General features: G+C 41.6%; 1 protein-coding gene and 1 long non-coding RNA gene across 4 annotated transcripts; one reads left to right on the top strand and one right to left on the bottom strand.

The window, feature by feature from the left end:
* The first annotated feature begins 25907 nt into the window (after window positions 1-25907).
* On the top strand, window positions 25908-110501 carry ST8SIA4 (ST8 alpha-N-acetyl-neuraminide alpha-2,8-sialyltransferase 4). 2 transcript variants are annotated; one of them, XM_037903305.2, is made up of 6 exons: window positions 25910-26406; window positions 32859-32990; window positions 43112-43369; window positions 71060-71353; window positions 76300-76362; window positions 105590-110501. In XM_037903305.2, the coding sequence occupies exons 1-6, from the start codon at window positions 26294-26296 to the stop codon at window positions 105870-105872; spliced, it is 1143 nt and encodes a 380-aa protein (XP_037759233.1). In that variant the 5' UTR covers window positions 25910-26293; the 3' UTR covers window positions 105873-110501. The 2 variants fall into 2 exon arrangements, with proteins under 2 accessions (XP_007070116.2, XP_037759233.1); XM_007070054.4 differs by lacking the exon at window positions 76300-76362 and having other exon boundaries at window positions 25908-26406.
* LOC119566749 lies at window positions 96363-101693 on the bottom strand. Of its 2 annotated transcripts, none has more exons than XR_005226026.2 (3): window positions 101016-101693; window positions 98335-99226; window positions 96363-97454 (listed from the first exon to the last, which is right to left on the bottom strand). It is a non-coding gene; the product is annotated as an uncharacterized LOC119566749 (long non-coding RNA). The 2 variants fall into 2 exon arrangements; XR_005226025.2 differs by having other exon boundaries at window positions 98613-99226; window positions 101016-101687.
* Window positions 110502-138494: the final 27993 nt, after the last annotated feature.

Raw genomic sequence — 138494 nt, 5'->3', positions numbered from 1 at the left:
GACTAACACATTTATTTGAGCATAAGCTTTCGTGAGCTACAGCTCACTTCATCGAATGCATCGAATGCATCATAAATAAATGTGTTAGTCTCTAAGGTGCCACAAGTACTCCGTTTCTTGTTCCAGTTACAAAATCTTTTAACTTTTTTGGATGAAGCATGAGCTGAACTAGCACCCGCTCATTCTCTGTAGCTGTATTAGCTATGTAGTGCTAATAGAAGTGAGGTATGTATTTTAGTAAGTCTGAGTACATCCAGGAAGCAGATCAGTTGAATTGTCACTTTTACATAGGGCTTGGTTCTCCAGGGTTGAATGTAGCTTCCCAATTCAATGGGTGTACTTTAATTCACTACTGACCAGCCAGCTACAGCAGCACACTCTGCCCTAGTCCTAAGCCAGTGTGAAGGGGAGGCACTGGGCAAGGAGATATTGGAGAGCAGGCCCGTCTGACACTCACCTTGCAGCAATGGCTCCTGTCCCATGGGGCTGAGCCCAGCTCCCTGGTCTGGCTGTTGAAAGCTGGTGCACAAGGTTGCAATGCCACCCAGGTTTGGCTTGGCTGTCCCTCTGTCAAAGGGGTGACCAGGCTGAATCTGAGTCAATGGAGAATCACGGCTGCGATATGAGTGCAAGGTGGGCTTGTTCTCCAGCCTAAGGCCTCCCTGCTCTATCAGACAAGGACCAGAGTACGTTCACCTGTTTTTTGCACTCTTGGTTTCATGATTTCTGTGGGTGCAATTGAACCTGTGAACACACACCAAAGCTGCCTCATTTGTCACTTATGTTGCTGTTATTTCATTCACTTCTTTAGTGGAGTTGTTCCTGATTTAAATCAGTGTCCTATAAGGTCTAATCTGAAGTCCACCTGAGTCTTTCCATACACTTTAATGGACTTCAGATCAGGCTTGTGGTCACTTTACTTTAAATTTTTGAACTTTTAGCTCTCTGCTGCCAAGATCAAATATCAAGATCAGACCTAATTTTCCATTCACTTACACCAGTTTACATTGGTGTAATTCTATTGGCATCAGCAGAGTTAGAATTATTCACATGTAAATGAGAGGAGAAACAGGCCTCAAATATCTTATTTCATCTTAAACATATCTGCCGTGTGAGCACTTATTATAGTAATGCCCCAGAAATAAATGAGACTCTGGCAATTTTAAAACAATTGGCCTGTTTTACTCATGTTCCAGACCAACTGGTAGTATACTAACTTTACTGCAAGTAGAAACTTATTTTTATATTTTCTTTTATAGAGCACTCCTGAAAAGGTAAAAATGTCAGATGTGAATCAGAAATAAAGTTGGCAAAGATTTAAAATTACACTTTTTTTGTTCCATTTGCGGTACACATGTTTCTTGTCTTGCAGTAAATCTGGAGACATCTGACAATTTTTAGCTTATAGAAGAAGCAGAGATTTAGAGGACATATGGCACTAAGGACAACTTCTGTTTTGAAAATCGAAATAGAACTTCATTTGGAAGTTGCATAAAAGCCTGTTTAAGCATAAATCTTTGAAACAGCCAGTGATCAACTTTTTGTTTTGTATTGCATCAAAAATTGTGTCCTGGATGGACTAGATAGCAAACCTCCCAGTGGATCAGTCTGAGTCTGTGACTGAAAAAATAGAAGGGGATTTCTTTTTTAGTTATGAGATTATTGAAGCTGAAGAATAGAGGTGGGAGCCCTCCCTCCACATTTATTTTACTATTTTAAATATTTTTTCAGTATCTGAAAAAATAACTAACTGTGCACAACGTTATTCAGACTATAAGGCACCATCACATCAGTACACATTTATTGGCCTGTAAACTATGAATATGGTATATCAGCCCATGAAATGATAGGGGGGTGGGAGAGCAAATGCTGCTACTCAATGAGATGGCAGGGGTGTGTGTGTGTGTATATATATATATATACATTTTATTCCAACTGGTGAATCTATGAAATTCACAGGCCCAGAAACATGAATCCATAACTTCCCCTCCCCCAACCATTCTCATCTGTGTGCTCCAAGAACTGGGCTGCAATTGACCTCAACTCTATAGTGTTCAGGGTTCATAAAGATCTCCTACAGGGCCTCTTCACCACTGCAATTTTGCATTGTGGCCCTCGTGAAGCTCTGGTGGCAGGGTAGCATTCACACATGTAATACACACAGGGACTTAACCTGAATACCACAGCTCAGTTTTTGTGTTCCCTTGGTGGCAGAAATTCCACCATAAGTAGGGGTACAGTAGTACAGGTGTCTCAAGTCAGGCCCAGAACTACCCAAAATCACTGAAAGTCTATATGGGAAAGGCCATATCAGCAAAGATATGAGCTGATTTGAATGAAATCCTATGAGACCTGGAGCATCTTGGATGAGGTGATGGAGCAAGCATCCAGGAAGGATGCTCTAGGCTGCATTCTGGTGCCTTGCCCTCCCCACCAGCTGAATCCCCTGACACACAACTTCCCAAACAGGCATGGTAGGGTCTGGTTTACACACTTGCACTTAGTGTGAATCTTGCCCTACAAGTGAATCTACTGTAAAGCACACTCTTTTAAAACTACGTTATCTTCTGATACTGACCTGCCAAAGGTTCAGCGTTATCTGCTCAGAGGTCTCTATATTTGCTGTGAGGATTGTTGCTGTCTCTGATACCTAAAGCAGCAGGATGTGTGGTTCCCTGCCTACTCCAGTGTAATCCTCTTTTCAGTACAAGCATGCAACTCTGAGTACAGGTTTTGGCAGGTAAAGTTTTATTTTTTAAAGCCATTCCCTTTTACTCTATATTTGCATAATATAAGGCTACACATGTACCATTACTAATTTTAGATTCTAACTGGAATTTTTGCATTTTTAAAATCATCTCTGTCTGCTCTTAAATATATCCAAAACATGTAAATGAAGCTGGAGAAAACCGAAATGTACACTTATCACTGAACTCTAGCCACAGTAGCTGTTATCTCGTGAAACTCCTCAGGTCCCATGTGACCATAAAATTCCCTGCTTGCAGCTAACCTGCTGTGGTGGTCCTGCAAGGAAACCTGAGACTGGGTGAGGCTATCCAGGGAAACTGCAGTCCCAAGCTCTAGATTGGCATGCCCTTGGGGCCTTGGGAATGGCAGGGATCCTGAGAAATATGAAGCGTCCACATGGCACAGGCTCCACACAGGGGTTTGGGAGATCAAAATGGGCTACTGCCTTGATTTCGATCCACACGTTTTAGGAGCAGCCTCTCTGCACATGTGGCCCATGCACTGTCTGTGAACTGGAGAGAATATGGAAGTTCCCATGTTTGTCTCAAACAGAACAGAAATGGCCTTGGAAGCGAGAACCTGTTTTATATCTCTCAGTAGGCTTGGAAAGTAGGAGAGTGGCATTGCATTTTTTTTTCTTATTGCTTTATTTTAAATGAATCTGGACTTGCCACTAGCTTTTAAGATAACAACTGATAGGTGTCTTAATGGGAATTCTAAAAGCCCTATGAACAAGGCATAACTAACTGAGAAAATGGAGATGGTGATAACATTCCAACTGCACCTGCTATTACAGTTCCATTTACTGCTCAGTTGGACAAAAAGATGATCTTGACCAATTGTAAAATAATATTAAAGAAAAATCTTTGCTTAGCAAGAGAGCAGGCTTCATTTTTTTTCTACATGTGCCAGAGCAAACACAGGCATGGTAATGGTAATGTATTGTAAATTCCCAACAGGAGTTCTTTACAAATTGTGCTTTGTCCTTGAGCTATCATGCAGCAAACTGATTTATAACCAATTGAGGACAAAAGTATTTTGATGGGCTGTAATTCAGCAAAACCCCTCTTAGGCTAAAATATGTTGTTATTAGCACTCTGAAGGATTGGTTGATAAAATAGACCAAGGTACTGGAACAAAACATATCCAGAAGGATGGTTTGGGGCTCAATCCTACAGGGTGTTGAGCAGTCTGGATTGGATCCAATTAAGCAGATGGTAACTTAAGCATATGCATACTCCTATGACTACACCACATTTAAGATAAATGATTTTTCAGTATCCTGCAGGGTCAAACTTTAATGTCTTATTTTAGGTTGGACAGTCATTAAGCTTGTACATGCTCACTTTGGGTAGATTTTGCTATGTCCACTATCTATTTTGAAACATTTTTTATTTCCATTGGCACAAACCAGTCCATGGTTAGACATTGCTTTGTACATTTATAAAGAGACCCAACAAAGAACTTTTTTTTTTTTGCAGATACAAAGAAATGTAGGACTGGAAGGGACATCAATAGGTCATCTAGTCCAGTCTGCTTTACTAAGACAGGACTAAGCATTATCTAGACCATCCCTGACAGGTGTTTTTCTAACCTGTTCTTAAACTTCCAGTGATGGAGATTCCACAACTTCCCTAGGTAACTTGCTCTGGTGTTTATCTGTCCTTACAGTTAGGAAGCTTTTCCTAATGTCTAAATCTCCCTTGCTGCAATGTAAACCCATTACTACTTGTCCTGTCCTAAGTGGATAAGGAGAACAATTTTTATCACCTTCTTTTTATAACAATCTTTTATGTGCTTGAAAACTGTTCTCTTCTCCAGACTTAAAAAAACAACAACAACAATTTTTTCAATCTTCCTTCATAGGTCATGTTTTCCAGACTTAATTATTCTTGTTGCTCTCCTCTGGACTTTCTCCAGTTTATTCACATCTTTCCCAAAGTGTGGTATCCAGAACTGGACACACTACTCCAGTTGACGCCTTATCAGCACTGAATAGAATAGAAGAATTACTTCTCATGTCTTGCTTACAGTATTCCCGCCAATACATCTCAGAATGTTTGCTTATTTGCAACTGTATTACATAGTTGACTCTCATTTAGCTTGTTATCCACTCGATTCCCAGATCATTTTCTACAGTACTCCTTCCTAGATTGGCATTTCCCATTTTGTATTTGTGTAGTTGATTATTCCTTCCTAAGTGTAGTACTTTGCATTTGTCCTTATTGAATTTCATCCTGTTCATTTCACATCACTTCTCGTTTGTCAAGATCACTTTGAATTTTAATCCTGTCCTCCAAAGTGCTTTCAACCCCTCCCAGCTTGGTATTGTCTGTCAACTTTATAAGTGTACTCTCTATGCTGCTATTCAAATAATTTATGAAGATATTGAATAGAACTGGACACAGGACCGATCCCTCTCAATTTGTCCTTTCAGTTTGATTGTGAATCACTGATAACTACTCCCTGGGAACAGTTTTCCAACCAGTTATGCACCCACCTTATAGTAGCTTCATCTCGGCTATATTTCTCTGGTCTGTTTGAGAAGGTCATATGAGACAGTATCAAAAGCCTTACTAAAGCTGAGATTGATGCATCACATTTACTGTTTTCCCCATCCACAAGACTTCTTTCTCTGTTGAAGAACAAATCCTTCTTTGCAAACCCATGTTGATTATTACTTATCTTATTTTCTTCTAGGTACTTACAAATTGTTTTGCTCCATTATCCTCCTGGGTACTGAAGTTAAGCTGAGTGGCCTATAATTTCCTGGGTTGTCCTTATTTCCTCCTTATAGATAAGTACTACATGTGCCCTTTTCCAGTCCTTAGGTATTTCTCCCAGCCTCCATGAGTTCTCAAAGATAATCTATAATGGCTGAAATCTCTTCAGTCAGCCCCTTAAATATTCTAGGATGTATTTCATCAGACCCTGCCAACTGAGATATCTGATTTGTCTAAGTGATTCCTCACTTGTTCTTTCCCTATGTTAGCCTCAGATCCTACCGCACTTAAACTGATGTTCACTGTTAAAAGTTAGCCATCACTGGAAACTTTGTTGTTGTTGTGAAAACTGAAATAAGCCATTTAACGCTTTGGCCATTGCTGTGTTTTCTGTTGTCTTCTCACCGCTCCCCACCCCTTGAGTAATGGGCCTACCCTCTCTTTGGTGTTTCTCTTGCTCCTCGTATGTCTGTAAAATGTTTTTTATGACCCTTTATGTCCCTGATGAGTTTAATCTCATATTTTGTCCCTACATGCTTTGGGTTTCTTATATTCAGCCTTTGTCATTTGACCTAGTTTCTCCTCTGTATGACTTTTTTTATTTATTATTTATTTGTGGTAGATCTCCTGATTAAGCCAGGGTGGTCTTTTACCATACTTTCTAGCTTTCCTACACATCAGGATAGTTTACTCTTGTACTCTTAAATTGCCAACTCTCCTGAATTCTCTTCCCTTAGATTTGCTTCCCATTGGGATCTTACTATCCATTCTGAGTTTACTGAAGTCCTTTGTCTTTATTCTGCTGTTTTCTTTAGAATCACAAACTCATCATTTCACGATCACTCATCGAAGGTGTCTTCTACCTTCAGATTCTCAACAAGTTCTTCTTTCTCAGAATCAAATCTCGACCCTAGTCGCTGTCTTCACCTTCTGTAATAAGTGGTCTCGATGTGTTCCAAGAATTTGTTGGATAAGCTTTTATCTGAGTAGCTGAAGTCTCACATCACCACCAAGTCCTGTGTTTTGGATAATATTTTAGGGGGTTTTGTTTGTTTTGTTTTTTAAAGCCTCATCCACCTCTTCATGGTTAGGTGGTCTATGGACACTTACCATGCAGCACCCCTTTTTTTTTTTTTTTGCCACTTTTATCCTTACCCAGAGACTTTCAATAGGTCAGACTCCCACTTCTATCTCAAACTCAGTGCAAGTGTATACATCTTTGATATAAAGGGAACACCTCCTTCCTGAACAGGTTGTACCCTTCTAAAACAATATTCCAATAACGTGAATTATCCCAGCAAGGGTCTCTGATGCCAGTTATGTTGTAAACTTAACTATTTGCTAGTATTTCTAGTTCTTCCTGCTTATGTAACAAGTATAGAGAAATCGTATGCAGACATTTAAGATGTTTGTTGATTTCCCCTCTTCGGTCCCTTTTGTCTCTCTTTCATCCCTACTCTGATTGCCCATGTTCCCGTAAGATTCCAACTCCATACTTTGGACTTACTTGTGGGCTTTTGTCTCCTGACCCATCAAACATAGTTTAAAGCTTCTTCATCAAAACCTTGTCCTCCAGATACATGTTCTTTGCTTTTTGTCTGTCTGTACTGAGTTAAATACTTTGCGTGTATGGTGTTTTCTTGCCTATTGACACAACACCCTTTGTCCTAGACATGTTTGCATCCTGTTGTGATTATCTTCACACTTATTGCAAACAAATCTGGCTTCTGTCAGTGGTTTACCCTTGTATTTTGTTTACCTTGGTATGTACTCTTAGGTAGATGCACTTCATTTTTCTCTGCTAGCTAACACTTGCATTTGGGAAGCAGTTTTCACTAGTTCTGCAAATACTCACTGTGCTTTGAAGTGAAGTTCATTCCTCACAATAACCTTGCTTTGACCTGCTATACCACATATAATCTTTAACTAGTTTCCACTGGTCAATTTCATATTACTGTGCTTAGCTTTATTACACATGTCTATAACAAATGGTCTTCCTTGGCACCTTGTAAAGCTGTCTTTCCCAAATAACACTTTTTCATGGATCCAAGTATTCTTAAAACTTTTGAAAGACTTTGTGCTTCTAATGGAATGTAGTATAGCTCTCCTGTACTTATGGGGCTCTCACAGTTTTGTGGAGGACTTTCTCATCAGTATCGCTTGCTTAAAGACAAACCTGAAAGCACTGCAACCACCTCCTAATCCTCCCTCGCAGGGGACCTTCCAAAATGCAGGGATTCGGGTGGCTTAATTTACTCCACTTTTGCCACAGATTCAGGCAAGAACAGTTTTAATTTCATGGTTCCTGTCACATAACAAGGGGCAGGGTTAAATCCCCTGATACCTAGCAAAGGCTGCTAACCATTAATCCCAGTGGCTATTCTTACAAACCCCACTAGCTGTGAAGTTTGGAAACTTGACTCACAAAGGCCATTAAGGGATTTCTTGGGCATTTGTGGGGGCGGAGATTGTTTCTGGTGGAGGCCAGGGGAATTTTGCTCCCTTCTCTCCCTGGTTGAGTAAAGCAGTGGCACCCCCAAGACCCTTTTTTTGATCTGGTGCAATGAGAGCTCCCCCTCTTGTTTCAATCTACTTTAACCACTGGCTGAGAGTACCAAATGCACAGGCACAGTCGTTACTTGTGCCTGTTAGCACTGCAAGAGTGAAATGTGGTGGATATAGTGGTGCTTTAGCCTTGCTCCGGCAAGTGTAATTACATTAGTGGTGTGAATGCCTTTGCTGTTCAGTGAAGCTTTGTGTGTAGACAGTGACACTTTAAAAGAGATGTTAGTGCATGCAACACAACCACGCTGTAGAGTAGACAGACACGTGGCCAGATTCAGAGGCTAAAAGTTCTTATGGGGAAAATGCCACCTACCTGGGAAGCAATCTGATAGCTGTGTTCACATAACTGTCTGCTATATCAGAGCTCTGGTCTCCAAGACCTGGTCCTGGCATAACTTTCAGGTGCTGCCAGGCAGCTCTAAATTTCACCAATGGGAGATCATCCCAGAGCATCTGCTAAACTCTCAACACTACCTCCCCCTTGCCTGACACACTTCTTATGCTGGAGACATAGTAGAGAGGCTGAGATTTGGCACATCTACATCCTGCACTAGAGAAATTTTCTCCTGGAATTTGTGACCACATTACAACACTCTTATGCTACCTGAGCAAAGTTGCAGGTGAGTCTAGTCCTGTATGTGGGCACAGGACTAGATTAATCAGATCACATTGAGCTTTTCATTAGCCTGGCCCAGAGATACAAACTTTCCCAATCCACAATCTGCAACCCAGAATGCTGCCTTGGTAAGAAGCAATTTTCCTCTAGAAGTGCTTTTAGCTTCAGATTTGACCCTTTCTATGTAACTAAAACATAGTTACAGCCTGTAACACTATATGAGTATATACAAAAATAATTTTCCTTCACACAATGGAGTTTACTCCAAGCAAGGCTCAAACTGTGATTTCAAGATCAAACATTCCTGTAACTTTAACATTAAAGTTCACATTATCCTACAGACTTGGTAAATCAAATTTGCCTTTCAGAGCACTTCACTGAACTAGCAGTGATTTTATTGTGCTACTCCCTTGTATCAAACATATTTGTATTTGATTGTGTGACCATTTGCTTTTTAAAGAACACTAAAGTTCAAAGGTTCTCAGCAAAAGAAGATCTGTGGCCTTTATTTAATGAAAAGCATATTTGAAGAGTCAAAAGAAAAATGTTGTGAAGTTGATACAGTACTTACATTTCCTCAGATGAGAGAGCCTTAGCACTGAAAAGCTTCTAAAGGACTCCTGTAACTGTGACCAGTTTAAAACTTTGCATGCTTTCCCGAAGCCATCAGAATGGGGGTGGGGGTGGTGGAATGCAAGTAATAGAATTAGATCATTAATGCAATTTTTTAAATGGAATTTGTTACTTATTTTTGGAAACTTATTATTCAGAAATAACTTTCACTGCAACATATTTTGTAAAACTAGTTTTCTCTCCCATGATATTTAGCAACACGGTCTAAGTGGATATATCATGGGACTGAGAGTCAGGAGAGCTGGGGTAAAATCCTGGCTCCACTGAAGTCAATGGAAGTTTTGCCGTTGACTTCAGTGGATGCAGGACTCCACAGCTAGATTTTCTTCCCAGGTCTACCTCTGACCAGTTGTGACATTGGGCAAATGACTTCACCTCTCTGTACTGCTGCTTCCCCTCCTACCCTTTGTCTTTTCTAATTAGAGTATAGACTCTGGGGCAGGCTTTTTTTTCTTGATTTGTTTGTACAGTGCTTAGCCCAATGTGGCTCTGACCTCAGCTAGGGCCTCTAGGTGCTATTTTCATACAAAACCTAATAAAATGTAGCTTCTTTTTTTGAGAAAAGCAGAGGAAGGCAGGTGTGCCTTCCTACAGACACTTGAAACAGTGGTAAATTAATTGACAGTTTAAAAAAAAAAATAGAACATCTTCCAGGGCACTGAAAGCCCCCTGCTGTTTTCCTGAATTCAAACACAAAGCTTACTTTCCTTAATCCACAACATGAAACTGGGCTTCCTGCAGGGAAGCATTAGTTAAAGGAGAGGTCTCACTGAAGGACCATTTGATAATTAAAAAGAAAAGGAGGACTTGTGGCACTTTAGAGACTAACAAATTTATTTGAGCATAAGCTTTCGTGAGCTACAGCTCACTTCATCGGATGCATGAAGTGAGCTGTAGCTCACGAAAGCTTATGCTCAAATACATTTGTTAGTCTCTAAGGTGCCACAAGTCCTCCTTTTCTTTTTGCGTATACAGACTAACACGGCTGCTACTCTGAAACTTGATAATTAAAATACAGTTGAATCCTACTAATCCACACACCTGATTCACCAAAAAGACTGTCAGTCTTGGTGGAAAAATAATGCAGTAAAGCTCTCAGATTACTGCATTCTTATTATGGCATGCTTACAAAACTTACTACTCTGCATTTACTAGTAGTCTATGAAGTCTTAACTCCTGCACAATGCTTAAAATAAATGGGAGATTTTGAGATGTATCTTCCTTGATTTTATTTAGTCACTTGCAAAGGTGCAAAATGCAGACATTTAAGCTCATTTACAGTGCCGAGTGGTCTCTTACAACATGTTATCTGTTCCATCTTTATCTGTATTTGTCTGTGACAGGGTATAGTTTCCAGACTGGAAGAAGAGATCTGTACAAGCTGAAAAGCTTCTCTTTCACCAACAGAAGTCAGTCCAATGAAACATGTCACTCATCTGGTCTCTGACACTAAGCTCCACATAATATCCATAAAGGCAGTACATTTTCTCCTTCAGACCCTTATAACTTATGTCTGCCATGATGTCTAAGAACTGTTGTTTTGGAGTCAAGATGAATGAGCTAATCTCTTTTATTGGACCAGCTTCAGTTGGTGAAAGCTTTTGAGATACACTGAGCTCTTCATGTCTGAGGAAAGGTACTCACCATATCACAGCTAATACAAGATGGAAGAGATTGTTTAACATAAGAAACTCATGTTCTAAGAGACCATTCAAGGTGTGGTGGCTTTTTAACACCTTTGCATTCATGGGACAAAAAAGGGGAGGGGTATTAGTGGGTTATAGGTTGTTGTAATAAGCCATAAATCCATTGTCTTTATTAAAACCATGATTTGTAGAGTGTAGCAAAATTATGAATTTAAATTCCCAGGCTCATCTTCTGAAGGTGTTGTGCAGGTTTCCTTTGAAGAGTGAGAGGTTAAATATGGAATGATCATTTTCTGAAAAGTGTTTGCACGGTGTGGTGGTTGGTGGGGGGGGGGGGGGGGGGGGGTTTGGGGGGGAGTGGGGGAATGTTTGGTGGGAATCTATCTGAAAGCATAGTGATTGTCTGGTTTCACCGACGTGGTTGTTGGGCACTTATTGCACTGGCTTAGTTACACTACATGTTGCAATAGGCACATGTAGGACCCATGGATCTTGAAAGGTATGTTGTTGGGGTGTTGATCATCCTAGAAGTAGAGATATGCCTGCATGTTTTTCATCTGTTACGGCAGGGTCTGATGTTGCCTTGAGAAGGTGGGCCTTGGTCTGTGGGGAGCTTATAATAATGAGATTATTATCGGGTTGTTTGAAGGCCAGAAGAAGGGGTTCAGGAAAGGCTTCTTTCAGGATACGGGTGGTCCCTACTGAATACAGGTTGTAACTGTTTAATGATAACCCCATCTGGGTGTGGGGTGATAGGTGACAAGAGGGTTTGACAGTTGATGTGATGAGACCACTGTTCATTGCAATAATCATAGCTTTGCTGTTGTCTTCCACCCATTAGCCCAGGGGTGGGCAAACTTTTTTGGGCTGAGGGCCACATCTAGGTGGGGAAATTGTATGCAGGGCCGGGGCAGGGGGTTGGGGTGCGGGAGGGAGTGCGGGGTGTGGTAGGGGGTGCGGTGTGCAGGAACAGGCTCAGGGCAAGGGATTGGGGCAGTAGAGGGGTACGGGGTGTATGAAGAGGCTCAGGAAAGGAGGTTGGGGTGCAGAAGGGGTGCAGAGTGCAGGAGGGGGCTCAGGGCAGGTGTGCAGGAGGGGTGCAGAGTGCAGGAGGGGGCTCAGGGCAGGGGATTGGGCGCAGGAGGGGTGCGAGGTGCAGGCAGGGTGCTTAGCACAGGGACTTGGGGAGCAGGGAGCAGGAGGAGTTCGGGGTGCAGGCTCCAGCCCAGTGCCGCTTACCTAAAGCAGCTCCAGGGTGGCAGCAGCGCACACCGGGGCCAGGGCAGGCTCCCTGCCAGCCCCGGCGCCATGCCGCTCCGGGAAGCGGCTGGCAGTACGTTCCTGCGCAGCCGCTGGGTGAGGGGGACACAGGGCTCCACGCGCTGCCCTTGCCGCGCCTCCAGGTACCTCCCCCGAAGCTCCCATTGGCCGCAGTTCCCCATTCCCATGCCTTTGGATTTACAACTAGAAAGAAATGTGTCACAGGTACAGTTGTCAACTAGGTAATATTTAAAAACCAGACACTCCAGCAGGAGTGCTGGAACCTCCCTTGCTCTCCTCTTGCCTCCCTCCTCTTCCCCCCAGGCTCTGCCCCTTCCACTCCTTCTCTTCTCCCCCCATTCTCCCATAGCTAGCTGCTTTTCCCCTCCCACCCCCCTGCCTGGGTCAGGAGGGACTCTCCATTGGGCAGCTGCAGCTCCCAGCCCTGGCTTCACAGAAGGTAGGAGGCAGCCCCAGAAGAGTAGAAGTGGCACAGGTGTTGACCCAGCACTTCACCTGCTGGCAGTAACCTCACTTTGGGTGTCCAGTCAGTAGAACTGACCAGATACCATCAGGTCCCCTTTTTGGCCAGACTCTCTGGTTGAAAACTGGGCACCTGGTCACCCTAGTCACAGGGCTGATGGAATGGCCCCATATGCAGTCTGCGGATGTGGGGCCCTAGAGTATGTGCATCCTGCGAGGGCAAACTCCTCAGAGGTAGATGGGTTGTCCAGGGATGGTGTAACCCTGCCTCTGCTCATGTGATCTTGCATGAACTGTGTGTGCAAAGTCACACAGGTGTGGGCAGAGCAGTGCACTGCATTATGGTGCCCATATCTGGGTTTGTCCAGTATCAGATGGGGATTTTGTCTCACTATCAGATGGGGGACAATCATTACAAAAGCAGGATTGTCCAGTTTAAAACTGACTGAGTGGCCTGCCTATTGGTAGACCACATGCTGCTTCAGTAGTCTTAGACAAGTTTGCAAAACAAAATATAGGCATTCCCCCTCATACACAAAGACCTAACTGACCCCCGTCTGGTATGATCACCCCACTATGCACAGGGCCAGCCTGAAGATTTGGAGAAGGGTTAGTAAGATTATTTGGGATGCATCCCAAATTTTACTAATTCGCTTATAAAATGCATGCATGGAGGAAGGAGGAAAATGTTTACTTCCTACTTCCCCAGCTGCAGATAGGGAGGTCAGCTGCTTGTGCTGGGGTCTGTGTTTAGCATTTCAAGGAAAATAATCATGGATAATCTGGGCATGTGGAAGCTACTACATCTGCAGGCACTTGAGTTTTTTGGGTGGCACCCAGCCAAAGTCTGGCATGCACAGGTGGTTCTCTACAAACAGCAACTGTTTAAGTTTCATAGTCCTCTTCCTGTGTGGTAGGCAAGTATTAACTCAATTTTATAGCTGAGGGAACACAAAGGTCAAATATCTTGACCCAAGCTTCAGAGGGAGTTAGTTTCAGAGAGTGTGGGAGTCCTTGTTTCCATTCTCATAATCTAGTCCCTGGTGCTGCTCTGTATCTGGAGTGTGCTCACCACACTTGCCCTAAAGGGGTTAATGTAGGCCAGGTGGGCCAGTTAACCTATTGGGCTGTAAACTGGGGGATATTTAGGCTGAGAAAATTCCTAATTAGGGGAAGTTCACCTGTGCAGGAACAGGCAGGGTTTCTATAAAACCAGGAAGCTGTTGGCAGAGAGAGGGTTACAGTCACTCTCCCTGAGAGAAGTGAGTGAAAAATTTAGACCCAAGCAAAAGGGTTCAGCTAGAAGGGTGGAGAATGCAAGCCTGGGATAGGCAAGGTAGGAAGGTAGACCAGAGGAGTGGCAGGAAGGGTTGTGATTGCCTGGACCTTTGCTGCTGGAGATACCCCAGGGTGGGCCTGAATTCACCTACTGGCCATTGTGTGGCCCAATCTCGGCAGTGTACTTGAAGGCTGTCTGGGACCATGTGAGAGAGTGGTCCAGCCAGGGCAGTGGACTTAAGGACTGCCTAGGAAGACATTGATATTACCCTGGAAGGAGAGGACTCTTGTGTGTTAGCCATAGGAAAAAGCCACAAAGATGAGGCACTGCAACTCCTGAAGAGCAAGAGGGGGCCGCAGACTGAATGTGAGATGATAGGCCAAGGAATTGCAGGAAGAGAGCATCCGGTTCAAAGAGCTAATCCCAGAGTGACCAGAAGCAGGTGCTCCTGAGTAGCGAATAGCTGACCCCAATAATCTCCTTGTGTCCAAAAGTGTCTTAGCTGCCCCACAGAGGTACTTGCTGACTCTGCTGCAAGGCCTCTGGCTGGGAGTGATCTTACGGCTGTCATAATGCTGTTAGACAACTAGGTGATGCTGCTCCCCATAGCTGCAAACTAACCTTGGTCCCCACCAAATCTGAGATCTGATGCCATGGTTTCCATGGAACTCAAAGGTTAGTCCTGAGCACTCCTAGCATAGACCTGGCCTAAATAACTCCTTACTATTCCTTAATCCAACTTTACACTAGGATGAGTGATCATGAAGAAACACCTCCACCCACCCACCCCTGAGGGGTGAGATGAACTATATCAGCAAACATGTAATTTTGCTAGTATAGCTGGGTCTAAGCTACATACTTTTGCTGGCACAGCTATGTTGGTCAGCAGTGCGATTGCTGACCAACATAGCTATGCTGCCAAGAGTTTGTAATGTAGTTCTGGCCATATAAGGACACATCTGGATCAGGGAAACTTGCTCTAGTCCAGAGGCTCCCAAACTCTTTATTTGTATGTGTGGTGTGGCTCCCTTCAGAGATCTCATGTCCCTTGCATGCCTGCCCCCTTTTAAGGCCACGTCTATACTACCTGCCGGATCAGTGGGTAGTGATCGATCGCTCTGCTGTTGACTCCGGAACTCCACCAGGGCAAGAGGCGGAAGCGGAGTCAACAGGGGAACGGCAGCCATCAATCCCGCGCTGCGAGGATGCGAAGTAAGTGATTCTAAGTCTATCTAAGATACGTCGACTTCAGCTACACTATTCTCGTAGCTGAAGTTGCGTATCTTAGATCGATTTCGCCCCCCCGCCCCCCCCCAGTGTAGACCAGGCCTTAGAAATAGTATTTCTGTGGAAGCCCAACCCAGCCAGCTGCTCCTGACCTGCAAGTGTCCTCTTACTGGGATGTGTTCCAGACAGGCAGCCCCACCAGGACACAGATTGCACCCACTCTCCACGATCCCTGGGAACCCAGAATCCCTGACAGGCCACAGGCTTCTCTGACCCTGACACAATCCCTAGCATACATGCACAAGAGCCTGGGAGCACAGGGAGGAACTACCACTGTGGGGCCCATTTGCATCAACCTCTGGAGAGGTTAGTGAGCTGGAATGGGGTGCCCCCCCCCACCTCCTGTACAGGGTCTTCCTAGCTCCTTGTTCTTCCAACCTGGCAGCAGTGGCTAGAACAGGTGAGTTGGTGGCAAGTGAAAGGAATTCTTATTTTATCAACAATAGCTTGACGAAACAAGAGAATTCTTAACCAGTAAGGTCCCTCTGCCCTCCTAGAAACTCATTGCTCTGCCCCCTGGGGATTGCACTGGACAGTTTGAATACCAATGCGTTAGTGTAACTATACTGAGTTACACTGGTGCAGACCCCTAAAATAAATGCATTGTGGCACCAGAGCAAGCTCTGCCTTACACTTTTACAGTTCAGCTACAGCTTGGTATAGGTGCTGGAACTGGGGGTGCTACTGCTTGTGCTTGAAGTGATTTCCATTATATACAGGGTTTACAGTTTGGTTCAATGGCTCTCAGCACCCTCACCATACAAATTTCCAGCACCCCTGCAGCATGGGGATGTCTGCACTGGTTTAGCTACACCAGTGCAAAAGAAATACACAAGCAAAACCTACTGGAATTTGACATCAACATTATGCTTTACCACAGCACTTCTGGGGGAGGGGAGGAAATTTCCACCACACAAGAAAGTGCTGAGAAAGATTTGGCAATACATGTAAGTTTATTGCAATTCTATGTTGATCCTGTGGCTGTTCTCTCAGACTGTCGCACATAAGTCATTGTACTTTAAGCACAAAAAAAGAGGGGAAATACATGCTTTTTATGAACCCGAAAACCAAAAATCAACATGACCTGCCCATACTTCATGTTCTATATGGTGGAATAAATGATGAAAAGTTTACTACAACTACTTTAATCCTGCTGCATATAGCAAAGCCATTCCTCTACACTGCTAATGTGCAGTATTTTGCTATTTGAAATGCTAGTAATTTTAAAAATACAAAACAGGATTATGCTTCTGCTACAAGAAGAAAAAGATTACATATCAAATAGCTCCTCTAGCATAAACAATGGGGGGGGGGAACACAGGGAGGCAATGTTCCCTCTCATTTTTGACAGGCTATGTGTGCAAAAAATTTCTTCTGTGCAAATTTTTTTGTGCACGTGGTGTTTCGCCGGGTGCACGGGGTTTAGGATCTGTGTGCGCGCCCACAGCTTAGAGGGAACAGTGCAGGGAGGTGTTAAGATTGGTGTTTTGTTCAAAGTATTGTCTCCTGAACATCAACACTAAACAACTTAAATAATGATAGTGTTAACTTTATCTTTACCTGAAATTATCAAGGAAAATGATGATGCATATTGAATCATGTCTCTCGGGGTGGAGAATCTAACCATGAGAAGTACTTAAACTGCTCAAAGGATTAATCATTCATCTAAGATTTTTATTACATAACAAAAATAGAATGGTTTGTAGTAGCAAATGTGGTGTGTAAAACAAAATCCATTATAAAGGGTTGAGCATATATGAATATCTCCCTCCTCAAGAACAGACATCCACCTTGCAGTACATGTAGTTACAAATACAGAGATATATTTTAACATGGAGATTCTTGTTTAAAAAGTGACTTTGTGATAAAGCCCAGAGAACTAAATTTTTTTAGGTTTCAGAGTAACAGCCGTGTTAGTCTGTATTCGCAAAAAGAAAAGGAGGACTTGTGGCACCTTACAGACTAACCGATTTATTTGAGCATAAGCTTTCGTGAGCTACAGCTCACTTCATCGGATGCATAGTGTGGAAAGTGTAGAAGATCTTTTTATACACACAAAGCATGAAAAAATACCTCCCCCCACCCCACTCTCCTGCTGGTAATAGCTTATCTAAAGTGATTATTACCAGCAGGGGAGTGGGGTGGGGGGACGTATTTTTTCATGCTTTGTGTGTATAAAAAGATCTTCTACACTTTCCACACTATGCATCCGATGAAGTGAGCTGTAGCTCACGAAAGCTTATGCTCAAATAAATTGGTTAGTCGCTAAGGTGCCACAAGTACTCCTTTTCTTTTTGTAAATTTTTTTACTTTGACTTCTGTGGATTTATATTAGTTTAAATGAGAGAAGAATTTGACCACACAAGATTGTTTGGGGCTTTTTTGGCACAGATGCGTAGAATGAAATGTATTTAATGGAAAAAGACTTAATATGGTTTAACAAATGCAAATATTTCCAGTCACTAAATGTATTCAGTACAAAGTTCAGCCTCTCTCATGAAGTCTGATGTTGGAACGAATTAGCGCACAAAAACATGAACTGCTTAAATGCACAATTATTTGTAGTATTCACAATTTTTGCTTCTCCATTACCCCTCTGTGAAAAATCTTACTTATAGCTGCCATGAAATAAGATTTTTTTTTTCTGAGCATGTTTCTGGATTAGTATAACTAGACTATTTAATTCATGTTATAAACTATATTTGATATGAATTCTTTTTATGTAAATGTCAGTTTTTATTAAAAAAACAAACCATATAATTTCAAGGCATAATTTAGATAGCTTGTTACAGCTGTGAAGTGCTGTTGATGGCCCATTAAAGAAAGGTAATTGGTGAAGTACTAGATAAGAATTTCAATATTCTTTATACAGTAAACTCCTTTTGTGTTGTAATAAACTGTCATTAGAAATGTACCACCTGGCTCAATTAACTATATGCCTCTGCTTATTACTTGACTGCATATGAGAGCTAGCATACAACCTACACAAGAAGGGGAAACAGGGGCAGAGCATCCAGGTAGAGGGGTCTCCCCGCATACTCCTAGTGGGCCTTGAAGTAGGAGCTTAGAGGTAGGTGCTGAAGAGACTGACGCACAAGTGCTTTGGATAATGGACTGGGCCAAGTTGAGGAGGGGCCAATAGTTCACATTTGAACTATTCCAGTGGCCAAAAAATCCCTGCATAGTGCATACAGACAGGTTGCAGTCTCCTAACCTGGAATAGCAGCCACAAAAAGAGGTCAAGAGGACTGATAGTGCATTCCTTATGCAATGAGAACACCCGGTGATGTAACTGGAAGAAAAGGGATGTTGATAGTAATGAACGTGAATTGTAGAATATTTGATATGGAAAGCAAAAGGGCATGAGAAATCTGTGGCCAGCAGAGTTCAGAACAATAGGGAGTTTAATATTAAAGAAACCTAACAATGGTATTGGTCCATTATTAGGCGGTGGTAATGCAGAAAAGGCTGAAGTGTTCAAAAAAATTTTCTGTTCTGTATTTGGGGGTGGGAGGGGGGACACTTTTCATTTTGCTATTATCTCTGGAGGTTATTAAACAGAAGCTTCTAATATCATATTTTTAGATCAGCAGGTCCAGATAACTTGCATCCAAGTGTTTTTAAAAGAGCTGGCTCAGGAGCTTGCTGGCCCATTAATGTTGTTGACTGTTTTTTCCAATAAGTCTTGGAGCACTGGGAAAGTTCCAGAAGACTGGAAGAAAAGGAATTTGCCAATCTTTAAAAAGGGGTAAATAGGATGACCTGGGTAACTTAGACCTCTCAACCTGACATCAAACCTGGGCGAGATAGTGGAGTGGCTGAGATGGGACTTTTTAATAAAGAATTAATGCAAATCTACATGGGTTTATGGAAAATAGATCTTCCGTAACTTGATTTCTTTTCTTAAAGAGATAAGTTTGGCTGAAAGGAATAGTGCTGACATAAAATACTTTTGTATAGTGTTTTGACATGGTACCACATAACGTTTTGAGTAAAGAAAAATACATCATCATTAAATGGATTACTAACTGCTAAGACTCAAAATAGAATTGTAAAGGGGGAATCACTGAGTGTTTCTTCTATAGGGTGATGCAAGTTCTTGGCCCTATGCTAGTTAACATTTCTTATCAAGGACCTGGAACAAAATAAAATAACTGGTAGTTTGCAGATGACCCACACACTTATGGAGTAGGGTTGCCAACCCTCCGAGTCTCCCGGAGTCAGGCCCTATCTCTCAGAGGCTACTGAAGCCAAATGAGGAGATTTTAGGCGCTAAAAGTCTGGCAACACTAAGGCAGGATCCCTGCCTACCCTGGCACCCACTGCTCCCAGAAGTGGCTGGCACATCCCTGCAGCCCTTGGGGTGGGGGAGATAGGGATTATCCAAATGCTACCCCCACCCTAAGTGCCAACTTTGCAGCTCCCGTTGGCCACAGGGACATGCCAGCCGCTTCCAGGAATGGAGTGGGGCCAGGGTAGGCAGGGAGCCTGCCTTAGGCTATTTCTACATTATGCAGCTTTTAGTGACACGGCTGTGTCGCTACAGTCGTGCTGCTAAAAGTTGCCCCATGTAGCTGCTGTTTGTCTGCTCTCCTGTGGACAAAAAACGTCCACTCCCAATTAGCAGTATTAGCGTTGTCGGCAGGCGAGTTATCCTGATGACAAAGAGCTGTTCACGCTGGCGCTTGTCAATGACAAAACTTTTTTCTTTTGGGGCGGGATTAACAAAGACAGACAAGACAAAAACTGAAAGACAAAATTTTGTTGTTCAGTTGCCAGTGTAGACATAGCCTTAACCCTGCTGCACGATCACCTGGGAGCTGCCCAAGGTAAGCACCTCCCTCCCAGAGCCCACAGCCCAACCCCCACCCCAGCCCTGAGCCCCTTCCTGCACCTTGCCCCCTTTCTCTTCCCCCCTCCCCCACGCTGTTCCTCAGATGTTCTTGTCAACTGCTGGAAATGGCCCACCTTGATTATCACTACAAAAGGTCCCCCCCGCCCCGCTCTCCTGCTGGTAATAGCTCACCTTACCTGATCACTCTCCTTACAGTGTGTATGGTAACACCCATTGTTTCATGTTCTCTGTGTATATAAATCTCCCCACTGTATTTTCCACTGAATGCATCCGATGAAGTGAGCTGTAGCTCACGAAAGCTTATGCTCAAATTTGTTAGTCTGTAAGGTGCCACAAGTCCTCCTTTTCTTTTTGCGGATACAGACTAACATGGCTGCTACTCTGATTCCTGCTCCTAAACTCCCTCCCAGAGCTTGCATCTCACACCCCTTCCTGCACCCCAACCCCCTGCTCCAGTCCCATGGAAGTGAGTGAGGGTGGGGGAGAACAAGCAACAGAAGGAGGGGGGATGGAGTGAGTGGGGCAGGGCCTCGGAGATGGGACAGGGCAAGGGTGTTTCGGTTTGTGTGATTAGATAGTTGGCAACCCTATTGTGGAGAAGTAAATAAGGAAGAGGACAGGTCACTAACTCAGTGATCTGGATTGCCTGTGCACAATTTACAAGCAAACTATGTATTTTAATACAGCTAAATGCATAACAAAGAATGTAGGCCCTACTTACAGAATGGGAGACTCTATCCAGGGAAACAATGATGCTGAAAATGACTGGTGCATAATCACCTGAACATGAGCTGCCACTGTGGTGCTGAGGCTAAAAGAGCTAATACAGTCCTGGGATGCATCAACCAGGGACTCCTCAATAGGGGTAAAGGTTATTTAACCCCATATTTGGCACTGGTATGACCACTGCTGTGACACTTTGTCCAGTTCCGGTGCCCCAATTCAAGAAGTAAGAATATAAAGGAGGATAAATTGGCAAAGGTTCAGAGAAGAGCCAAAAGAATGATTAAAAGATTAGAAATCTGCCTTATAGTGATAGAGTAAGCTCTTTGAGTCTATTAAACTTAACAAAGAAGGAGAGGGTGACTTGATTACCGTCAGTATGTATCTACATAGGGAACAAATATTTTAATGGGCTCTTCAGTCTAGCAGAGAAGGTATAACACACTCTAGTAGCTGGAAGTTGAAGCTAGACAAATGCAGGCTGGACATAAGGTGCAAATTTTTACTGGTGAGTAATTTCACATTGGAACATGTGAGGAGGCTGAGAGATAGCATTTGAACCAGCAGTCAGGTCACTATTAGCACCAATTACATTGCCCCAAATAGGGTGACCAGACATCCCGATTTTATCAGGACAGTCCCGATTTTAGAAGATTTGTCCCACGTCCTGACCTTACATCAGTCGGGACGCCCTTTGTCCAGATATCGGGACTGTCCAGACCACAGCTGCTGCTCACCGATTCCTGGGGCAGCTCCTGGCGCTCACCCGCTGGCAGGAGCACCCATGTGCAGGGGCAGGGCTTGCAGGTGCCGAGAGTGGGCAGAGAGCCCTCTGCCCCCACCACCCGACCCGACCTGTGACCCTAGGAACCAGAGGGACCTGCCGACTGGATGCTTCCTGGGATGGCAGCAGCCCCAGGTAAGCACCGCTGCGACTCCCCACCTCGCCCCCTGGCAGGTCCCTCTGGCTCTTAGGGTTGGGGGGCTCAGCTTGCTGCCGGCGCCTGCAAGCCCCGCTCCGCAGCTCTGGCAGCTCACATAGAGCTTTTCCCAGCCAATGGGAGCTACGGAGCTCGCACTTGTGGCGGGCGCAGCACATGAAGAGTCTGGAGACTCCCCTCGCCGCTCTCACCCTAGGAGCCAGAGATTTCCCAGCAGGGCTGGCGAGTGTGACCAGGGAAGGGTGTGATGGTGAGTGTCTGGGAGGTGTACAGAGGGCGCTGGGCAGTGGGGGAGGTTTGTATGTTTTGGGGTGCTAGGCAGTGGGGGCCTGTTGGAGAGTGCTGGGCAGTGGGGGAGATTTGTGTGTGTCAGGGCCCTGGGCCGTGGGGATCTCCAGGGGGCATAGTGTAGTTGTGGTGGTGGGGCTGTGGGGAAGGGCACTGGAAGGGAGGGAGGGGAAATCTGTGTGTATTGGGAAACTAGCGAGTGGGGGGGTTCTGTGTGGGGCGCTGGGCAGCTGCGGTGGTGATGCGCTTGGCAGGGGTGTGTGTGTGCAGTTTTATATTATGTCAGTGTAGATTTTTGTATTTCATATATAATTTTTTTTAAAAGAGAGAAAATGTCTGCTCTTAATGGTAACATTTAAATGGTCCCAAGTATCCTTGGAAGACCTCATCTCGTCAAGGTGAAGTGGTTTCTTACCTCTGTTACTTATGTTCAGATGGAGACCATTATCTGTTGAGTCTGGGTTATCAGAGCAGTAGTACACCAGTTTTCTTTGCTGTTTGATTCAGTTCTCATTAATGTCACTGGTACAACTCCTGTTGACTTCAATGGGTGCTGGTTCTGGACTGGGCCCCTTCTCTAAATAAATATTAGAATTTGTAGATTATTGTAGAATGTAGTAAATGTTAGAGACCCTGCAACAAGAGGGCTTCAGTCGCCCATGCAAATGTGTGGGAGAAGGTTCTGCTGCAGTGAGGAGCTGGGGGGACACCTCAGATTCTCATGAGGGAGCTTAGGTATGAAAATTGTAGAGCTCAGTCTTGGAAAAGAACAAATTAACACATTTTAAAAGGTGTGATCTAGGGAATTATAAACCAGCAAGCCTTACATCTGTACTTGGTCAATTGGTTGAAATAAAATAAAATAAAATCTGCAAGATAATCATGTGATAGGGTCTAATATGGTTTCTGCAAAGGAAAATTGTCACTAATCTCTGATGTCTTTGAATGTGTCAGAGTAATGGTTAAAGAGGAACTGCTTGATGTAATTTTAGACTTTTTTTTCCCCAAAAAGGCTTTTGACAAGATTCTTCACAAAAGAAACTAACAAATTGTGGGATGAGAGACAAAGGTTTATCATGTATCAAGTGTAGGAATAAACAGTCAAGTTAACAATGGGGTGCCTCAGTATTCTTCACTAGATCTGGAAAAGGAGGTGACTAGGGATGTAATAATTTGCAGATGCTTAAGATAAATAATTGTGTGCCAGTTGAGAAACAACTGAGAGAAACTTTGAAGGAACCTAAACAATGTAGATGAATGGGAAACATGACAAATGAACATTGTTGATTAAATGCAAAGTAATGTACAGTAAAGGAGGAAAAATAAATTACTCTATATACATGATAGGCTTGTAAAAGGAACCTCACCCATCATCAAGTCCAGTCTCCTGAACATAAATCTATTAAGCTCCATCTTAAACCTAATTAGGTTGTTTGACCCCATAATTCCTAGGGGGAGGCTGTTTGCAGAACCTCACTCTGACAGTTAGAAATCTTCTGTTAAGTTCTAGCCTAAATGTATTCACAGCCAGTTTATACCCATTTGTTCTTGTGCCACCATTAAGCTAAAAGACAAACAGCTGTTCTGCCTGCCTGGGGTTGACTCCTCCCTCCCCACCCTCATGTATTTACCCGGTCAAGCTCCATGGATTTCCCATGCAGTTGATGTGTCAATTCTATTGAGAGAGAGCATAGCAGGGCCATAGGAGAGTAAATACAGCCCCAAGTGAGCCAGGTTTTGACTCACTTTTGATGGTCAAGTTTTACAATTTTCTACTGCCCATGTCTTTCTGTTTGGTCTCCCTCTACCCCCAGCTTTACTGGGTATTAAAGGGCCACTATCCATTTAATACCAATTGTTCCTGCAGCAGTCTGATAGTAACAGCCTGTTGAGTGCCAACCCAGCTAATAAGTATATACAATAAAATTGAGCAGAGTGGGTTAGGATTTAACTATAGCCTCCTAAAATCTTAGCAGCTGCTGTCCAGTAAGCCTCTAGTCCAGCAGAGGCTTATGCACATACTTAACTTTATGCATGCCAGTAGTCCTCCTGACTTTGATGGGACTACACACATGCATAAATCTTTGCACGATTAGGGCATAAACATGGTCAGTTAATGTTGTTTCCTCTTAAACCAACTCTAGCCTGCCAAGGTGTTGGATCATATTAAAGAAGTTCTGTATTAAAATCACAAATGAGTTTGATTCCCCATAGTTTAAATTCCAGGGTATTACTAATTAAGAGGTCTTTTGGTTTTTGGTACTGTTTCTCTCCCTCTCTGTGTGAAACTTGCAAGCTGCTAATTGTGTTAGTACATTCTAAGACAGAGTCTGTTCTCAAAGCAATTCTTTGTAACAACTACTCACACAGAGAGAGACTCAAAGCAATACTCTTTAACAACAGAAACAGCACCCAGAGATTCTCCACCCTTTTGTTGTATTCATCTTGTTTTGTTAACAATTGTGATTAAAAGAGAGATAGAGGATGTATGTGGATGGATGCTTGGTGTGGATAATAACTGAATGATCAGGGAGGTGCCAGCCTAAGAATCCAGTGTCCATCGGCTGACGAAGGTGTCAAGTGGAAATAACCAGAGGACCCCCGGAGGGCAGACTGGAATCCACCCAACAGCCTCAAGAATGGGAGAACCAAAGAACAAGATAACATCTGGCAGCACGGAGCCATCAGGAATGTGCCATCTGCTGATTGATTCAGCAACAGCATGATGAAGCAATTCCCATAGACTGGCATAGGAAGAAATTCCTATAAAAATGGACTCTAGAAAGTGAGAACTTTGGGGGTCTGATTCTGCAAACCAACTTCCAGGAGCATCAGATGAGCATCTGACAAGGCCCTGCTCCCTCCTCATGTCCAGGCCACCTGGCCAGTGGCTTGGCATGAGCAACTCTAAGGCTGGTAACTATGATAACAACCTTGCAGAACCTGTGTGTATGAATGAATGTGTGAATAAATATGAAATTGAATGGAATGTTATAGCTATAACTAACTGCTTACTATGATTCTCTCTGTATTCACAATAAATGTGGCATTTTGCCTTTTCCCCTTTAATAAGATCCTTTTTTATTTTATTGGTATAACAAAGGTACAAACGTGCCCCTCCTTTAAAAAAAAAAAACTCTCCTACTCTTCCCCCCTCCTTAAAAGGGAATGTATTTTCTTACTATCCCATTGCTGCAGGGTGCTTGAAGTGATTTTACTGAAAATTCCCTCTCCTTCCCCTTAAAAACAAGAAAATCAGGTCATACCATCAAGGGCCTGGTTTGAAAAAAAAGGTATCACAAAATAAATTGTTTTACACCCTTGTGCCAGCTGTAATAAACACCTTTTACCCGCATCAAAAAAAGAAAAGGAGTACTAGTGGCACCTTGGAGACTAACCAATTTATTTGTCTCTAAGGTGCCACTAGTACTCTTTTCTTTTTGTGAATACAGACTAACATGGCTGCTACTCTGATACTTGCATCAAAGAAATTGCTAACCAACTGCAGAGTGGATGACTGAATTCATGCCAGGGGTCAGTGCCAAGCGCTAGTATGAGACGGGATTTGCGAGCAGCGCACTGACTCTAGCGGTGCATGCAGAATAAAGCAGCTGTCCCCTTGGGGTTGACAGCTCATGCCTCCAGCTGTAGTCAAAGAGGAGGGAAGGGAATCCTTAAGGACTTTTCTGCGGGGCGCTCCCTTCAGCGCGGTGAGATGCCACTCCGCCCTCCCAGCTCTAGCGCGTGCAGCAGCATCAAAGACACTCAAGGCGCCGGGAAAGGCTTTTAAAGTTGGGGAGGCAGCAGTCCCCGCCCCCCATGCCACTTATTGGCCGGGCTGCGCTCATCATTTCCCCGCCAGGGAAAGGGCGGGGCTAGCGACGCAGCAGAGCCTGGCGCAGGCTGCTGCTGCCGCTGCCGCCGCCGCCTGCTCTGTACACTGGGAAGAAACGTGAGAGTCGCTGCCGAGCCAGAGAGAGCGGCGGCGCGTCGGGGCGCACACGGGCTCCGGGCGGCGCCAGGGGGAGGCGAAGGACTTACTCGCCGAGCCGAGGAGCAGCAGCCGCCCTCGCCGCCGCCTGTGGTTTCTGCCCATAACAGCCGCATCTCTGCCCGCTCCTTCTTTTTTTTTATTTATTTTTTTTTTTTTTTGGCAAATTGGCGTAGAGTCTTTGTCTTTTGTGTTTGTTTGTTTGTTGCACGCCCCTGCCAAACAAAGAGAAGGGGGGTGGCTGAGGGAGAAGACATGCGTTCCGTCAGGAAGAGGTGGACTATCTGCACGATAAGTATCCTCCTGATCTTTTATAAGACAAAAGAAATAGCACGAACTGAGGAGCACCAGGAAGCGCAACTCACGGGGTAAATGCAAAGCCTTGACTTGTAAGGATTTGACAAAGGCAAAGCAGCGTGTGAAATTTAAATGACTCAGGCTCTTTCTTTCTCTGTCCACCCCTCCACTCCCCATTTCCTTGGGTTTATAGTCTAGCATCTATTTCAACTTTGCGTTTCTCAGCTTGGGGATTGTTTTCATGGTCAAATGACAAAGGCAACCATAACGGCAGAATTGTCTCGCAATAAAGAGTTTGTCTTTGATTTGAGATTTAAGGAGAAAAAGTAAAGTGTGATCTGAGGCTTGCTGAATACCCCCACGCCTCACAAATGGTTGCCTTTTTTGCTTGCGGAAAGAGGCAGAAGGAAGCCGGTTACTTTTAAACAGGAAAGGGTTGATCAGTGTCGTGTAGTTTTGAAACGGGTGGCACATTAGATTCGTTGTTTATTTGTGATCTAGGCAAGAACACATTTTTTAAGAAGGTTAGATGGAAAAGGCTTTTTACTGAGGTCTTGGGGACACCTTTCTGGTGGTTGAAATGGCCATAATAATAAAATCAAGCTATTTTTCGTTTCGTGGTTTGAGTAATAACAAGGAGTTGTCTCTTTCTGCTTTTGTTGCTTTTGAAGTTTGTACAGCAGATTGCCATAACTTTGGTGATGGTGGTCATTGCGTGTACGCTGTTTCTCGGGGATCTGAGAATAGATTAGAAAATCCCCTTCACTCTTCAGACGCTTCCTCTTGCAAACCTCTTCTTGCGCAGACCACCGCCTGTTTCTTTCTTCTCCCGTTCCGTGATTAAGACAAAAAAACTAAAAGCTGCTTGCTGTCTTCCTCTTGGGCTCTTGGGTTTATTTTTTTCTCTTTGGTCACTCCAGTTTAAAAAAAAAAACAACAACTTGAAACTAACGTGAAGAAGCTGGTTTCTTAGCCAAGTCTTTGTTTCCGCCCACCAGAGATGACTGTAGAATTTTTATTCTTCCATGATTTTCTTTTTAAAGAAATGCGATAACGCAGCGGAATTTTATTATTTTTTATTTACGTCACCAGAAGCGTAAAACTCGATTTTTTTGGGAAGCGTTCACAGTGGGGGGGGGTGTTTATTCATTAATGTTTGCACAAGCCCAGAGCTCATTGGGGTTGGAGGCGCAATATAAATGCAATATAAAAGCAGCGTCACTTATTGTGAGGGTTCATTGGGAGTGGGGGGAAGAGGAAGAATCGGAGATCCCCAGTGAATCATTTACAGGAAGGAGAACTCCTTAAAGGGCTCATGGCAAACCTCTGCCCCGTACACGTGCCCCCTACGAAGGTGCCATATGTGAACGCGGCGGGGCTGTGGAGGTATTACCTAGAGGGAGCGTGGACCTCTCCGTATGTGCCTTTCTATTCATGCATACAATATGGTTCCGTTACCCATGTGCGGCTGGCGTGGCTGGGAAGGAGGGTGTGTGCAGGGAGAGCCAGCCGGTGGCTGGTGTGCGCCCTTCTGCTTGCTGCCAGCCTGCCAATGCCTCGGAGCGGTTTGGTCCAGCCGCTGGCGGGCACAGCTGTGCTAGTGTGAAGGAGACGAGTGCATCGTTCCCCCAAGCTCCTTTCTATGCTAGAGGGAGGCGAGTGCATCGACCCTTCTCCACCCTCATCTCTCGCATCCCGTTTCCAAGTTCCTTGACCGGTAGCTATGCTGGAAGGAAGACGGTGCATCGCTTCCCCCTTCATCCCGACCACGACCAGGGTCCCTGACAAGCAGCTGTGCTGCTGGAAGGAGGGGCGGACCCCGCACCGCTGGAGCGCCTCGCCTGCTCCCCCTATGCCTGGTTGCTGTGACCATGACAAGCAGCTGTGCTCAGCTGGTAGAAAGGTTGCTGCCGGCGGGTTGGAGCAGCTGCAGCAGCAGCTCCGGGCAGGCTTTGTGGTTGCCTCGTACGTAGTGTGTCTGGCAATTTGCATTGCGAGCGTTTCGCTGCAAGTCGACAGGAAAAGCGCTGCCCATCTCTTTCAACCGCTGAGCCGAGCCGGAGCCTTTGTTAGCGAAGACAGGTTGCGAAAGGAGTACGCACAGTTCAGATAGCAGGGCTCCTCCTCCTTCATTAACGCCACTAATTACAGAGCTAGGGGGCCAGGCAGATTGTTCCTTCCTTGCCCTGCTTTTTTTTTTTTTTTTTTTCCTCTCCCCCTAGCACAGAGTTAAGCGTGGGAGCCCCTTTGTATTTTATATGGTTAATAATGTATTGTTTGTATCCCCTTTATAAAGGGACACATAACTGGGTGTAACTTTTTCTGTCTTGCTGCAATTTGGTATATTAAAATCTCAGGTTTAGTATAGTTTCTTTACAAATGTAGGTATTATAGATACACACTTCACTCCTTTTCCCATTTACACAGGATTGGGGCACCCACAATTCCTCCACACTCCATTTGGGCCACTTGCAGTTCCTTTCTCTTCAAAAAGAACAGGAATACTTGTGGCACCTTAGAGATTAACAAATTTATATATTAAATAAATTTGTTAGCCTCTAAGGTGCCACAAATACTCCTGTTCTTTTTGAGGATACAGACTAACACGGCTGCTACTCTGAAACCTTTCTCTTCAAACTTCTCTTGATGTGTGTATGTATATATAAAGTTAAATGTTTTAGTTGTGTGCCCAAAAAGACATTTAAAACTAGTTAGGCTTCTTCATCACTAGCTTATTAAAGATAAATATGTCTCCTAATAAACATGTATCCTAATAAATGTGTTTTTGGGGGCACATATAACACATACAAATATTTAAAATAATTTAGAAAGTAGTCCCTAACTGTTGTTATAAGACATAAAACCGGCGTCTCCGAGTCCATGATTTTTAGTGTCTAGCAAAGTTATGAATTTAAGATTCTAGGTTCGTCTCTTTGAAGATGGTGTGTAGGTTTCCTTTGAGGGTCAAGAACTGAGAGGTCAGATATGGAGTGATCATTTTATGAAAAGCATTTGCCCATGGATGATATGGTGTCTTTTTGTCTTTTATCATTTTTCTGTGAGTTCATTTGAGAGTGAAGGGATTGTCTGTTTTCACCCACATAGTTGTTGTGGCATATGATGCTCTGCATGAGGTATACCAACATCTTATGATAGGCATGTGTAGGACCTATGGAACTGGAAAGGTGTGTTGTTGCGGTGTTGATCATCATAGCAATGAAGATCTGTGTTCCGGCTTTGCATCTGTTCTGCTAGGGTCTGGTGCTGCTTTGAATTGGTGTGTCCTGGTTTGTGGGAAGCTTGCTTCTGATGATTTTGGTGAAGTTGGGGGTTTGTTTGAAGGCCAGAAAAGAGGGATTGGGAAAGATTTCTTTCCGGAGTCATACTGGGCCATATACAATATGATTATCCATTAATATCAATGAACCAAACAATCAGTATTTTACCCAAGATTGATTGTTTGATTAATTGATAGATATTGTATATGACCAGAGAGTTTAATATATCTCCAAGGTCAGGAGAGTCAGCATCAAGGTTGATGCTTTCAGTCCTAAATAGCCCTTTATCTTTAGGTGGATTTCACACTAACATCAGTTGTAGTTCCACACAAATCTGGAGGGTAGAATGTAGCCCAAATTTGTTGTTACACTTGCCAGACTATTTACGCAAAGAAAAATTTCTGGGTGTTTGACACATGCTTAGCTTTACGTAAATGTAGCTTTTTCTTCGGTGTATTTACTGATATATCGGGGTAAAGAAGGGATAAGGAGAGCACTTTTATAAGTAAGCAAAATTCTACTTCATTTGGAGTAGTAGAGCATTAATGCAGAACATTTGGGACTTTAAGCTCCTGAAAACATGGTTTTTAAAGTTGTTTTATTGCATCATATTTGTAGTTTGTTGTAGCTGTAGAGTACGTCTTGAAGACTAAATCAACCACATTTCAAATAGTAAAGTACTTTTTAGGTACAAGTAACTTAATTGCTAATTCTGTCATGTATGCCACTGTGTGAAAGTACTTAATGGATTACTCTTGGTTCAGTATAAACCAGAATCCTCTCCAATGTATTGTTATACAGTATACTTTCTTTGATTTATTTTGTTAATTTTCCTTTAGACGCATGTACTGTATCGTGTTGCAAGGCAAATATATGCAGTAAATATGTTCACTGCAGTTGTAAAGAAATTTTACTGCTTGTGGAGTTGCATGAGAATGGTTAAATGAATTCTGATTGAGATCTTTCCCAAAGAACATATGCAGATAACTTTCATTGACGCTAATAGGATTAATGCACGTGGACTTTTGCAACATCCTCCTACCCACTTCAAGTTAAAATAGAATAACTTGCATAAAGGTGCCAGACCTGTAAAATTACTTAGTTGGATTTCAGTAGGTGGCATCTTACCTCTGAATTAGTACTACATCAGTGCCTCAGCATGATAGCAATGGGGCACTGGGTTGCTAGTAGTGTTCTCTTTTTGATGAGTTGTGAAACCATGTTTGGCCACTTATGGGCTATTTAATGACCATGCCTGTTTGAAGTGCTACCCACATTTTAATTTAGGTAATTACATCCAACCTAACTAAAATCCCACTGCCGTTTAAATTCGATTGGATTCATCACCATAGACTAATCTGTTTTGTACTGTTTGTGTACTGCCAAATAATAATTTTTTGTAGTGCCTAGGAGCCCCTATCCTCAACCAGGAGCCATTTGTTCTAAGCACTGTATAAACACAGAACAAAGACAGAGCCCCAAAGAGCTTACGGTCTGTCAGCTGGCATGTTCCATTTACCTGCTTTGAGATCTATTGATGAAAAGCTCTATACTGGAGCCAAGTATTAATTTTATTATTTATGTATTTCAGAGGTGGATGTGTTTCATTAGTAGGCAGAGAGATTCCTGTAGGTAGTTGGTAAAGTAATTTGAAATGCTATTGGATGAAAGGCACTCCAACTCTAAAATATTATCCAGTAAGGATTAAAGCGGTGATTCTCAACCATTTGGGGATCAAGATCCATTTGTAAATCTTGATGTACTGTCATGACCCAGCAAATAGCTGGTTTACTAAATATTTCTTACTCACAATATATAATACACACATTAATGTAATAAGTACTACATATGTATGCCATGTGTACCATAGCGGCTGCTTCTGTCCTGTGGGGCCGGCTATGTTTTGCTTCCTGCTCTGGGTATTGTGACCTCTGGAGTTTCAGTGCCACTCATGTTTGGCTCAGCCTTCCTGATTGGAGTGGTGTGGGACATTTGAGAGTGGGATTGTGAACAGGCACATGGGGTTGTAGTGCCAATCAGATTTGGCTGAGTTGGTCCCTTGTCGTCATGATGGAAGAGTGGCTGGGCCAACCGTGAGTGGCACTGCGATCCCATGCACTAGGACCAAATTTTCCCCCACCAGGCCTTGACACAACCTTTTGATAAATTCTCGTGACCCAATTTTTGAATATGGCTCACAGATTGAGAAACTCTGGATTAAAGAACCTCACATTTGAATTTAGGGAGCCAAACTTTGTCTCGTGTATCTCTGTGCTGGAGTCAATGGGATTACCTACAAGAGAAGAATTTGGTTTGATGTTACTCTTGATATTTTTATTTGTAACTTTTTTAGGTGTCCGATTAAATTTGTGTCATTCTTTGGCCCTCAAGCGTCCCACAGACCAGGACACCCCAATTCAATTCAATAATTGCAATTATTATTGTCTGATTTTAATTACAATACCTCCATACATGTTCATGATCATCAGCCACCACTTCCTTTAGTGCACAAGGTTTTTCCACCTGAAAAATGTCCAGGTCTAACTCTGCTTAGTATGTAACTATGATAAGATCATTCTTTGATGCTGTATGGCTGTGTGAAGCGCATGTGTGTGAAAAAGTTCCTAAAAATAAAGCTTAAATTACTCTGGGCATATTCTCCCCTTTGTTTCAAGCATGAACTTGTATGGAAATTCCATGAGCAGACCAAGGAAGAATATGCCCCAGTAGGTTGCAACTCCACATATGGGGGACTTGTAGTATCATTGGGAGACAAAAAGAATCGATGGTTCCCAGCACATGCATGATAACTGAGAAACTGTGTTGGGGAGAGGGGTGGAAAGCTAATACTTAGTGCATCAATTAATACTTGATGGGAGTATGTGATGTGCCAGGAGTACAGGTTCTGGCCCACATCTGGTCAGTTTGGGACCATATTCACAATAAAAAGCTCATAGTACATTGTTTCCCCTGTATTTAAGGTATATGATTTAAAATAACTTAAATACACTGCAATTAAAGAGCTTATATTTTTCAGATTAAGTATTTCCTTGTATCTAAAATACCATTTTGTTAGGTGGAATTTCATTTTTTGAACATGTAAAATGAGTGAGGATGGGGAGAAATTCTTGCTGCTTTTCCTAATGGATATAAATAAAACTCCACTCGTATTTGTGATGTGTAGAAAAATCATCCTGGCAGCCCCAACCTTACCTTAATGGTGTCTTTTCCATATTGCATTTCAGAGATGGTGAGTTGAGTTTGAGTAGATCAGTGCTCAATAGCTCTGATAAAATAATTCAAAAGAGTGGCTCTTCAATCTTTCAACATTCTGTAGAAGGCTGGAAAATCAATTCTTCTTTGGTACTGGAGATAAGGTGAGTGCCTTGAATAACACACAGTTAATTTCATATTACTATAGCCTATAATTCTCTCTGTCTAGCAAACGTATCTAGAACTCTTGATTTACAGTTTAAAGGTGGCTGTTGCTTAACAAAATACTGTGCTAGTTCTATTTAATGTTGCACGGTGAATGACCTGAAACCCTGAAAAGAAGTAATACTTCCATCCTCAATGTATAAGAATGAATAAGATGTGAGCTTGAAATAACTGTGATTGATCTTTGTGAGGTAGTAAAATTGTAGTAGTATTGACATGTTATGCAGTTTCCTTTTTTCCGTTAAGTTACTTGAGGCCATAGTGTGCCTGACACTAAGGTGGTCATACCGCGCAGTAAGAGGAAGCCACAACCTCTCACTCTAGGTGGTTAGAGCAGGGCTTCCTGGACCTTGGGCCCAAGCCTGGGGGCTAAACGAAGGGAGACCGGAGGGCTGTGGGTATGGTACTTCCTCTCCCTGTCAAGAAAGCAGGGATCAGAAAGGATAGGGAATGTGTGAAGCCTTGGCTAGCAGAATTGAGCCAGTAGGCGTGGTGGAATATGCTATACCCAGAGAAGGACTGTGGAAAGTTGCGCGTGCCTCCATGCTAGGGCAGCAGGGCAGTCTATGTACAGGCTCATATTTGGGGCATTGAGCAAAAATTCAATCTAGCCCTTAAAGTGGGCATCTGTGCCCTTTCTATGTAACCATTTTCTTTTTTAAGGGGCAAATGCTGAAGTCCTTAATCAGGTAAAACTCCTATTTATGCAAGAGTAGTTTGCCTAAATAAAGGTTAAGTGAGGCCTGCTGTATTGGGCCCATCGTTTTTATGTCTTGAATACTAAAGCAAAGAGAATATATTAATAGCTCAATGATAATTAGCATGTGCAAAGTTGTGGTAAAAGGAATCTGTGGGATACTTACGACTCTTGAATGTATATCTGAACATCCATATGCTCTCACCATCCCTTGCAGAACAGCCTGAAATGTTTGCCATTATCTTGCTCATCACCATCATCTTCCTCATCACCAGTGGCCATCATCTTGGCATCTCCCAAGGGCTACTCCATCTCTCCCTTCCCAAGCACACAGGCTGGGATACAACTTTTATGTTACGCTGACACCACTGTCTCTAATACATATTCAGTTAGGGTTTCTCTCCTCTTCCTTATTTGTATTTCCTCACTCTACTAATGTTGGCGTGCCCTTCTCCTGTAGGTTAGTATATGAATGATCTCAGCTTACTATCATATACCTCAATTCATTGCCCATGACACTATTGTCCTAAAATATCAAAAGCTGGTGTTGGCTCATGTGCCTGTGGTTGGCTGGTGTTATGGACAAACTTCCCCCTTAAACGTACTCTATTCTGGGTTCCCCAAAACTTAGGAGTGACCCATTAGGCCATTTATCAGCACCCAAGTTCATAGGCCTCAAGCCTTATGCTAATTGCTGAAGCCAGTGTCTTACAGGATAGAGGCCTGTAGGTTCCTTGCATTACTACTGAAAAAAAAAAAAATGCTAAAGCTAGCTCTACAGGCTACAGTGATTAGTAAATGAACTCTAAAGTGAGACCTTCTACCTTTAACAAATACTTGATCCCATTCTTCTTTAAGTTACACCAGTGTAAATTTGGAGTAAGTCCAGTGATTTTACTTACTGCAGTTTTATGTTGGTGTGACTGAGAGCAGAAGTAGTTCCACATGTGCTTTCTTAATTTAGTCCAAATTTTGCTATTTTTGCTAGTGCTGAGTTGTACCCTTAATGCATGAGTGGCCCCAGTGAAATCCGGGGTGGGGGTGGGGGGTGTAATGGGCAGAGTAAAGTTCTGCTTACAAATAAGGGTGGCAAAATCAGACTCTTAAGCTACTTTTTGCTTCTATTAGTACTCTGGAGCCTATATGGCTCACGCATAGTTAATAACTAAATTTTGCTCTAATTTACACCTAGTGTAAATTTAATGTAATTCCTATATCAATGGGATTATTTTGGGTTTAAATGGATGTAATGGATAGAACAACTTGAAGTGGGGATGGTGAGTGAGCTCAAAAGAACACGTCTTGACTTTCAAATCCTAGGTTGTTGGGCTGGCAATTAGCAAAATCATTGTTTTACTTGCAAACTGAGCATATTTGCTGTGCAAGTAATTGAGAAAACATAATTATGAAACCCAGTAATACCCCTTTTTAGTCACTTTCCAAAATGTAACCATTTAAAACAAATCTATCTGGTTATGCAGGGCAAACCATAAGTGTGACCTTCATGATTGTAGTAAGTATTTGGTTTACAGGTTACAGAAGGAAGCGCAGAATGTCATACGGTTGACAAACTTAATTTTCCCCAGTTTCAAGAAAGCAAAATATAACATTAAGACAAGGAGAACAAATGTTGAGGAGAGTGTCAGATAAATGCTGCAAAGCCTGTTTCTAGAGCTCTGTCACACACGCTATCTTTAAACTACCAAAAATCTTCTGAAAAGTGTAAAGAAAACTATTGTAGAGACAATGCAGATATAGCAGAAACAAAAATAATGTTACTAAGAGAACTTTTTAAAATACTTTGGGCGTGTCTTCACTATGGAGCTAAATCGGCATTGCTGCAATCGAAGCAGCAGCATTGATTTAGTGGGTCTGGTGAAAATGTGCTAAATCGATGGGAGAGTGTTCTCCCTTTGATTTCTGTTCTTCACCTCCCCAAGAAGAGTAAGGTAAGATGGTGGGAGAGTGTCTCCCATTGACACCGCATGGTGTAGATGCTGCGGTAAGTGGATCTAACTACATTGACTTCAGTTATGTTATTCACGTAACTGAAGTAGTGTAGCTTAGATCAATTTACTGCAGTAGCGTAGACCTGGCCTTCTTTTGAATAAGTGTTAAAAATTACATAATGGTTTATTAAAATGACGATGTAGGCTATGGTGTCATCACAGCAACACATGTGAAGAAGAGCACATGCTTTCTCTCAGTATAAGTAGGAAATATTCCACTACACCAGTGTGAAGACTTGTAACAGCTGTGAAGACTAAGTGGCTCCTTGCTTTTTGAGCCATAGTGGTCATGAGCATCAAGTCATGCAAGTAGCTTTTAGCTGAATAGAACTTAGGCCTGCATCCTGCCCTAGCCCTCAATGCAAGGGGGATCAGGGATGCTGGCAGATGCATCTGCTTTCCAGGAATCCTTACTGCCAGGGTACATGCTAGTCAACAATGGTGGATGAAGGTTGGGAACAACTTCTACAGAGCTGACCATGCCTTTTGGAAACACAGTCAATTGCTATATCTGGTCCCCTTTCTGATACTCTGTAAACGCTGAGAAGAAATCTTATTCTTCTGCTTCCACAACAGGCTTTCTGTGCAACCTTGCCAGCCCATGAACAACAATAAATAGGATCTATCCCTTAATATTTTTTATACTGTTGGAGTCATAGGGACTAACTTCAGAATGTCTCTAGCAAACTCCTAGAGTGTTTTCACTGCTAAAGTAATTGTTTAGCTTTCCAAAGTAAGTTAAATGCACTATGTGGATCATGAAGATGATTCATGCTCCTATTATTGCAACTGTTAGTGTGAATAAAGTGTTTGTACTTGTGGTGTGAGGTATGCCAGAGCAAATAACACAGAGAGAAACACACAATAAAAAAAAGCTATCACCTACTGAATAATATATAAAAAGTTGTCAGTTCTTTGCAATGGAGAAATAATTTGTGAAATCCTTAATGTATAGTGTACAGGCATTTTATAAAACACAATAGATGGCAGCCACTGCTGTGTATTACATTAGCTTGACACCCACAATAAAAAGTTCAAAATGTGAAAAACTTCTGACTGGGATTTGCTTTCTACACGGATAGCATGTTTCATTGTGTGCCTGGATCTAACCTCTAGGCTGCTGAAAGTCTGTGGTTCATTTTGTACTATCTCTTGAGCACTCTCCATTACCATTTTTGACTTGCGCAAGTAACCGACAGTTTTCCACCATCCACATAAGTCCTAACTTTTTTATTTATTTATGTATATTTAATCAGATTCTTGAGATGGTCAGGTCCACACAGGTGGGAGGGTGAGTAGCTGCTAAGCTGTTCCATGATCAAGACTCTGTGGGCAGGTTTATATCTGAGCTCCTGTCATCCATCAACTGGCCCTTGTGGGCCTTAGCACCTGTCTCTAACCTGGGAATCAGCAGAGGCTGATATGGTAGCCCCTGAGAACATGCCTGTTTAGAGAGGAGGGGGGGCATAATTAGTTAGTAATTGGAGATTGCAGCAAATCTGCTGCCTTCCCAGTTGTGACTGCTCTGGTGAGAGAGTGATTTTCAGATTGATGGTACCCTTTGCCTGCTGCCAAGTTAATTTCAGAACAGATAGCAGCTCCTGTGCCTGTGGGAAGGAGACTAGTTGGCTCCCTTAGTATCTGCTGGCTCAGTCATATGGAGGAGACTCCACCTGCTCATGGAAATTGACACCCTCCTCATATTTTTTCCTCAGTCCTTGCTATACTGGATGACAATAAGGTTGTGTGGGTGGTAGTGGGGGTAGTGTCGAAGTAGAGATTGTGCTGTCAGGATGGGGGATGTAGTAGAGTTGATGAGGAGCTTATTGTCCAGGGATGACTCAAGCACATCTGAGAGATACAACCTCCTAGGTCTTCAGAGTCCCACTCAGTGTGTGTGACCTTCTTTCACCTCCCTTAAACTCCAATACTGTGCAAACGGTTGGGGGTTGAATCCTCAGAGGGAAAGCAAGGAGAAAATTACCCAAGTGTCTAGTGTGCTGTGTCAGGGAGCAATGAATGGAGATTCCTGTTAAGTAAGAAGAGTGGAAGCCTGCAAAGTGCCCAGCCAGGGCTTTAGTATAGGAAAAGTCAGTAGCTATTTTTTGTATGTGATCCTGCATCGATACTCACAACTAAAATGATCTCCTCACTTTTTTGTCTTCATTCGTTTGTGAAGTCCATCAATTAGAGTGTAAGCTCCTCAGAGTAGGGACCTATTTTTTAATGTGCCTTCTGTGGTATGCCTCACACACTGATGGGCACAGTTTAAAAAAAAAATTGATTGGATTGGATATACTTGTGCTTGCTTCATAGGTTTTGCTGCAAGCCAACAAATGACATGCCAAACATACTGAATGATTCTGTAGCATCTTTCTAAAGGAGCAGTTAGTAATGTGTGAGGCTTGCTAGTTACTTTTATATATTTAGATGTTTTGTTTATTCTAGACAAAAATACATACAGGGACCAAAACAGAACTAAAAAGCCCAAAGTTGGGCTCAAGTGAGAAGACATGTAAGGTTTGCTATTTTTGTATTCTAATTAGAGAAATTAGTTTTACCTACTGTCAAAATGATCCATTTGATATTTAAAAATCAGAGACTACTTTACAGAGATGCTTTAAGGGCAATTAAAAACACGTGCAGATATTCTTAATAGTGACCATTTGCCTTTAAGTAATCAGCAACAATTCCTTGGAGAAGTTAAACATGAATCTCCCTTTTTTTTATAGCATGCAAAAAGCTCGTTGCAATTACTAATATATATTCTCAAAAATGTACACTATGTAAAACAACTGTTAGAATTGCTTATCTATTGTCAGTTATGTCTGTTAGTGATCACTATGCATAGTGAGAGCATGAAAAGAAATACAGAAAAATAAAAATTGGTTAATCAAATTAAAGTATGCATTTTTTCACTGATTCAAAATTATTAAAAATCAAAATACTCTCATTTATCCAAATGACCCAGGGGACAGAGGTGACGCTAGCCCATTGGGGGCCCAAAGCAGAAATGCCTCCCGCCCAATACAAACTAAAAAAGCAAATAGAGGGCTCCCTTGAGCTGCTCAGGACCCTAAGCAATTGCTTATTTCTGCTTATGCTTGGAGCCAGCTCTGCTGGGCAATATCCAGAACTTTCAGATAACTGGGCATTTGGATAAATGGAAGTGTTATTAACTAACCTAGGACTACATTGTGGGGGGGGGGGGCGCACGGCACTGTGTGGATTTGGATAAATAGTATTTTCAGATAACTGGAATTATAGTATGCTACCTTCTGTTTGGATGCACAGCTGAAGGCAAGCCCAGTTGTTCCCTGTGAAACAATATTATTTTTGGTTCTCCCTCTTAATATAAACATTTTAAAAAATCTGTATGAACATAAAGCCACAATCTGCTTTCAGAGACACATGTGCAATTCCTATAGACTTCATTAGGAGTCAGTGGGAGAGGTGTGGGACTTGGAGGGGGGGGGCAAAATTTGGTCCCCAAATGCTTATCTAAATCTATATTCAGCCAGATAAAGAAGGTGAGTTGTTAATACCTTTTCAGGGAAAGCACCATTTAATTGATAACACATCGTTTTAACTAAATCTTCCATAACTAATTTTGAAATTAAGAACTTCCTCTGCATTCCAGATGGTGTATGCTTAATGAATGGTATCTGGTAAAGCTTTGGTAAGAATTAGGCTAATGTCTTTGCCAGGGGAGGACCTCTCAATGTAGTTCTAACACCTTTAATGCTACAGTGTTTCTGGGATTGGTCTGGCTTCTTAGATATTTATGGTGCTCTTTGGCAAGTTTGCCTCATGAGTTGTTTCTGCTCGAGACAAATGGAACATAAACCCTGACCCTTTCTGGAAACTAGAACTTCCAGTGCTAGCTACCTTGGATGTGAATCTTCCTGGGAGATGTGGTCTCTGTGGATCTTGCTGGGAGATTTGAAGTTGAGAGGTTGGTCCATTTTCTTGAACAATCATCAGTGAGCTACAAATTAATCCAGAGCCTTTAAATTCAAAAAGTCTACCCACCCAACTCTTCTTCAGTGTACACAATTCTCAGGCAGAGATTGGAGAAGCTACCATTGTTTATGGCACTGTGGCACAGTACAAATATTGCATTTTGAGTTTTATAATGATAAACTACATATTAAGAGAAAAATGCCAGTTTATTCTATGGACTCCTTTTAATATCTCCCAGAAAGCTATAAATAAGTGTCATTACTAATAATTATATATTGCCTACAAAGTAATCCACAGTTATGCCCACAGTTCTGATATAAACTGAAATCAGAAGTTCATATTAAGAGCGAAGTCTCCAACAAATGATCATGTCAGCAACAGAGCTATCTTGTAAACTTGTCCTGTAAACAAAGCTGTAAATTGTGAATTACCTCTTATTCAAATTATTCCATACATATGTATGAAAGACTTCCATTAAAATTAATGGAAGCTGGATCATGACCTTCATGCATTTAAAAATAATTAACTAGTGAATTTAGGCTGTGAATTACCCATATTCAAATTAATAAGTACAAGTCACAGTTCAAGTCAGGGCTCTTTCTATCTAATCTCTTTCATGTTAATTGAGAGAAAGTTATTCCCCACTTGGATGCCTTTACTGTGTGTCTTTTTAAATTTTAAAATAATACATGGGAAATCCTATTTATGTGCAAACATAGCTGCACGTTGGCTAACACACACATAATAGACAGGTCCTTCTTTGATATTGAAAGTGTGTATTAGGTATTGAAAGTGAATCCTCCTGATCCCCCTTCCCTTGTGATTCTTATTTCACTCAGGTCCTAGAGAGTCCTTTTGACATTTTCACCTATTCATTGAGGCTCTCCATTGTGGCGGCCACCTTCTAGCTGTAGTCACCATCTCCTTTAAAAAGCCCCAACTCTGAGGGCTGCATTCCTATGTAATGAACATTTTTACCAATCTGCTCAAATGTTCTTCTTCATTCTTTTTCTAGTCATTTACATCTCTATTGCAGGTACCCACAAAATTAGGCATATCAAACCCACAGGGCTTTTAAGTCTATTAAACTTACGGGCTGAAGAAATTCTTTATCTTGCTTTACAAAAAACAAAAAAACCCTGCCTTGCCATTTACACCATTTACCAAAAGCTTAAAGCATTTAAGGTTTTAATATCTCCCATTCTGCTTCATTATTCTCAGTCCCTCATGCATGCTACATCATCAGATGTCGTTGCTCTGATGCCACTTCATACATACACAAGAGCCCTAAAATAGAATTTGAAGGTTTTCTCTTTATTTTAGTTAGGTTTAAGATGTGTGAGGTAACATGAGAAAAAAAAATCTTACTATGTTTCACTTTCCCTTAGGCTTTTAAGGTAAATTTCAGTGTAGCAAATGTTTTGTAACCAGTTTCATTATTAGACATTCTCTTGTATCTTGAGGCAGTGACACAGGATAGCTGACTGGCCTACATGATGATGTTGTGTTTTTGTCCCTTCACATCTGGAGAATATTTCCCCCCTTTCATTTCCCAGTAGGTACTTCTAAATAGCTTGTACAGCAGTTAAAACAGCAGGGTGGTTTTCCTGGTAAGTATTGATCCTGTTCTAAGGATTAGCAATGCAGAGTCCTTAAAGTGACTATAAGAAAATACTATTTTTACACTCAACAAAATGCTTGTTGTGCATTCAGAGTCTTATCTGCTGACTTGAATGACAAACATGTCTCTTTTTACAGCTTTTTTTTCCCCTCCTGTTAGAATTGCAGAGCCAATGCTGAGATAGAATACCTTTTTAGGGAAATTTGTTAATTGATAACAAATCTGCTTCAACTAAATCTTCCTCCATAACCAGTTTTAAAATTAAGAGCCCTTTTTGACCTTCCGGATGGCACATACATAATGAGCGGTCTCCAGTAAGCTTTAGTAAGAGTTAGGCTAATGTCTTTGCCAGGTCAGGACCTCTCAGTATAGTTCTAACCCCACTTCTGCATTCCATCCTACTGAGCACCTGCTTAACTTTAGACATGTACCGTAGTCCCATTAACAAACATAAGTACATAGCTGAATAGGTGTGGACTTCAACATGTGCTTAAATGCTTTGCTGATTCGGGATTTGTAGCTGGTGGTATTTGTACAATTGGGCTCTATGACAGAGTGGACCAGATTCTTTTCCAACTCATGCATTATCAAGTAAATTGTTTACTAAGGCCCAGTCTACATGTACAGTTGCACTGTTGATTTTAAAACTGATGTAGCTAAAATGGTGAAACTTTGGCTGCAGACACTCTTCGACTGGTTTAAACCTGGCTGTTTGGCTTGCAGAGGTGCAAGCTAAACTGACATAAACCGGATTTAAATCTTTGAGTGTCCACACAAAGGTACTCTTAACTTGGTTTAATAGTGGCTTATTTTGGTTCATCTTAAACCCATTCCTAACTGACTTAAGATAAACCAAAATAAGCCAATATTAAACCAAAATAAGTGTCTACATTAGGGTTTGTACCAGTACAACTGAACTCATTTAATTAAACCACCGCAAGTTTGTGCAGACGAGGCTTAAATTGAACTTAAATTGTTTTAAGTTACAAAACTGCAATTTCTCTGTGTAGACAAGTGCTAAATTCTAATGAGTTATATATGTGCAAGCACACTGAATAATAATACCAACTTGGTGCTTAAAACTGAAGGGCAGGGTGATCAGAGGAACTCTGCAAATCTTTTAAAAGTGCAGTTCCAACATGATCATGGATCTGTATTTAAAAAAAAAAAAGGCATTATGGGGAATCCAGACTTCTCTCCTGCTGATTTCCATGACAGAGCTGCTCAGTTTACAGGTTAAAACAAGTTTTATTTCGCTGCCAGCTCTGACAACTCGACCAAGGCTGTGAGAGCCATGCTAGTTCATTCCTTGATTTTTGACACACGAGGCTACTTTGAAATCCTTTGTAAATATCTTTTAACTTACCGGTTGCTAATAAAATAAGATGATGCAGTTTATTTTGTAATCTGTGCATTAACCCACATGTCAGATTGGTTTTGAGTAGTGTTTTAGAAAACTGTTACTGCGCATATGCACTGTCCAACTTTTAAAACTTGAATCCATCGTCACTTAATTCTTTAACACCTTTTGATTTAGACTCTGTCTTTGAGTAATTGCTTGTCACATTACATTTTTTTAATCAAGACCATAAGGGTTTCTAATGGAGCCCTAACATAACTTTATAGCACCTGAAATGGCCATAGTCTAATATTATGGGAATGAAAATCTGAAACCTCACACTCTTTTATGTTATATGTTTTATACCATATTACTAAAAGATGAGCTGATTGTGAGGAATGAATACTGTCTGCCTGTTTCGTTCAAAATAGGAAGAATATTCTTCGGTTTTTGGATGCTGAAAGAGATGTCTCAGTGGTCAAAAGCAGCTTCAAACCAGGAGACATAATTCATTATGTGCTAGACAGACGTCGCACCCTGAACATTTCTCAGGATTTGCATAGCCTCCTTCCTGAAGTTTCACCAATGAAGAACCGTCGGTTTAAAACATGTGCAGTTGTGGGCAATTCTGGCATCCTCCTGGACAGTGAATGTGGAAAGGAGATTGACAGCCATGACTTTGTAATAAGGTGAGCTTTCATCTGCAGCTGGGGATTATAGCCTGCTATCTGTCACTTTCGGGGCGGGGGGGGGGGGGGGGGGGGGGGGGGGGGAGGGAAGGGAATGGCAGAAATGCTTTAACCTGAGAGCTCAATTTCCGGGATTATTTGGAATTACTGAGTAATTTATCTGTAGTGATATTTTCACTGTGTGATGCCTAAATTTAAATACATTTTTGGTATGGAAAAAATAAGATTACTTCTATATTGAAAATGAGAGGTGTGCACATTAGAAGGTAGAAGACAGATTCATATTACTCGTTGCTTGTGTTTGTTCATTTGTTTTATTCCAGATAAAATCATTACTCTGATAGAAGAGTTGGTCCTATAAATGGAAAATTGTTCTTTTTCCAAAATCTCTTCCTGTCTCTTGGCCAGTAGATGTGGCCTAGCAGTAAACTGCTCAATTACTTTATATACAGTAGTGGGAGGCAAAATTTCATTGTGATGCATTGGAATTTAGTCAGATGCTTTCTGGTAAGGTAACTGAAAGCCACACATCTCTCTCACTGCACATTGCACTGAAAATATATCCCTACAGCATGTACAAAAAGTTTATTTTTTTGAGTGTAGATACTCAAACATGCTCAACCGCCACAAAATTTTGTCTTAGGACTTCACAGATCAATGGCAAATTAAGAGCAGTTACTGGCTCCATTTGACAAGCTGTCATTATATGAACATACATAGATAAATTTAAACAAAAAAGATAGTCTGTGCTTTTTAGGCAAAGTCTCCATTGGTATGGAACAAGGAGGGTGAAATAATGGTGATAAAGAATTATTATATATGTAGGGTTAGCTCACATCACTGCTCCTGTTCTTGTTTTTCCTTTTCTATCTTGTACAAAGCTGGTGGTCAAAGAAAATTGAAAAGGACGGGGTCTGTGAAAGAAAAAATTATGGTTCTTTTCTTTTCATAAGCCTGGGAGTTTCAAAAGCTTTCAGTGGAGGTTGGACATTTAACTCCCTTAGGCAGCTTTGAAATGCAAGCTAAAGAAATACATCACCCTTTTCCTAGTAGTCACAATTGGCAGGAATTATTGAGTAGTATTTTCTTCAAAGGCATGATTTTAGGCTTGAATAGGGAAACGCAGCAAGTTTTTTAGAAAGACTTAAGAAAACCTCATTAGTATATTGGACAATGTGAAATACATTTCATCGTTCTTCATCACAGCTAGATATCCTGTTTTATGATGATCTGCAAAAAGAGCACTTTTCCAAAGATGCTAATAAAAATGGATACAAATCCTTTGGATTCTATTATGGAAAAATGCTGCATGTCATTTAGGGTTGCCAAAGACCTCAGATACTCCTGCACCTTGCTAACTGAAGGGCCTGCCTTTTTTGTTTTGGACAGTGACACTGCAGAAAGCTGGGAGGACAGAGACAAGAAAATTATCAAGAGTTGGAAGCTATATTATAATGTCTGTCTTCATATTCCATTCTGTCCTGCAACATGTGACCCAAACACTGCAGATACAGATATAGGAGCTATATTTTATTTTGGAGTTATTTCAGTGACTGGCCAGACACTGCCCTTTCCTTTTCCATGAGTGTTCAACTTGTACTGAGAACGCTTTGATTCTGCCAAGTTGGAACTCCTGCTTATAGCCAAGAGAGTTCATTATAAACAGTCCATTGCCTAACTGCACTTAGCCTGTAGGTTCTTTGTTGATGTTATGCCCTCTTGCAGGTTTAATGTGTTTGACTTGACAAGCTGCATAATGATGCAGATACCAGACTTTCTGCAGGAAGTTCTTCTATGTGAAAGCAAACTCATGATTGTCCCTCAAAAAGGCCTGGATTCAGCAAAGTACCTACGCATATATTTAACTTTAATTGTGTGCTTAATTCCTACTGAAGTCAAATAACTCATCGCTAAGACCTCCTGTGCCTATCCCCAAAACACGTCTTTTCTAGTAGTGAAACCAGAGAATGAGCTCTAATATGAATTTTGAACTAACAAAGAACTTGAGCTCTATGGAATAAAGATAAAGTACGTTTGCAAAGGTTTAATCTACAGAAATTAGCCTGTGAATAAAAGGAAAATGATGAAGCTCAATATGAACATCAGGAAGCAAAATCTGCAATTTAGATTGAAGGCACATGTATCACTTCAATGCAATCCCATCACGTCAGAGGAACTAGCCATAATAATCAATATTGCCAGTATTCCAGAATATGGTCAGATTAGCCAAGAGTGAATCCTTCATATGAACAAGAGGCAAGGAAGTGAGTGTGTGACTTTGGAGTATGTATAGTACAGAGATTTTATTCACTGGTCAGACCTTAAAACTCTTCAGAAGTGCACAGAACGCGTATGGCTAAACTGCATTCAGAGACCTTTCACTGCTTAAAGTATGTAGTAAGGAAGTCCTTTAGGAATTATGGGAGAAGAATGAATATATCTTTTTGCTAGAAGGAGGAGAGAAAGGAACCTAATAAAAGTAAACAACACTCTATGCTTCCTTCATGCTGGATAATTGTATTGCTGTAAGGGCTCAGGTATCAACTCCATGAACTGACTTTGCTGCTTCTTTTGGTTTATGTCTCTGAAAATAAAATATACACATCTTATTCACCATTCTTCTTTGCTTTTCTGAAAAAGCAGTTGTATAGGCTATATTGGACTCACAATTGACCATACAAACTAATGAAGAAAGCTTCTGTAGACTCTAACATTTTTGTGTAGTATGAGCAAACAATTTTAGAGAGATACTTATATTGGTTTGGTAAAACTAAATAATATTCTGTTAATTTTGGTAATACTGTGTTTTCTTCTTAAGAGATTCATGAAAGGAAATACATAACAAAAAGTATGTATGTGATTTATTAGAACAGGAGTATCTTGATCACACTACCCCTAGTATCAGTGGTCTTGTTAATTTGATGCTGGCAGTGATAGTGAAAATGAGACCAGAGTCTGAAGATAAGGAAGGTACTTCAGACATTCTACAGTATTTGAATTGTGATATAGTAAATCCAGCAATCTTGCATTACAGTATGATGGAATTGGATACTACATTAAGGTAACCTGAAAATATTAATAACCAATGAAATGACTTGGACACCCTAAAAGCATTATCAAGGGTAGAAGGAAGCATTCACTATGTAGCTTATTTAAATTTTATAGTGTCTTATCTCTAAGGTAGTCATCCAAGGTCATTAATAACTGGCCCCCTTTCTGTGAGACATCAGTGTGCTGTATGCTGATGATGTCAGACCTATCATAGTCTCTTGGAGCATGCAGCTAGCTAAAGGAGAAAATAACTAGGTTGTGTTTAGAATGTTTAAGCCAGGTTTTTAAAAATAGGTACCTAATAAAGAGAGACAGTGTATGCATACATGGGAACAAACAGGTAATTGTGCTAGTAAATTACAGTTGCATGAATGCAATTATCACTCCTCTTTACAGAGTGCTAAAAATATATATGTAAACACACAACTGCATTTGCAAATGCAGTTGTATGTTTTATCAGTGTAACTATCTGTTTTTACCATATTTAGGGCACATCTTAAGCAGCTATTTTTGAGATAAAGCATAACTCTACATACGCACAGGACTTGATTCTCTTCATGCACCAGTGTAAATCAGGAGTAACTTCTTTTGTCAGGGGCCAGATCTTCTGCTGGAGTAAAGTGGCTTAGCTCTGTCAAGTTCAGTAAAGCTACAACAGCTTAAGCATCAGAAGGTCTGACCCAGTTGAGTTAACTTAGAGAGGAGAATCAGGCCTCTCTTCTCTTAAAATGGTACTGATTGCAAATTGTTTTCTCTTCAGATTCTTTCCTCGTCACCTTTTAAAGCTAAGTGTATCCAAGTAAATGAGCCTTGATCCCTGCATCCACAGTACTGATGTGGTAAATCACAGCATGTAGCATTTTTGTATGATACCATGAAAAGGTTCCTTAACTCCAAGAACACCTGTCACTCTATGAAAGGAATCAGTGCTGTAAAAAAATAAAATACACTGATTACTTGCAGGCTGCTGAGAAGTGGCCTGGCTCAACTTGCTGCTGTTCTGTAGTTCTCTAGCTGTTGAATCAGATAGATATAAGATGGTGCTCCTGTCTAAGATTAAAACAGGTCAGGCTTGTTCCTCCACTGAGGATGTTTTCTAAACAATATTTCTACTGCTGTTGCTCTCAGGAAAAAAAAAAAAATACTTGCAGTAAGATTCAGTAGATCTCTGCAGCTCTAAGGACTCCTTTCCTTTGTCTGCATAGTATGATTGTGCTTTTTCTTTAGAGATAAGTTGCAAGGATTTAGAAAACCAAACAGACAATAGCCATAGGACTACATGTGCTGAATGCCCCCCAAATAACAAGGGTGAAATAGGCATTCAGGACACAAACGATTTTAACCTTAACCGTTTTTCTGACCAGCTCTCACTGTCCAAGTTTTTCAAGCATGAACTCTGCTAGTGATGTTACACCCACTAAAGGGTATAGCGCTAACCTTAGTAGGGCAAGCAAGTGGCAATTTTTTTTTGTTTATATGGTGATTTTAAGACCTTTGTTTAAAACTATACAATTTTATATTTTTAGACATATATTGTAAGATAATTGTAATGTTTCCAGGTATCAAAAAGAAGAGCTACTTGTGTACGTGCCGAGAAATGAGTTCAGGATTCTGATTTTTCCTATAACAGCTTGTGATTTCATGAGTGCACACAAAAATTCAGTTTACTTTTAAGAACGCTGAGGATTTAAGAAAAACAGCTTTGTTTTGTCCACAGGACTTAAGGATTCTGATAGTCACTCAGGAAACCTTTGCAGTGTAGCTGCAGATAGTTTATTGTGACAGTGCAAAGTAAGGACCAGATTCTGCCTGCCTTACTGACACTGAGTAGCACCTTACTCCACAAAGAATCCAGACCTAAATATATTAATGTGGGCTAGATGGAGCATTTAGGCCTATCCTTGAGTAAGGGGCAACACCTACTCCTCTGCTTTAAGAGCAGCTCTGTGAGGAAATTGTAACTTGCCTGCTCCCATCTTCTTTGGTGAGGGGAGTAAGTTGTGAAGTGTCATCTGAGATAATGGCAACTACGACATGTGTATTAAGCAAATTGTTGTTGTGCATAAAACTACCAAATATTAATTTTGATAATAAACCTTCCATGGAGATGTAGGCTGAGCAGAGAAAAGGATTTTTTTTCATTCTATCCCATGACCCCCTCACAGCTCTTCAGAACTGTCCACGTAGTAAACATTTAATCAGTCTTGGGGTTCTGTCGCATCTTAAGTTACATTTTATCAGAATACTGTATTTATGCATATATGATGCAGTCCTTACTTGCACAAGTAGTTCCATTGGCTTTATATAGGAAAATGATGCATCTCTTGTAGAGACGGACAATAGACCTTCGGGCAAGTGTTTTTCATGTGAGTAAGGGTTTGTAGGATCACTCTACATGTATGGTCAAAAAAAATCTCTGCGTCTGTCTCCTAGAGATGTATGGACATACAACTTTTGTGCCTATTTAAAGTATTTCTAGTCTATAGACTAGATATATCTTGAATAAAATGCCAAAATATGAGTCCCTACTTTTTTGAGAATCATTTCCTAAATTGAGAGATTTACAAAGTGCCTGTCCAGGTCTGAATGGAGCTAATTCCGAAGAGTTTTGGTGGGCGGGAACACATTGTACTCATTCAAAAAATTTCTTTAGGTTTCTGCCAGCCATTTATTCCAGAACATAATCAGATCCCCTTCCAGTTTGCCCAGGATATGGAAGTAATTACTTCTTAATCTTGTCTACTTTCTGCACAGTCACGCTTTTACAAATAGCCTCATTGAAGTAGTGAGGTGTCACCAATTGAGCCTCATTTGCTGTAGTTTAATTTCAGTTTCCCCCAAATGACCCACAGCAGATTGTTTTGTTTTTATGTTGGTTCATGATGATTTCTGGACAGAAATCCAGCATTTTGAGTAGAATACTGTTAATCATGGCTCCCTGGAAGGCCTCCAGTGAAGCCTAGAAGTAAGGGCTACCATCTTGTCTGTGTACTTGGAAAAGTCCTTTTTGCTCATGTTTTTGTGATGTGATGTTATCTCCCCCCCCCCCCCCCCCCCCCCGATGGCAGGGAAGGTGAAACTTTTTTTATCTCAAAGGGTTTGACGAGCTTTTGATGAGCTTCTTTGAGAAGGCCAGCTAGTCCCACTAATGTTTGCCTTCCTTCCCCTCATTCATACTCATTCATATACCCTCCCCATCTGCAGACCAGACCCATGCCTTTCCCAGAGAGAGTACTGTGACAGCACTGCTCAAACTTCATCCAGGCAGCTGGGGGTTCAGGAGGTGATTTTCCTTTTTCTTCCCTCTGTAAAATAAAAATCCCAACAAATTTGTAGTGTAGTGCTCTCCTGGCTTCACAAAGCTGCTGCTGCTGCTTCAGCAAAAATAGTTCTGTCTCAGGGACACATGTCTTCTGTGTTACTGGAGCAGGACTAGTGGGGCAGCTCTAGATGGATTTTGGCAGGAGATGAGTGGTTTCATATTACTACAGGCTGTGTAGCTCACTGGATGAAAAAGTGCTCATTCCCATGCTAAACATTAATAAAACCCTAAAATATATACAAATAAGTTACTTTTACTAACAAAAGAATCAGTGTGTGGTTTAGGAGATTCTGGGATATGAAGCCTTTAAACCTGTAGGTTGCCATTGTGAATCAGATCCAAGTAGATCATGGCTAAAGTCCCACTGTTGTAAGTTGATCTGAGTGGACAGCCCTGAGCCCATTGAAATTAAGGGTCTGCACAGATTAGTTTGTAGGATCAGGGCCCAGATATTGACCAGCTGATAACTGTGCTGGTTCTCTATGAGATGAGTTGATGATCTCAGTCAATTTTAATAGAATGTGTTTGAATGTGTCAATTGATTTAAAAAACAAAGGTGTGAACTACAAGAAGCAAAGGGCCATCTCTTCAGTGCTTTTCAGGTTGCAATATGAAGTGTGCAAACTTGGGGAAACATCAAAACATGAATTTAAGTCATTAAAAGGATCACTGCGTACCAGTGATTTGAAATGAGTGAGTCATTCACATTTCTGCCAGTTGAGAAAGGGGAGGGAGGAAGAAAGGAGGGAATTGGGGAGTCACTTTCAGCCTTTTGGAAACATGAACTGTAATTTTTTTAAATCTGTGGTTATGAATGAGGGTGGTGTGGGGGTGTGTATGGTGGGGGGATGGGAGCGGGGGTTTGAGTCCTTCCCATGCTGGGGGAAGGAATCTGGCTATCTTTTTAACCTGTACTTTGAATGTCTTGTCTGAATCTGATTAACATGTATGACAATCCCCAAACATACCATTTCCGCATTCGTATGGTTTAATTTCCTGCTGTGCATTAGAGAAGTGAAATGGCCCCTGGTGTAAATTAAAGCAGTCTCTAGCTGCTCAAAGTAATGGCAACCCATCTTGGGCTGCAGTGCTGCCCAGAATCCTCACAGTACCAGTATGGGCACACCCCTGATTTGTCTCTCGCCATGTCCTCAGCATGCCCTCTATGCCAGGGCTAATGGGGGGTGAGGGGAGCAGTATATACCTGCCCTACATTGTGCCTGTACCAGGGGAATGTTTTCATGGTCACTTGTGTGTGGCTCCTGTACAGCAGTTGTATACCTCCAGAATGGTGGATGGAATCTTTCTCAATTTTCAGAGAAATTCTTTAAATTTAGGGAAAAGGAATACCTTAATAAAGTTACCTACTGTACGTTTTCATGCCTCATTCTAATATATTATTATATTTACTAACCAGCAGATCTTGGTCTTGTATTTTTTTTGTTTGTGTAGCTTCACTGGGAGTGATACCTAAAAGTTAGAGGAACCTACTCTTAGTGGTTAAACCACTTATATCTCTCATAACAGACAGGTTATATTTCCCATATATCATCTAATACAAAACCCTTTTAACCATAGTACTCTACAAAGACTAAAATTCAACACAAAAGCCACCCAGGAAGCCAAATAAAAATGAGAAATCCAATTTCTCTGTAAATCTCCCCAAACAAAAATTCTGCAATCTTCATGCAACAATTTGCTGCTTCTGTAATCCAGTAGGTTCCCCAGATTTGTACTTCTGAGGTTTCTGGTCAGATGAAATTACATTGAAACAGTATTGAAAAATGTTAAGAACTTCTTATTTCTCTTCTAAATCTCCAAACGCCTACCCTAATCTTTTTTTTTTTCCATGAGGGAAAAATATCTAACCTCCCCCTAAAAAGGGAAACAGTCACAACACTTTATCCCATCTGTCTCCACTGAACTCTACATGCTGCTAATATACCATGTTACAGAACTCTACTTAAGGTGTGGTAGTAGTCTCAAAATTGTGTATGTAAAAACAGCATTTTGGGGTTTCATGTTAATTGTCTCAAAGATTTTTAGTGCAAAAGTGCACAGTTTAGAAGTATAAAGATATTTCCTGGCCTCTGCAATTGCTATTTCTGCTGTCCCTTCTTTCTAGGAAGCAGATGGATCTTTGTTGCCTACAGGGTGGATTTGATTTAAATCAAATTTAAATTGCTAGTTAGGAAGACTTGATTTAATCATGGATTTTTACATAACAACCACGGATTTCTACATAACACCTTTTATAACCTTAATACATATTCTTCACAACTCAGAGATAGACACAGGTATCATTTTTAGAAGTTACACACTACACATTTTTAAAGTGATTTTTGAAAACTTTTCAGATTAGTTTTACAGCTATATCAGAAAATGAATGATTGATTGATTATTTTTTTCATTTACCAAAGGTAAATGAAGCAAATAGTTCACCTCCCAATGACTTCATAAATATCTCTAATTCAACAGGGTAATCATTAATATTTGGAGGATTTTCTTGCCATGCTGTATTAGGAGGAGAACATCACCAGACAGACATTTAAATTGTTTTATTTAACTAAAACAACAACGTTATGTATTCTGGATTTTTTTCTTCAATAGCAACCATAATAGTTTAACAAAACAAGTATATGAATTTTTGAATTTAAACGTAATGTTTGATTTTTGTTAATTGTTTTTTTAACTACGATAGTTAAATGAAATATTACAAAAAATTAAATCTACTACGTCAGCCAGGTCAATACAAGAAACTTAAAATATTGGCTTCTGCAGCTAACTCAGTCATCTCCACCTTCATTTTCCTGTTTGTTCATAATCTGGAAAAGAAAAACAAGCTTTCCTGCTTTTTTAGGTCCCAAACGATTTCTCAATTTGGAATGAATTAGTCCAAAGGAAGAAAATTTTCTTTCTGCACCGGCAGAAGAAGCTACTGCTGTTAAAAGTGAGATTAGCACTTCAGCAGTGTCTGAATCCCAGTGCTTAAGTGACTTCCACCAGTTCACTGGTGTGACTTTCTTTAAAACATCACCAGCAAACATATATTTCTTGAATGGTTCTTATTCCCAAACTGGGAGATCTCTTTTACGGCCCGCTGCAATTATAGGCTTTCCCTTCTAGTGAGAGAATGGTTTGGTAGATCTTAAATCAATGAAAGCTACACTCAGAAAGACCTCAAGACTTCTGGAATATGCTGCTCAAACAGTTTCACTTTGGTTTCTACTGCCTGTCCCTCCCTTCTCACATTTTCTCCAGACTTCATGTCTGGATCTATTCCACGCCCAACTATCTTCTATTCCTTGAACTTTCTGAAACTTTGCACTTTTAGAGAGAGGTAAGGGATTGACTCTGTGTACACAAATTTGCAAAGGGACAATAGGGTTGAGGTCTGTTATTTCTCACCTCTAGATATTTATTTAAAACATTTTTGCTGTTAACAAGCATGTTATCTCTGGAGACACAAATGCACAGTTTGAGAACTGGAAAACTAAGCATCTGATGGTATCTTCTAGACTCAGCACTGAGTCCCACGGGGTAGATAGAAAGATTAATTTAAATAATCTATACAGAAGCCCCTGGAACGTGATAAGTTTGGATCCCTAGTCCATCAACTACTGGAACTCATTTACAAAACTTTTCTTAAACATTACATGAATATATTGTCTCATACTATAGAATTAGAATTTATAATCCTTATTCCATGATGATATCTTTGAGCTATAAAGTATCTTAATTAAAACTATCTTTAGATTGCTTTTTTTCCCCCTCAAAGCATTTTATTAAAAAAATCAGATTTTTTTTTTTTAAATAATTGATTTTTATCCACCCTGGTTGCACATCAGCATTGTCAGTAAGAAAGATTTTGCCAGTCGAATTAGGCCCTCAGTTTTCCAGTGTTCATTGTCTTTAAATTATTCCCTTAGGCCTGGTCTACACTACAGCATTAGGTTGATTTTAAGGCAGTTTATGTTGACCTAATTATGTCAGTGTACATACTACAGCCTTACTTCTGCCATTGTAAGTGCCCTGCTACACTGACATAGTAACTCCATGAGAGGCATAGGGATTATGTGGATGTAGTAAGTAATGCTGTGTCTACAGGACACTGCATCACCCTAACATCTATTGGCAGTCATTCTTGTCAATTTCTGGCTCCCCAGTCAGGCTGCTGCTCAGTCTCCGCTCCAAGCTGGGCTGCCACCCAGGCTCCCAACTCAAGCTGCTGCCGAGCTATCCACTCCCTCTGGGGAACCTGCTGTGCCCCAGATCCCAACTCCTTGCTCCCAGCTGGGCTGCCCCCAAGCTTCTGGTTTCCCGCTCTGATTTGCTCCCCATTGGGCACATGGCAACTGACCAGACTCCCAGTGTGAGTCTCCTAGCTGGGAGCCTGGCTGCCCCCACCTCCCTGGGCTCCTGGTTCCCTACTAGCGTGACCCGATTTTTCCCACTTTCTATCTGAACAGGTTGGGTGGTGGTGGTTAATAGGCGCCTGTATAAGAGAGGGCTCTGAATATCATGACTGTCCCTATAAAATCGTGACATCTGATCACCCTGCTCCCCACTGGGAGCATGGCAGCTGACCAAACTCTGGGTGCGGATCTCCCGGCGGGGAACCTGGCTTCCCTCCCAGGCTCTTGGCTCCCTGCTGGGAGCACAGCTGCACCTGGCAGGGAGCTCTTTGCCCGGAGACTGGTCAGCTGCCCCATTCCCAGTAGTGAGTGGGGAGCCAAGAAGCCCGGTGCGGCTACCCTGTTCCAGGCAGGGAACTGGGCTACTGGCGGGGAGCTGTGTGCGGAGCTAAGAGTCCTGGCTGTCAGCCCCCAACACTGCCCCTCTGAAATTGGTGGAAGCACTTTTGGTGAGGGGACACACCGCCGCCAAAAGAAGGGCAGTGTGGTCATGAACTACCACAATAATTACTGCGGTGGCTGTAAATTGACCTGACGTAGGTTGACTTAAGTTTACAGTGTAGACATGCCCTTAGTGAAACTTGTGTATTCCCCTTACCTTTAGTGAGGTTTGCACAGGTTTAGGTAATTGGAACTTTGATAAACAACTTTTGTTGATTATTCACCAGAAGGAATAGAATCCAGCTCTATTACTCTTAACTCTCCTGGCTTTATAGGAATAAGAGGTAAGGAAGCAGTAGAAACTTTCTTTTCATTGTGAAAGTAAAGTAAGCAGTTACAATGAGCGCACACAGGCAGCAGCACATCTGGTGAGAGAAGTTGCCAATTTTACAGACTCACTCTTCAGAGCAGAACTGCACGTGTGATAGACAATCTCAATAGAACCTTTAAAATTCTCTTCCTCTTTATGTTCTACAAATACTTGAGCCCATTGTCTGTCCTCTTTCTGAAAATTGTTCTGTTGTGTGGTAAAATAGCTTTAATTACAGTATTTAGCAGTGAGTGAGAAGAGTAGCGCCTAGAGTAATATTGCTCACTTCACTGAGTGTTTACCTATGCATAGGCCCCAGCTTTCTCTTACTTCTATTTTTCTCCCCCCTGTGTCGTAGCAAAAATTTGGCTGTAGACTTGTTAGTAGCACAAGATTTAGGGTGACACTTTACCCTTTTTCAGTCTTTGGATAACACTATCTCACCTTATGTCGTATCTTTTATTTATTATTTTATTTAAAATATAGAGTATCATAAATATAGATGGCACTTCAAAGACAACTTTTCAGGTTCTGCTGACACTTTCTCCGTCCTAGATTCTGATGCTTCTTTTGCTTCTCTTCCATACATGACAATTACTAATTTGCCAGCTGATTAATCTTTTTTCTATTGTGTTCCTAATTACATTTGTCAGACAAAACAGTTGCATAAAAATAACTCCTATCTTCAGCTGTTGCTGTTCTTTATTTGGTGCCTCTGAGAAGTGGGGAGGGCAGAAGTGACTTACTACCGCTACTCTGTTTCCAGTCTTCGGGACAGCTGGAAGCCCCTTGTATGAGTTAGAGCAGCTCTGAAATTATTCTTACTTTGTTGCAGCCAGAATGTTTCAATTTGAGTTTCTGCTCCAGTCCAGGATTTCTCTAGCTAGGCCTTTTCCATATCTTGGCATACCCACTGTGCCATAGGCCCCAGAGTAGGTAATGTAGAACCAGCTTTAGAAACTTTTTTCATTACCCGTGGGAATCATCAGTTCAGTGAGCACCTACCATGGCCATTGACTTCAGGTGCTCAGCAGTTTTGAAACTCAGGCAGTTGTTAAGGGATCTCAGGGTTTAGAAGCCTAATTTAAGACACGCAGTTTCATAAATCTTGGCCTGAATGTGCAATTTGATGGAAGATCAGAGTCTAAATCAATAAAACAATAACGAGGGGTGATTTCAGCTGCACACATGAAGGCTAGTCAAATGTCACAACAGGATATTTAGAGAGACAAGGTGCGTGAGGTAATATCTTTTACTGGATCAACTTCTGTTGGTGAGAGAGAGAGAGAGAGAGAGGCTTGTCTCTCTTACCATCAGAAGCTGGTCCAATAAAAGTATTACCTCACCCCCACCTTGTCTCCCTAATGTCCTGGGACCAACATGACTATAATACTGCATACAACAGATAGGATTTAGATAAAGTTTCTTGACATCAGCAATGACTGCTTTGTGGAACAGCTAGGTCTAGAAGATACAAGATCCAGTCGGACTTTTTTTAATGGTTTTCCTGGGAGAGACACCTAAGAGTAGGTAAAATTTCCATTAGTGGTTAAGGCACTTAAGTTAGTCACTAGCAAAGACATGTTCTAATGTAAAACATCCATTAATATTTTTTCCTTCAGAAGTTACAAAACTCTAAATTTATCTTTTAAAAATTGCCATAATTCCATTATTCTATAAAACTCTCCTAAACAAAAAGTATACTATCAAACTGTAATCTGAACCAAACGTTACCAGTTCTGTAATAAGTCTGCTTCCCTCTAGCCCCCTTCTTCTTTTGGTGGGTTTTGTGGTTTAAAAACCAACAACAACTCTTCAGTTAGTGCAGCTCCACCAGCATAAAAACTCTTCCTTTTGAATATCCAAAGTGCTGCTACTTACTATTCACAACCACAAAGATCCTTTTTCTGCATGACTGGAAAAGGAAGTTCCACTTAACCCTCCCAGAAGTGTAAATAATCATAATATTTAACCTCTCTTCCTCCACTGAGTGACATAATGGCTCTAAAATTACCTATATTAAAACAGTATTAAAAAGTTAGTGTTGTGAGATCTGCCCTCTAGACTAATTCTCTTATATAGAGTAAGTAAAGCTACATATACGCAAGAAGATGGAGTTAGGGTGGAAACTACAACTTAGATTTTTCTGGCTTTCCGTGATTGAGATCTCATTCTTGATATTTCACTTACTTAGTTTTTTGCATATACTATGCAGCAACATTTCAGTGATATGAATTTATTTCTTTATAACCATGTCAGAAGAACTCTGCTGGAAACAACAGTAACTACTCAGTAACTCATGGGTAGCAGTGCAGCAAGGTCTGCTGCCAAATAAGTAAATAATGTGTCGTCACTTTTTCTAAGTATTTAATACCATTTAAACCTTCCCTGTCACTTCACTGTGCGGTCTCAAATGAAAAGAACCCATATCACAGTCACTGTAACTTCAGGAACAAGGAACTTAGTGGTCATAAGTTTAAATTCCTGTTTTGTAAACAACTTAAAAATAAGGGCACTAGAAATGCGGAAACTTGTTGGCAGCTGACTTTAAAGAAGGCAACGCTTTTTTTTAATGAAATCTGTCTTGTCTTGAACTCTGAATTCTTGCAACAAGTCTTACAGTAGGGAATAATTAACAAATGATAACATCAACATGATAGACCTTAAGGGGTAGACCTGGCCCCTGTACATCAGTGGCAGATAGGAGCTGGCATTGTGCTGCCACAAAGGGCCTTGGGAAAACTCCCTTAGCACAGGCACATCATATGACTACGATAGGAAGTTCTGTAGTGGCTACTGTGCATACCCAGCAGATGGGAGAAAGTCTTAGGAGGGGCTGTCTAGGAAGTGAGACCATCACTTTCAGGGATTCTGGGCTGTCCAGACTGTGGAGTAGCCTAGAGGTAGCTGTTGGGAGCTTAAATTGGAGCAGCCTGTGCACGAGTGTATGGCACAAACCACGCTGGCTCCCGGCCATCCTACACGCCTGAGGGCTCCAAACCATAGGCTTTTCAAATCACTCCTATTGCCAGACCTCTTCTGTTCTTTGAGGAAGAAATACAAATTTCTTCTTAAACTAAGGGCTGGGGGAAAGCCAATGGGTGTGGAGAGCACACCATTTGGATAGAGATGGCCCTTAGGGGAGGATCTGTTAAAGGGGAGTCTCTGTATCCTCGAAAAGAGGTGAGGATGGATGTTGATAAAGTCCAGGTAGGAACTGAAGACAAACAGTCAAATGAAAGAGTCCCATTCAGTTACATCACATAATGGCGGAGAGCTAAAAGTGACACGTTTTATAAGTGCTTATTTACAAAAGCTAGAAGTAAGATGATGATGATGAAACTGGCATTACAGAAACTTGGTGGAATGATGATAATCAATCGGACATAGTGATACCAGGGTACAAAATACATAGTAATGAGAGAGTAGGTCATGCTGGTGCGGGAGTGGCACTATATGTGAAAGATAGCAGAGTCAAATATAGTAAAAACCTTAAATGAATCAAATTGTACCATAGAATCTATATAGATAGACATTTTATACTTGAATAATAATAATATAGCAGTAGGACTATACTACCGACCACCTGACCAGGATGGTGATGGCGATTGGGAAATGCTCAGGGAGATTAGAGAGGCTATAAAATAGGGAAAAAAAACCTCAGTTATAATCCCCCATTATTATTATCTCTATATTGACCGTGTACATGTCCCCGCAGGATGGGATGTGGAGATAAAGTTTCTAGACACCATAATGACTGCTTCTTGGACCAGCTAGTCCTGGAACCCACAAGGAGAGATTCACAGGCTCTGGTCCGAGAGGTGAATATAGATGAATCACTCAGTAATAGCAACCGTAATATAATTAAATTTAACATCCTTGGGAGGGGGAAAACATCAAAGAAACCCACCACAGTAGCATTTAACATCAGAAAGGGGAACTATGCAAAAATGAGGAAGCTAGTTAAATAGAAATTAAAAGGTACAGTCACAAAAAAATACCAAAATAGAGGCTCAAATTCATGGTATAGTCCAAATTAAAAAAACTAACAAAAAACGGAGGACCAGAAAGTGCCATCACGGCTAAACAACAAGGTAAAAGTAGCACTTAGAGCAGTGGTGCTCCTTTGCCCAGTAATAGAATCTGTGTGCACCCCCTTCCATTACCGCACAGTGGGCTCAGCAGAGGAGCTTAGGCTGCAGGCAGAGCTGGGTGGGTGGTGGAGCTGCGGCTGGGGACGGAGCAGGGGGTGGAGTAGAGCTGCTACATGGGGGCACAGTGGGGCTGGGTGGCACTCCATTCCAGCCCCCCAAATGTTCCTCTGAATCTTCCACCCCCCAAACGTTCCTCTGTGCAGTTTGGGGAACACTGAGTTAGAGGCAAAAAGGCATTCTGTAAAAACCAGAAATTAAATCCTATTGAGGAAAACAGAAAGGCGCATGAACTCTGGCAAGTCAAGTGTAAAAGTATCATTAAGCAGCCACAAACAAATTTTGAAGAGCAACTAACCAAAAAAATTCTGCCATTTTTAAAAAGTGATATCAGAAACAGGAAGCCTCCCAAACAATCAGTGGGGCCACCGGGTGATTGAGGTGCTAAAGGAGCTGTCAAGGAAGATAAGGCCATTCCGGAGAAGCTAAATTAATTCTTTGCATCAGTCTTCACTGCAGAGGATGTGAGGGATGTTCCCACACCTGACCCATTCTTTTTAGGTGTCAAATCTAAGGAACTGTCCTAGATTGAGGTATCAGTGGAGGAGGTTTTGGAACAAATTGATAAATTAAATATTAATAAATCACCAGGACCAGATGGTATTCACCCACGTGTTCTGCAGGAACTCAGATATGAAATTGCAGAACTACTAAGTGTGGTTTGAATCAGCATCTGTACCAGATGACTGGAGGATAGACAATGTGGCACCAGTTTTTTAAAAAAAGCTCCAAAGGCCATCCTGGCAATTGCTGGCCAGTAAGCCTAACTTCAGTGGCAGGCAAATTGGGTGACTGAAAATGTAGAAAAGAACAGAATGATCAGACATTGGCTGCAGGCCAATGGGGGCTGAGGGAAGTGGCAGCTGGTATATCCCTCTGCCCGCATCCCCCATTGGCCTGCAGCAGCGAACCGTGGCCAGTGGGAGCCACGATCGGCCGAACCTGCAGACGCGGCAGGTAAACAAACCGGCTTGGCCCGCCAGGGGCTTTCCCTGAACACGCGGCTTCCCAAGTTTGGGAAATACTGGGCGAGATGAACCATTGGTCTGATCCAGTATGGCCATTCTTATGTTCTCTCCTTTATTTTTTGTTGCTTCATGCTACATGTAGTCCAAATGGAAGGCAGTGAAGCTGTTTTCTGTTAAGTATGCAGACAGCATAGTGATGTGCTTTCTGTAAATAGACAGATGAGCAGGTATTACTCTCTCTGGTACGTTCTGTGATATCCTTGCTTTGTTTTTTTGTTTTGTTGCAGTGTACTTGAGCCTTGAAGTTCGGTTCCAGATTTAGATACATTCTAAAAGTTCAGGGGCATCTGAATTCAGCGTTCCAGTTTTGGTCCATTTCAGAGATCAGGACTTGTATCTGTATTACCAAAGTTTTCAGGCTGATGGGGAAGGCTTTCGGGGTTCTTGGTACCAGTTTAGGCCCATCTGTAGAGTTTAGATGACATGAATACATATCAATTTTCCAACATCAGGTTAATCTTAATATTTTGGCTTCCAGAGTACACCTCTAGTTAATACCATATGGTGGGCATATTATCCTTTGATCCACAAGGAATGGTTTGCTAAAAGAGGAAACACTTTCACAGCAGTGCTCTGTGCAGGTTCTGCTTGATGCCAGCAACTGTTGCCAAACACTTCTATTTCAACCAACAAGCCTGTATTCTACAAATAACACAGATTAGGCAGTGAATCAACACACTTAAAATGTATAGGGTCAAATCCTGAGGTCCTTACTCAGATTTTACCTGTTGCTTTACATTGGAATTTGTCTGAGCAAGGAATGCAGGATTTGGCCCATAAATACTGGAATTGAATATGTACATTGGGTCGTCTAGCCCATTCCATTGCATCACTGTGGAATAATAAAATCTGTATTTGGCTGTGGCTTCCATGAATGTGATTGCAATACCTTCTTTATAAGGTTATTCAGTTCTGCAACTTCACTGTGCGACGGGCTTAATTGGGCCATAAAACGAGCATAATGAGCCTGGCATGGAACATTTCTGTATAAGAATGTAGATACTCTCATGATGTAGGTGATGGGGGCATGACCAAAGGAAAAGAAGTATGTGCAATGCTAATCTTTGGCAACATTTTTAATTCCTTTGGCCACTAGAGCTTAAGGAAACTCTCTGGTCACGCAATCAGAGACATGAAGGTCGCTATCTTACAACAAAAAAACTTCAAATCCAGAGTCCAGCGAGAAACTGCTGAATTGGAATTCATTTGCAAATTGGATACTATTAATTTAGGCTTAAATAGAGACTGGGAGTGGCTAAGTCATTATGCAAGGTAACCTATTTCCCCTTGTTTTTTCCTCCCCCCCCCCCCCCCCCCCCCCCCCCCCCCCCCCAGATGTTCTGGTTAAACTTGGATTTATGCTGGAAGTGGCCCACCTTGATTGCCATGCACAGTGTGGGGAGAGTGGTCAGTTTGGATGAGCTATTGCCAGCAGGAGAGTGAGTTTGTGTGTGTGTGTTTGGGGGGGGGGGGGGGTGAGAAAACCTGGATTTGTGCTGGAAATGGCCCACCTTGATTATCATGCACATTGTAGGGGGAGTGGTCACTTCGGATGAGCTATTACCAGCAGGAGAGTGAGTTTGTGTGAGTATGGGGGTGGGGGAGTGAGAAAACCTGGATTTGTGCTGGAAATGGCCCACTTTGATTTTCATGCAGGTTGTAGGGAGAGTGGTCACTTTGGATAGGCTATTACCAGCAGGAGAGTGAGTTTGTGTGTGTGGTTTTTGAGGGGGTGAGAGAACCTGGATTTCTGCAGGAAACGGCCCACATTGATTATCATATGCATTGTGAAGACAGTGGTCACTTTGGATGGGCTATTACCAGCAAGAGAGTGAGTTTGTTTGTGGGAGGGCGGAGGGTGAGAAAACCTGGATTTGTGCTGGAAATGGCCCAACTTGATGATCACTTTAGATAAGCTATTACCAGCAGGAGAGTGGGGTGGGAGGAGGCATTGTTTCATGGTGTCTGTGTATAAAATGTCTTGTGCGATTTCCACAGCATGCATCCGATGAAGTGAGCTGTAGCTCACGAAAGCTCATGCTCAAATAAATTGGTTAGTCTCTAAGGTGCCACAAGTCCTCCTTTTTCTTTTTAAGGAAACTAAGAGTAGTCCTCAGGCTGCTCTGACATGGGGGCTGTTCCTGGGCAGTACTGCAGGAGGATTGAGGGTTTAATCACTTTGTGTGCATGCACGTAACCTGTACTCTGTACATCTCAGGATGTGGTTCATTATATGGATTCCCAAATGACATGCAGTGTATTTCGGTACTTTTGTGGTGACAGCATCACATTGCGTGGTCATGTTCAATTTATTCTTTCATGTCACCCCCAATGGAGTATTGTTTCCTGTCAAGGAAACAGACATTATACTTTAGAATATTTTTTCTCCCCAAGTGAACCAACTCATAATTTATCTGTTAAATCTTATTATCTTAATTTCTGTCTGTCACTCTAAATTTTTTTTTTTATAGGTTACTGAATTTACTTGTTCATTGTGCTAGTCCATCCATCATTTTATCAGCAAATCTGATCACTGTACTCTCTACTCCTTCCTCTAAGTCAGTGGTTCTCAACCTTTGCAGGCTACTGTACCCCTTTCAGGAGTCTGATTTCAGCCCTGAGTGGTGGGGCCCGGGCTTTGGCTTGAGCCACAGGTGGTGGGACTTGGGCTTCAACATATATCTTAACTTCAAGGGGCACCTGCTTGCTACCACCTAATGGCAGTCCTGCACTTGTGACACCCCCCCCCCCAACTCATCCTGTGACACCCCCCTTCCCCTGAGGGTTGCCACACCCAGACTGAGAAACACTGATATAGTATGTAGAGCAGTATAAACAAGTAATTGTCCGTATGAAATTTTAGTTTGTACCGACTTTGCTAATGCTTTTTATGTAGTCTGTTGTAAAACTAGGCAAATAGCTAGATGAGTTGATGTACTCCCGGAAGACCTCTGCATACCCCCAGGGGTACACGTACCCCTGGTTGAGAACCACCGCTCTAGGTCACTTATGAAGATACTAAGTAATAATGGATACAACACTGACCCTTGTTGAATGCTTCAAGATAATGGCAACATGTAACAGTAATAATTAATCTCCTCCAGCCGGGGGTCTGTATCTGTCCTTATACTTCTTGCATATGATTACATGAGTACTTTTATCGAAACCGCATTTTTGCTTTCTAATTGAGACTCTATGTGGAACTGTTTTTTAATATCTTCATATATTATGTTCACTATGTTTGTCATATATATATATATATATATATATATATATATATATATATATAATATATAGTTTAGTTTGACCTGAACTTGAACTTACCTTAACTATCTTCTTGCTGCTTACTTATCCTCCTTACTAGGTTCTTGAATCCTTATTATTCTCATAGGTTTTTTTTTTATATGATGTTGAGGTTAGATTTACTGGCCAATAATTTCCTGAATATCATTTTTATGGGATAGTGAACCATCTGAGTTAGGATTTTGGATATTGTCTTAATTCATCCAGTAGATAGAGTAGTGAGCTGTGGAATCCAGGTGTGCTGCCTTGTATTCAATGGAGTGGATACTAGTGAACACATGTATTATGACCCTTCCCCACCTGTTTACTTTTTCCCCCAGATAAAGACCATGATAGTTTAAACTTTGTGCACCATCAGACCAAGAAGAATCTTTCTAAGAATTGGGAGATAAAAGGAATGAATATAGTTGAATTCTCTAGTCAGTGCAAGGGGAAAACAAGGAGCTAAAGCTGCTAAGCTGTTTAATCCATATAAAAATATTTGTTCTTTCAATCTCAAAGACCAGAATCATTTCCCAATGTGAAATTTAATGGATAAGAAACAAAGAACTAAATAAAACAACCTCTTTTTTTGTAACATTCTTGTTACCAAGGCAATCCCTGTTTACATTGCAGTCCCTTTATAAATAAGCAGCAGTAAGGAATTTGTGAAGACTGCTGTAGCCTTGCAAATTTCCGCAGGATGTGATGACGTTTTGTCAATGCTCATATGCAGAGGCACTCACCTGCTTCCTGAAGTCTGTCTTCTGTGTAGGATATAACTGATATTTCTGTTCTGTTTTCATGTTCCCAACTTCAGTATGTGACTTGAAGGATTTCTTATATTCAGGTCTGTCCTGCTTGGCATTGATGAGTTAGGCTTGCTTTCTTGCAAGTTGACTTAAGTAGTGGTGATATTGTTTTTGTTAAGATGGTCACGTGCTTGTGAAGCTTAAAGGGAGTTGCTGAGATCTGGGAGAGAATTGTATTTGAGAGTGGGATTTTTAAACAGTAGTGCAGTAGGAAGAAAACAATATTGGGGTAAGTGGGCAGGAAATAGCCCAGTAAACGCCACTGTAGTATTTATTCTCCCTTGTTCAATCTGGCTGAGTGGTAGCAGGGACACTTATGCTATAGCCTTTTATTAACAGGAGAAATTAAAGTTTAATTTGAAGCTTGTCATTTAATGTCCAGTACTGGAAAATTATTGTCATGAATCAGCTGGCTTATTACTGGGTATCCACCTTCTTCCCTGGCTGAGCTGGAGTGAAAGGATCTAGCAAATGGAACATATTGTGTTATGCAGTTCAATGCCGGCCAGTAGAAAGCTCCATACAAACATCTGTCAGGGATGGTCTAGGTAAACTTAATCTTGCCTGAGTGTGGGGGGTGCACAAGATGACCCCTGGAGGTCCCATCCAGCCCTACATTTCTATGGTTCTGTAATCCCTCCAGTGCAGAAAAGGAACAGAGTCCCTGAGGTAGGGTGACCAAATGTCCTAATTTTATAGGAACAGTCCTGATAATCATGGCTATGTCTTATATAGGCACCTTATGCTCCACCCCTGACCTGATTTTTCACACTTGCTATCTGATCACCCTATTCTGAGAGCAGAGGGGAACAGGCTCAGGAGGGCAGCAGAGGCTGTGCCTGTGTGTGAGCAGGAGCAGTAGGTCAGAGTCAGCAGTTGAGGGCTTTGAGGTAAAGGCTGGGTAACAGGTGGCCTGAGAGCTGGGCAAGGAAGCAACATCTTGCCTGTGGCTGTCGGGAGCCGCACAAGCAGCAGTAGCAAGATACAGGATGATGGCCTGAAAGTATTTGACATGGGACTGCATTACATATGGTTGGGAGAATTGTAGTTTGGAGAGGTCCCAACAAGACATGGTTACTTTTTATACCCCTCTCTCAGACTGCCCCAAGGACTGAGTTAGGAATGGTTGGGTTGACTTTTTTTTTTTTTTTTTTTTTTTTTTGTGGTAACCATTTAAAGTAATTGTGCCTAGATTATTCCTCTCCCTTTATTTCTGGCAGCCCTAGTAAAGTAATCTTCAGTTACTTCCTCAGAATCCATGAGTGTTAATAAGGATTCACTGAGGGCTAAAACCTATTGATCCTAGTGCTTGGAGCACTTTCAGTGCTGGTCTCTGAGCTCATGTTACAAAGAACATGCTCCCAGACCTATATAGGAGTCTGGTGTATCACAGCATACCCTGCAGTGAGGTTGGGTGTAATGCATTATGGTTAAATAAACAATAAGTGGAGTAAGATGCATACCTTTTTAGTGAATTGAACTGACAGCATGATAGAAATGAATTAGTTGGGCAAAAAGCTGTGGTGGTTTGAAATATGGTTAAAAATTGAATATGTGATTAAAATATGACATTTTAATTCAGATACCATTCCTTTTTCACATGTCATTCATCTGAGGTCCCAATTCAGGAAAGCAATAAAGTATATTCTTCCATGTATTTGTATTCTAGTACAGGAACTCCTCACGTAACGTTGTAGTTATGTTCCTCAAAAATGCAACTTTAAGCAAAATGATGTTAAACGAATCCAATTTCCTCATAAGACTTAATGTAAAAGAGGGGGTTAGGGTCCAAGGAAATTTTTTTCACCAGACAAGACTATTTTATATATGTACACACAGTATAAGTTTTAAACAAACAATTTAATACTCGTACACAGTGATGATGATTGTGAAGCTTGGTTGAGGTGGGGGAGTCAGAGGGTGGGATATTTCCCAGGGAATGCCTTACTGCTAAATGATGAACTAGCAATTGGCTGAGCCCTCAAGGATTAGCTCTCACACTCTACAAGGCAGCAGGAAAGGAGGGAGGGCAGGCAGAGGCACACACCCTGTGCGTGTTTGAGAAATAGAGATGCCCATTTCCCCTTTAAGTATGAAGAGTGGGGTCAGAAGTACACTGCCTTGTTAATTAGATCAGCAAGCTGAGACCAGACCTCAGCTGTTGCTTAAGGCAGCAGCTTCCTCCACCCCTGTCCCCCCTGCTCTATGGAAGATGGGGTAAGCAGGGTGCAGGAGTTGGGGAAGGTGGACACCCTGACATTAGCCCCCCTCTTCTTCCCCTCCCCCACAAACAGCAAGCAGGAGTCTCAGGGAGCAGCTCTAAGGCAGAGGGCAGGAGCAGCACATGGTAGTGGGGGGAGGGACAGCTGAACTCCTCGCAATTGATAGCCTGCTGAGCAGCTGCTGCACAGGGAACTTAGGGGAGCGGAGAGCTGATGCGGGGGGGGCTGCTGGTCCACCCTGGTTCCAACCACCCACCAGCTAGCTGCAACGGGCTGCTCTTCCTGCAAGCAGAGGACAAAGCAGGCGGCTGCCAAATTACATTAGAAGGGAGCTGTCAAGGTTCCTTCCCCACTCTGAACTCTAGGATACAGATGTGGGGACCTGCATGAAAACCCCCTAAGCTTATTTTTACCAGCTTAGGTTAAAACTTCCCCAAGGTACAAACTATTTTACCTTTTGCCCTTGGACTTTATTGCTGCCACCACCAAGTGTCTAATAAATATATAACAGGGAAAGAGCCCGCTTGGAAACGTCTTTCCTGCCCCAAAATCCTCCCAAACCCTACACCCTCTTTCCTGGGGAAGGCTTGATAAAAATCCTCACCAATTTGCATAGGTGAACACAGGCCCAAACCCTTGGATCTTAAGAACAATGAAAAAGCAATCAGGTTCTTAGAAGAATTTTAATTGAAGAAAAAGTAAAAGACTCACCTCTGTAAAATCAGGATGGTAAATACGTTACAGGGTAATCAGATTCAAAACATAGAGAATCCCTCTAGGCAACACCTTAAGTTACAAAAAGATACAAAAACAGGAATATACATTCCATTCAGCACAGCTTATTTTATCAGCCATTTAAACAAAACAGAATCTAATGCATATCTAGCTAGATTACTTACTAAGTTCTAAGACTCCATTCCTTTTCTGTTCCTGGCAAAAACATCACACAGACAGAGAGAACCTTTGTTCCCCCCCCCCCCCCCCCCTTTGAAAGTATCTTGTCTCCTCATTGGTCATTTTGGTCAGGTGCCAGCGAGGTTATCCTAGCTTCTTAACCCTTTACAGGTGAAAGGGTTTTTCCTCTGGCCAGGAGGGATTTTAAAGGTGTTTACCCTTCCCTTTACATTTATGACAGGAGCATTGCACAACTTTAAATGAGCATGTTCCCTAATTGATCAGCAATGTAACAAGGAAACAACCTTAACTGGGGCAACTTTAAGTGAGGAGTTCCTGTATGCATTAAACCTGTGCTTTTCTTTAAGTATGTGCTTAAGTCCATTGGCTTCAGTAAGATTTGAGCCCATGCTCAAAATTAAACACGTTTACTGCTTTCCTCAATCAGGATGCTGTCTTGAAACAGATCTGCAGAATAGACAGTAGAAAACAATTGACGCCAACTAAGAAAACAGTTTGTTTATTTAAGTACAGTATTGCAAGCATGATACATCACAAAGATTGTGCATTAGAGACTCAAAAAAGAGCTTGAAAACAGATACAGAAAGTTATCTACATGTACTTAGATCTGTGTGCAAGGGCAGTGGCTGGTTTTATAAGGTTCATGTATGTGTATCTGAAAACATGCTTTAGTTTCCATTTAGGACTTAAACTAAAAGCTTTAGAATCTGAGCCTTCCAGAAAGAATAAAAAATGACCTGATTGTGGATTCTTGAGAGTGGAAAAGTGGAAATGTGCAATGTAACTAGTGTATGATCTAGAAAAAGATCTAATGAACTGCAGAATATATGTGAATCTTAATGCCAGATATAAATACATATAGGCATAGGTAGTGATCATTCAGAAAATGCAGTGCTGAATTCCAAGAAAAATCCCAGTTGCATGAAGAAAGAAGAACATTTTGCTAATAATGTAAGAACTAAGTCTCCAAAATGCTAATAATTTTTTCAGAAACCAAAGCATAATGTATGCAAGTGCTGAATCTCTCTATGAAATTATTCACATCCAAGTTTATAGAAAGGTACCTATTTTTAAGTATGCTACTCTGAAACCTTCAGTAAGGCGGATACAGATATCTTTCTGTAGTGTGCTCTCTCTCTTGCTCGCTCTCTGTGACCCCACATTATTGCAGTATGTGCATGAGTCCAAAGTATTTAAAAAATAAATTCTGAAAGGCATCTTAATATCAGATTTCCAAGAATCCTCTGGAAATATAAGTTGATTGGTAGTGGCAGCGTGGTGTCAGAAATACAGTTGATGACTGTTGTGAACATAATCTTGGATGGGTCACTTAGAATGGCAGAAACAATTGTACCATAAGTTGCTTTGTGAAGAACGTGCTATTTTGAATTCACAGATTTTGCAAGATTTTGCACTGCTTCTAGGCTGGGCTATAAGCTATTAAGCTACTGAGAAAACATTAAGTACTGCTATCTTATGTTCTGTAAGCCACATTTTTTGAAAAAAAAAAAATCTGTTAAATAGGTAGGAAGTGAGCAAAGTCTGATAATACTATTATAAAGCAATCAGCCGCTCTCAAGGTAGTATTGTTCGTTCTCCTAACACAATTCTATATTGCTGTAGCAGCTAGTGTTACATTGGTATTCTACCAAAATAATAATAGTGTAGGCACTGCACTACCATAGCAACATTGAGATATTCTCATGAAATTAGAGTTTCACAGGCATTGTCATACTTTTACTATCACAAAAGTTTTTCAAACCGAGTTCCTAAAATGATTCTCTTAAATTCATAATTATGCACCTAAAATAACTGACCAGATTCTCAGAGGACCAAGCACCAATATTGAAGATACACAGCATGTCTAACAATAAAACCACTTATTTAAATTCCTCTATCCATATAATGAGGCACCAAGGTTTGAAAAATTTGATTAAGGTGTTTAATAACAATGCAGGGACACGTCCATTACCAAGGAGTGAATTTGGGCTGGCTTATTACCTTTTCTGACCCAGGGTTGAAAAATCTCGAGATGCTGCCTGTTATAAAACATGTACTGCCAGATACATTAGGCCAAGAAAGTACACCATTGTAAAACATAACCTTTTGCATTAGGTATGTTTCTCATGGACAGGTGATAACTCACAAGGTACTAGCCTTTATAATTATTTTTCAGGTTTATGGGGAAATTACATTTAGGCACCATTTTCTAACTGCACAAAACTTTTGGAATTGAAGCGAGATGATGCTACTCAAACAGTACTGTAGTTGCCAGATCAGAAGAGGTTTGTCTTAAAGACATACTGGCCAAATTTGTGTCAGTGCAGTTTTACATAAAAAAAAATTTCAGCACCATATCCTTCACATCCATGTGATTCTAGCAATTATATGTACAGGCAATAGAATTTGCATTGCAAATCTTGTGTCTTGTGAAATGAATCAGCCTCTATTATAATCACTATTATTTATATTTTAGTAATGCCAAGGGTCACGTTCAGAATTAGCCATTGTGCTGGCACCTGTACAAACTCTAGTTACTTCATTTGAGTTACACCACAGATATGAAGTGGATCCAGTATGTTTTTCCATTTCAGCGTCTACTTCCCACTTAACTGTCTTCATTTAAAATTACATTGTTCGAGAATTATTGTGAGGAAGGCAGCTCTTGTGGTTAAAGCACTAGACTTGGATGGCAGTGTTGTGAGGATAAATTCAATGTTTTCCAGGGGCACATTTATGATACTGATGAGCACCATAAAATGGTCACTACATGAAATTTTCTGACAATTTTTGCAAAATTTACATCCCATTTTTGTCACAAACAAAAAGATTACTCAGTAGAAGAGTAGGAAGATTTTGTTGCAAAGCAACAACTGCAGAAACAAAGAAATAAGTAAGAAAAACCTACCTATTTTGATACTTGTTTGTCCTGTGTTTGTATATGCATTAAATAGATTCTCATATTCTTCTGTAGATATAATTTATATATTAAAAGTTTTAAATGCAATTTATTGTAGAACAGATTTTAAATATTATTAGGTGTATAATATGTGGATGTGTTACTAATGATGAGCTTAATGGTCAATATGTTACAGTAAAAATTTAATCCAAATCGTGATTGTCAGAATTTTTCAACCAGCTTTACTGAAAACTAAACAAACCCAAACCAGTTTGATTTTTCTGACAGTTGTTTGTGATTGGTATGAAATACTGTACTGTACAAACTGCATAATAGATAACAAAAATAAATGAATCTTACTTGATTGGCATGACTACCTTTAAGAGCTTGAGCTGTCCCCAAGGAATTTTATCAAGATAGATTATACAAATGCACACTAGTGAAAATAACAATAGTTGTAAGAGACATATTGCTATTGTTACGCACTTGTCTACGTTTTGACAGATTCTGTTTGAATACTAATTATATGAATTTTAAATGTACTGTACAGTATCTTCTTCACTGAGTTGGTTACACTTAATACCTTTCTTAGAACGTGCTTGGAACATCCAGGCGGTATACAGCCCTAAGTAATATCATGCAGATTACCACTGGTACTTTTTTGCTCACCTAGTTTGAAACAGCCTTACATGTTCATTTTCAGCTTTTCCTTCATGCATACCCTTATCTAAGTTAATGGTTCATATTTATTTTCATTTGTCCATTAATTTCTTCCTCTTCAGGTGCAATCTAGCCCCTGTGGTGGAGTTTGCTGCAGATGTGGGAACTAAATCTGATTTTATTACCATGAATCCATCAGTTGTACAAAGAGCATTTGGAGGCTTTCGGAATGAGAGTGACAGAGAAAAATTTGTGCATAGACTATCCATGCTGAATGACAGTGTCCTTTGGATTCCTGCTTTCATGGTGAAAGGCGGAGAGAAGCATGTGGAGTGGGTTAATGCATTAATCCTTAAGAATAAATTGAAAGTGCGAACCGCCTATCCATCACTGAGACTTATTCATGCTGTCAGAGGGTAAGTGTCTGTAAAAGACTGGTCTGTCCTTGGCACAATGGAACTCATAGCTAAAATTTCCAATAGATAGAAAAAAGCTCTACTAAACCTCTAAAAAGGTTTATGGTATATCTATTATTTTCATAATGGATTGCATTTGTTGATAAAGCTATTTGTTTGGTAATAAATGTCCACTCATTGAGTCTGTTCAAAGGTAAACATATGGGGTGTTTTAGCTCAGAAATTTTTCTCTTCCACCTTCATGAACACTTCTATTATCATAAGGAGGAATCAAAGCATGGGTGGAAATCTTTTGGCACACAGAAGGCAATAAAAGTGCTTCATGTCCTTTATTAGGCCAGGCTGTGGAGGACAAAAAGCATTGGTATTTCATGAGAAACAGTTAGATTCCATCTCCAGAAATGGTGTACCACAAAAGAGTCTGTCTGAAAAAACCTGAGCTCCTTTCAAAATGATCCCTGTTTTGTCCTGAATTGAGAGCCTTTTGGACCATCAAAAACAGCCAACTAGTCAGAATAACTGAAAACTTAAAAGTTGTTGTTGTTAAAAGCTATGTATGTGTCCAGTGGCTCTAGGAGACTATTTTTTTCAACCAGATAAAATTGTGTATGCTTCTTGGATGTGGACCTTGTAACTGTCATTCATGGCTATCATTTTAAGATTAGATTACCATGATGCACATAGGGATACACTTTAAAACTATGAACTGGAGTTGGTGCAATATTTCAGCTAATTTATTAGGTGCAATACCTTGCTGTAAACATATTCAACCCATGTTCCATGAACTTCACTTGTGACTTGTAGGTTTCCAGGTGTTGTTTAAGGTGTTTGTTTTGATTATACAGCCCTAAACAGCTTAGAGCTTGCCTGTCTACCAGACCACCACAACTGAGATCAGATAAGATGTTTGAGCTGAAGTCTCACTAGTAGACCTGAGAAGGAGCTGCTGTGGTATAGTGCTTTCCATGAAAATTGCAGTTTGCTCACCTCCCAAACCAAACAGGTTAACTTTGACTACCTTCAGATGGCAAACCTCATCTTTTTTTTTTTTCTTCAGTCATTTGAGAATAGGACGACAATTGTTAGAGGGGGAGGTAAATTTGGTATTGGATTGCCTGGTTTCTGTTAGTGGGTTGTTTTGAATAGTACTGCTACACTTTAATTACATTTGGGCACTGATTTTGTTGAATTTTTGGGTTGTGTCTCTAGTATGCTTGGAACATATGGATAGGTGATCTTTATTTAATGTGTATAAATCTGAATGAATAAATACATAACATAATAAATCCTTTAAAATAAGTCCAGTTTCAGTTAACAAACAACTGCTGTCAAGTCCATCTGTAGTAGTAATAGCTTACATTCTCAAAAGTGACTAGTGATTAGGGATGCTCACCTTTTGGGTGGCCAACTTGAGGCACCTTGAAGGGGCCTAATTTTTTGAAAGCACTGTGTACTTAAGCTCTGAAAATCAGGCCCCTTTATTGTATCTTAAATTGGTAACCTATAAGTAAGTCACCCAAAATCACTAGTCAGTTTTGAAAATTTAGGCCAACAATTTGAAATCTGTTAGGATTACCCTATTTATGAGACCCCATATTTAGAAAAGTATGGGATTTCAGCTCCTGTGTTTCATGAAATCTGTTAAATCTCTTTGAAATCATTACTCTGAAGTCAGTTTTTTGGGGAGGGGATTAATCATCCCATTCATTTGGACTTGTAGCTACACCCCTGCAGCAGGTATGCAAGTCATCATTATTCTCATTTACAGTTTGAATAAAAATGAAAGTTCATCTAATGAAAACAAAAACTAAAAGTCCTGGGTCTGATTCATCCCTAGTCTAACTCCACTGACTTCCACAAAGTAACATAAGGGATTAATTTGGCTTCATGTGCAGATTGACAGGTAGCATACAGATATATTTTGATTAAACTTAGAGTAAATATCCTTCTAGATTTCCTAATAAACAGGCTTTTCTGGCTTTTCAAGAAAAAAAAAAGTACAAGTCTATATCAATAGGTTTAGTACTAAATACAATTTATGCCTCTGAAAAAAGTCCCATCTCTTTCATATTTAGAGATACATATTGTGGTGATAACTTTTGAGATTTATCGGGTCTATGTATTTCAAGCAGAACAATTTGTATGTTATGGCAGTGGTAGAAGTTGATAGGCAAAGATTAATCTTGAAGACTGATTTTATAAAAATAAAATGTATGCCTAAATTTCCGTTCCACATTCCCCAGTGACAAACATATAATGTGAAAACATGAAGTAAACTTTGCCACCCTTCCCCCCCAGCATGCACTCCCAACTACTTTACAAGGTTAGTGTATATGAAAAGGTTTGTATAGTTACCTTGTCTGACTTAAGTAATAGCTTGAAACAAATACAGAACCACTGATTTCCACTTCATGTAGTAACTATAATTTGCATATTATGGTATAGTAGTTTTGAGGAACATTTAGTACATGACAATTCTATTTTTATTTTTGTTCCATTCATTTTTATTTCAAACCCTATGTGAATTGTGTGGTGATTTGTGCTCTCCTGAGAAGACACATTCCAGAAGCAACACTCCTAAAACTCTGTTATGTGGAGGCTGAACTTGTCGTCTGTATAACAGTATTTTTTGCTATGCTTGAGCACAAATCTCCATAAGTTACTGTCCAATAAATAAACCGTGATAATTATTGGAGCCTTCAGCTACTGCAGAAGTGAAAGAAATAGCATGAAAACATGTAGAAGATGGCTGCTAGCTATGTGGTAAAAAGGAAACAGGATATGTACACCCAAATACTCTGCTTGTTTGCTTAAAAAAAAGGGGCAGGGGAAAGACTTGTGAAAAACGTCTAATCTATTGTATACACCAGCTAAATAATCTGTTAGACATGATATATTTTACATCAGTGTTTGAAACAATCACAGGAGATCAAGTTTTAACTTTTGATGAAAGAAAGATAGGCAAGGCTGAATTCAATGGCTTTTAGCCAGGATGGGCAGGGAAGGTGTCCCTAGCCTCTGTTTGCCAGAAGCTGGGAATGGGTGACAGGGAATGGATCACTTGATGATTACCTGTTCTGTTCATTCCCTCTGGAACACCTGGCATTGGCCACTGTCAGAAGACAGGATACTGGGCTAGATGGACCTTTGGTCTGACCCAGTATGACCATTCTTATGTTCTAACTGCAAAAAGTGGTATTGTCTGTTCAGGTACTTTATTTTACAATATGATGCTAATTGTATAGCCACTACTTTTGTGGTCCTTGTTTTGTAAAATATCAGGATTCTTAGAGTTTTCATATTCTTGCCCTTGAATATAGTGTGGTGACTTTCATTAAGGACCACAAAAAGCTTGGAGTACACACATGTGAATGTAACATTTAGAATCATTCCCCCAAATTAATATTTGCATTTTCTCCAAAGACATAGAAACTCCCTTTTAACCTTTAAACACATGAATAGTAGTTTTGTGTTTCCTCTCGATTGCATTCACAGTATCAAGGCTTCGTTGTTTTACATTTTATTTTGCATTTAAATAATCATTTATATGAAGGTTGTTTTTTTTTTTTTTTAAATTAGACTTAATAAGAGTATCAGTCAGCAAAATCGTTAAGGCTCTTATGTTGCTTTTTTTTTTTTTTTTGGTCTTGAAATCCTTCCAAAGTTATATTAAGTGAAACATGGAGATATTTTTATAAGACCATGCTGGAGACATACTAGGAGGATCTTCCAAATTAGTATCCTGAATTTGAAATGATCATGTAATGGGGATAAATAAAATGTGCAATTTGATGTTTAAATGACTCCATAAAGTTGTTCTGAAAGACAGGAATTTTCATCTCTTATAGAGAAGAGGCCCTTTATTGCTTACACATTCACTGTTCTTTCCCTTTTGAAGGACAGAGCTCTTCCATAGTTCTGATTTGCAAACTGAGGCTCTTTAGTGAGACTTTGTTTGTTCGGGTTTTTTTAGATTTGCAAGTACAATTCTGCAAAGGCCTGCAAGTAGAACTGTGTATTATTTGTAAGATGGTAATGCTCAAAGGCTCAGTCAGCCTTAGGTATGTCTACACTGTAATGAGGTGGCTGGCTGGAGTCACCGTTATGAGGTGGCTGGCTCGCGTCAACTGACTCAGGCCTGTGGGGCTCAGGCTGCAAAATTGCAGTGTACATTTGAGCTCAGGTTGGAGCCTGGTTTAAGAGACCCTGTGAGAGGGGAGAATCTCAGAGCGTGGGCTTCAGCCCTAGCCCAACTGTCGACACTGAAATTTTATATCCCCACAGCCCGAGTCAGTTGACTTGGGCTCTGAGACTCAGTGCTATGGTTTTCTTATCGCAATGTAGCCATCCCGAACACAATGGGTCTCTGTGGGTGCTTTACAAACACACATTAAGAGACCATCCCTACCCCAATGAGCTTACAATCAAACTACAAAATATTCATTTTTTTTGTAGAACAAGCAAAACTTTGTCCTGTGCGACTCTATATTTAGTTCAGTGTCAAGAGCCCTGTGGTCTGACTCACTTGAAATTTTCATGAAAAATTTGGCGCTTTAGGGAGACCTGTGGTGTAAAACAGGCTGGATGACTTTATGATTCTTGTTTCCAACTTGACATGTTGAGCAAGGGTTAAAGAAATTTCATGCTTCAACGTGTAGGCTGATGGCTGCAGGGTTCAGGAAGGAATCGCCCCTGTTCTGTGCCTACGAACAGCATTGCCAAGTCATCCAGGGGCATTGTTTTTCCTTCATCTTTCTGTGACTGTCAGGTGTAAGCAGTTTCCAGAGACAGGATATTAGACTTGATAGACTACTGAGGTGATTTAATATGACCACATTATTTCTTCATGTGTACTAGCGTATGTAATAACCAGACAGTTTTGCAGTGATCACACATGGCATTAAACCTTTCTCTTCTTACTCATTTAACTCTGTTGTCTTTAATAGGATTACTTTTAGCTGGATCTGGCCACTCTTCTTATTCAGAATGTATCCTAGTCTCCTTCCACGGTATGAGAGAATTTAAAGAAAACTTTTTTTTTGTTTTCTGGTCACTTGGGGGTTGTTTGGTTCATAAAAAAGGTAATGTGGTGTTTGAAAAAGAAATTGCTTTTTGCAGATTTCATGCTCTATTAAACTTCGGTGAATGATGGGTATTGCTCAGAAATCTCATGATGATTTAAAGCTTTGTATGCACATATTATGTAAATACTAGGTCCAGTATGATAACTGCATTTTTAAGCCATTGCATGTTTTTAGTGACCTTTACATTCAGAGTCTGACTTAAGCAGTTCTTGCCCAGGATGATCAAATAGCTTTATGCTGTAATCCATTTCCTGTGGGCAAATACAAAGAAATTTCTCTTAAGCGTTGTATTCCTTGCTCAGATATCAGTTTATATAACTACTTTACAATTTAGGGCACTAAGAGTTTTTCTTTGGACAGTTGTGTGACTTGCTCATGCATTATGTCGAATAGCTTTTACTGAACTTTTATGTAATTATGCATGCATTATTGACAAAATAATTGAGGTAATCAATATCCCATGGTATTCAAGATTAATGGCAGGAAGTAGAACCTCTAAATTAGAGGTTTAATTGATTAAAATGATTCACTTTCTCTAGCCACTGACAAGAAGGTTAATTATAGGGTAATTCCAGTAAGCAAACCACACAGCTTTTAAAAATAATTGAATTGAACAACAAAATTTAGAAAGATGAAACCAGGGTTTATTTATAGACCTGAGACTTCATGCTGAGCTGTTGTTTGCTTTCTTGCTTTTGTTTTGAATGATACACCATAAGACAGCTGAATAGGAAAGTAAGTGCAGTGTGTACATATAGGGTCTTCTTCAAGTACCTTGTTGAGTCAGAACTTCCATGGAAGCCACGTTAAACAGCAGACAAAGAGATGAGTAGAACTTACTAGGACTGGCTAGCGTTGTGGCCCAAATGCTGCTCTTCATTTCCACTAATGCAAGGCAATTAAAACTAGCAGAGCAAGGGATGCTCTCTTCCATGGCATGCTGCTCTGCAGACCACATGGATAACTGAGCAGCTGTTAACAGTGCTCCAAAGATCATTAGCCTCCAGTGAATTCCATCTGCTGTTACATGGCCACAGAGAGAAGCAAACAGTGGCACCAAAGCTCCTGTAAGAACCATGCCATCGGGGGGAGAGGAACCGGCAGGCAACATGGAGGGGCTGGACAGAAGTACACATAGCTCCAGGAACTGGAGAGCTGTGGCACAGTGATCCACAGATCCCTGGGTTCTGTGGGTCTGAAGGTCTCTTCCCCCTGCTTCCTCCACGGTCTTTACTCCTCATTGATGAGAGCACGCAATGAAACACAAAAGAGCCAGTAAAACAATTTTACTCTCTTTTATACTATTCTTCTATTAAGTGAACCTGCCGTGTCCAGCCCACTCCCTCTCCGGGAGTCCAAAGACCATATCCTCATGTGCATCTTCATTTAAATGTAATGCATCATCCTGACTTTTTTTTTTAGTTGCAACCGTTTATTCCCTTGAACTGTTCTCCAGTCAAACTCCATATCGCTGGAAGTTTCTTCACGCCTTCCTAGTCCTTTGTGTAGGGGAAATCACATAACCATTCTTCAGGCTTTCCCTATATTAAGATTTTCATCTTGCCACCTCTTGTGAAAGACAGTAATGAGCTTGATCTTGTACTCCCTACTGATGCAAAATTCCTAATGAAGTCTTTGTGAGTTTGTGCCTATTTATGGCCATTTTTTCAGTGCAGAGCCCTTTTCCTTTATAAGTTGAGACAAACAGCTTATTTTGAAGGGAATGACCTTTTATACAACTTCACTATCTCTCTGATGTCCTTCACAGCGGGCAGTACAGAAAAATAATACTCTGTGAAATTCAAACATGCATAAGTCAAATTGTCCTTCTGTAGCTCTATGCTAAACAATTGCTGGAAGTGATCAATATTGCACTTTGTGGTTTGTCCTGCTAACATTCTTTCTCTATTTTTGCTGCCAAAATAACTATATATATATATAGAAATTAAGGGACACAATTGGTCTAAAAATCATATATTGTATATGTTTTAATACAGTAAATGCCTTAACCCGTCTTTCTAATCATCTCACAATGAAAGATTTCTTTTAAAAATTTCCTTTATGCAGTAAGCTTGTAGTGCAATATTTCAGTTACAAGGATTTAACTTTTTATTGGGAATCATTCTATTGGGCTTTACAAATGCTAAATTTTAGTTGAAATGTGATTTGCCAGTGTCTTTTTAATGCAGTAATGGCCTGATGATGTGAGGTGCTGGGCTGCAACTCACATTGACGGTTGTGACTTCCTAGTATCTCTGAGCCCACGTGGATCTGACTCTGAATTTACTTATACCAATTTTACACTTGTGTGATTCAGGTTTAGTGGAGTTACTTCTGGTTTACGCTACTGTAAACAATGTAGTAATGCTCAATGCATTACAGGCATGCCACACTGGAAGTATAAAAAGGAAAATATCACTTTCCAATATAAAATAATGCTAATATAGAATGTACTATTATGTTTCCCTTCAGCCTTCACTTAGGATAGCAATAGAACTGGCTTTGCAGAGAGCCCTTAAATGGGATACCAGATAGCACTGACTTTGTGAATTAACACATTGGGCCAAATTCTGTGGTCCTTACTCTGAGGTCCATGCTCCCTCTGCTGACATGAGTAGAAGAGAGGTGAAGCTGCTCTGTGGAGCTCTAGATGTTGGATGGGGTGAGGTGAAATCAGGAATGAGAGCTTTGGAGGGTGAGAGGGTGGAGCTGGATGTCTTGTTTCTTCCCTCTTTGAACAGTAGGAGAAACAAGTACAAATCAATGATCTCAACATGTCCAATGGTTGCCATGACTCTTTTGTAAACAGACATCTGCAGATGTTCTCATCCTAAAATAACAAAAGCTAGTGTTAGTTCATGTTCCTGTGGTTGGCTGGTGTCATTATGGCCAAACTTCCCTCTTAAACGCTCTATTCCCAGTTCCGCAAAACTTAGGAGTGACTGTTAGACCATTTATTTGCATCAAAGTTGATGGTCCTCAAGCCTTAAGCTAACTGCTGAAGCCAGTGTGTTACAAGATACAGGCCTGTAGGTTCCTTATGTCACTACTAAATAAAATAAATGCTAAAGCTAGCTCTGTGGCAGGGGTGGGCAAACTTTTTGGCCCAAGGGCCACATCTGGGTGGGGAAATTGCATGCAGGGCCATGAATGTAGGGCTGGGGTAGGGGGTTGGCGTGTGGGAGGGAGTGCAGGGTGTGGGAGGGTGTGCGGTGTGCAGGAAGGGGCTCAGGGGGGTGCGGGGTGTACAAGGGGGCTCAGGGCAGAAGTTGGGGTGCAGCAAGGGCTCAGGGCAGGAGGTTGAGGTGCAGGAGGGGTGCAGCAAGGGCTCAGGGCAGGAGGTTGAGGTGCAGGAGGGGTGCAGCAGGGGCTCAGGGCAGGGGGTTGAGGTGCAGGAGGGGTGCAGCAGGGGGTTGAGGTGCAGGAGGGGTGCAGCAGGGGGTTGAGGTGCAGGAGGGGTGTGGCAGGGGGTTGAGGTGCAGGAGGGGTGCGGCAGAGGGTTGTGGTGCAGGGTGCAAGCTCTGGCCCGGTGCCAGTTACCTGGAGCGGCTCCAGGGTGGTAGCAGTGCACAGCGGGGCTAAGACAGGCTCCCTGGCTCCGTGCCGTGCCGCTCCCAGAAGCGGCCAGCACCACGTCCCTGTGGCCCCTGGGGGAGGGTGAGTAGAGGGTTCCGCACGGGTACCTCCCCCGAAGCTTCCATTGTTCCCAAGCTCCCTGTTCCCGGCCAATGGGAGTTGCGATGCGTGCAGGCAAGGGCAGCGCATGGAGCCGTCTGCCCTCCTGCCGCCCCGCCACCCCCCCGCCGAGGCCACAGGGACGTGGTGCTTTCCACTTCCAGCAACAGCGTGGGGCCTGTGGCACCACGGGAGTGGCAATCCCACGGGCCGTATCCAAAGCCCTGACGGGCCGGATCCAGCACGTGGGCCGTAGTTTGCCCACCCCTGCTCTATGGGCTACACACCCAAATTGAGGGAAAATGTTGGAGAGAAAGTGCACATGGGGCTGGTGGGACGTTTCTGCCCTTAAAGGTGATTTGCAAAGGATTTAAAAATAATTGGATTTGTGTCATCTAGTGCTTCTACAGCAGTGGTTTTCAAACTTTTTTTCTGGGGACCTAGTTTAAGAAAATTGTTGATGCCCGTGACCCAACGGAGCTGGGGATGAGGGCTGTGAGGTTTGGGGGGGGGCCTCAGGGCTGGGGCAGAGGGTTGGGGTGCAGGGGTGAGGGCTGTGGGGTCGGGCTGGGAATGACGGGTTCAGGGTGTGGGAGGGGGCTCTGGACTGGGGTTGGGGTTTGGGAGGGGCTCAGGGCTCTGGGCTGGGGGTGCAGGCTCTGGAGTGGGAGCAGGGATGAGGGGTTTGGGGTGCAGGAAGGGCTTCCAGGTTTGGGGTGGCTCAGAGCTGAGGCGGGGGATTGGGGCGTGGGATTGGGACTTACCTCTGGCGGCTCCCAGTCAGCGGCACAGCCAAGGTGCACTGCGGACCGCGCTGCGCCTTGGAAGCAGCCAGCAACAGGTCTGGCTCCATGGGACTCTTTTCCGCAGGCACCGCCCCCGCAGTTTCCATTGGCCGGTTGCCGGCCAGTGGGAGTGCAGAGCCAGTACTCGGGGTGGGGGCAGCGCATGGAGCCCCATGGGCCCCCTGCTTAGAAGCCGGACCTACTGCTGGCCACTTCCGAGGCACAGTGCGGTGTTGGAAAAGGTAGGCACTAGCCTGCCTTAGCTGGGCAGCACCGCTGACGGGACTTTTAATGTCCCGATCGGCGGTGCTGACCAGAGCAAGGCGACCCAGAGCCTTACCTGTCGTGACCCGGTAGTGGGTTGCGACCCATGGTTTGAAAAACACTGTTCTACAGGACATATAAGAAAATCCTATAAGATTTGTTTGTGTTACTGTTTTAAAGTTGATTTTTACCTTAGCTATTTCAGGAATATTAGCTCTGATCTTCCCTGGTTTTGTGGGAGGTCTTGGAAGATGTATATTGTCAGCTCTCACACATTATTTGAACTTGTAAAGTGACGGGATAGGGATTTTGAATATTTAACCAAGATTTTTTTCTCTAAATTCTTAGTTAATGAAGTGAAATAGGAGTAAAATAAACAAATTATGAGTTTTATTCTGACTAATATCCCTTTCTCTCTTACCATCTCAGTTTACCTTCTTTTGGCTCTTTTGTCATAATTTCACTAGTTCTCCAGTCACCATTGAGTTCTCCAGACAATACTGGATCTGAATTTCTAAACACATAACCACCTTCCTTTTGAAAAAACAACTAAGTATACCACCACCACCACCAAAAACATTTTCAGGTCTTTATTACAGAGGATGGAGAAAAGCAACAACCACAACAAAAAAGATACAAGCCTGTGTTTCTTATTTCTATTGTGGGTCACCTTTACACTACATTCCTGGGTATCGCTGTTTGATTTTAATGAGTTGGATCCAGCCTTTAAAGAACAACAAAGCATTATATGTATTTCTGCATAGGTAATCATGAGGAATAGATGATGTCACCACAGGACTCTGACTGGTACCTCTTACCTCACTACAAATCATAGGATTGCTTATTACTTTATATGGAATTTTAAAAATAGCCCAATCCTGTTGCCAGTAAATCAATGGGAATTCTGCAATTGGCTATAGTGAGAACAGGACAGAGCCCTAACAATTTTAAGCTACAACAAATTCGTTTGGTTGTCCTACTGTTGAAAATGCAGCAAAACTTCCAATCAAGGGGGCTTAAGTATGCCTTCAGATATGACCCATAACTCCTCCTGACTTCAGTGGGAGTAGTGAGTATATATTTGAAGGAAGGATTTGGCTCAGTCTTTTTTCTTTTGATAGCTCTAACATATAAGTCAAGTAATAAATAATCCATCATTCTTTGCGTAACACATTCTAAATCCACCTTTTTTAGTTTACATGTAGTTTTTTAAGAATGGTCGTTTGAGGATCTGTTTTTCATCTAACACATATTAATTTGAAACAGTAAGAGGAGACTTTTTAAATGCAAGCTGTGGGCTTAATGCCTAAAAACAGAATTAACTGGTCATTTAAAAGTTATGAACATCACCCCTCTTAGAGACTGTGACTTCCATTTTTATTGTATTTCCTGATGAAATCACACTTGAAAATATACCCAAATTCACGTGAGCACTGTGTAGAGAATGGGAACAGGAGTTTTATCTCATGTAGTTTTCACCCATCAAAACATAGAAGTACATCCATGACAAAGTTGAAGCATAGAAGTTATTGCTAGCACTTTTTTACTTTTTAAATTTGATTGCTGTTTGTGTGCTAGAGATGGAGCTGTCGGATTGCCATTCAGAATTAGTAATCATTTTCCGCTGGACTGTTAAACACTATCTGTAGAAAGAATCTGAGATAAGATGCCATTTCTAGCAAATGCAGTAACCGTTTTCCACAGTGTTTTGTAGGAGCATGAGTTTGTGTCTGTTTCAATCTAAATGTGTGCACTGTTGGCAGAAAAATTTGCAAAGAGGAAGTTGTGGGTGTATCAGACTTGTGCCAAACTGTGAAACAGATACATCTTACACTCATATAAAAATCCATGTCTTCAAGTAAAATCTATAACACCCACAAGGATCTTAAGATGTACATGTGTGGCCTGAATTGGTATGACTTTTATCAAAGCAGTATCCAGTTCCTCATTACATTCCCACACATAAATCTACTTCTGCAAACCTTTGAAACTCTTTAGAAGGAGGACTTATAATCACAGGTTTCTGGTGCGTAGGCACAAAAACCCTTCTCATAAGACATGGTCTCAGTGGTTGTTTCTTTCTGTCTTAGCAGAAATGTCAGTCACAAAAAGATCTGTTAAGGAGAAACCTCACAGGAGAATTTAGACAAGATCCTTGTAAGTAAGATCCATGGTCTCCAGTTTCATAGTGAGTCTGAGAGCTTCAGGCATGATGCACTGGTGAATGTTGGCTCCCAGCTTCACTGACAGAACTCATGGCCTGATCTAGCACACGTTGAAGTCAGTGAGTGTCTTTCCAATGATGTCAGTGGGCATTGAATGGGGTCTTCACACAGGAAGAGAGTCACTGGTTAAACTGATGTCTACCTAAATCCCTTGGGTCATTTCACAGCCTGACCCAACGTGGAGGGAGGCAATGGGTGGGAATCTGGGCCTGAATGACTTGTCCGAGGTCAAACAGGAAATCTGTGGTAGAGCCAGGAATTGAACTCCCTGAGTTCCTTAGCCATGAGACCTCAATAAACAATTGTGGGTATTCTGGCAAAATATTTGCCTACTAATATAGTTGAGAAAGGGCAGATTAAAAAAGCAGTACATTGATTTACGAGTGTTAGGCTTTTTCTGTTTTTGTTTTTGGCATTTTTATTTTCAATTTTTATAAACTTCTGGGCATGAAACGTCTGGAAACTGTGCCAATATGTACACACACTTAATTTCTATAACAATGATGACTTGAAGTTGAGTAGTTTGAATTCAAAATAAGGATCTCACTTCAAATTAGTATTAATTATATGATTGTTGGTAAATAAGTAAGGCCATTGGCAATATGCAATGACTTGCAGCTTATTTATTCAACTACACAGTTTAGTATTTGCTTGAGGGGTATAAGAAACAAAGTGAATAATATTTGCATTAAAAATATATTTAAAATAGATTTGCATGGTTTCATTTTTAAGAATGTGACTTTCATGCAGTTCATTGGACCTAGTTAGCTAGTTTATTGGAAATTAGTCATGATGCTCTTTTATTGAGTTGATTTGTAACATCTTAATGGGCATCTCTCTACTTGGACACCTTTGTTCTGTATTAAAAACTCACAAAACCTGCAATAACAAAATAAAACAAATGGTATAATAAACCACACACACAAGAGCACACACACCTATATTTGCCTGACAAGAATTAATAGTCATATAATAAAGCCCCTCAAGCATACTCCATTATCTCGATGTCCCAGACACCCAGCAGAAAAGATAGCTTTCTGTATCAACCCATCAAATGTGGGTTTTGTCAGACCAAGGAGGGAAGCTAGTCATGGGATCCTCATGGAGAACATGCTGCCAGTCGTCTCCTGGTGTGCATCACAGATTCTTTTGTGGTTAAGTGGTTGCTTAAGGAATTAATAACGGTATCTAGAGCCTTTCATCTCTGTCACAGATTTCATTCTGACCTAGTCCAGCAGTGATTGGCAGTCATTGTCAACTGGTGGCTATGTGGCCTGTATAAAACAAGTTGGTGGTCTTGGCCTAGTTGCTGTTCACAATTGGTGCTAATTAGCACTTACGTTAGCCGAGAGAGGCCAGAGACTGAGTGGACATGGAAACTAGGAAGTAGACTGTGGCATTTTGGCATGACAGTATGTGGAAGTTTGTGGCCCCTGTAGGTGTGCTGTATGTGTTTTATGGATGAATAGAGAACTTCACTTTACCAGGCTGTCAGTCTGGCATCTTTCACAGAATTAAATTCCAGTAGGTCCTGATTCAGCAAACAATGCCTTTTCAGAAAAGCACTTAAGCATATACTTAAGCATCTATTTAAACCCCATTAACTTCTGTTCATAAGGACTCTGCTGAATCTGGGTCCCAGATTGTAACTTGTACCTCTTTGGTTATTTAAGTACTTTATTTGTGCACATATCCACCATGGCTAAAGCTGAGTGTCTTTCAGGGAGGTCACGGAAGTGTGGTTTTCCAGGACCTCCGTGACTTTTGCAGTGGCCGATGCGGCTGACCCCAGTGCCTCCTGAGCAGCTGGGGCAGCCCGGGGCCAGCCGCACTGACCACTGCTCAGGCGGCCCCAGGCAGCTGGTCCCAGGTGCTGCCCAGAGCAGCAGTCCAGGAGCAGCAGGAGGGCCCCTGGCTCCTGCCCCTCTCCCGGAGCAGCAGTGGCAGCGTGGCCCTGGGCTGTTTCCCCTTCCCTCCCCCTCCCTCCCCCCCTGCTTCCCCTGAGCAACAGCATTGACAGGGCCTTGGGCCACCCCACCCCAGCAGTGACGGGGCTCAGAGCACCCACCTCCCAGAGCAGCAATGTCCACAGGAGTGCACCCCCGATCCTCACACCCAACACTTTGGATTTAGTTAGGTATATTTTTAGTAAAAGTCAAGGATGGATCAGGGGTTGTGACTTTTTGTTTATTTCCCATGACCTGTCCATGAGTTTTACTAAAAATACCCGTGCCTTATCGTAGCCTTAAACATGGCTCTTCTGATTGACTAATAAAAATACACTGACAACTGGGATGTAGAACTGCAAAATCCATAGTTTTATAACTGATTAATATGTCCTGGTTTAGTATATTTATCAAATCTAATTGTCTGTAATGAATATTTTATATATAATAATCTCTAAAAAGGAGACCTTAAATTGTCTTGATTTAAAGAAAAAGTGGTCATATTTCCAGCTGTATGATTGTAGTTGTTCTAATAAACAAGACCAAATAATAATAAGATTGTGTTTCACCATATGTATCTGGAACAGGCCATTTATTTTAAACTTCATGATGTGTAGTTTTGAACTTCACATCAGATCTAAAAAGTGAAGGCTGTTAACAACATCCTTAATGTATTGAATATCATGCAGTGTATTTTAATTTTTTACATTTTTCCTTTTCATCTTAGTGTTGACAGTGTGTCCAAAAGGGAGATGTATTGGGATATTTTCTATAGGGAAAACACATTCCTTGGGTATTGGCATAAGAGCAATTATCTGTGTTATTAGGAAAGACTAGAGCTAATGGTGGAAGGTAGAATCAGTGCAAGTGGTTAATTATACAACTCCAATGGTATGCGTTTGCAATTTAAAAAGAACAAAACATAGATAAAAGGTAATTTGTGATAATGTTTGCATAAATAGTAAGATTCCCAAGTGTGGGTTGGGGTTTTTTTGCATTTTATTTTTTTTTTTAATGCATGTTTTAAAAATTACAACTGAAGTATACTGTTTATTGCAAAGCACTTAGGGATCATGAGCTAATCAGACTTCTGCACTGGCAGAATATTCGTAACACTATAATTTTGCAGTTCGATTACATCATGCTGTTTTCCTAACTACTCTTACTGCTGGGTTATCATCTCTCGTCTGCCAAAAGGTGTCTCTTTGTTTTTCACTAGGGGAGTACAGATCTTCATTCTATGTGACTTTTCCACAGTGAGTGGTGTATGGTTATGTAGTCTTGTCCATTCAGACCAAATATTGTCTTGTTACAAATCATGTGATATCCTTGTCCTATTGTGTTTCACACCTCCCTCTCTTGCAAATAGAGATCCGCAGGAAAAGTCAGAACAATGGCCCCTGTGCAACAGAGCACTTAAGTCATGATTAACTTTAAGCATGTACTTGCATCCTATTGATTTCAGGGAGATTTGATACTTGCTGAAAGTTGAGCACCAGTGCTTTTTTGAACCAGGACCTGATTTAACTACAACATAATTTGTGTGACCATCATTTAAAGGCCACCCCTCTTGCAACAAACAGACCATTTTATCTCATATAAATCAATCTTTTAATAGGTTCAGATGAATATTTCAAAGAAACATTCATATGATGGCACAGGACACACTAAAACTTATGGGCCAGACTCTTGCCCTGGCTGTCTCTCTTATGAAAGCTCAAGCCCCCATAAAACTGCCTTGTAGAGATTGCTGGAGATTCCTCCTGCGGGGGGGTGGAAGGTGTGTAGAGCCTGTGTCAGGAGGAGGTAAGAAGGTGGGATGGGTGTCTAAGGCTTGTTTACACTGGCAGTTAACAGCGCTGAAACTTTCTTGCTCCGGGGTGTGAAAAAACACCCCCCTGAGCACAGCAAGTTGCAGCACCGTAAAGCACCAGTGTAAACAGTACCTCAGCGCTGGGAGCCACACTCACAGCGCTGGGAGCTATGCCCCTTATTGAGGTGGGTTTTTTAGGCACATTAAAGTGCTGCCAGTGTAAACTAGCTCTTACTCTGCATGATCCCTGTGTGGGACAGCACTCCCTGAGGTACTGTTGCAGCCAGCACAATTAAGACTAACCCTTAATCTGCTGTAAATTATGTTAGGTGTTGTTTCTTGTTTAAGAAATGTAGTACACAATAACTATGAATTACTAGGCTATGTCTGGTTTTAGAGTAGCAGCCCTGTTAGTCTGTATCCGCAAAAAGAAAAGGAGGACTTGTGGCACCTTAGAGACTAACCAATTTATTTGAGCATAAGCTTTCGTGAGCTACAGCCCACTTCATCGGATGCATTCAGTGGAAAATACAGTGGGGAGATTTATATACACAGAGAACATGAAACAATGGGTGTTACCATACACACTGTAAGGAGAGTGATCAGGTAAGGTGAGCTATTACCAGTATGAGAGCCGGGGGGGGGGGGACCTTTTGTAGTGATAATCAAGGTGGGCCATTTCCAGCAGTTGACAAGAATGTCTGAGGAACAGCAGGGGGTTGGGGGGGCAGGAATAAACATGGGGAAATAGTTTTAATTTGTGTAATGCCCCCCCCCGGCTCTCCTGCTGGTAATAGCTCACCTTACCTGATCACTCTCCTTACAGTGTGTATGGTAACACCCATTGTTTCATGTTCTCTGTGTATATAAATCTCCCCACTGTATTTTCCACTGAATGCATCTGATGAAGTGAGCTGTAGCTCACGAAAGCTTATGCTCAGATAAATTGATTAGTCTCTAAGGTGCCACAAGTCCTCCTCTTTTTTAGGCTATTGTCTGCAGTCCAACTGAAGGGGTAACATGCAGCTTGTGTAGTCATATGTGCTTTAAATCTATCTAGATTGCTAAAAACTGGGCTTCAGTGCGGGTTAGCAATGCCACTATGTACCCAGAGCAGCGGGGTGGGTTTGGACAGTCTTGTACACAACTGTAGTCTTTCATGCAATAAATGTTTGCTTGTCATTCATGAATACGTTTCTATCATTTTGCTGTTACAGATAGCTGGTATTACTGTACTTTAGAATGTATCCTTTGTCCACTACTTCCTTTTTTACTCTTTCACTCACTCTTTTGCATGTTTCTTTCCATATTTGTGTGTATGTGTGTTTACACACCGCATAACTTTTGCCATTCTTGACAAAATGAGGACCTATATCTGAATAAATGGAGAATTGTACTTGCCTGGTAATTTCAAACATTGCTATGGATAACTAACTAACCTCAATAAATTAGTTTCTGGGTAGAACATGTTATCTATTTATCTGTCTGTGTGTAGATCTCTCTAGTTTCTTGCTTTTAGCCTGTTAACTTCAATAGACTAGAACCTCTTTATATTGTATTTAGTTAGGTTTTTTTGTTTTATTTTTAAGTTTTGGGAGCTTTTTATGCAGGATTACCAACCTAATAATGAAGGCAAAGTATGAAATATAATTTTTTAAAGTTCGAAATAAAACAAATATTGCAATGATTAGCTACTATAGTCAATCAATAATAGTTTGACTAATTCCTCTACTCATATTACTTTTGTTTCCAAGTCATGGCTATTATATTCATCTTTTCACAAGCATGTTTTGATGTCTGTCTCATTATCTCTTTGCTGTTCTCCCTTTTCCTCAGTCTTGTGCTGTTTTAATTCTCGTACAACTATGCTTACAGAAGGAAAATGAAATATTTAAAATATATCTAACAGAAAAATCTAGGAATGCTGACACTTACTTGTGTGAGTAGTTCCGCTGACGCCAATGGGACTACCTAGCATGAAAAATGATTACTCAATGGAGTATGTTTTCGTGGGACCAGGCCCATTGTATCTCCTAATTTTAATCATAACACTACTGTTGCTGCCAAAGAGATTGGCTTTATGCTTGTGCTGTCAGCATGCTTAACTGCTCTGACCTTGTGCTGAATTGGCGCTTCAGTGGACTAAGGGCTGTAGTGGTTCACTAGCCTTTAACCTCTGGAGATTTTTATTAACAGCTGACTTAGCTCACCAGTGAAAATGAGTTTAGAGGTTTCGATACAGTCTCCAGTGTATGTTTAACCACATCAAAAGGAACTGTACAATTCAGCATCATTTAATGTCTGTAATCTGAGGAAACAAGGGCCTAGAACAGCAGAGATGTGTCCTAATTGAGGTGCATTGGCAGAGCTTCATGAGCAGTGTAGCACAGCTCCTTGTTCACATTATGCTATTGCCCGAGCTATTCGTTGGTCACTTTTATGAGCATCAGCATTAACCCGCATCTCCAGGAAGTATTGCTACCTTCTACTTGTGATTTACAGGAGGCGGCTTTTGTTATGTTGTGTTAGTTACATAGTGCCATAAGAGTATGTGATGTGTAGAGTGCAGTTGCCTTCAGACTAACCAAACTTCTTGAAGGTTCCGCATTTGTTAAAAATGACATTTTTGCCAGTTGATCAAGTTGCTTCAAATTCTGGAATCTTTCACTAATTTTGAATTAAGATTTGGATAATCGTTAATTTGATGTGACCTGATGTGATCAGACTGAAGAAAGCTCCTAGCTCCCTCATATCCCCATCCTCATCTACTCACACACATACATTTTATTAGCCCTTTTTGACTGTTTGGCTGTTTTACTTTGCAGAGCTGTTTCTCTGCCTTAAAGAATTCCAAATATTTTCTTTCCTGGCTTTTTGTTAATAAATGTTTTTTAATCGAGTGTGATCTTAGGCCCTGATCCTGTAAACTCACACATGCTTAACTTAGCCTCTGTGGTATCCCTAGCCTCTGTTTGCCAGAAGCTGGGAATGGGTGACAGAGGATGCATCACTTGATTACCTGTTCTGTTCATTCCCTCTGCGGCACCTGGCACTGGCCACTGTCAGAAGTCAGAATACTGGGCTAGATGAACCTTTGGTCTCACCCACTATTGCTGTTCTTATGTTTGCTACCACTGGACTACTCACAGGAGCATATTTGAAAAGGTTTGCAGTATCAGGGTACTTACAAATATTGGTAGAGTAAGAAAACACTAACGCTGATAAGTTTCAACCAGTGTTAATGCACGTTTTGTTCACTATGTGTAGGTACAGTCCATGTTAATCAAAAATAGATTCAGCTAATTTCTGTGCTTTAAAAGAGCAAACTTGCATTCTCTGAATAATCAGTGTTTACAAAAATATTTTGCAGAAAAACTCTTTCAGGACTGTGCATGCATGTGTGTGAAGAGAATTGAGACCAAAAAATAATTAAATGGGGAACCTTTTGTAATTTCACAGTAACAACTTACCACTTTTAGGAACAAAAATATGAACTGATGACTTTCTTTGGACAGTTGTTTGAAGCCAAAACCTGAGGCAATGCCCAAAGCAATTAAAATACAGTTTTTGAAATGCACAGATAAAGAAACTTGTGAGGAAGATAATAATCAAGCACTACCAGGTTTATATGTACTTCACTGTACCCGTTAAGTGTGTGAACAAATGGTTGTGGAATGAATAAAAAGGACATGTGAGCAACATGGGCCTACAACTTACAATTTGGTATGTGCACATCTGAACTTCATCACTGATGGGAAATGCCATTTCTTTGGAGAAACTAGTGAGGTGGGCACTTTCTTCAGAACAGAGTGACATTGCATTCAGGAATAGCGTTCACATTCACTGCCAGTGCTTACGTCGGTGGATGACATTCGCCCGCCGACATAGCTTCTGCTTCTTGCCGAGGTGAAGTAATTCTGCCGACAAGGGAGCTCTCTCCTGTTGGCATAGTGCATCTTCACCAGACGCGCTACGGCTGCGTTGGTGCAGCTTCGTTGATGTAGCACTGTAGTGTAGACTTGCCCTGAGAGCCAGACAGGACACAGGCCGAATCCACAAAGGGACTTAAGTATAGCAGTGCCTAACTTTTAGGTGTCTGGCCACCCAGTGGAATCTACAAACCCTGAATTAGGTGCTCAGGTGAGATAGACAGGGGAACATCTGGTTTCACCTAGTTTGAGGATCCCACGTGGCCCCTATACTGAGAGATTGTGTGCATGCCCAGAGCCAAAAACATAGGTGCCTAGGGGACATCTACAGCAGAAATTTAGGCAACATTGGATTTTAGGCAACTCTGAGGGCTAGGTCACAGTTTAATGGGGATTGTGAGGGTCTCAATGGCGCCTACTTTTTGGATTTTAGGCACCAAAATCCTTTTGTGACTCTGGGCTCAGTTGCTTCCTAGCTATTTTGTAATCTAGGAAATATTCTCCTTTAAGCAACTGTAATGAGCCTTTCAGCTTCTAACCATATATCTAATTGTTGTTCTGCTGATATAAAATTGCATAATAATATGAGTTCCTGAATTGGTTAATTATTGTTATCTTTAAGGACATGCAAGTTTTTAGAGGCTGGTTATGTTGGTAGACTAAGAAACAGGTATGTAAAACGAATCCAATATATAAAATGAATCTCCAATTTCACCCTGGAAGTAAAAGATCTTAATCCGAATAAATGCCCATTATGAAAATTAAAATAAGAACACAAAACCAGAAATTAATTTTGATTAACCGTATACATCCTATCTAAATGGTACATTGAAAATGAAAGGTGAGATGAACAATCGAGAAATCTGTGAGAGAGCAATGAACTCCATCATATTAAAGCTTTTCATTTTGATAAAAGCAACAAAATTGACAAAACATTTAGGTGGAAAAGACATAACAATGTTATCAGAAATCCTGTCTAGCCAAGGCACAATAGTATAATCTTGCTGAAATAAGTGAAGAATTTGTAGAGTATATTTGAGTCCTATATAGTTTAGAAAGGGGAGATTATCCGCCTATCATAGAATCATAGAATATCAGGGTTGGAAGGGACCTCAGGAGGTCATCTAGTCCAACCCCCTGCTCAAAGCAGGACCGATCCCCAATTAAATCATCCCAGCCAGGGCTTTGTCAAGCCTGACCTTAAAAACTTCTAAGGAAGGAGATTCCACCACCTCCCTAGGTAATGTATTCCAGTGTTTCACCACCCTCCTAGTGAAAAAGTTTTTCCTAATATCCAACCTAAATCTCCCCCACTGCAACTTGAGACCATTACTCCTTGTTCTGTCATCTACTACCACTGAGAACAGTCCAGAGCCATCCTCTTTGGAACCCCCTTTCAGGTAGTTGAAAGCAGCTTTCAAATCCCTCCTCATTCTTCTCTTCTAGTAGACTAAACATCCCCAGTTCCCTCAGCCTCTCCTCATAAGTCATGTGTTCCAGTCCCCTAATCATTTTTGTTGCCCTCCGCTGGACTATTTCCAATTTTTCCACATCCTTCTTGTAGTGTGGGGCCCAAAACTGGACACAGTACTCCAGATGAGGCCTCACCAATGTCGAATAGAGGGGAACGATCATGTCCCTCGATCTGCTGGCAATGCCCGTACTTACACATCCCAAAATGCTATTGGCCTTCTTGGCAACAAGGGCACACTGTTGACTCATATCCAGCTTCTCGTCCACTGTAACCCCTAGGTCCTTTTCTGCAGAACTGCTGCCGAGCCATTCGGTCCCTAGTCTGTAGCGGTGCAGTGGATTCTTCCGTCCTAAGTGCAGGACTCTGCACTTGTCCTTGTTGAACCTCATCAGATTTCTTTTGGCCCAATCCTCCAATTTGTCTAGGTCCCTCTGTATCCTATCCCTTCCCTCCAGCGTATCTACCTCTCCTCCCAGTTTAGTGTCATCTGCAAACTTGCTGAGGGTGCAATCCACACCATTCTCCAGATCATTTATGAAGATATTGAACAAAACCGGCCCCAGGACCGACCCTTGGGGCACTCCACTTGATACCGGCTGCCAACTAGACATGGAGCCATTGATCACTATCCATTGAGCCCAACAAACTAGCCAGCTTTCTAGCCACCTTATCGTCCATTCATCCAGCCCATGCTTCTTTAACTTGCTGGCAAGAATACTGTGGGAGACAGTGTCAAAAGCTTTGCTAAAGTCAAGGAACACCACGTCCACTGCTTTCTCTTCATCCACAGAACCAGTTCTCGTCATAGAAGGCAATTAGATAAGTCAGGCATGACTTGCCCTTGGTGAATCCATGCTGACTGTTCCTGATCACTTTCCTCTCCTCTAAGTGCTTCAAAATTGATTCCTTGAGGACCTGCTCCATGATTTTTCCAGGGACTGAGGTGAGGCTGACTGGCCTGTAGTTCCCAGGATCATCCTCCTTCCCTTTTTTAAAGATGGGCACTACATTAGCCTTTTTCCAGTCGTCCAGGACTTCCCCCAATCACCATGAGTTTTCAAAGATAATGGCCAATGGCTCTGCAATCACATCCACCAACTCCTTTAGCACTCTCGGATGCAACGCATCTGGCCCCATGGACTTGTGCACGTCCAGCTTTTCTAAATAGTCCCGAACCACTTCTTTCTCCACAGAGGGCTGGTCACCTCCTCCCCATGCTGTGCTGCCCAGTGCAGTAGTCTGGGAGCTGACCTTGATCGTGAAGACAGAAGCAAAAAAAGCATTGAGTACATTAGCTTTTTCCACATCCTCTTGTCACTAGGTTGCCTCCCTCATTCAGTAAGGGACCCACACTTTCTTTGACTTTCTTCTTGTTGCTAACATACCTGAAAAAACCCTTCTTGTTACTCTTAACATCTCTTGCTAGCTGCAACTCCAGGTGTGATTTGGCCTTCCTGATTTCACTCCTGCATGCCCGAGCAATAGTTTTATACTCATCCCTGGTCATTTGTCCAATCTTCCCCTTCTTGTAAGCTTCTTTTTTGTATTTAAGATCAGCAAGGATTTCACTGTTAAGCCAAGCCGGTCGCCTGCCATATTTACTTTTCTTTCTACACATCGGGATGGTTTGTCCCTGTAACCTCAATAAGGATTCTTTAAAATACAGCCAGCTCTCCTGGACTCCTTTCCCCCTCATGTTATTCTCCCAGGGGATCTTGCCCATCAGTTCCCTGAGGGAATCAAAGTCTGCTTTTCTGAAGTCCAGGGCCCGTATTCTGCTGCTCTCCTTTCTTCCCTGTGTCAGGATCCTGAACTCGACCATCTCATGGTCACTGCCTCCCAGGTTCCCATCCACTTTTGCTTCCCCTACTAATTCTTCCCGGTTTGTGAGCAGCAGGTCAAGAAGAGCTCTGCCCCTACTTGGTTCCTCCAGCACTTGCACCTATGTTCTTTATACTGGTGCACACCATTATTAGAATGCCTCCAAAATCTCATTCGACCAGTGGTCTGCTTTCCCTGCCTCCTGAAGCAGTAGAAGCTATTTTTTTTTAATGTATTTACTTTCTCTCTACTTACCTGTCTCCTGCTTCTTTCTCTCTCTCTCCCTTTTTGCCTTCACTGCTTTTTCTTTCTTTTCCTTTTCTGCTGTTCAAAATAGCAGCTGGGGAGTGATAGTTGGAAGTAAATTTAACACTTTGTTCTGAGGACAGAGAGATTTGTGGTCCTTCATTTCTGGTGCTGAGTTTCAAAGCCTTGGCCTTGTTTCCAAATAAGACTTTTCACCTACTCTCAGGAACTCCATCTTTAAGCTTGGCTGCTTCATAGTTCCTGAGGAATGTTGAGGGAAATCTTTGTCTTGGAAAGCATCTGCGGTGCATTGGGCCAATTCCATAGAGGACCTTGAAGTTCAGCACAAAGATGTTGAATGCTGTCTTTAGCTAACAAATTTGGGCCTGCTCCTGATCCCATTGCCATCAATAGTAAAACTCTCATTGACTCCATATTGATGATTTTGAGCATTTTGACTGCATTTATTTGACAGCTTCTTAAAAATACCTTCATGTTTCCCTTTTAATTGTATTCACTGTGGCACAAGCTCTGTTACTAGCACTCCATAGTTACAGAGGAACAACCAGCATACATTATTTAACTATTCCTGAAAAATACATGTTATAGCACAATTTTTTTTTAAAAGTATCTATTTAAGAGTCTGTATCTTAATAGTCATAACTACCCCCATAGCTTGCTATCCTTTTAATGTTTTTATCCAGGAGAAAACAGTTTTGCAGCTTTTTATATGTTGTTAGATTGTTTAACTAAATTCTTCTGAACATCTGGTTAGGTGGTTTTGTGATTTATCACTGGAGTTTTTAGGTTTGGTAGATTGTGGTCTAGTTTAAATGTTCACTTCCGGTATGAGGCATAACTGTTAATCATATGAATAGTTGCATGTAAGTCAGTAGAACAACTTCCATGAGGGAGGATTGTTTGCATGAGGAGGGAGGATTGCTTGCATGAGGAGGGGCTGCAGGCTGAGCCTTTATCAAGTCAGCAATCTGTGTTGTTTTTTACAATGTGTGCTGAGTGTATTTAGGTCTTTTCTGAGTTAAATAACCCTAAACTGAAATAGTTTAATGCATTAATGTTGATAATTATTAAGCAGACATTCTAAGCATATTAGGATTTTGCTCCCAGATTGCCTGCCTTTGGGTAGTTCTTAAAAACATTAGTAACCAGAAAAGTTAGCTTGGAAGTTTGAGGATAGAAGTATTGCTCCTACACCAAAAGCACAGCATGACAATTACATAACTTTTTAAGAGAATCATGATTTCTTATTTTGCTATGTTTATCATTTCGGAGGCTGAGTCAGTACTCTTTCTGCAGAAGCATATGGAATAGATTTCTTATTAGTATTATGCATGGCTTGCAGTTGTAAATATTACAAAAGAAAAACATATAGAGGCTCCTTGGAATAATATGTCTAAGTTCATGTTGAATATTTCACCTGTACATGAAAAGTAATATAGGATGGTATTTTGCCATTACATTTATGTAGTGTAACACCTGTGTGTTTGATCTTCTAAGAGAGATCAGTACATTAATTTTTCTTAAATTCATCTAAAACTTGTTCAGCAGTGAGGTCCAAATTGAACTAATTACTGTATCATGGGTCAGCTTGTCCATGTGGGATCTTGTCTTCTGAGCTTCTAACAGTCAATTTTAATAATTCATACTCAGTTGGCACTTCAGCAGCCATTAGGGATATCAGTCTATTCTGGTTGTGTTTTATTCAGGGATATATATGCTTATATTGTGATTTTTATTTATTTATGTTTTATTTTTATTTTATTTGGTTATCTAAAATTAGCCATTTGGAAAACTTCACAAACAGATTATTTTTTAAGAATCATTGATACACCTACTCTTCTTCAGTGGGATTTTTTAATGTTAGTTTTGATTTAAACCCTACTTGAATATACACACAGTAAATTCTTGTGTGGGAGCAAGACAGTGTACCTGAATGAGTAAATGAAAATTTTAGGCTTACAAATTTTTTTTTAAAAATCTTCTCTTTGATGTTTTAGATAGTGCACAGTTTTAGCTCCTCTACACATTCCTGAAAACATAGAGCTAAATTCTGTTCCCCATTAAACCATAAATTCTGCAGATCTAAATATAGACAGAATTTGCCCGAGAACGTTCAGAACCACTTTAAAAGGGAAAAAGTGTTTTCAGGTGTTTCGTTTAACATAGACAGATAAAGACAATGAGCCAGCTGCAGCTGAAATAAACCAAGTGCAGGCAGAGGTAGGTACAAAGGTTGTTTAAAGATCACATTTGCAGTTTCCCAACCCTGATGCTGCTCTGCACAGGGTCATCTTGAAGGCAGTTCTAACATATGCCAGGTTATAAAGGCAAGTTAAACGCAAAATACAGCGAAGGGTTGGTGTGGTTCAGCTGCATGGTAGTCGGGCCCCCTGTCTTTTTGCCATGCCTACTTTTCCACAGTACACTGATTGCAGGGAGGGGTATGTGACATAGGTGCCCGTACATCACATCTATGTTACTGGAGTATCATCCTTGTAGTAAGGTGGTCTTCTCTAGATGATTGGCTAAATTTGCTCTCGACCCAGTTTATGCCCCTGGAGTGCTGTAAAGCAGCTACACTGTATCAGAGAATTAGGCCATTATTTTTAAGGTTGTACAAATTGAGCTTTAATATATTGTTAGATGTTTTGTCAAGTCACTAAAACTAACATTTGAAATATTTAAAGTTCTCCATAGTGGTGATTAAGATGAATACACAGTCTTCTTAGCACTTTCATGCTTATTCATAACAAGATATAGTGCCTCCTGCAACTTGATTGTCTTTACTGCTTCAATCACTGATTTTTTCCCCTTCATTCTGCAGAAGAACAAAAACATTATTATCAAAGGCCATGCTAATGGTCTTTTCATTCACCGTCTGCTTTATAAGCAGGAACCTAAATGTGCTTGAAAATATTTAGCAGAAACCACTTAGGACCAAGCTGGTCAAAGAAGGAGGAAAGAGGGCAGTAGCATTGACTGCGCTCATTATTAAAGAGAGACTGACAGTTTGAGCAAGTGCATCTCCCTTTATTAAAGTGCATTATTACTTTTGATAAAAACACTTTTGTCTTGTATCCTAACTGCTTAAGAATGCTGTACAGCAGTGGTTCCCAAACTTGTTCCGCCGCTTGTGCAGGGAAAACCCCTGCCGGGCCGGGCCGGTTTGTTTACCTGCCACGTCCGCAGGTTCCGCCAATCGCGGCTCCCAGTGGCTGCGGTTTGCTGCTCCAGGCCAATGGGAACTGCTGGAAGCGGTGTGAGCCGAGGGACGTACTGGCCGCCACTTCCAGCAGCTCCCATTGGCCTGAAGCAGCAAACCGCGGCCACTGGGAGCCGCGATCGGCGAACGACACAGCAGGTAAACATTAAGCTTGTGAAGTAATAATCCTTAATGCTAAACACTGAAAATGTAAACAGGTCTCATTTACATAAATATTTTTGTTGTGTTCTTTCTGATACATAAATAATTTACCTCACAAACCTTTTTAAATCTTAATATTACAAAATGCAAGGCTTTAATGGCTAAGTCAGCTTTCTATGTAGATTACACTCTGTATACTGATCTCTGTTTAATGCCATTAACCAAACAGTATTTTGCTAATGACTTCTGTTTTAAGATGACTAATCAGGATATTTAAATTGGCAAATTGCTACTATATACATCCATTGTAAGCAAATATACAAACACTTGCTACCATTGCTTTTTGAGAGGTAGTAGGGAGTTTGGATGGAAGTAGTTGACTTTTTCACTGCCTGTTGCAACTTTAGGCTGAGAATGGGAAAATTCAGTATCCTGTCATCAGGCCTATGCCTGATCCATGCTTCCTAGGGCTCCAAGAGTCAATATTTGATTTGGATGACTTTCTCCAAGATCATACTTCTCTGATCATACTTCTCAATGAGAGTAGCTGAAGTACGCTGTTAACAAGAGAATTCACAATCTGTAATAGTTCAATGGAATGTGATTTAGCACCTGGTATGTTGGACGAAAGGTGGGATTTCTCTGTTTCTTCAATAGCCAGGACATAAGCTTGTATTCCTTGTACTGGGGGCATGTCGATATCTGTTTGTTTGTGGTCACTGATGCACTGTCTTCCTTTTGCCCTTTTTTTTTTTTTTTTTTGTCAGAGATAATCAGAAAACCATAGAAACCCTTGGGAACTTTGGGGAAGGAGCAAAATTTTCAATGCCAGAATGTCAGCCCTTGTGGTTAATGATGACACTAACACTGAATGGTCATAATGACCTACTTGGTCATCTGTTTTATAGCCTTTTGATGAGTTGAAGTACTATGCAAGGATGTTTTAGAATTTGAATCCAGGAACTTCTGTCTTGCCAGGAGACTTGGGAGGATTCTGATCTTAGTCTGAAGGAGACAATAGTCTGTTCAGGACTGGTGGTGTTTCTTGTTTTTGCTATATCCACAGCCAGTTTGAAAAGCAGGTCTAGGATGTCGATCACCGTGAATGTAAGTCCAGAGATAACCTGTGGACAAACTAAAGATGCCCGCTGCATTTTCCAGATCCTGAGTAGAGCTGTCTTTTCCTTTGCTGCTTACAGGGAACTAATACATCTCGAACCATACTCCTAAAAATAAATAAAAAGAGGCTGTCATTATAGCTTAGATTTAACTTAATGTGTTCACAGACAGGAAGGGAAAGGTGCAAAATGGTTATTGGTCAAACAATTACTTGCAACCTTAAGGAATTTCCAAAAATTAAACCTTAATTGATCTCATAGTGGGGCAGTTATTCTAGTCATTAACAATTTTAGTCATATAATCCAAGACTAAATGACAGAGGCCAGGTAGACGAAAAGGTCTATTTTAAAATCAATTCAAACAGTGATTGGGATCTTGGCTTTGCAGAGGTGAGCTGTGTTCATTCCTGATTAATTACAAATCTGATTTCTAAAGAAGGTGTTAAGCTTCAAACTGCTTAAATGCCTCTAACCATTTTATTCATTTCACATCTTGTGTCCTTTGGATCTTTATTTGAGTTGATCTCAAGCTGCAAACTTCAGCTACAGATTTAAACCAACCCCATATTTTGAGTGTGAAGTTTAGTTTGGGCCCATGTCTCATTTGTATGAGTGGGTGAACAATTACATTTTTCTCAGAAAGATTTGGATAAGAGTTTTGACAGGTAGAAGAAAAGTTTCCTTGCAGGTTTTTAATTCCTACTGTAAACTCTACTCGTGATAGATTTTGGCATGCTGGGGGTGTTTTTCATCGTAGCTGTAATAGAATATTCATCTCTGTCTCTTGGAAATAACTTGTACTAATTCCTTGTGCCAAAATACGGAATTTTCTGTATGTTGCAGTTTTATTTCTTGAACACTTAACTCTCCCAGTCTTTCTAGAGTCGCCAGGCATCCAGTTTTTGACCAGAACACCTGGTCAAAAAGGGACCCTGGCAGCTCCGATCACCCCCTCCCAAACCCCTACCCCTGCCCGGAGCCCCCTGCTGCATGCTGAACCCCTCATTTCTGGGCCCATCCCACAGCCTGCACCCCCAGCTAGAGTCCTCACCCCCTCCTGCACCCCAACCACCTGCCCCAGCCCAGTGAAAGTGAATGAGGGTGGGGAAGAGCAAGCGATGGAGAGAGAGGGTCTGGAGTGAATGGAGGGTGGAGCCTCAGAAAAGGGGTGGGGTAGGGACAGGTCCTCATGGAATCATTGAATCATAGATTTTAAGGTCAGAAGGGACCATTATGATAGTCTGACCTCCTGCACAACGCAGGCCACAGAATCTCACCCACCAATTCCTGTAACAAACCCCTAACGTATGTCTGAGCTACTGAAGTCCTCAAATCGTGGTTTAAAGACTTCAAGGTGCAGAGAATCCTCCAGCAAGTGACCCGTGCCCCACGCTGCAGAAGAAGGCGAAAACCCCCATGGCCTCTGCCAATCTGCCCTGGAGGAAAATTCCTTCCCGACCCCAGATATGGCGATCAGCTATACCCTGAGCATGTGGGAAGACTCATAGAAGGAACGGGGCAATGTTCGGTTTTGTGCAATTAGAAAGCTGTTAACCCTAGTTCTTACATGAGTAAGGGTAAAAGGAGGCCATGTAAGGTTCCCAACAACAAAACAATGGAAGCACCTGGTTGGGCTTCTGAGGGAAAGGCAGCAGTATAGTAAGTAGCTTGACTCTGCAACCTCCTGCATATGGTGAGCCTGCCCCACCAATTCTGCATAGCCCTGCAACACCTGTTTCGGCTGAAACTATATCCCTGGGTTTTAGCTTCAGCCTATGTTGAGCAGGTATCTGTGTCTCTTGCCTGAAGTTCTTGAACTGGCTATTGCTCAGTCTGAAGTTGTTTTCAGCTCAGGGAGCCTAGCATTTGTTAAAACAAAACACGACAAAAATCTTACCAGTTGTAAAATGCTGGATTAGTTTCTCTGCTGAAAGCAGACAGCAGAGGGAACATCTCAGAGGTCTCTCCTGCCTAAAAATGCAGGTTGATGAAAACATTCAGAAAATCCATAGTAGTATTGTGCAATTATCATAACTTCATACCATATTTGCTTTTTTAATTTGCTTTCATTCATAGGTCTTTTAGACGAAACAGATTCCTGAGTCTTTCTCTGCTGTCTTTAAACTGTCAATGGCTCAGCCTGGAGCTGCTTTCAGCTCACAGAATCTGTCAGCTTTTTAAAACTGTGTGAGTGCAACAGGAATGATTCGGGGAGGAGGGGGGAAGGTTCTTTTTCTTCTTAAACAAAGGTCAGGTTTTTTTTCTGAGCTGAAAGAACCACTGTCCAAGCCACAGCCACTTCAGAGACTCAGACTGCAAGACACGAACTGAAACTGAAAAGGTCAATTTTAACAGAATGGATATTTTTAGGATTTTGGGGCTTCTGATGCTTTTAAGACACTTCTGATATTAAAGGCTAAATTTTGCTACTCTTACTCATGTCTGTAAACACATGTATTCACACGAGGTCCCAATGTTGCTCTAAATGAATATAATTTGTGTCTTAAAAAAACCCCAACCACATGACCATAAGTATGCACTCCAAACCAGCATTTCTCAAATGCGGCCACCAGGGGCTTTTCATGCAGTCACGAAAAGCTCTTGGGTGGTGATGGGGGAGGAGGGGCAATTATCGGCCTCCCGCCCTCCCCCCGGTTGCTCCTGCATGCACTGCCCTGCACCACCTGTGGAGGGCAGTGCATAGAGCACAATTCTGACTCCTGGTCCCACGGGCTCCAACCCCAGACTTCAGCTGCGCAGCCCCCAGTTCTGACCACACATTAAGTGCGCTGACCCCTGGCTCCGGCCATGCAGGCTCAACCCAATCGCCCTGGGCCCCCACTACCTTCCCTTGCCCTGCATTCACCGCCCCTGGCCCCGCTGCCACTTCCTGTGCCCCCCAGGCTTAATTTGTCCTGGGGCTTGCTGAGAAAAGAGATATTAACAAACATACAAGTATCACTTTTCACAGCAGACTTAGTAGCTAGCTCAGAGGCTGTGATAAGTGATACTAACAAACATGCAAGTATCACTTATCACAGCCACCCAGCTAGCTAGTAAGTCTGCTGTGAAAAGTGATACTTGTATGTTTGTTAATATCTCTTTTCTCAGCAAGCCCCAGGACAAATTAAGCCTGGGGGGCACAGGAAGTGGCAGCGGGGCCAGGGGCGGTGAATGCAGGGCAAGGGAAGGTAGTGGGGGCCCAGGGCGATTGGGTTGAGCCTGCATGGCCGGAGCCAGGGGTCAGCGCACTTAATGTGTGGTCAGAACTGGGGGCTGTGCAGCTGAAGTCTGGGGTTGGAGCCCGTGGGACCAGGAGTCAGAATACTAACAAACATGCAAGTATCACTTATCACAGCCTCCCAGCTAGCTAGTAAGTCTGCTGTGAAAAGTGATATCAACGAACATACAAATATCACTTTTCACGGCATTATTTTTACTGTTGAGTCTGCAAAAAAAAAAAAAAAACTACATAAATAAATTACAATGATTTGAATGTGTATATGAGCATATTTATTTGCTTTTCCTAAAGTAAGTGTTTTAGGGAAAAGTATCAGCACGGCCACCAGCAAGAGCTGGTGGCCACACTCTGAGGCCACCAAAAAATTTGTTGTGAGAACCCCTGTTCCAAACAGTGATAATACTTAACATTTACAGAGCTTTACCTCTTCAAAGTGCTCAACAAACCTTAACTAAGTGTTTGAGCAAGCATGAGGCCAGTCCTTACCAAACCGCTAATATGCCAAACCTAATTTAATTAGTGTGGCCATATTTTTCAGAACTAGGTGCCTGAAGATAGGGAGATGGTGAAGATTTTCAGTTAGATGCCTAACTCCCATTGATTTTCCATGCAGTTTAGGCACCCAACTTCCATTTGTGTCTTTGAAAACTCCCCCTGGTTCCTAAATTCATATTTAGGTACCGGTATCTATGTAAAAGTGACCTCATTTTCAGTGGAGCGAACAAACATAATCCCATTAACTTCAGTGGAATTTATGGATATTCAGCACAAAAATCAGACCACTTTTGTTTGTTTCAATTAATAATAATAATAATAAAATTTAGCTCTTTTTTAGCACTTTTCATCCAGAGATCTCCATATGTTTTGCAAAGGAGGGTAAATGTCATTATCCCATTTTTACAGATGGGGAAACTTTTAAGTATATATATATATATATGAGCAAGACAAAATGTAACTCTTGGCCTGCAGTTATGAAAGCTGTACATTACTGTTATGTTTTGCTCTTCATATTCACTTGTTTTTTAGGCACGAATGATATGTGAAATAACCTCTGTGCTTGACAGAGGTTCAGTGTGAGGCCAGTCTGCTTGGGTAGTAGAATGGCAAGCTAGTTTGGAAGTAAAGGTTTATCACTAGAGAACAACATGCTGTCTTCATTGTTCAATGGACGGAGCAGGTTATCTGCAATTTCTTTCAGCACCTGCTTGCCTTGAGAGCTTGTTAGAATTTGGAACTCAAACTCATGTGCCTGGCCTCTCTTTAACCTGGTGTTAATATAAAAATTAATATATCTTAGAAGAAAATAAGTTGAACTAATGAGTCATTGTCAATGTAGCTGTAGCTCTATCTTAATGTTATGTGGATTAGTTCCATTGGCCCTAACAAAAGTGTTTCCTTTTTCATAAACTTGTGAAATGCTAGCACATCCATCTCTTAAAAACAGATTTTGGCAAACCTGAATAGAACCAAGAAAACAAAATTCTGTCAAAACATAGTTCAACTCAGTGCTTCCTTCCAGAATACAGTTCCCTAGGTTTATTCAAAATGTACCAGAAAACAGATGTGAATGGTCTTCCAACGGATTGTCATCAGTCAGGATTTCTTTTTGGCACGCAAGAAAAAAGCCTAAATTTAGCAGATTCTTCACATCCTTGTGTTTCTTTCTCTGTCTGTCATTCTTTGCATCATCTTTTTCAGTTGAGAGTCTCTAAGTCATTGCCAACATATGCTTAAAAAAACCTGAGAAACCTGTGATTAATGGAATCCAGAAAAAACCTGCTAAGATGTATGTTTGTCATTGTTGTGTCTGGAAGGAGAGCTTGCTGCAAACCAAAGAAACAGTGTAACTACAACACTGCACAGTATTTTAGATTAGCAGATTAGATACATCTCCTCTTGGTAGGTAGCGCCTTGATTTCGCACAGAGATTTGTCTATCAAGTCAACAAAAGCATGTTCAGATTTATGGGGGTTTTGTTAGTAAGTATAAAGATATCAATCAAGGATAGAGCTAGTTCATTTTAATGGTGAGTTTCTAAAAAAGTTGCAATCCTTGTGATGGGGAAAAGGAATCGTCTCAAATTTGTAGTAAACATGCAAACAAGTTAAAGGGTCAGATTACTTTAATAAAAATGGCCTTTATTTTTCAATGAAACAATTAGATTTTACAAAAATAAAATTTTGCCTTCATGCGTTTTGTTACGGGAAGCTAAAGGTCATTACACAAAAGTGTTTATAACTGCGTCTGCTTTTGCACAGCAATTAATTTGCATATTTGTGTGTATTAAATTGACTAATTAGATATTTATTTATTAAACTGGATTGTTCTATGTGGCCAGTTTTGCCTATGCAGTTACCTGATAATTAGAACAACTACATGCATATTTTTGAATAATAGTCTAAAAGACTTTGTCCCAAAGAGTTCAACTTATTTCACAGTCAAAATGAACTATTTAGACATTTTTTTGGCACAGATTCTTCCTCCTATCTTAGTGTTTAACTATAGCAAATGATTCTGATTAGTAGGTGCTAATCTTGAATTAGTGGCTCCCAATTTTTTCCATACTGTGACCCCATCTCACAACAGAAGAAAACTTAAGACTCTGTCCCATTAAGAAAGAGGGTGTAATTGTTACCCTTTGGACCTGTTAACAATGCCCCGGAGGGTGGCAGTCCCCATCACCTAGGTAACTGGTATTCTAGGTGTTTCCTTCATCTAACATCTACAAAATAATGTAAAAACAGTGTCTTTTCAAGATGGATGAAATCTCCTTTTATAGCTTTTGGAGCTAGCAGTTCCAGAACTCAAGTGGTTACTTCATTTTCTCTTGGAATTCCTAACTCCTAGTATACAATTGAGCCAATGTAAAGCTTCAGTTCAGGAGCAATAACATGTGTTGGTCAAGGCTTCAACCTCCTCCTCCAAAAAGAGAGTTCACCCCTGTAAAAACTTGTGAACTCCTTTCTCACACAAGTGAGCAGTTACCTGCACAGGTCATACTACTGAAAATTAATGGAACTACTTTTGCAAGTAACTGCTCACCATCTTGCCCTAAAGAAGAAGAAAACCAGCTAATCTGTATATATCCATTCCAAGGAAATCAATGAAGCCCATAAAAAACATGCATGAAAGAAAAATAATGTATATAATGAAGATAAACTAAACACGTTGTGTTTACATGGAGTTATATGTATGTTTCATGACTTGTCTTTTTCTTGTTTGCTTTGTAGTTACTGGCTGACAAACAAGGTCCACATCAAACGACCCAGCACCGGTCTCCTCATGTACACACTCACTACCAGATTTTGTGATGAAATTCACCTGTATGGGTTCTGGCCGTTTCCAAAGGATTTATATGGAAAACCAGTCAAATATCATTACTACGATGATCTAAAATATCGATACTTTTCTAATGCCAGCCCTCATAGGATGCCATTAGAGTTTAAAACTTTACATATGTTACATAACCAAGGAGCACTGAAATTAACAACAGGGAAATGTGTACAGCAATAAAGCACATGTAAAGTACAATATAAAGTACAGAATAGTCACTTCATCATAAAGATGTTGTGAAGGCAATGGGATCCAACAGAGGATATATTTCAATACCCACTAAGCCATTGGGAAAAGGAAGCTTACCTGAAGTCCATGACCAGCTGATATTATACCTGTAAAGTGCTATAAAACTAAGATAACTTGACTTCAAGGGTTCAAGTAAGTGCCACTTTCACTAAGAACAAAGCTTGAATGTAAAATCAGTAGTGTTTACAAGATCCAATGATGCATTCATCGTCAAAGAGGAAGCAAATATCCATTTAATGCTGACTTGCCACCACAAAGTTGAGCAGCTTATAGAAGAAATACCCAGAAGATGGACTCTATCCTTGGGGAAATAAAACAGCCTTTGGCATCAGAAATCATGGTGGAATTAGTGGAGAAAGTGATGTCCATAAGATTAAATAGATCAAGTAAATGCCTTCAGTCAGGGGACTGTCTGACCTTGTATTATAACCTCATTGTTTTTGTTGGTGTTTTTTCTGATTGCTGTTTTTTTTTTTTTATTTGGGTATTGGAATCCTTAAAGGATTTTATGAGGATGATAGGAACAATTAAAAATAAAATCTTCGAAGAGTTGTATTTGAAGAAATAAGTTCTTATTGGGGGGGAAATCAAATACTTAAATATTTATGTTGTATCCTGCTGTTGCACAACTCTAAACCTCCAGATTGCTTTTTTAACTGAAATTGTCAGTGCCAGCTAAACAGAACCACTATGAGATTGGTAATTTTGAGCCATTCTTAAGGAAAACGTTCTGTTACTTGCCAACTGGGAGGACGTACTTAATAAGAAGGTGCCCTTACATTTGGTACCAAAGATTACACTGATTTTTTTTTTGTATACATGGATAAAACGTACATTTAGTACTGTGTTGCTGTGCTGCTGAAGGAAAAATGTTTCTGGGTATTGTTGTTCACTGGAATATATGTTCCCTATTCTGTTTGAATGAAGAGCCTCAAACAAATTCCCTAAGCTGACTTTGCCTCAAGTGATTTGTTCTTCATAAATATCCAAATTGTTTTTATTCCATGCACTTATTTTCATTGGAGCAAAATTGATATTTTCAATTTTTTAATTATTGTAATAAAAACATTATGGCATAGTCAATGGGAGGTTTTAATTCTTTGGAATCTGTTTGTTTTCTTTTAACCAAGATGACAAAGAATTAATGTAGCAAAATTTTGCTACATGTAATATCCCTGCCATATTGGAATGGGTAAAAAACTGTATGGAAAATAAAGCATAAATTGAACAAAGTCCTTTTTAAATCTAAATTTCTCATAGTGATGGACAATATACCTGTCTTGTATTAGTCCAACATGCTGATAAGTAACTGAAAATAGCACATTGCTGTATTATTCCCATATCAGTTCTTTTCTTCCAAACCTCATTCATTCATTTTATTACTCAGAACAACTGCTCTTGTCCTGTACTTGTGCTTGTCCAAGAAAGAGATTTAGAAGTGGTAGAAGGAGTATCTTCAGGATCTAGTACAGAAGAGTCTGAAGTACCATTTCTTAGTCTGTTCATATGACAGACTTGGGTAATTAGAGTGATTGAATGCACTGGAGTTAAACAAAATCAGAATACTTCCTTTTTAGAATGTGTATGTCAGGAAACTTAACACCAGACACATGAGCAAGGATGCACCTATTTAAAAGGGGGAAGAGCTAGTTTAAAGAACTTTACTCACACCTTGGTAGAGGAATGACTGTAGGCAAGTGAAGACCCCTCGCTCCCAACTTCTGGTCTTGGACATGATGGTTCTAGTGGAATGAGCTCCGTATCATATTTTCACTCTGATTGCCCCCTAATGATAGTGGAGTCTGAAGCCTGATTATGTCTCCAGTCACGTCAGGCTCCAGAACTAGCACTTAAGAAAGTTCTAGGAGCGTATCTTTGCCCTTTTGACTAATTCCTCCTTCCTCCCTCTGCATCTATACAACACATGGTGGGTTTTAGCTGTAAAGGACAAATCTTGTTCCTGATTCGTGGGTCCAGAATTCATTATGCATGGCAGGGGAAAGTCTATGATCATGCAAGTCCACTAACCAGACTCCCTTCAGAGGAGGCCACAGAACTTATTACTGCAGCCAACAGATGGAGGTTTGAAGGCACAGCTGTCCATCTCATAAACATAGTCAACATTTCCCCCTCGCGCTCCACCAAGCTCTCCTGCACAACACTTGTTTGCTTTGGCTTTGTTCTGGGGTCCAAGATTTGGCCTTACATGATCATGGATTAATACCTTTTTTTGTTTTATTCCAGAAATCGTAGGGGAATCACTTAGAGCTACTTGGCAGCACTGAATGGAACATATTTAAATTGGGTTTGAAAAACTGCAAAATTGTGTAGGGTAAATATTAAAGGGTTGCATTTTAAAACAAATATGGGTGATACCTTATTAACAGTAAATATGCATGGAGGTCGTCTTGTTCCACCCATTATTTTTTATAGAATGATTGACTGTCCACTGAGAGATTTACTGATACCCAGCTCAGAGTAGTGCCTTGTTAGCTTATTCACCTACCTTTATTACTACATACTTCATGGTCTGTGAATTTGGTCTCTGTGTTGAGATGGCAGAGTCTACAGTCAAAAAAGGGCTTCCTCATGGATTAAAACTGTTTTTTTCTGCCCCATCTCAGGGAACTTTTTAATACTCCGATATGAGTTCAATCAAGATAGAAAAAGCTCAAAGTAGATGGACGCGCTTTATTTCCCATTGCACAAAAAAAGAAAAATAAATGGCTTTTTTAATAGACTTAGGGAAACCAGTGAGACCTAGAAATAGAATGGTAGATGAGATTTTTCTGTTCAGATTTAAAATTCCATAGATGAAGATTGGGGGAAGTAGGCAGAATATGAATGAGTATTTAAAAGATATGCATGAGTCTGTTTTGAAGTGTTCATATTTATTTCTGTTGATGAAACTGACCCCAGTGCAAAAATTACAAACAAACCCAGTAGCTCAATGTAATGTAGGGAGGTTCTTTGGTAAACTGAAGAGGGTGATTTCCAGTCCTGTGGCCATTACTGCAACCACCTTCTCCATGGTCCTGTATCTCCCTTTATGGAGGTCAATATCCAGTAAATCTTCTCCACATCAGCAGATCCACGGATGCCAGCCCATCCCTGGCCTGCCATGCCCTGCTCCTAAATACTGCTGCGTGGGGATTTCAGAGCTGGTCTCCATAATGTACACGGCTGCCCCTGGACCTCCATTCAAGTTCCCCAAATCCTCCACTCCTTTAACAGTGAAATCACACTGTTTCCACTATGTGACCCTCTTTTTCCTGTGGAGGTCAGTGAAGGATTGGCCTCATAGAACCTATATGGAGGTTAAAATAGGGCATAGGACCTATGCAGGGGAGTGGATTTCACTGTGTGGTTCTTCAACTCACAGTACAACAGTCTAGCTCAAATCTGCATGGCAGCTTTGGATGACTTCCGTTGTTTTCATTTCCCCGTACTGCTTACAGAACTGCTAGTATAAACATCCATTGTAATAATTAGTGCCCAACACTTATCGCTGACTTATGTTAACTAGATAAAATAAAATGGACAAGTAGCCCGCTTGCTATAATGATACCTGATTTGGTGGGGATATGAAACGGGGCATCAGATTAAGCTGATTATGAATGAGGAATGGTCTCAAATGACTGACGTCTTCCTACACAAGATGTAGCAATCACCAGTAATGATTCTTGCAAATATGTTTGTTTAAAAAAGAATAATAATTGAAAGCAAAATTCTGGAAACAGTCTGTTATGTTGCCTGAATCTTGAGGCAGATCTACAGTGAGGCAAAGTTAGCAGAGGAATTTGTTTTCATTCAGACACATTTGTTGTAAATGATTTATAAACTAGTATTTTCACATTTCTTTGGCAGGGACCCTCTCTCCTTTGGTTTAATGGAGAATAATAGATAATATATTTTCTTGTTAAGTTTGCAGCTTTGGGACAGTTCTCCCTCTCCCACCCCCCACGTCTAACATCTACTGAATGTTTCAAACCTTGAAGGGGTTTGGGCAATTTGACTTGTTTTGCAAACCGAACCACAATTAATAAATCCCACCCTGAAATAAACATCTCATTAAAAATAAAATCAACACACTCGTGAGGATGACGATTTGTTTGAATTGACTGCAATTTGCAGATAAATACCTGTGGGCTCAATACATTTTTTTTCTTTTAGGGTCTGATCCTGTGAAGTGCTGAGTACTCGTTACTCTCTTTGAGTTCACTGAGAGTTGAAGTGCTCAAAACAAATAGGCGCCTAGCCTCTTGCAGGATTTAAGCTTTATATTGCACATTAAGTTTTATTGTTTTTAAGATATGTTGCTTTGTGTAGGGAAAAGCACAATTGTTCTAAATGTGTATATAATAAAGGAAGAGAGTTTATGGAGTAGAGCATTTCTGCACAGTACCTTTGCTACTGAGCATTCACAATACCATTTGTGTAGTTTAAAGTGTTAAGATGTATTCTGTCAGGCTTGTCCTCTAATATTATTTTGTGTACAGCATTTGGGTATTACTGTTTTATTATTTGTATAACTGTAAAATAAATTAAACTTTTTTTTCATTTTTTCTGTTACTTTCTTATACTGTGTTACTATGTACTACAATCAGCCTTGAGTTTTATTTTCACAGGTTTTCAAATTAGTCTTAATATGTTTCAATACTTTTAAAATATATCATATGTCAGGATTTAAGGGTTAGAGAAACTAATCAAACATGGCCAGATTTAATATTTACAGACACTTTAGAATGTAACAGGGATGAAATCCATAGGGTTATGTAGGAATTAATGGAGTTCTATAAAAGTTACTGTAAAAACCCATAGAGTTAATAGCAAATGTTATCATTTGCCATTGACTTGTAAGTTATACTATAGAATCAAATAGAGAATGGTATGGAATTGTATAGATTTTTTAAAAAAAAAAATTATAAAAAATACTGTTCTGTAATAAATTTGATCATCTGTTTCCATAATGGTAGATTCAGCTTGCACACACTCCTGAAGCCTGGGCATATTTGAAAAAGTCATGAAAGTCAATATTTTGCAGAGCTCCACTGTTTTCCACTGCATAGAAGTCAGACATCCTATTTTACTGAATCCAGCCCATAGTCCTATAATATTACTGGGATTGTTTAAATAATGGTCAGTTTTTATAGGGGCAGTGTTATTGCTTTAATTACCTTTCACTATGAAGATGTAAGCATACCAGATTATATACAACCGCACCATGATATATTCTTGCACTATAATGAAGGGCTACTTATGCTGAGAATTCTGATCTGTTTTCTTGCACAGTTCTCAACAATGGCCTTGCCATCCTCATCTTTTTCTGCTCATTGTATTCCTTCTTGTCCTCTATTTTCTCATTCCAAAACCTATATATATATATATGTATATTTAGCATTGTTTAATTGCTTCCTCAGAATCCTAACAAACCCTGGTTAGCAAGAATATAAAAGACTATTTCTAAAAGAATAATGCAAAAGGGAACATAATTTTCACGTGTCTTTTTTTATGGCACCCAGATACTATGGTATTAGATAGCAAAGTGGAAAAGCTGTTGGTGAAGAGCAAAGAAATATTTATTTTCTAGGGACTAAAATTTGCCTAAGGAAAAGAGTGATGAGGAACAAACAGAATGACAAAGACACCCCCTTTGTTGATCCACAGTTTTTTTGACTCTGGATCATATGGAGGACCAGTCTTACTCTCATTGAAGTAAATACTAATTTTCCCTGAAGATCAATGGTAGAATATGGTCTTACTGTCCAAATTCTGCTCACAGTTACACCAGAATAAATCTGAAATAACTCCCGTTGATATAAACTCCATTGATTCTAATTAATTGACTAATTCTATTGTTGTAACTGAGACCAGAATCTGGTGCCATGTGGTTACTAAAATGAAGAAAGTGCCTATTAATTAAAAGTCTGCCTCATCATGGAAAACTCGTCATGTTCTAGTGCAGTGCATGGTCTAAAGGTTATTGGGACTGCTTCTCACTTTCACTGGTTTTGTACCGGTAAAACTGCAGTAGAAACAATGGAATTGCTCCTGATTTAAATTAATGTAAATGAGTGTGGAATAAGAGATTGTGTTGGTCTTGAAATAGATAGGGAACCAGAATGCAATAGCTTTGGATTAGGGCAACATGTATATCAAAGACTCTCAAGAACAAATTCAGCCCTAAAACAGATTTATTGACATTAGAACTGATTAGAGATCCTTAGGAATTTTCTTTCTAATTTTTTTTTCCAGTGAAAAATGAGGTTTCCACAAAGTTGATGTTTTCCATCAGTTTATTTATTTTACCTTCTCCCCCTCCTCAATTGAGAAAAACTAAACAAAACATTTAGTTTCAGGTGGGTTTTAGCCAAATCAAAATATTTTAGTTTGTCAAAGCAAATGGGTACATTTCATAGTCTGACATTAAACTGTGTCCATCTGAGTGGCCACACTTCCTCATGGGAGTTGTAGTTTAGATACCTCATGTCCCCATTCTTACGTATGGCCTTGGCCTGACACATTTCCCATGATGTACTGTGACTGCCTCTCTCGCTGAACTGCCTTGATGTGTCATGGGAATCCTATGACGGTGGTATATCCTGGGAGATGTAGTCCAGCCAGAGAGCCCATCGGGAGAAGGGGGGCATGAGGTACCCAAACAACAGTTCCTATGAGGCAGCTCAGGCAGATGTAGTTAATGAACCAACCCAAAATAAAATATTTCAATTTGGGAAAGTTGAAATGATTTACTTTGATCATAAATATGTATTATATTTTTAAAACTAAATATTTCAACATTTCCAAACTGAAAAAAATCAGAACTTTTCTTTCTGCAAAAAGGTTTGGTATTTTGACTTTTTCCATCCTGATTTAGGAAAAAACAAATGTCAAAATATTGGATTTTCTCACAAGATGGAATTTCCAATTTTCTACCAGCCCTACTGCACCCACCAAGGTTGATTGTTGCATTTAGAGAGTTCCTTCTGTGGGAGCATCCTATTATAGCCCTGCTTTAGTGTGTCCTACATTGAGTCATTCTTCCATGAATTAGAGCAATTTGTAGGCCCTCACCATTCCTGGAATTTTTAATTCCATCTGTTGGTATTATGCATCTATGAGTGTCGGGGAAACAGTCTAATAATAAACACAAAGGGACAAATTCATTGCTAGTGTAACTCCATTGAAATGAAATGCATGCATGTGCTATGTACTGACTACAACCTCACCTTACGTGGAGATGCCACTGGTACACACCCACTGCTAAAGGACAACGCAGGGTGATTCCAGAACTTCTACCTATCTAGGAAACCCCATTCATTACACATTGGAGTTTAAAATCCAATGGACAAGTTATAGAACAGTGTAAAGAAGACAGAACAGAGCAAATAATCTGTCTGTATCTGCCAGGCACTTAGAGTGCTCAGTGTAACTGAATTGGACACTTGACCTAGAGTTAATATCCCCTTGGGAATGTACTTGAGCAACACCAGGCAGTGCAGAGTTCATTAGCTGGTAGGGGGCAATGTGTTGTGAGAGAAGCAGAGCATTAGATACAGCTGAGCCTTGATTAGGGGGAAAGGCATCCCTTATTAGGCGGCAGGTCATCTCTAATCATCAGTCCTATAAAGGCAGCCAAATGGCCAGCTAGCAGCACAGGAGTCAGCAAACAGATGAAAATGGGAGTTTGAGAAGAGGGGAGGGCAAGGAAGAAGAGAAGAGTGGTTAGTCCTACAAGAAGAGGGGAAGAAACAATGACGATAGCTAGTGTTCAGAGCCTCAGGAGGATAGAGGATGACTCTCAGAAGATTACAAGTGAGAACAGAAGACTAAGAAGAGTTGTAGCCAGAAAGATCAGAAGGGGGAAGGCCAGAGAATTGCACCAACACCAGGAAGAGACAGGTCTACGTAACTGGGGACTCCCTACTAAGAACAGGCAGGCCTGTCACCAGATCTGTTCCAGAGAACAGAAGGGTGTGCTGTCTGCTTGGAGCTAAGATATGGGATATGGACTTGAAGTTGAAGAGGATCCTAATGGGAGCAGGAAGAACCCACTGATTGTCCTTCATGTGGGAACAAATTATACGGCTAGATTCTCACTAGAACGCATCAAGGAAGACTGTGCCAGGCTGGGAAAGATGCTTTAAAAATTTGAGGTTCAGGTGATCTTAGTGGGATTCTCCCTGTCCCTAGAGGATGAAAGTGAAGGTTTTAAGAAAGATGAATTCGAACAGGAACAGGTGCAGAGAAGGGCTACTAGGATGATCAGGAATGGAGAGCCTACCTTATCAGAGGAGATTTAAGGAGCTTGGTATTTTTAGCCTAACCAAACAAAGGTTATGGGGAGATATGATTGTTCTCTGTAAATACATCAGAGGAATGAACACCAGGGAAGGAGAGGAGTTATTTAAGCTAAGGGTCAATATTGACACAGGAACAAATAGACATAAACTGGCCACCAGTAAATTTAGACTTGAAATTAGATGAAGGTTTCTAGCCATCAGAGGAGTAAAGTTCTAGAATAGCCTTTCGAGGGGAGTAGTGAAGCAAAAAACCTAAATTGTTTTATCAAGACTGAGAGCGGATGGGATGATGAGATTGCCTGCTACGGCATATGGCTCATCCATGACTACTATTAGCAAATATCTGCAACAGCTGCAGATGAGATACTAGATGGTGTGGGCTGTGATTTACTGTAGAGAATTCTTTCCCAGTTGTTGAGTCTCACCCACATGCTCAGGGTCTAACTCATTACCATATTTCGGGTAGAGATGGAATTTTCCCCCTGCTCAGATTGGCAGAAACCCTGCGGGGTTTCATCTTCCTGTGCAGCGTGGAGCACAGGTCATTTGCTGGTTTGAATTGGAGTAAATGATGGATTCTTTGTAACTTGAAGTCTTTAAATCAAGATTGGAGGACTTCAGTAACTCAGCCAGAGGTTATGGGTTTATTACAGGAGTAGGTAGGTGAGGTTCTGTGGCCTGTGATATGCAGGAGGTCACAATAATGATCATGATGGTCCCTTATAACCTTAAATTATATGAGTCTAAAAGTGCTCTGGGTTTCTTTGGCTCTGGCCATCTCTGATGGTCCTGCTATGTTCTATTCAGTTAGTCCTACTTAATTTTTGCCATCATCCGTAGCAGTGTTGTCAACTTAGTGACTTTGTCACTAGATTTAGTGACTTTTTCATTTTCCCTAGTGAGAAAATAAGTGTCAAAGTGACCAGTGACAAATCTAGTGGCTTTCACTGCCAATTACAGTAACATTCAGAGACAGAAATCACCAATATCTATAGCAGGGGTCGGTAACCTATGGCATGCGTGCCAAACACGGCACGCGAGCCAATTTTTTAGTGGCACACTGCTGTCTGCCGGATCCGAGCAGACAGCAGCGTGTCACTAAAAATCCTGCCCGGCCCGGCCTGCTCTTTTCTGCCCACCGCTCTCTCCTTGCAGGGCAAGCAAGCTTCCCCCTTCCCCCGCCTCTTCCCCCAGCATGCTGGGTTCCTGCCCCTCCTTCTCTCCCTCCCTGCGGCCAATCAGCTGACAGCCCTTGCTATGAGCGGGAGAGGTAAAAGCGGATCCGCAGAGCGCTCTCTGCTCCGGGGACCTTGGGGAAGAGGGTGGAATCAGGGCATATCCCCCTCCAGCCCTCTGCCATGAGCCACTCAGGGCAGGGGGCTGGGAACACCCCCACGACCCCAGCCCACACCCCCAGCCCTCTGCCCTTACCCCTGCACCCACCCCCAGAACCCCAGCCCTGACTCCGGCACCCTCCACACATATCCAGTCCCCCCAACCCCCTTCCACTCAGCCCACTGCCAGTCTGGGGTCCTGGCCGCTGGTCCTGCTCAGCCCACTGCTGGTCTGGTGTTCTGGCTGCCAGCCCCTTGCCAGCCGGGGTCCTGGCCGCAGGCCCCACTCAGCCCGCTGCCAGCCTAGGTGAACGGAACCCCAGGCCGGCAATGGGCTGAGCGGGCCAGCGGCGTAAGATCAGTATTTTAATTTAATTGAAGCTTCTTAAACATTTTGAAATCCTTGTTTACGTACGACAATAGTTTAGTTATATAATATATAGACTTATAGAGAGAGACCTTCTAAAAAACGTTAAAACGTATTACTGGCACGCAAAACCTTAAATTAAAGTGAATAAATGAAGACTCGGCACACCACTTCTAAAAGGTTGCCGACCCCAATCTATAGTCACAAAATAATTCACAAGCAGCTCAATAGTGTTAATAAAATCCATTCCATGCTCTTCTCACTACATTCTGTTGCACACCAAGTCAATGCCATTACGTCTCAATTGAGCATGGCCTCAGAAGGAATCACATTCTAGGGCTTCTTGGGCTGAGATCACTATAATCTGCAGATGAAGAAAAGAAGTTTGTGGAGGCTAACTGAATACTTTGCTAAAGCCAGGCGCAGTTTGGAGAGAGCAGCATATTAGCCAGGACTTGTTTTTAACCAAATGTGTTCTTTCTCACCACTCCATAGTAGGTAGCACACCCTGTGATGCAGGGAAAGATGGCTAATGAAGTGATCAGGGCCGGGGAGGGCAGGTTAGCCAGCGAGGAGAGCTGCACGGATGGAAGGTGGGGTGGAATGAGACAGGCCCATGTGCCCCAATGGGGCGGAGTGGCACCATGCCTCCAGGAATGAAGCCCTTACTACAGAATCAATGGTGGAGCTAGCTTGATTTTGGCTCCCCTTTACTCCTTGCCCTGGCTTGGCCTGGGGTCAGCTGCCCAGCTGTTTTCAGAAATGAAACCCTGGAAGGGGCCCGGCCAGCCAATTTTGTTTTTTTAATCTACTTTCTTGGCTCCCTGCAGCACCTGCTCAGGTCAGGTGAATGCCCTCTTCCCCTAGTTCTTGGACCTCCCTTTCACTAACCTGGTGGTTCAAATCCAGCCTGGCAAGAAAGGGAGGTTTAGCTGAAATTAACTAACCCCAGCCAACCTGGGCTGCACTGTACAGAGCACCCTTCCTAATGAGCAGAGGCATAGACGCCGACTCCATGGGTGTTCTGGGGCTGGAGCACCCACAGGGGAAAAATTAGTGGGTGCTCTGCAGCCACTGGCAGCCAAGCTCCCCTCACCCCCTGCCCCACCTCCTCCTCCTCCCCCGAGCTGTTGGCAGCGTTAGTAAGCTCTGGGAGTGGGGGGAGGAGTGGGAATGTGGCATGCTCAGGGGAGGAGGCGGGACCAGGGCGGGGATTTGGGGAAGGAGTTGGAACAGGGGCAGGGACTTTGGGGAAGGGGTTGGAATGGGGGTGGGAGTGGGGCAGGGGTGGGGACTCATGGAAGGGGTGGAGAGTGGATGGGGCTGGGGGCAGACTGGGGGTTGAGCACCCATGGGAAAGAGGGGAATTCGGCGCCTATGAGCAGAGGGCTGCACTTTCCCTCCCAATAAGCAGAGCGTGCCCTCCTGATGATGACAGTGTGCTGGTGTAGTTGCTTCTGGTGTGCAACAGAATGTAGTAAGAAGAGCATGGAATGGAGTTTATTAACACTTGAGCTGCTTGTGATTGATTTTGTGACCATACTTGTGTATGTGTATATATACACACATCATTCTCTTGAATTCTCTGGAAATTTTGTTCAATGACATTTCTGACTCCTTTTGACTGCTTAAACAGCTACATCTAGTGACTTTTCAGGGTTTGTCTGGTGACTTCCTGCTCTGTGGAATTGGCAACACTGTAGCATGCGAGGGGATGTTGTGGGATTTTAAAATTAATATATAATTACTTGAGCAATTATCCAGTTTTTGTGGTCTTGGAGGTTGTTTCTGTTGAGAGAAATTCATGGTGGAGTCAGGTATTTCTTTGATGCAGTTCTGTTTATTTACAAATAATTGTATATAAAGCCCCACACAAAAGCTTCCCTGAACACAGTAGCAATCAAATGACAGGAGACAATATCTTTGCTCAGTTCCAAGCCACTCTTTAGCCAGCATTCTAGACACAAGCTCTTTCTTTTAGCTTTTCTCAGGGCCACACTACAAGTGCTTCTCTGGCCATCTTGCAGACTTTTCTGTATGCTTCTCTGGTGTTTCTGCAGCTTCTGACTCACATATACACGCCCCACAATCAAATCAATCAATTCCATGTCCTTGCATTTGTTGTGAGGAAACCCCTTGGATGGCCTGGTCCAGCCACTGCCCAGGCTATCAGATAATGTAGTCCTTGGGCAGTGTTTACCATTGTTTCAGTATTGCTAAACAAAGGGGCATGTAATTGTTCCCCCATTATCTTGAATGGAAGTAATCTGTCACATCCAACAGCTTCAGGGAGGTAGTGTGATTGCCTAATGCCCAGAATAATTCTCTCTCTCTTTTTGGGTGCATGTGTGCACACACACTATTTCTTAACTGCTTATGTGTATGCATATCTCCACTTCAGTGGTTCTCAAACTTTTGTACTGGTGACCCCTTTCACATAGCAAGCCTCTGAGTGCAATCCCACCTTATAAATTAAAAACACTTTTTAATATATTTAACACCATTATAAATGCTGGAGGCAAAGCGGGGTTTGGGATGGAGGCTGGCAGCTCACGACCCTCCATGTAATAACCTCGCGACCCCCTGAGAGGTCCCGACCCCCAGTTTGAGAACCACTGCTCTAGTTATTGGGCTGAAAGAGAACAGCAGTAGAAGGGGACACGAATGAAAATAGGAAAGTGTGTGGGAGGCCAGTAAGAAGAAGTGGCAGAATGAGAGTGGCTAGGATCTTCTACTCCTCAATCCCCAGTTCACTCCGTTCACCCACCCTTCCCCCAGCTCTCTCAGCCCATCCCCATAGTCTCCAATCACTTTCCTGTTGTTACCCAGCTGATTCAGAAAGTTATGAGTGGAGATAGGAGGATACCTGGAGTGGGAAATAGTACTTGTTCTCACTGGTGAGAAATGTCACACGTGGAGTTGCACAATAATTGGCAATTCTAACTCAGTTAATGAAAGAATGACCCTTCTGGAGTAGAGGACAGAACTATGGATCCAAGGTGGGAAACTGATGGCCTGAAAAGAGTTCCAGTTCCTTCATATTCTCCCAACCCCTGTAAAGTCTGGATTTATCTCTGGTTGGCTACTGCATTTGTAGGAAAAAGGATAGATGAGCACCAGTTACCCACTTTCCTCTTCCTTTCCTCCTCACTGATTTCATACACTGAGCTTATGGTAAGGGAAGGGAGAACCATGATGGATGATTCCTGATAGACTGATAACCTGTCAGTAAGAATGAATACACCAATTATAATTCCACCCAGCAGAGGAATAATTTTTGCTCTTGGACCCTTGTGGATCACAAGGGTCTTTTTCTGACTATGTAGTCTTTTCTAAATGGCTTCAGTTTGAGTAGGTATACAAACAATGACTTAATTTTGGCAAGGGACTGGAGGAAGGCCAATGAATTGCTTATTTTCAAGAAAAAGTGCATAAGTCCATGTGACAATCAGTTGAACACATACCAATTAGTCTGATCAAGGTTTTCAGAGCTAAATGCACAATTAAGGATTGAGAACTGGTTTGGGTGCAAAGTATCAGTGGAAATGGGAAGAGATCCATTTGGAAGATGATGACATTTGGGGTTCATCCCCATTCAGTGCTGGAACCTTTCTTACTGTATATGATTTTTAAAAAGAGAATGAGCAATATGGTTTCAAAACCTGCAGATGACTCAAAAATAGGAAGGATGGAGTATTCATTCTTTTGACAATTCCGTTGATCAACAGAACAAAGCAACAGAATATATGCGCATAACAATTTGCACAGGATATATTCCTTTGACTTCTCTACATAGAATACAGCCAAAAGATGACAACATACCAACTGCAATCCATTTGCTACAATTTAAAAAAAAAAAAAAAACGTAAATGGGAGTTTGCTGAGTAAGGGTTAGATAAAACTGAGTAAGAGCTTCAGGTTTTGGTGCATTGACTGAACTGTGAGTTTTACCTGAGTAAACCTGCAGAACATGAGTGGAACAATTTGCCAAAAGAAGTCTTTTTTGCTTTGTTTGATTTTTCAAACAGAAGCCACAAAGTAAAGGGAGCAGAAAGGCTTTAATCAGACACTTGGTGAGAGGTCAGGAGAATCCCGTGAAGGTGAAAATACATCTATCCAATGCACCCTTTACAGCTCAACAGCCATCTCCAGCCCACCATGGCTTTTACATTGGCGCTTAGATCTATATGACCAGAGGTCCTGATCCTGGGTGAGGAATCTAGGAACAGCTGCATTATGCAGCATGCTTCTATCTCAAGGCAAAAGAAGTTATGGAGCACAATGCATTATCAGATACTGCAGCCCAATGCAGAAGTAACTTCTTTTTTTGCAGGGTGGGATCAGGGAGAGGAAGGCTAGGCTGGCAGCTGGTAGAAGACTTACATCCCAGAATGAGTTGTTGCCATTTGGTATTAGCAGGAGTGTTGTAAGCAAGACACAAGAAGTAATCCTTCCACTCTATTCAGTGCTGACAAGGCCTCAGCAGGAGCAGTGTGTCCCGTTCTAGGCACCACACCTTAGGAAAGATGTAGACAAATTGGAGAATTTCCAGAGGAGAGCAACAAAAATGATTAAAGATGGAGGGCTGATCTACACTACCACGGTAAATCGATCTAACTTACCATGTTCCCTGTCAACTTCCCTTACACTTCTCGGGGAGGTGGAGTACACAAATCGATAGGAGAGTGCTCTCTCATCGATTTAGCCGGTCTGGTGAAAACACGCTAAATCAATATTCACTGCATCGTTTGCAGCAGTGCCAATCTACCGGTAAGTGTAGACATGGCTCTAGAAACCATGACCTACAAGGAAAGATTGAAAAAAACTGTGTTTGTTTAGTCTGTAGAAGAGAAGACTGAAGGGGGGCATGATAATAGTCTTTAAGGTTGTTCTCCTTATCCACTGAGGCCAGGACAAGAAGTAATGGCCTTAAATTGCAGCAAGGGAGATTTAGGTTAGGCATTAGAAAAAGCTTCCTAATTGTAAGGACAGTTAAGCATTCGAACAAATTACCTAGGGAGGTTGTGGAATATCCATCATTGGAAATTTTTAATAATAGTTTATACAAATTCTGGGATGGTCTAGGTCAGTTCTACTCAGACCTCAGTGGTTCAGGAGCCAAATTAGTGATCAGCATTACCCAAAAGAGCCACAGTATTGTGAATTCATTGTTTCATTTACTATAGTACCATATAGTCATTTTTAAACAGTATGACCAGAGAAATATTTAGTTTATATAAATTCTCACAGCAAAATGACTCACCAAGTACTATTATTTTATCAACTACAATTGGTTAATAACATAGTAAAAGCCTCCTGATTGGTTAATAACTTAGACTGGTTAATAATTAAATCACACTGTGTTTTAATATCATGTGCTGCAAAGAGCCGCAGGAGAGACATTAAAGAGCCACTTGCAGCTCACGCCTCAGTCTGAGTATCACTGGTCTAGATAATACTTAGTCCTGCCTCAGTACAGGGGATTGGACTAGATGGCCTGTCGAGGTCCCTTCTAGTCCTACATTTTTATGATTCTATGATTTAAGCCACTAAGTCCATATTTATTATGTGAATTACAGTGTACAGAAACAAAGCTTACAGGGTATGTCTACGCTACAAAATTAAGTCAATTTTATAGAAGTCGATTTTTAGAAATCGATTTTATACAGTCAATTGTGTATGTCCCCACTAAGCACATTAAGTCGGCGGAGTGCGTCCTCACTACTGTGGCTAGCATCGACTCATGGAGCAGTGCACTGTGGGAAGCTATCCCACAGTTCCCGCAGTCTCTGCTGCCCATTGGAATTCTGGGTTAAGCTCCCAATGCCTGATGGGGCAAAAATATTGTCTCAGGTGGCTTTGTGTACATGTCGTCAGTCTACCCTCCCTTTGTGAAAGCAACTGCAGACAATCATTTTGCACCTCTTTTCCTGGGTTACCCATGCAGACGCCATAGCACGGCAAGCATGGAGCCCGCTCTGCTCACTGCTGCTGTTGCGAGCATTGTAAACACCTCGTGCATTATACTGTAGTATGTGCAGAACCTGGCTAAGAGACAGCAGCACGAGGACAATTATGAGGAGGACATGGACACAGACATTCCTGAAAGCATGGGATGTGGCAATTGGGACATCATGGTGGCAGTGGTGCTGGTTGATACAGTGGAATGCCAATGTCTGGGTGAGGAGGATATGGAACTTGCGGAGGAGGGCAGACGGTTGTACATTGGATGCAGCGGCGGTCTGTGCTCTTGTTGGCTTTCCTGCAGCTCCACCAGATGCCTGAGCATGTCCGTTTGTTTCCCATTAGCCTCAACATTGCATCCTGCCTCTTCTCACTGCGCTCACTTAATGCTTTCCTGGATTCTGCCCCTGAATGCCTCCATGCATTCAGCTGTGCCCTATCAGTGCGGGAGGACTGCATGAGCTCAGAAAACATGTCATCATGAATGCGTTTTTTTTTTTTGCCTTCTAATCTGCGATAAGCTCAGGGACGGAGATGATAGGGGGAGCACAGAAACATTTGCACCTGCAAGGGGACAAAAAGGGAGAATAAAATGTAAGATGATACATTTCTGAGAACAAAAGGGAGACTCTTTCACAGTGAATCAAGCAATTCACAGCAGACAGCACATATGCTTTAGGTACAACGTCGCATTTTGCCTTTTATATTGAGTGCCTGCTGGAATAGTGACACATCACACATGGCTGGGCAACAGAATTCAGTTTCCAGGCAGCCATGGTAAGCCAAAGGGTACGTGAGTTTGGCTTCTAACATCTTCATAACATGTGGGAATGTTTTCAAACTGCAGCGTCCTCCTTTCCCATAGCAAGCAATGCCGGTTGGGTTTGCCATTTAAAAGGAAGAGCTGCGGTTTTTGGGTGGATGTACAGCACACTCCTCCCCGCACCCTCCGCGTGGCTATTTGGGATGATCCCTTCACCCCTCCCCTGCTGCGTGGCTATGGGATATTCCCTTTTAGCTAAGCACAAACAGCCCAGCATGAATGGGGTCCTTTTACTGTTCCCTTACAAAATTTCCCCTATTTCAATCAGGTTACCATGAATGATATCACTCTCCTGAGGCTAAAACAGAAAGATAAAGACCGAATGTTGCTTGAATGCTACCAAAACCCAGGACCATTCGCTGCCATGCTTTGTGCTGCAATGAGACCAGACTACTTGCTACTGGCTTGGTGTGGTAAAGTGTCCTACCGCAGAGGACGAAATAAGGCAGCCCTCCCCAGAAACCTTCTACAAAGGCTTTCAGAGTACCTCCAGGAAAGCTACATGGAGATGTCCCTGGAGGATTTCTGCTCCATCCCCAGACACGTTAACAGATTTTCCAGTAGCTCTATTAGCCGTGAATGCATCCCAAGTCTTCAGGGCAAATCAAACATTAAACACTATTGCTTTTAAACCCTGTACTGTAGTTACAAATCTGCCCTCACCAGATGTGCCTTCTCCACCTTCAGGGTCGGGGATCCCACCTTGGGAGGGTATTGGCTCCAGGGTGATGAAAAGGGCCTGGCTGCCCAGGAGAACAGATTCACCGCTTGCCTGCTGCACATTCTCCTCCTCCACAAAATCCTCCTCCCTATTGCGTGAGACTCCCCCCTTGCAGGTGTCCACGGACAGTGGTGGGGTAGTGGTGGGGTCCCCCCTTAGAATGCCATGCAGCTGATCATAGAAGCGGCATGTATGTGGCTCTGACCCAGAGTGCCCCTTTGCCTCCTTTGTCTTTTGGTCTTTTGTCTTTTCGACCTAATCCTGTAGTGTAGACTAGGGCTCAGTCTTGGTGGTTTTACCTACTGTTTTCAGGAGGCTGAGTTCTTGGGAGACAAGGCTCCTGGCCTTTGCATAATGCTGTTGAATGCCAGGTTCATGCTAAATAAAACATCAATTATCCGTGATTTAATGGCTTGTTGTTGAGGATATTCCCAAAACCTTGTTGGATCACATTGCTAGAATGGTTGTTTTCTGGACATGCTGCAAAAGAAATTTTGAGAAAGATTAGGGATATGTTCCTGTTGCTGGTTAAAGAGGACTGGTTTGTTGTTGTGATTTATTGACTGGCTAAATTAATGTATTATGTGTATATGAGTATTTAATGCTGCTGAGTAGCTATCATGTTATCATAACTCTAATTAATTCGCAGGATACCTACAGATTTTTTGTGTATGTGTATATTGTTATATAAATCTACATAAATACACTACTGGACAATATCCCTTAAAATATAAAACTACTGGTAATTATTAATTTAGAAAATACTTGATTTAATGTTTTAGATTTCCTGGAATCATAAAATAATAGTAATTGGTCAGATAGAGCATAGAATTATTGTATCTATGAGAAAAGGAGTACTTGTGGCACCTTAGAGACTAACCAATTTATTTGAGCATGAGCTTTCGTGAGCTACAGCTCACTTCATCGGATGCATACTGTGGAAATTGCAGAAGACATTATTATATACACAGACACCATGAAACAATACCTCCTCCCACCTCACTTTCCTGCTGGTAATAGCTTATCTAAAGTGATCATCAAGATGGGCCATTTCCAGCACAAATCCAGGTTTTCTCACCCTCCGCCCCCCCACAGACAAACTCACTCTCTTGCTGGTAATAGCCCATCCAAAGTGACCACTCTCTTCACAATGTGTATGATAATCAAGGTGGGCCATTTCCTGCAGGAATCCAGGTTCTCTCACCCCCTCACCCCCCTCCAAAAACCACACACACAAACTCACTCTCCTGCTGGTAATAGCCTATCCAAAGTGACCACTCTCCTTACAATGTGCATGAAAATCAAGGTGGGCCATTTCCAGCACAAATACAGGTGAATACTGTTAATTGCATTTTATTCTTAAAAGGAATGGGTTGTTTTTTTTTGCTTTTTTTTTTTAAGAAAAATACTTTTTGCATAGATGCCCAGTTTCTATGTTCCTGTACTGTAACTTTGTTAAACTAATTGGAGAAAAAAAAAAGGCTTTACTTTATAGACATGGAGTGTCACTGTGAAGGCTGAAAAGTTCCATATTCAACCTACTTTAAAAATTCCAGGGCTGGTTGTCATTTATATCAAGGCCTCTTTACATCAACCTGACAGTGTAAAGGGGCTTTAATGTGGCAATAAGCTATATTTACATTTCTTTTAAGGGCATTTGGCAAAGCTAGAGAAGTGTACATAATGTACAGAAGTGTACATAATGTCTCATGCCATTAGTGTAAATGAGAATCAAGTCTTACTGGTCATGAAATATAAAGAGTTAAAACTGCTTTTGCCATGCAATGCAACAGCAAAATCTGTGGGCTAACAGAGATGGTCTTTAACGTAGAAGGTGCTTTACTTTCTGTAGAGGTCTTCAGACTTGGGGGGTATTCTTTAAATGGCTGTTTGAGAGAAGTTTGTCTAATAATAATTTTTAGAGTGCATTTTACTGTGCATAACTTCTAAAACAAAGGATAATGTGAACACTTCAGCTTTTCAGGTAGATGACTTTCCAACATCAAGCACAGGACATGAGATTACTCTCTGAATACAGGTGGATGGATGTACTCCTTACCATCTTGTTTGTCTGTCTTCCTTTTCTGTACAGGCCTGTTCCTAAGAAAAATCCTTGTTTATTTCAGTGGTCAGAATGCTCACAGGAATGGAGCAGACAAGCAGGTTGAGGGATGGTGCAAGCAAAACAAAGCTGATAGAATATATTCTATGCATGAATAGAAGGTAATATGTTGGAGATGTAATTTTAGATTTACCAGCACTAAGAAGATCCCTTTCAGCATTGATTAAATGTACCCTGACAGCCAGGATAGAAAACATCGCACACCATAGATTCAGTTTTCAGTAAATAAGGGATGGGGAAATTTCCCAGTGTGATTTTAAGTGATGACTATTGATGGATCTTTCTGTGAAAATTCTTAGCCTTAGGTGGTGTACAGACGTGCCATCTCATTGTTCGTAAAACCTCTTTGTCTAAGACCATTTTTACTCATAGCTGCATTATTTCAGCTCCTACTTAACTGAGAAATCAGTGATATCCTAACATGTTACTGGAAACCACGGAAAAGCCCTGCTATGATCTTATTAGTAGCACATACAGGGCAAAATTCTGGCTTCACTTGCTCCAGTGTAAGCCTGAAGTAACACCATTGGATTCCAGAGGCTCTCCCAATTGATCCAGAGATCAGAATTTGGGCCACTTATTGATGGCAATAGCTATTGCTAATATAGAACCAAAACATCTTCTCCTCCATTAAAACTCAGTGAGGGGCTCTCTGCTTGGGGCTCCTCAGAGCTATTCCTCCTCCTCCTCCTGTGTCATCCCTTTGAGAGGGTGAAGGAAATAAGCCACCAAGCCTCCCTCTAAGCCAGACAGATTCCCAGCTATCTAAGGCTACATCCACATTAGCGATTGTACATGTGTCCAGCTGTGACATAAGCTTGTCCACAGCTAAACCCCGAGAAGCACATGTCTGAATCATAGAATATCAGGGTTGGAAGGGACCTCAGGAGGTCATCTAGTTCAACCCCCTGCTAAAAGCTGGACCAATCCTGAATTTTTGCCCCAGATCCCTAAATGGCCCCCTCAAGGATTGAACTCACAACCCTGGGTTTAGCAGGCCAATGCTTAAACCACTGAGCTACCCCACCTCCCCTAAGGTGACTAGAGGGTGAGTAAGGTAGCACATCTGAGGGGTATCAGTACATACATGCCTCAGACCAGTGTGCAGTGTAGATGGGGGTAAGGAGCATATACTAAATCTCAAGTTTAAATAATCCTCCTCCCCCATTCCCATAATGCACTGAAAACTTTTCTGCCTGAGTCTTACCCAGTCCATAAAACTCCCTGTTCCCCTATTTTCACCAATAGTAGCAAGCTGCCCATATAGAACAGCATTCCAGAGTGCTCTTATGATCAGTACAGGTGAACCAAGAATCCTACTCCAAGAGCAGTCATCTGGACCACTAACCACACCCAGGGGTGCCAGAACAGGAGAGTCAGGGGGTCATGGCTCTCCCACTTTTTACTGGCCATAAGGGAGAAGGACGGGGAGGGAGCAGAGAGGCGTGAGCAGGGGGCAGGGTCTTGGGGGGAAGAGGTGACATGGGAGAGGGGTCTGGGGCAGGGGATAAAGGGTGGCAAGAGAGAGGGACATCAGGGGAGTGGGTGATGAGGGTGGGGCCTCAGGGAGAAGGGGTGGCTTGGTGTGGGTGGGGCCACAGTTCAGGCACCAGTGCCTCCCCACTTTTAGGGACTTTCTGCCACTCCTGATCACACCCACATGCTGATCAATGTGGTAAGAGTACACCGTCCTCCACATGTTCACTCAGAGTGGCAGGAACATACAGGTCTAAGGGAAATTTCCTGGATGCTGGAACAGGCAGGCATTGAGTGGACTCCAGCTCAGTGCTAGGAACACATCAAGCACCTGAGGCTCCTGTACAGGAGGGGAAAAGACTCCAACTGTCACTGCAGGACAGCTTCTTGTACATGCCCCTTCTGTAACAAGCATGACTGTGTGCTTTCAAGGGCTTCCACTACAGACCCCGAACTGGCTCATAACCCCTTCCTCAGACAAAGAGGCTCTCATTAGGGCCAGGATGAGGAAGCAGTAGTGACTCTGAATGGCCCTATAGGATAAGGAACATATGATTCTGCATCTCCACCTGGAGCAGCCAGTTGAGGAAACCCCTTTGTCCCCAGTGAATTAGAGGAAGATCCTGAGCTGTGGCATGAACCCCAAACCAAGGTTGCTAAGTTATAATTGGACCCCCGACCCCATCCCTATCCCCTCTTTCTCTGGTGCTACAGGCCTGGTTTTAAGCCCAGTCTGTGACAGATTTCTGTTACCAATCTGCCGGGGGTGTCAGGTGATCAGGCTGAGGCCACAGGATCGTTAAGGGAGGAGATGACAGAACGCACCAAGTGTCTAAGTTTTAAAGCTTTATTGATAAAATAAAATAACAGCGGAGAGTGCTGGTGGGGGGGGGGGGGGTTCCCCACATCATTCAGAGGAAGGAAGAAAGCTTTAGTGCCCCAAGCCCTAACCCACTTTCATATTCACACCCGCACTACCTGAGGCTGGCCAGGCCTGGGTGTAATGTAAGAAGAAGAGGAGGAGGGATGGACGGGAGTTCTGTCCTGTGCACAAAGGTCATCTAGGGTCTGCTGCCAATCTCCAATTTGCTTCAGCTCTAGGGAGGGTTTTAAACCTTAGGGTCCTTTGGGGGGCATCTCAGTCTGGGACTTCGTGCTCCCCCCGTGCTCTTTGTACTGGTCCAAGCCAGCCTTTCATGATGTCTTCAGTTTTCCCAAAACATCCTGGCTTTAGGGACGCTACATCAGTTGTTTCCCCCCCTTGTCAGCCTTCACTGTCTCGCTCGGTTTTGCAGCCGCTGCATGTTTATGCAGTTGAATCTTCTTTTCTCGCTGCTGGTCAGAGTTGGAATCCAACACCACCACCCCCCACCCCCGGTCTTTGGTCGTGTGCTGTCGCCTTGAGCTGGAGCCAGCATCTTATCTTCAGACTGAGCTAGCCAAAGTGTTGAGTGAACTTGTTCTCTGCTCTCTCCCTCCTTCCCCCTTTGGCCTCTTGCAGCCTGCAAAGGAATGTTCACTCCCCACTCACACCTTTGACCCTCCCCAAAATGCTTTGCGATGCTTGCAACAGCGTTAGCAACATGCAGTGCTGATCTGCCTTCTCAAGGAACCCCCTGGGCGGGGTGTGGGGGTGTGACAAGTCCCCACACCCCATCAACCTTTACGTGGTCTCCCCACAAGATACAGCTAGACAGTTGTGGTCCATGCCAGCTCCCCACAGCTGCGTGCATGGCTCTTACCCTGACCTGGCTCCAGCAGAGGGGCAAAGCCTCGGACCCGCAGCCTGGCCATGGTAAGAGCCACATTGGCAGTTGTGGGGAGCAGTGGCGGACGCCTGGTGTGGGGGTCTGAGAGCGGCCCCCTGCCTGTGTCCCTCCCCACCTCCCCCAGGACTCCACCCTAGAGAGGTGGCAGGTCTACACCAGATCCCCAAAGCTGTCCACATGGCTCTTACCAAGGCCAGGCTGTGGCTCCAGGCCCCACCCCTCAGCTGGAGCTGGGTTGGGGTAAGAGCCACAGTGGCAGCTGTGGGGAGCCTGGGTCCCTCTATCTGCTTTCGCGGAAGCCCCAGAGGACAGGAACACGGGCAGGGAGCTGCCTTTGCCCCCCCAGCCCTCCCTGAAGGGACGGGGTTGGGCTCCTTGGCCCCACTCTGACTTCTGGTTTGGGGGCGGGCCTCGGTGGCAGGGCCCCTGGACCCCTACTTTTGGGAAGGCTCCACTGCCCATGATGCTAGCTGAGCGCATCATCAGTTTCATCAGAACTGCTTCCCATTTCTTCTGTAAGTTTTTTTCAGCAAACTTCTAGTGCAGAAAGGAAGTCCAGCTGGGTCTTGAGGTTCAACAGCCGTGCAAATCTGCTTGGTCCATCATTATAGTTGGCCAAATCTCTCCATTCTGCAATAGGTAGAGGAGCGACCATTAACAAAAACATCTCTCTGGCATGGAGTGCCACATCTCCTCTACAGGACCGGAACAATTTTCCATTTTGGTACCCTGAAAACACTTTACATACTCCAAATATTGGCAACTCTTAAAGAAGAAATTGCAAACTGGTAATATCACTCCTGAAGGAACTGCCCCCAACTCCATGAGACACTATGAAAATTTTAATTTTTTAAAGAACACTATGACATGTGTCCTACTATTAACAGCCTCTGCTACTTCTTCAGGAGCTGCAAAAGTTGTCTGAGACCCAATGATAGTCTAATAGTCATTTCTGGAATGCTGAGAAGTATCTGTATTGTGGACTCCCACAGCAAAGTTATTTGTGGTGGGGAATTCTCAGCTTCATCCAAACGGAATATATATAAATAAAATGCTAGCTAACCTGGTCTTTGAATTGGCAGGACCTTCAACTCCTGAGAGAGAAAGCATTCAGCCCAGAGGGCAGGGAACATTACCCCACAGGCAGCCTGAGAAGCATCCTGGAGGAGCTGCTCATTGGCATGGACAGAAGGAACCAGGAGCAGTTTGAGTTTCTCAGGGCACAGGGTGATCACAGGGGCTCTTTAGCAGGAAGAGATACTGAGGAACCAACTTCTGGAGTAGGAGGCACACCACAGGGAACAGGAACATGCCCTTAGGGAATGGGAGCGTTCCCTAATGGAGATGCTGATAGAAATGGTGGCCAAATGAATTTGGGGTCCACCTGCCACCATGGCCACTGCCTCTTGCCCTAAGCCACCATCACTACCTTTTCTTCTATCCCTGACTGCCACCACGCATGCCTCCAAGTGACAAGGAGAAGTCTGCAGGACTCCCAGGACCACACCCTCCACTGGCATCCAAAAACCTTCACATGGAGCCCCTCCTCTCAAGTGTTCAGGAGGGGAATTATAAACCCTCAGGTGTCCCTGAAACCCACCGAGTGCTTGCCTCCCAAGTCCTGTGTAGGAGACATCCCGGTTTGTTCCCAAGAACAATTTCCCCTGTTATTCCTTCCTCATTAGGGAGAGGGGTAGGGCAAGGAGATGGGTGAAGAGACATTAACATTTGGGTGCTGTTCACACATTCAGTCCCAATGTGTTTTGTTGGTTTTTATGTCTTTCAAAAATATATTCAATTATGTGTTCCCTAACTTTTAATAAAGATTCTACCTGCAGTTTTTTTGTCTTGTGTGTGGACCCTCCTTCTTCAGTATGATGAATGTAAGAGATGTTTTTAGGTTCAGGATTGGGCTGCATGATTTACAGCATGTGAATTGGAACAGTGTAACTGCTTGGTGCCATCACACTGCAAACACTTTTCATTCTGTCCTACATCCACAACCCCACAGTTAAGAAATATCCAAATTCCCAAGGATACAGAGGAAGGATAGGGAAAGTGTTAGGTTAGGTGTTTACAGAAAGAAGTGCTACTTCTAAAAGTAGCAGACCTCACCATAGAAAATGAGTACAGAAATATCTCTGTGGCTTGGTTTGCATGCAGAAAAATGAAACAATTCAAGTAACAATGCAGGCATCTGCCACAGTTATTAAACATCCCCCTCTCCCCCAGACCATGACCACTTTCAGCCTGGGGATTAATACTCCATAGCCTGTGAGTACAGTCAGCATCGCTGACAAAGAACAGGTTAAAAAAAAAAAAGAATAGGTGCAGTCCCCAAAGCAAACCGTTAAGAGATTGAGCTCTCCCGCTAACAGAGGTTCGTAAACAATTGAACAGTTAAGACAAAAGCATTGCACAATGATCACATTACAACTCAGCCACCACTTTCTGCAGCACAAACCAACCTTAAGGTGATAACCCACTGGAGGTGCCCTGTAATAAATTGTCTGTAACGTGTGAATTGCTCAGGAATGAATAGGTAGTGAGCATTGGCTACAGGAAAACAAAGCCCCACAAGCATGTGCCAGTGTTCCATAATGTGCTTTTCCAGCAGCTGCAGAGGGTGTACAGATGGCCCTTGAGGCAGGTAGATGTCATCCTCTGCCTCCCTGCTGTCCGAAGTTGTGTGCACATATGGTATCTTTGATTTCCCTTGGCTTTTGGGGACCAGGACCAGTGTGCATGTGATATCGGTGGGATCTGGCTGCCTGTTTGCAGTTTGTAAACCAGACTTGTCCTGTGCTCACTTGGGGTGGGGCCCACTCCTCACAAACATTATGGAGTGCTCAGCAGGTGATGATTATATGAAAGGCACTGGCCACTTTGGCATCCTGATGAGTGCAGTATTTACTACGGTTTATGTACTGTACATTGTAAAAATGCATATTAGAAGTGAAACAAAACTAAAAACGAAACAAAACTATGCAATCAAAAGTTCTTCTGAATAAAAAAATGAATACATCTTAAAATTAGCATCTTTAAAATTACAGGTAGAAAATTAGCACCATATTTGAACTATAAAAAGATAATTCCAAATACTCCCTTATGTCTTAGAGCAGTTGAAGTGTGTTTCTTTATATCACATAAATCAATTCTTATGTTGCATCAATCTTTGTGTAAGAGAGCACACAAAAAAATCCTTGAGACACTTGAAATCAGAAAGTGTTGCCATTTTTTACTGAATATTCACTTTAAGATGGCTACTGATGCTAAAATGCAAATTGCAGATGGAAGCAAAGTGGAGTGGAAGACATTTGTAGTAGCCACAAGTGATCAGATGTAGTGATTCATAATTAGGAACGTGGTAACTATTTAGCCTGAACAGTAAGTTTCTCAACTGTACTCATTCACAAAAAAGACCTGGTCATCATTCTGGAAAGCTTAATGAAAACTTCATCTCCGTCACAGTGGATAAAATTTACATATACATAAACAGAGGCTAGGAAAACATTCTTGCTTCAGGACCTCAGCCAACCTGATGACTTTAGCAGGACACATCCTCTGTAAGCAGGCTTTTCCTTAGTTGTCCATTATGAACAATTCTTGCACCTTCCTTTAAAGCATATGATGCTCACCTTTGCCAAAGATGGGACTTCTGGTCTGATGTGCCATGGCAATTCCTTTGTTCCGACCTGGTAGAAAAATGGGTTGGAGGGATAGGTAGATGAAGGTACAGGATTATTCTTATTTTAACCGAACCATTTACCTATCTCAAGTACAGGTGGAAGTTGGATACTTTAATAGTAAGTGACACTATTCCCCAAAAGAAAAAAGATTGTATGGTACAGCAATAGCTATAAAAGTGGTTTCAGTCATGCAAATCTATGTGGACGATCTTTCCTCTATAATTATTTCCATTGATTAAGAAAATGTAGAGCATTCCATCAAAGACAGAAAAAGCCACTGAAATGTTCATTATTCTTGATATTTTTCAAATATTGTTTGAGAATTAGCTGGTCAGATGCAGTTTTTACTTTTCAAGCTCCTTTTAGTAATATGAAATAATGTTTCTTTACACAAAAAACTTGCTCGGTAAAAGAACAATATGTTAAATCATCCATTCTGATGACAAATGCATAAGTAGTATGAACTGATGGTCACTCTCAGATATCTCTTAATTTTGCCAAATTAAGGAATTAGTATAATCTTTTTTCTGAACATTCTGCAAAAATATATGATTCAGTCATGTTTTCCCCATGCTTAGTGCTTATTAAATAAATTCTGTCTCGTAGCGGGCTAGTTCATAGAGAAAAATCACAAGCCATCCATCACTTACTGAGATTGAGATAACTGTACCTAATGTGAAGCCTATTTATCTTCATTCAGGTATAAAATTATAATCAGTTTAACATTAATTCATTCCTAGATTTTCTTTTTTCTTGAGTCTTATCAATTCAAAAATATATTGCTGAAGCATAGCTACTGGTAAATCTTATTTGTATTGGAAAAATACATGTCCATCATCGCACTACCTCCAAACCTATTGGAAAAATGTCCTAAGACCCTGATGATCTCTGTGCCATTTTATTCACCGAATGGGAAGGCAATATTTGTGCTAGATAATATTTAGTGATGAGTGAACATTAAAAATTTTGAAGTTCAGATAAGCATTTAAAAGTTTTATTTTCAAAAATATTCAATGGACAAGATTCTCAAAAGTGACCAGTGATTTTTTTGGGTGCCTTGATTTTTCTTTACCCAACTTGAGACAAGGATCCTGACTTACAGGGAATGGTTGCTTGGGCTTAGCACCCAGCAGGGATCAATTCTTATATCAATGAGAGGCTCTGTGAAGATCCTGAGCAGCAACAATAGCACAGGGAAAGAAGGCAAGAGATCATCAGGAGATGTTCCACAGGAGAGCAATATAGCTGAGGGATAGGGCAGGAAGCTTCAGATTAAAGGGTCTATTCTAGGCCATACAGACCTTTGAGGGTCCCGGAAGGTCCCTTAATGTTTATCATACCCACACCTCATTATCCTTAATAAAGAGAAGTAACATCTGCCTGAGAAGTGGGAGCCTCAGACTCAGGAGAGCTATTTTAATTGCTTGTGATGGTGTGTTTTCACAGCGTATGCATAAAAAAATTAAATAGGGTAGTATTCTAACTGATGGGTAGCTGCTAATTGCATTCTAGGCAGGATCATGGTGCTGTTGGCAACAGTGACAGAGATGGAAAGGGTTTGGGAGGAAAGAAAAAAGAGTTCAGTTTGGTCCCTCTTTAAGTTGTGGGTGAGATATCCAGGAGATGTCAGAGACACACGCTCAGATGTGGTTGGATGGAGGGGGACAGCTCTAAAGTGGAGAGATGGATTTGTGGGTCATTAGCATAGAGATGGGAGGTGAAACAGTTTGAGTGGATGTGGTCACTAAAAAAAGGGTGTAATGCATGAAGAAGAGTGGACCAGTAATGAAGCCCTGTGCAATGCCCATGGAAATGGAAGAGGGAACAACAAAAGAGACATTGAAAGAGTGACCTAAGCAATAGGAATAGAATTAAGAGAGGCTGGAATCACAAAAGCTAAAGGAGAACGAGATTTCAAGAAGAAGGGTTTTATCAACGTGTCCAAAGCAGCAAAGAGGTCATGGAGGATAGAATAGAGACCCTGAGATTTGGTCATCAAAAGGCAGTTGGTGAGTGTAGTATCATCAGCATGGAGGGCGGTTGCGGGGGATAGGTTGGAGTGGGTTAAGAATAGTGCTGGGAGGAGAGAATTTTGAGGCAAAAGTTATAGATGACATTAATTGGTTTTGAGGTGAGGACTGGGGAGACAACAACATTTTGTATTGTGAGAGGGAAGGGACCTGAGAGAATGAGGTGTTATGTAGAAAGCTGATGGAGTGAGTGAATTATAGGCCCTACAACAGCAAAACCCAGACAGGATTGTTATAATATTCATTTCAGTTCCAGAAAATTAGCAAAAATTTATCGTGTTGAAGTTGTGCTTTTACTCTACAGTTTAAGACAGCATAATTATTTTTTTTTATTACCATTTAAAAAAACAGATTTAAATTATACAGAATATCAAAGTATTCATCATCTTGAATTTTATCACTATCTTTGTGAAATTAAATCAAGTATAAGATCAGTTATACAAGAGAAGCAGCAAAGGAGTGTATATTCACTTGAGAAAAGAGGCATCTGGAAGATTTCTTATATTACTCAAACTTCCCTTAAATGTTGTTGTACATAAACTAAAATTGCATTTTCTGTCCTATTTTGTAATATATAAGGAAATCTATTTGTTTCTGAGTGTCATGCATTGTAATTTCAGATTGTTTCTGCATTCGTTATTCCAGTTGGCAAAGCTGAAAAGCTATTATATTTTGTACTGTTAAAACACCACACACATGAGACACTACAAAGGCAAAGTCCTATTTCTTTCAACCAGCTTCAAAGCACATTTTAGTCGTTTGCAATGTACATTTTATTGTGGAATTATCTGTTTAAATGGCAACAGGAGCATAACATATTGCCACAATTTACGGTCCAGAATATAATAGCCAATCTTGCAATCCTTTCACAGATCAAACTTTGGAGTTCTTGTAGGGAGAATAACAACATTTCTTAACCACTCATGTCCCACATTAAAAGCATCAATTATATGTAAAAGATCCTCTGCTAGCATAAATGGGGACAACTCCACTGGCTTCAATGGAACTGCACTCATTTAGACCATCTGAAGGCCTGGCCCTATGTGTCCATATGAAAAAGAGCAGGTGTGCCTTACTTTGGACACCAATAATATAAAGAGCATAGCAGTTTCTTGCCTCTTATCTCCATTAATTAGATACATGATCAGAACAAACTAGATTTACTATTTAATGCTTGAGATTGTTTATTGCCCAGAATTGTTAGTAATAAACCATTAGCCAGTGGCTCAGCTCATTCCCACAGTCAATTCTCATCAGTTACTGATTTCTGTGAATTTTGACCTAGTTGTTAGACAGCAAGAAAACTTAATAACAACTAATAAATGTGATAACTAGTAATGCACATTTCAGTTTATCTATTTAGATTTTAAAATGCCCATGCAAAAAGCTTTAGGAATCCTAACAGTTAAGGAGACTTACAAGATCATAATGACCACTCAAATTCATTAGGTACTCATAAATAGGAAACATTAACTCAGGAAGCCAATAAATTAAAGAAACGTAAAAGCGTAATACCTCTTTATTAAACATAGCAATAGTCAGTTTTAGTATATCTTCATCTATATATCTTGGAACACCGTTCTCCAGACACACTTAATGACCTTTTAAAAAGGTTTTAGGGGCACAGGTCCTCAAAAGGCATTTAGGAGCCTAACTTCCAAGGATTTTCAATGGGAGTTAGGCTCCTAAATTCCTTTGAGGATCTGTGCCTACACGCTTAAAGTTGAAGATAGCTGAAAGAGCATGTAGGCATCTTACTCCCATGTGACAGAAGGAACTAGGCACCTATTTGTATCTTTAGGCACCTAAATACCTTTGAAATTCTGGCCCTAAGTCTTTAAGCGTTTAATTGTAAGTCCCGTATTTTTGTTATAATAATCTGCTCCTGGGCTAGTGCAGCTATACGCTTACTGAGGACTAGACTGTAAATGTATATTCTAACCATGTATAATCAAACATTGTTGCAACAACTAGTATATACAGTCTATATACTGTTTTTAAAATATGTGCAATATATTTCACTTTAAATTTCTCATTCTTAAAAAAAAAAGACTTGTAAAAATCAATCTGCTCATTAAAATATTTCAATCTCCATTATAAGAGATTCACATTTTGTTCATTTATTATTTAAAATAAAACCTGCTCTTTAAGACCCTATAGAAATAAAATGGCATAGGCCTAGAGTGCATCTTAAATGTTTCAAGAACAAAAACTGTAGAGCAGTGCTCATTTTCCCTATTCTGAATTCCATACACAAGCAATACACATGGTTTATCCCTCATTAAAAATACAAGTGCAAAACTTAACCCGACTGGGATCCCTACCCTCACCCTGGGAAGAAAATAATAACCCATATACCAAGAAACACACATGTTGTAACATTTATAATTGGGAAACTAACTTCTTGTATTGAAGACATAAAAAGAAAAGGCTAGTTAGTGTTTCTCTTATCTTAAATGAGATGTCTGGTTTGTAAATGTTTTACATGCTTTGCCCTTGAATAAAAGGCAATCTATATATCAGTAAACTTAAATTCTTAACTTGTTGCCTCAGGTCATTGTGTAAAGTTCTCATAATTGGACTACATTCATTTTTGCCCACAAAAACTGTTCAACTACTTCATACCTCTTTGTCTTAAATGGAACTTCTCAGTTTTGTTATAAAAACAAAACATTTAATGAAAAGTACATTTCAATATACAGATGTTCAAAATATATAAAGTGCACTAATTTTCCAATATATGTAAATATCTCAGCTGAGGTCAAGGAGTGCTCAGTGCACTTCAGGAGTGAAGGGGAGAAGCCTTGAGCTGCTCTGTGTCAGGGTCTAGCCCAGGGGTGGGCAAACTTTTTGGTCCGAAGGCCACATTGGGGTTGCAAAACGGTATGGAGGGCTGGGTAGGGAAGGCTGTGCCTCCCCAGACAGCCTGGTCCCCACCCCCTATCTGCCCCCTGACTGCCCCCCTCAGAACCCCTGACCCATCCAATCCCCCCTGCTCCATGTCCCCTGACCGCCCGCCCCTAACCACCCCCTGGGGACCCCATGCCCTATCCACCCCCCCCTGCTCCCTGTCCACTGACTGCCCCGACCCCTATCCACACTCCCGCCCCCTAACAGGCCTCCTGGGACCCCCGACCCATCCATCCCTCCCCCACTTCTTGTCTCCTGAATGTCCCCTTCTAGGACCCCTGTCCCTAACTGCCCCTCCAGGACCCCACCCCCTATCCAACCCCCCGCCTGCTCCCTGTCTCCTAACCGCCCTCCCCCCGAACCTCCTCTCCATCCAACCGCCCCCTGTCCCCTTACTGCCCCCCGGGACCTCCTGCCCTCCTCCCCATGCCCTTACCCTTACCAGGCAGCTCAGAGTGGCAGGACAGGCTTATTTGAAAGCCTGGGAGGAGGGCGGGCGCAAGCCACACTGCCCGCGCAGCGGCATGACTGCAGAGGAGAGGGGACAGTGGGGGAGGGCCGGGGGCTAGCCTCCCGGGGCTCAGGGGCTGAGCAGGATGGTCCCGCAGGCTGGATGTGGCACACGGGCCATAGTTTACCCACTCTTGGTCTAGCCCGTGACAAGTTAGAGCAGCTCTTGAGCCACTCTGAGGTTATGTCTACAAGTCAAAAGCTGTGCGTGGGCTATCCAGCTAGTGAAGATAACAATATCAGTGTGGTACAAGTCCAGCATAGACCCTGGCTATGTACTCAGCTCACAAGCCCACTGTCATAAATATAAAGGGAAGGGTAAACACCTTTAAAATCCCTCCTGGCCAGAGGAAAAACCCTTTCATCTGTTAAGGGTTAAGAAGCTAGGATAACCTCTCTGGCATCTGACCAAAATGACCAATGAGGAGACAAGATACTTTCAAAAGCTGGGAGGAGGGAGAAAAACAAAGGGTTTGTGTCTGTCTGTGTGATGCTTTTGCCGGGGACAGAACAGGAATGGAGTCTTAGAACTTAG

Source organism: Chelonia mydas, chromosome 5 (assembly GCF_015237465.2).
Source record: "Chelonia mydas isolate rCheMyd1 chromosome 5, rCheMyd1.pri.v2, whole genome shotgun sequence".
In the NCBI taxonomy this organism is placed as follows: Eukaryota; Metazoa; Chordata; order Testudines; family Cheloniidae; genus Chelonia; species Chelonia mydas.
The sequence above is the reverse complement of the archived record's forward strand: the minus strand, read 5'-3'. Positions and strand labels throughout refer to the sequence as shown.

Coding starts and splice junctions, on each gene's coding strand:
- ST8SIA4 (XM_037903305.2), top strand. CDS start 26,294: ATGCGTTCCGTCAGGAAGAGGTGGACTATCTGCACGATAAGTATCCTC. Junction 26,407..32,858: donor CAGGAAGCGCAACTCACGGG/GTAAATGCAAAG, acceptor ATTGCATTTCAG/AGATGGTGAGTTGAGTTTGA. Junction 71,354..76,299: donor CTTATTCATGCTGTCAGAGG/GTAAGTGTCTGT, acceptor TGTCTTTAATAG/GATTACTTTTAGCTGGATCT.